The sequence below is a fragment of the Rhipicephalus microplus genome, chromosome 4, assembly GCF_043290135.1.
Source record: "Rhipicephalus microplus isolate Deutch F79 chromosome 4, USDA_Rmic, whole genome shotgun sequence".
Taxonomy (NCBI): Eukaryota; Metazoa; Arthropoda; class Arachnida; order Ixodida; family Ixodidae; genus Rhipicephalus; species Rhipicephalus microplus.
Genome location: NC_134703.1, coordinates 114,071,095 through 114,192,990, shown reverse-complemented (window position 1 = coordinate 114,192,990; position 121,896 = coordinate 114,071,095). Strand labels below are relative to the sequence as shown.

Genomic DNA, 121,896 nt, shown 5'->3' with positions numbered 1-121,896 from the left:
TATATATATATATATATATATATATATATATATATATATATATATATATATATATATAGTGGGGTCTCACAGATGATAGGTGGCCTCATGATGGAAGATTTTCCTCTGGCATTGCATACATACTAACCAATTAAGGTTCCAGAAAAAAAAAAGAAAACAAAGAAGTTGAAGTTATTACTTAAGGTGCTAATTATTTGGCCTGAGGCAAAAATGTTGGCGAAAGATAAACAATGGTGTTGACCATGGGAGTTAAAACTAAATAATATATTCGTACCTCATGGACAACAAAGATACACAAGTTGAGAATGAATCCTTCAAACATTAAAGACAGTGTGCACGTAATGGTTTTGTTCTTTTTATTGCCTACACTCATACATGGGTAAAATATTTACATTTTTACACACGTGACATGTATGTTGAAGTTGTGACACCATAGATAGATACTCTTATCATACTCTAGATACTCTTTTTTTTAAGGTTGCTCAACATTGCTTCTGTAGCGAAGCAAAATATTTGCAACAGATACAGCCAGGACGTTGGTGTATGTACAAGACTGCGTAAAATAAACTGCAGAGCCTCGTTGATGCATTTTTATTTCATTCAGATGTGTCGGTAACTAGGGAGAATATAGCTGTGCAAGTTAAAGCCTTCAACAGGCTTAAATCCCGAGACTAAACATTTGATACAAGGTCTTGCACAGACATATTTGCCAGAGTTGTTGGGACAGCATAGCGTAGAATCAGGTTAGGTGCACTACACCCTAATCCTACAGGACAACATTCACCAGCCGCCTGAAGTTAAAGTCAGAACTGTTTGGACACCATAAACTGCTACAAATGTTACCAAACACACTGGACTCTCACTGACATGTCTTTCCTCTTGTAGCCCACGGTAGTCCCAGGAAAAATCTAAAACATGGCTGTGAGATTAATGCTTTTAGGAGTAAACATGCTCAGGTGCACAAAAAAAAAAAGAACATTACTTGCTAGAATGATTGCCATGTGAATTGGTCTTCGCAAACGGCAAGCAGCGAAACCTTCTTCCTTTTGTTTATGCAAGGTGATGCCTCAAAGACAAAATGTGGTTTAACTCTACCTAGATGAACCACATGTCAAGATTCACGCCTACATGGAGGCTGTGGCGATACCGCTGATTAGTGTGTTCTTGAAATCGGTACATACAAAATTACGTGACTCGCATTTTTGGACATGCGAGAAGTGCTCTCAATCAACTCTGATAACGACGAAATGCCTTACGTTTTGTTGTCATCCGCAAATCGCTCTACGAAAAAGCATTTGACTCCTCCAAAAAGTAACCTTGATAACTAAACTCATTCCATCAATATTACATTTGTAACAGTGTATGAATGTATGTAGCTGGGCTGTGCCAGGCCAGGTGAAAGTGGCCTTACTGACCACAGCTGTATCAGGCTTAGAGTGAAGCTTTCATGTGGCCCTTCAGTCGACACAATTTATGTTCGCACTTAAATGTGGACTTCTATGTAGGGGGTCTCTAACTCCAAGCTATGCTACAGCAGTACAGTATAAAGTGTTAGTGTATAAAGTGTAAAAATGTATTGTTCAAGAGAAGAAGTGATGCGATACTTGGTCATCGAGGCTCTGTAGTTTAGTATATAAACAGCATAGATGAATCGTTTTAGGCAGCTGGAGTATACCGACTTGAATCTACAACCATTTCGCTTAAAATCTGAAATGTTTGACCATTCAGTTTACCATTGCAGGGGCGTTTCATGCATCGAAGAGTCCCGCTCCAAATTGTTTATAAAGCCAGACAAATGGACAACACAGAGAACACAAACATTAAAACCAGTATTGCCGGCAATGGCAGATAGTGTCATTAAATTACTAGACTATTACACCATAAAACAGCAAGCATACCTGGCCAGCCAGTATGCTGACGCAAAGTTCTAGCTGGCAGTCTGCGGCGTGCAAAATCAACATCATGATCCGAGAGTGTAGAGATCTATGTAGAAGTGAGATAGTCCATTGCGAGGGCGCACAGATTGCCGCAGTGCTTTTCAATGCATACATGCATCGAACAAGCCACATCAGCCTGCACCCACAAGCACAATGGCGCATTTCTGCAGTGACGCGGAATAAAGTTGCCACTAAAGGTTCATCGCATGCCAACATAAAAGCATTGACTCTTCACTAAACAAAAAACCAAGGAATCTCATTGCAGTGAAAGTTGCAACGCAATGCATTCTTACCGAAGCGTACTATCACATTTACTCTAAACGTAAAACTTGGATCAACAGCTTTCGATTAACAAATGGACAGTAGTTACATAGAGTGCAAGGGCTGCAACACGTAGCAACCATCTCGCGTTGAACACTTAAACTAAACAACACCCATCCAAAGAAGATCGTCAGAGTGGGTGGGCTGAAAACAATTGTCACTGAGGGACCAAACACTGCCACAACACGTCAACCAACAGGGGTCCTTCGGCATTTCCATCGGAGTCCAAGGAAGTATATTCACAGTTTGTGGCAGACGCACATGCACACGCGCACTTTCAGTGTTCTTGGTTTAAGGAGGGGCCACAGGGAGTCTCTTCGCAACATTTAAGTCTTCTTCTTCGGAAGCGTGCTGTCAAGCCGGAAGTAGTTAGGCTTTGTTTCTGTCTTTGGTCTGTTGTATTCCAGGTGGTCGTAACCGTCAGCATCTGCAAAGACACAAAAGCGTATACAGCAAAGACGTTTTTTTAAACAGCGATTTGCATCACTGGCTGATAAGTTGACATGTTTGACTGACGATGCTTCAGTGATAAACAGGGGAACCGGACAAATATTATACTAATACCGTAAAAGCTTGATAATACAAACTTGCTTAATTCAATCTTATTTAATTCAGACGGACTCCCTGGTCCGGGCACAGCCCTCTGCATTTCTATGGGGCGAAAGTGATAATTCAAATGTGCTGGTATCCACAACGATTATTTCGAACTGCAAGCCCCTGGCGTACATTACTACTCGCAGAAGTCTGCCCAGAAAAATCACAATGTGTTGCAAAACCAAACCAAACCAAACTTACTAAAAATCCAAAGCAATGAAACAGCAGCATTTCTCAGCAGATGAGAATTTGAACTCTTTAATGGAACTCTTGAGCAAGTTGCAAACAATGTCCGTGAAGTTGAAACAGAAAAAAATGCAAGCAAATGCAAATCACTGATTACCTTTAATTTTGATTGCATGGACTTTGCCACGTAAATAAACATGCTTAAGAGCATGAATAGCATCATATATTTCAGCATTACCGCTCACTACTCATATAAATGCATGTCGTTGCTTGTTTTAGGTATATCACCGACTGGTCACTGCTACGCTTCATGAACTTAATTTATGAAATCACCAGCTACAAACATGTAGTAATGCTCAAATTGTAATAGCCAGTCTGTAGGCAGCTCATTTGGCTTCTGCCCACGCAGTGTCGTGTGCTTCTAGCACCCACCCACTAATTAAACAAATTTATAGTCTCAGAGTTCGAGTTAACAAGCTTTTAAAGTAACAAATTTTGAGCTATACATCCCATTACGATGATCTGATTATGAGGAAAGAGGTAGTGGAAGGCTCCGAAAATTTTGACCATCTCGCATACTTTATTGTGCACCTAAATTAAAGCTAGGTGCAAGGGCCTCGAGCGTTTTTCTTCCATTGAATTGCGGCCGCCATGGCCGGGATTCATTCCTGCAGCCTTCGGGTCCACAGTAGAGCACAATATGCATGGACCACTGTGGTAGGAAGGGGAACCAGCCAAAAATGTACCAACTTCTGTAAACCATATTGTGATTACTACTTAGCCATGCTGAACACAGCATTATTGTGTTGATCACAGTTGAACCCCTTTATAAGAGATGCAATAGGGGGAGCAGCCCTTGTCCCTTACATGACTTATTGTCTCTTACAAGCAGGATACCATGTTCTCATTTTCCGATCAATCACTATTTCGATATAGACACACTGGTTTCTCTTATACTAGCCAGTTGTCCTTTACATCAGGGTCTCTTATGAAGGGGACATACTGTACACACACAACCTTGATCAAAATGAACAAAGCATTAGAGGAAAGAGTGGGTGCATATTGACTACAATGATTGATTGATATGTGGGGTTTAACGTCCCAAAACCACCATATGATTATAAGAGACGCCGTAGTGGAGGGCTCCGGAAATTTTGACCACCTGGTGTTCTTTAATGTGCACCCAAATCTGAGCACACGGGCCTACAACATTTCCGCCTCCATTGGAAATGCAGCCGCCGCAGCCGGGATTCGATCCCGCGACCTGTGGGTCAACAGCCGAGTACCTTAGCCACTGAACCACTGCGGCGGGGCTGCATATTGACTACAGACATAACTGATTAGCTCCAAGAAAAAAAAAAACAGACAGGGGTATGACAACAGCGACGCATTCTGTCTGTTGTTTTCACCTTGTCTGTTGTTTGTTTTTTTGTGCTAATTACTTATGTCTGTAATGAATAATGCTTATGGCCATTCAATTACTGCTCATCAACATCTGAGTTCATCAGCACTATGCATTGTGAAATTTCTGAGCTGAAAGAGGTGAACTGCCAATTTGAAGATTATTAAATGCAAGAAATGATTAGCAAGAAAGTAACTGAGTGAATTTAAAGAAGGAACAATTATTTCTAGTGAAAAACAAAATGGAGATTATAATGAATACAGGATTAAAAACTTGTATGCTTGCATGGCATGGCATTTCAGTAGCCTCAATCAGTGGGAAATTTGCATATGATAGCCCTCCAGAGTCCTACTAGCCACTGCTGCTGATGAGTTTCAACTTTAGCAAAGATTGCAATTTTCGATCCATTAGTAACATGCTTTTCTTTCCAGCCAAACATTGAAAAAAAAAAAAAAAAAACTACACATGCTTACCGCTACTTGACCGTCCTGCAAGTTGCCGTGTGTCAGTGCAGATAGGAACGGTAACATTACTAATGTCTCCCTTGTCTTTGACCTCGTCGTAGAAGGGTTCCTTCTTGTCCACATACGACTTGAGGTCCTCTATGCTCTGGTAGATATTAGGCTTGAAGTCAAAGTCTTTGCAGTTGCTTTCATAATCATTGCCTCCGCAGGCACCTGCACACGAAAGAGTGAAAGATATAATTTGCTAATTAACCGCAGTACCCAGCACAGCTGTGTGGCAGTAAGCCTATTAATGGACAGTCCTCTTGACACAGAGAATGTGCTTTGCCCAAAAATATTTGAGGATAAGTTCCAATTTTGTAAGAGTAAGAAACTGTCATTTTTTCGGTATAGGCAAAGTGTTAATGAAGATACTACGGCAAGTGAAATCACAAGCGTGCAATTTGAATAGCTGAAATATCTATGACAGTAAGCAGAGGGAGGGGGGGTTATAAAATTCAACTGCACATCCTAAGGAGTACTAGAACGCATTGAACTACAAATGCACTTGAAGCACTAGATCCGTTCGAGTCACCTGCGCTATGTGAAGAAGTTTATGAGGTGATTTGCCCCGTCACTTATTGCAATAGTGCAGCGATGGCATGTGGTGTTAGCACAACGCAACTGCAACCTGCACAATTACCCAACCTATCGTATCCTGCTGCGAGCGGTTTGGCGTAGCGCAGGTGAATCTAAGAGACCTAGAAAATCTTTACACACTTTTTAGACCGTGCACACCGTCATCTTTCTTCAGAAAGATTACCTTTCATGCTCTGCGAGTCCTGGTCGTCATCGTCGCAGTAGCCCAGCTTGGCCTTCTCAATGTTGCTCTTGGTGCAGTTGAGGTCGTTGTGAATATGCTTGATATTGGGGGCTCCAGACGCATTGTTGAGCGTACCATCCAAATGAACAGCTTGGAAAGCATAGACAGGATTGTCAAAGTGACGTCGATCTATGAAACACGACCACAACAGACGGTGAACCACCCAACCAAATAAGGAGAAAGAGGAAGCAGAGAATGAACGAAAAAAAGTGGGAGAAAAAAAGACCAAATCATGCCCGAAATTGACAAACATGCATTGGGGAATGCCTACAGCACTGATCCGTGAACGTACCTGGTGGTGGTCTTGGGTCGGCTGTATACCTGTGAGAAAAGAACTCCAGTTAGTATTTTAAACTCCATCTCGTAATCTATTGCAAATATTTCAGTACAAGGTCGTACTAAAAGATTGTGCATAACTGTATTAGGCATATAGGTGTTTATTTTGCTTTTTATAAATCTGGTTATTGATGCTACTGTTTTTTTCAAGCATAAATGAGCCCCGTGTATGAAATTACCATCTTTCTAGATAGCTTACTCTTATTAGCCTTTTGACAGTGCTGCCCTGTAGAAAGTTCTTAGAAAAAAAAGTGAATACCTGAACAAGCAATGGCCTTTTTATCGGATATTCGATGACTTTCGACAAGAATTGTACGAAAATTTGAGCACTTCAAGTGTTTTAACAAATCTGACAGTATTAAAAATTACTTTAAAACTAAATTAAAATATCAAAACTTCGAAGTATTCAAAATGAGCGAATAGGTCTATATCCCTTTCAGCCCTGGAACTGGAATTTCTATTTTTATTCTTAGTACGAACGTATTTTACTAATAGTTAGGGTCTCAGAAGACCACAAATGAAAAATTTAGTCAGTAATGTAAGTATTTATGGATTTACAGCAATCACATCAAATTAGATCATCATGGCCCTATAGTCATGAAATAACAAACATGGCAAATTCATTGCTGCGATGCCCTAAAACACACAAAATCTGAACAAACGTAGTATTTTCAAGTGTTGGAGCTCTTAAAACAGCTTCAGGAATAGAATCCGAAAGCGCCGCCTTCCCGCCTCTGCTTTCCCGTGCCATCGTCTCGAACGACCTCGGCCCATATTCTTCTGCTTTACGGCTCCATGCTCCACAAAAAGGAAACAACGGTAGTATCGATGGTAGTGGCGATAGTTGAAGAAATACTTCTCCAAAAATGAGTGCGTTTCATGATGTCGTCAAGGTTCTAGGATAAATTTTGCCTGGTGCCATCAATTGACGACACCAGGACCAAAAGGGATATATTAGTTTACACGTAACCACCCTGTAATGATAGTTTCACTGTACCTAAGAGGCATTTCACTGCGAATACACCTCTCCAAGGCATATCAGCTCTGCCAAATGAACTTATTACGTCCATATTGATTCATCATTATTTATGCTTAAATGCTTGCATGCTCTAATTATAGTAAATTTTAAAACATAATATATTTTACAAGTTATTGCTTGAATTCTACTAAAAGCCAAATTCTGCTACTAGTATACTAAGTTGCTTTCACTTAACTTTGAATTGAAAGAATGACATCAGCACATGCCTTGTTTCAACTTAAAAAAATAGTGTGAGGGTTAGTTAGGCCATGACTAATATGCTCAGTTTCGTTTATAAATATTTCATCTATATCTATACCATTTGAAATTGATTCAAAATAAATTGACCAAATCACTAAAAGCTTTGACTTTGCTTCGAACCTGAAATCTACCACTCACACAAGCCTACTTTCAATGATTATTGATACATTTATAATAGAACGCCTCCTAGAAATGTTAGCTAACTTTGCCAGTATAACTAGCAAAACACCATTGGTGTCACAATAAGACTAAGTTCTAATTCTACGTCAAGGCCAACTTCAGGACTAAAATGACAATCGAACCAGTTAATTTGAATGAGTGGTGTTCACCGACTCCACCCCAAATCTGATTAAACGGAGTGGTTGTGGCAAAAGTCCATTGGAAACTCTGGAAAAGAGAGGGCCAACTTACGTCACGTAGGCCAGTTCATTCTTAAGATGGTTGACCCTCCTCTTGTAGTAGAAGACTATGCAAATGACAATGACTACAACGAGGAGAACAGCCACGCAGGTTCCCACTACTATGCCCGAGTTGGACTTTGGCTCCTCTTCGAAATACATCACACTTCTGTCCACAAGACCTGGGTTAAAAAAAAAGTTGGAATTAAATTCATGAACTGAAACTGGTATTTAAACGTTCGCAGCGTTACATGCAATATTTTTTCCTTTTTTGGTCCCAATAACAGATAGCACGAATTCGAAATTGAGTGAAGAGGACATGCTCTCTTGGGTTTTACACGAATGGCAAATGACTTACGGATATTGCAATATTCTCCCGTGAAGCCATAGCGACAGACACAGCCGGATATGGGGCTGCACACAAAGTTTTCCTTACAGTCGCAGGATGACATACAGTGGTCTCCGTAGAAGCCTTCAGCACAGACTGAAATGAAATATTGAAACACTCTAAGATTTATTAGACTCTGTATGGCAACATTTAATGAGTTGCTAAGGACCAGTGACTCCAAGTGCCTGAGTAAATTTTTGCATTCGCTTGAGATAGCATTCCAAGACAAGTTGTTTTGATTTTGTTATATTGTGAGCATTAATTTAGGTTATAGCAGAAAAACTTTGTTCTAGCTACAACCTTTTATGAAACAGGTTTTACAGAAGCATACCTTATAATTAGGATGAGATTTAGAACAATACAAACAGAAGCTGTTCATGTTAACCCATTTCTTTTTGTGGTTAGAACTTGAACAGAAGCAAGCATGGACAGAGTAGATGTACAAGGAAGGACTTCACAGATTACGTTATATTAACCCCATAACTGCTTATTTTTTTTTCCAATTTTCGTTAAAAAAGTGGATTTTTTCTTATTGCTGGTTTCGATTCTGATTGTACTAAAAAAGGTAGTCGATGTTGAAAAAATATTTTCACCACATAGTCAAATCAACAGAATAAAGCTTATTTCTGAACAATACATAGGAAACCAGCTACCTGCTGCTAATAAATTTAGAAACCTTATATAATCAAAACAGTTACAGATGCCAGACCTTTCTTTCCTTTTGTAGGCTAAGCAGTTTTGGGGTATTTCACCCGGGAAGCTTTGGAGCTCTGCGGAAAATTTCAAAATGCAGAATAGCGCAAAGGCGCATCCCTGGTGGGCAGTCACAATGTTCGCGTCCCGGCTGTCTTCATCATCACCGGAGGAGCTACTCATTCACCGTCATCCCTGTTTTCACCTCTGGAGGACACAAGATAAGTATCTCTACTCAAATCATCACTCGAAGAAGATGACAAAAACGAATATCTTCTTTTTCGTCTTCACAAGCCAGCTATACCATGGGTCGCCGCCACCGCACGCTGTCTTTCCATACAAAAACCGTGGCCCTGCCGCAAAAGAAAACTAAATCCTCGAGCAAACGCTGCCATCTAGTAGATGACGCGCAATGTAACTCACAAATGTGCGCTTCTCCGCTTATGTGCTAAAACGAAGTACCTATTTCGTTAAGGCGAGTTCTACTTGTCTAAAGTAGATTGGTGATAGTTAAGGCAAGACAAGCTTTGCTCGTCCAAAGCAGTTAAGGGGGTAACTACTTAAAAGTCTGTGTCATTTGGGGTATAAATTACAAGCTCACTTTCAGTGCAACGGGAGCCCATCCAGCCTGGTTTGCACCTGCACTTGCCATCACTGGCTCGGCAGAGGCCACCGTTCTGGCAGGTGCACTTCTGGGTACAGTTGAAGCCATAAGTTCCATTGGTGCAGGCTGCAATGAAATCGAGTAAGAGCGCGACAATAAGCATCAAAACATGGCGTGTACATGAACTGCATTCATAAGCACTGATTTCCACTCTCAAAAAATTGTTTTATTGTTTTCTTGTACAATAAACAAAAGAATGTTGGGGCTAAAGGCATATTGTTACAGGGAATAAAGTATACACTGGCGAGCAAATGCGTACTGGCGAATATACTGGCGAGCTAATGCGTACAACGCTGCTGCAGTCCGAGCACGTTCACGCTCAGCACTTCGTCGTCGTCATCCTCAGGCATCTACTTAGCCCGTGACATCACCCGCCGGCGGCAGAAGCACCGTCTCGCTGCGATAAATTCTCGGGGCGTGAGTAGTATGGTTTAAGCCGCGAGACGTGCCCGTGACAATATGTAGCCTGACAAAGGACCCAACATCTTTGTACACACTTCGTACAGCACAAATATTTCTACAGTAAATCAACCCTGATTAAAGAAAGAAAAGAAAAACACAAAAAATGCCTTTCTCGGCATCCAGAGCAACATGAACAAAAGAAGCAACAAATAAAGTAAATTGCATAAAAACTTTCATGTAACATTGAATCTAGCTTTGACTATACACAATCGGTACCTAACATATTAATAATCACTCAGAAAAGAGATTAGTCTAGAACATTAAAGAGATGTTATACATAACATTTTTGTGGGTAATATAACACATTCAGTACGAATTTCAGTTGCTGGGCTGCTACCATTGTTTACATCGCAATGTTCAGTATCTTTTATGAGCCATCAAACTGTAGGTTTTCCTGCATTAGCACTTTAACTTCTGCCTTGCGTGATTTTTCCGTACAATGAAATCAAGTGCATGTTGCAATATTCTTAATATGAAACATGTTTGTTTAATATGTAGGTTGTCTGATAGGTAAATGTTAGTTTACAGTTTACCATAATTTGTTCATGTTTGTTGTGAATGGGGTAAGCCTTGGCAGATAGGATAAGTGTGTTGTCCAGCTCCATCGCTGTGCTCATACAATTTTTCGCTGTATATGATTTGTGAAATTTTCATGTAGAAGACTTGATCGGCACAAAGCATATTATATCTTTCAAGTAAAGGTGCTCTCCTCAGGTTCATGTAATTTCCCTGGTGGTTGCAGTAGAGGCGGAGAACTCTTTTCTGTAGAAGTACAAGTTTCTTGTAGTCACAGTTGGTACTGAACATACCGAACTCAAAGAGGATCGCGAAATAGGTCAATATATTGATAATTCGAAATACAAAATATGTGTACTCAAGGCCTAAATTACAGCTTTTCAGGCCTCGTAAATCGTTACAAGTGCTAACATAATGATTCGCTCACAATATAATGAAGATCAAGGTGCAAGCTGCAAGCTACTGCACATTATTTCGCATCAAAATAGTCGGTAAACTTGTCTTGCTTTTTGCACACTGTCAAGTTTCAGTCATCTTCAACATCATTGAACCTTTTCAAATAAGCAAATTAAGCTTCTTCGTCCACAACTGTGTTGATTTACGCAGAATGCCGATGCAAGCTTTTTAGCGCCGAAAAGAATTGGTTATTGGCGGCATTGAAAGCGGTGGCATATTCATAACCGCACGGGTACACTTCTGCACCAACGGCAATGGCAGCCATGATCTCTGCATCGATGCAGTCAGAAACAGCTAGGTAAATATGCTAGCACTTCACTGATCTCATGCCCGACATGATGGAAGTAATTCCATCTATACCAGCAGCTACATTTTGCTTTAACATTTTTATTACTACTACTACTTTGATGTGATCTGTTGGTCTCAAGAAAATAACTTCATTGACTTTGGTTAAAACTTCATCTTCATTTTTACAGCTTTCTGCGCCAGTTGGATAAGCCCCCGCTTTTATAAACTGTATATTCATGTCCTGAACTAATTTTTTGTTTTTTGCTGATGTCAGGGTTGAGTAGAATTGGTCACTTTTTGTTCTACCTGCTAGGATGTTCACTGGTTACCACATTTTTTTTGTTGTTGTTGATTGCAGAACCTATGAAAAAGTTTCTCAAAGTGTGCATATTTCACCTTGATTTCGCTGTTTAATTCATTTTTATATTTTTCGTGCTCCTTTGGTACTTCTTGATCGCAATGTCTAAGAAACTTGTGAAACATTGAATTCTTATGTTTTATAAGTTTATACAAATTTTTATATACCCGTGGCTTTATTTTTGTTTCCGCCATATGCCTGTTGCAATGGGAAAGAAATATAATTGTATTCACGCTTACACTGCAAGAAGATAGAATGGCCTTTCCTGCATCGGATTCACGATAAACATCTTACCACCATTCTTTTAACAAGAACAGCCTAAAATTCTCCAATGTTTGATCTTTAATCTTCCAATGAAAGTGAATTTCGCGACTTGTATTACCGACATTGTAGCTCATTTTGATTACGCAAAGAATAGGAAGATGATCGCTTACGTCAGAAGCTAGAACAACTGCTTTGATGTCACTACTACTGCATATGTTTGATTGGCATATGTGATAGGTACAAGAAGTGGCCTTTAATCTTGCGGGTACATCAACGAGGTTTTTGAAAGCATGACAGTGAACAAGATTACTTATCTCATGTGACCATATGTCTTTGGAGATCATGTTTATGGTGATATCACCCGTGATAATGAGGAGCTCACTTGCTTGGTAGTGTTGTTTAGTAACTGCTTCAAAAAACGACTAAAATTATTTTTTTGCACAATCGGTGCAAAAAATAATTTGCGCCGAGAGGGCAAATTATGATCTTGGTGGCAGCTGATATCCGAGCTATCCTTTAGCTCAACCCAGTTTCGCATTTTATGCAAGTAAAAAAAAGAACATTCATCTGGTGAAAAGCACCAGCAGAGCTGAACAGCCTATTTCAGAAACTTGTCCGAATAAACATGTATGAATATGAAACAGTGTGTTCTGGTGTCCTTTAGCCCATCAGAACATATCAAAGACCTAGGGGATGGCTAGAGAACAACAAGTGAAAGTTTTCTGTAATTAGGACTCACTAACATGTGTGCCCATGCATATGCATCACACCAAAACAAAAATCAGGGGGTGAAAAAAGCAAGACAGTAGAGTTGCCAAGCAAGCAACTGCATCTACCACGCAGTTACCACACAAAGAAGGCCACTACAGCTGCCATAACAATCATAACTTTAATACAGAAGGTGCAAAGGCAAGACATTGCAGTTACCAATACAGCTATCAGTGTGATAAAGCTGGTGCAGAAGTGCAGGCCAGCTGGTTTACAGCATGGCAACAAATTGGTAAAAAAGGACACTGTAGAGAATTTGCTTGCCTATTCTCACAAGTTGAGAAAAGGGCTCATTACTTGGAGATTTCGTATAATGATTAGACACTATCGATTTTCTGAATGGTACTATTAGATTTTTTTTCTTTAATAACTTATGAACCGCTTGTAATATAGCAACATGAGCCTGAATTTGTCTACCTCGTAGAAAACTTGACAGCACTGGTACATGCGTCATTTAACAGGGGTGTGTCGTCAGAGAAAAGGAGGGTGCTCACGTGTGGTGCAGTTATCGCCTTGCCAGCCTGGCATACAGAGGCAGGCGCCCGTCACAGAGTTGCACTCGCCTCCATGCTGGCACATGCACTTCTGAGAGCAGTTGTCGCCCCACTTGTCCACAGGGCAAGCTGGAAAGGCAAGGCAAGTTGACGTTGAAGAGAAGGCGCTATCTTTTCAACTGAACACGACAAGAAAGAAAATACTAGAGATCAAACTTGATTAGTTATATTCCGGAGTATCACATGCCAAGAGCAAGATATGATGATGAGGCAAGCTGCAGTAGGGTTCTTCAGTGCTCTTTTGGGTTATCATTGAGCGACCTCACAACTGGAGTTTATTGCTTTATGAATGACTGCCACAAGCAAGAACAGAGTTGCAGGGATTTGTCACACCCTTCAGGCGCTTTATCTTTTCTAGCGAGTGCACTGGAAGCTACACAAGGGGTATGAACTTGAGCACTTACTTTTTCTTTTTAGTGCGTAACTCAATTTCAGTGCAAGCCCAAGCATTCAAGTGTATTTCTAGCACTATGAAGCACTGTACATGTACACTGCAGCCCCCTCCATGATGACTAGGGTGACTATGCAACGTATGCTCAAATTAGCCAATGACCGTAAGCCAAACAGATGTCATAAGGTTATGATGAGCACGAGGTTCGCTGTAATTAGGAGCTTCACACATGATCGAGCAGGAAAAATTTGCACAATTATGTTTGCTCATGCAGAGCTTTTCCCTGACTTGTGGCGCAGTGTCGAATTAGGCTGAGGCAGGAATGACATCTTTAGATGTTTGAATGACTCACACTCGCTGCACCGCAAGCCCATATATCCGGCGCTGCACTGGCATTCTCCGGTGATGTGGTTGCAGGGACGGCCATTGCTGTGCATGCACTTCGGACATTCCTCCGAGCAGTTCTGGCCAAAGAAGCCAGCTGGGCATGCTGCAGGCAAGACAAGAAGTTATTCAAATGGTGTGTTAGTCCCAAACACCCTGCAAACATGGCCAGTTAGTTGTGAACATCATGCGAGAACAACCGTACGAATTTGAAGTCTGCCGGCAAACGAAGGAGCATTGCAAGCAGCCCCACAAAAGATAATTTTGTGATGTTATATTATGCTACAGAAGTTCTCAGAACACACATCCGGCATCTCACTTGTCTCCTACCCATCATCGCACCTCACTTCAAAGAACAACCATTTGTTTGTTTTTGTCAAAGAATCTTGTGCTGTCATCTATACCTTCCATCAAACTATAGAGCTCCAGTGGAAGTTCCCATTCTCCCATGATGCCTCACTCAATTACAAGTTTGCCTCACAGTTCCAGGAATACAGACAAAAGCATAGCTCTCATCTCCAGCACACGAGCAGCCTCTTGTGCTTTTGCTGTACGTGACGTATAATGTGCATAGTTATTCCCCTATCCACTGATGCTTAAACTGATGTGAACAGAGGGGTCGGTAATGTTTCCTGCAAAAAGTGCCATCTCAAATGTTAAGCTGCCCCGAAATACGATAATGACAGCCGCAGAGCTTGGTGCTTCTTCAAGTGCATTTAACGCAACCCACAATGAATCAATTGAGAAATATAGCAGGTTCAATAACGTCCAGGCAGTTATTCGTAATTTAATTTCTGCCTTTAACTAGAGAGCCTATGAACGGTTGGTTCTGGAAATCAGACAGCTGCTTTACTATCTCACCGAGTAAAGTCGCGACAAGATGTTTCGGTGGCTCCCAAGTTACTATATATAGACATTGATTATGCCGATGTGGCAGCTCAATCTACACATGAGGAGAATGAGCAAGATTTCATTCTGCTTTCAAACACAAGCACACCAGTGAAAATAGATGACCTTGCACATGAAGCCAAAAGATCCTTATGTAACACCGAAATTTTGCAGCACACAAGTCAGCATGCACTGCCTGGACCCGTCACTGACATTGCTCCCCATCTGGACTCTCCTGACTCAAGACAACAGTACTTTTCCATATGTGGTTTGGTGTCACTTTCCCGAATGCTTTTGTCTTTCAGGTTGGGATGGAAGATAGGAGGATATCACTATGGTCCAATGAGAAAGCTATTTAACGCATTCCTTGCCAATGGCCTCACTAAAGCAGACACACACAGGCTGTCACTAGCAGCTGTATTGAGCAGTCTCGACGACAAGCCGCATAGAATGGCGACCTAAATGCCGAGCTAAGCAGTAATCACATCAGAAGTCAGCCAAAGGCTCAAGAGACTTTGTGCACGTCATAAATTATTCCCAGTGAATGTCATATTGACTTGCTACATAATGCACTGCCGGAGGCTTACAAATCTGATTGGTGGTATGCAATGATTTAGTGGCAAAAAAAACTAAGGTTTGGACTTGCTAAGCAAACTAAGCCTAATTAAGTATAATATCCATAAATTGCTTGCTCAGCACTTTTATTTTGTGGCTGCTTCGTAGTGCTTTAAAAAAAGCCTGGAATATTGAGCATTACAACAAAGAAACAAGATCTAGAATGGATGAATATGAACGAGTATATGCTTGTCCCATCTTTAAAAACAGGTACCAGTCATTTGCCATAACACTTTGCATGGATGTTCATAGAATTTAATCAGTTTTATCTCACTTAACTAAAAATCAATATTTGCTTCTTTACTTAGGAGCAAAGGGTTTGTGTAAAGATCAGAAGCTAAGGCAAATCAGTCACATGACATGAAGAGACGATAGTAGCTAGTGAAGTCAATGGCTGGTGCAGAAGCTTGAACAGAGCAAGAAGTTAAAACAAAGAAAAAACATAATTAATTAACCTACTTTCGAATAATCCTGACTAGCTGCTTGTCACGGTAAATTAACATGATATGCCATAAAGAGCCAATGCATGAGCTAGCGCGGAGAGATGAAAGTTTTAGAGCTTTCTTTGACACTTAGAATTTGCACTAGGTAATTCATCAACATGCTTGCGCTTTATCCGATGTTAACACTAGAAATAAATGTTAATTAGTTTCTTTTATTTAGGCTACAACACTCTTCTTCATGTTTACAGAACCAGGTTAAAAAAAAAAATCCACACTCGGCAAGTAGTACACAATGCAGAAAGCTCACGTTCACTGCAGTCCTTGCCAGTCCATCCACGTTCACAGACACAAACGCCAGTTTCCGGATGGCAAGAGGAGTTGTTCTTGCAGTCGCAGGTGTTCTCGCATGAAGCGCCCCACTGGCCGCGTCGACACTGGCTTTCACAAGATACGCCTGAAAGGCAGAACCATGGTCGCGGAATCATGCTTATGCTTAAAGTCTACTTTTCTTAATCACGATAATATAGACTGTAGTCAGGAAGTCAACTTGTTTCTGCAACCCACAAAGGAACATGGGGCAGCATTGTGAATGGAGTCAGCATAACACTCCACATCACCACAACTTGTGGCGACACATGACGATGAAACTACAGCGATGATTTCCTTGATTGGTAATGTGGTTTAAATACTGTTCATAACTACAACAGACTACTCTTAAGCAGACATTGCAAACATGCTGTGCCTACTCATTCACCTAAACACCTTTTCTTCCTTCAACTCTAAATCAAACACTTCTTTCTCACGTAGCAGCTCATTGCCTAAGTGACAGTTGGCACGCTAAAATGCTCTTGCTCAAAATGGCGTCCAATCTTTCTTGTAACTAGGGGCACCAGAAAGTAGGATGTCTTTTCTTGAAACAGCTATCTTTGCCTTTGTTTTTACTTGAGCTCGGGTAAAAAGTTACGAGCAAATATGGTTTGCACACAAAAACTGTGCAAGCTCACCTTTGATGCCAGGTGCACACATGCACTTGCCAGTAATGTAGTCGCATCCCAAAGAATGTGCCCAGTTGCACTTGCATTTATTTTCACAATTCTGTCCGTACCTCCCATGCTGGTGAAAAGACCATGTAGAAAAAAAAAAGAAAGAATAGTGTAAAAATGCAGGACAATGCCACACGCATTTTAATATGCAGAACTTGGCCTATGCTAGGGGTTCTCAAGCATGTTGGTTCCAGGACACCCCGCTAAGTTACATTAAGTGCCAACGACCCCCCCCCCCCCCACCGGTGAGCTTTTTTCATTTTTATTTTCAATAACGATAACAGCACTCAAATTTGCTTATCGACACTTGGGCGTGAATAATGGAGGTTCCCCAGACCGATCATACCTCGGGATCGCCATCTGAGTGAGTTGAGTGGGCAAGTGCAGAACCAAGGAAAATTTATCAGTGGTTCGCAGGACCCCGAGGAGGGGCCTGCAGAACCCTTACGTTCCGCGGAACTCACTATGAGAACCCCTGGTCTATGCTACCTGTACTGCCAGGAACATGTACCTTCGAAGCTGTGTTTATTCCACTCTAGTTCATTCTAAATTGCAATGGGTACCAAGCTTAACTTGTTTGCAAAGAACAAGCTGAAAAACACATCCTGTGTGAATGCCAAAAACAGGCAAAAATCTGAAGTTTATTCCTTATACAGCTAGAGAAACTTTTGCGGAAAAAAACATTTTGGGACTAGTAAAACTCAACCTTCTACCCACTCCCTCTGTTCCCTTGAGCAGAGCTCTCCCAGCTGCGTAGCGGCTGTTGCTACAGAAGGGAGTGGAAGGTTGGTTGCTTCTCGGTGTCCGTCTTGTCTTGCCTTGGCTGCTGCTGCTTGTTCGAGAATGGAGGCCAGCACATTTCTAACGTTACAACAACTCGACTTTATATACATAAACTTATGTACATATCTACAAGACTTCGCTGTTGGAATTGTCACATGTTGCCTCGGCAGGGCCGATAGTGCAGAGCACTCTTTGCTGCGACCAGAGCCACCGCGAGGACTCGGGAGCCAGGTTTTAATCCCTCAATTGCCCCTCCCAATTCTCCTCACGCCGAACCAAAGCAATTCTGTCCGTTTATTGGACTCACTAAACATTTGTTGCCGTCCTCTCCTCTCGCTCTCCTATTCAAGCACTCTACCGCTCGGTCGGAGAGAGACAAAAGGACCGGCCTGCACACTACGTTCTGCAAACTGTGCGAACGCACACAATGATGCCGCTGTTCGGCCTCCTGCATTACCGCGAGATGACTGCGCTGTCCAGCATGACAGCCGTCCCGCGAACTCTAATCCTGACGGATGGATAGCTATACATTGTCCTCACGTCACCCACCGGCAATCCGCTGGTCGGGGACCATTTAGCTGGTTGTTAGAAGCGGCGACTGACCGCGGTATTCTTGCCAGAACGGGTGCGCTTACGCTGAGATTATCGTCTCCCGAGAATCGGCTTTTTGGGAAGCGCGCCCTTTTGCGACTGAGAAGACTTGCTCCCCTGGCCTGCTACGCCAGACCTTACAGGACTATTGGGCTTGTAGGTCTGCGCTATGCCATGAGATATTTATGCAATATTTAAATTTACTATTCTCTATGGCCACTTGAGAAATTTAACAAAGAATGTTTTGTTATCGTGTATGTGTGCACGCAATCTATGAACCACAACACGATACCGGAAAAAGTATACCGCATTGGACAGCTCTGGATAATTTTCACCACTTGGAGTTTACTAACACCATACACTACATGGACCTCTGGCATTTCAACTTTGTTAAAATGCGACCCCCCCCCCCCCCCCAACATGCCACGGCCAAAATCAAACCCACATTTTACAAAAGGTCAGCAGCCGAGCACTATAACCTAACATTGCGACAGCTCCAATCTGACCAACAAACCATGTGGTCATTACAATGTGTGCACGTCCCTATTACCTTTGACTTAAAATTTAGCACACTAGGTAAACAAAAAAAAAAAAAAAGAAAAATAATTTCAGTGTCGGGAAAGAATGTTAATGAATGTTACATTTTGCTCGATCATAAATTTTCATAGAAGCATGAGAACACTCTACAGCGCTGAGAAACAAAGGTCAATTGCTCACATCACATTTGAACTCGCAGAATTCTCCGAGGTACCCGGGCGAGCAGGTGCACTGTCCGGTGACTGGGTTGCAGGCCGCACCATGCTTGCACTTGCATTTGCTCTGGCAGTTTAGGCCATACGTGCCCACAGGACACAGTTCGTTGCATCTCGATTTGGCATAGCCTGAAAGAAGGCGTGAATGGCAATGTGTAAGCTTACCAGCAGTGAATCAAAGGAACAGAGAGGAATACATGCAAAGGAGTTGCTGATAAAGTTATGAGAGTGGAAGCTATGCAAATTCTCTATCTCAATCTACAATATTCGTGGCACAGTCACAAGTTTTCATTAAAGCTAGATGTGTGTCGCTAACTACATCTGGTTTTCGACAGAACAGCAACAACTTCGAATCCCAATTGTACCCTCTTCGTCACGTACTTGTGCCATGTAATATACTACATTAGGAATAACAAAAATAACAAAGAAGGTTGGTAGGCACAAAGCATAAGCCATACACTGCAATGCTATACAAGCAGAAAACTAAGATTAACAGTTATGGGGAGGCACATCGTAACAGCAAAAGGTGACAAGTGACAAATGTTTGTTTTCTTTTTTTTTTTTTGAACTTTACACCAAAACCCAGTTTTTCACAGAAAGCCCGAGATGAGGGCAACAATGACAAGGAGATGTAGGTTCTCCGAGTTATAACAAGCAGTAAGATTTCACTAGCTTAAATAGTCAAACAGTAAAAGCTCGTTTGCTCAAAATTGGTTAAAACACACTGGTAATTCAAACTGACACTCTCATCACTGTACTATAGCTATGGGGGGAAATCCTGATAATTTGAACGCATCGGTTTCCAAAATGGTTCATTTGAACTGGGGGTCCCTTAGTTTTCATAGCTCTTCACAGGAGCTGGCTCTAAGTGATCAAAATGTGTTGCAAAACCAAGCCAGACTACATTTACTAGATATGCAAAGCAACGAAACAGCAGCATTTCTCAACAGGGGATAATGCTGTGCTGGAGCTCTTGGGTGAGCCGCCAACGATGCTCACTAAGTCACGACAGAACAAATGCAAACACATGCAAATTACTGATTACCTCTCATTTTAATTGCATTAACTCTGCTATGTAAATGTGTCAATAAATGTGTTTTGGGCACAATTATCATTATATAATCAACTCACAGCTAACATTAATGCATATCAGTACTTGTTTCCGTCGTATCACTGACTGATCAATAGATTCTGTTCGCTATTAGAGCTTCATAAACCAAATTTCCAGAATTGATTGCCACAAATGTAGCGCATACTTAGTGATAAAGAGTCCCGAGGTGGCTTTTTTAGATTCTGCTAGTGCATTACGATGTGATGTTCATTAATTTTAGTGCTCACCCACAAATTCAAATTCTGCTTAATTTGAACAATTTTATAGTCCACTTCGAGTTTGAATCAACAAGCTTTTGCTGCATAGCTAGTGCAATGCTACGACCTAGAACAGCAAGGTCACTTGTGCCATGCTATAGACATCATACCAGAGGTGCGTACCTGGCGGACACTGACAAAGGCCATTGACATGTGAACAAACTCCATTGTTCTCACAGCTGCAGTTCTGGGAGCAGTTAGTTCCAAACTTGCCTGGAGGACACCGCTCGCTGCAGCTACAATGCAGAAACAAATGCAATGTTCCGTCAAAATGGCTCGGGATGTTCTCAGAAGAATGTTGATACACAGGTTATGGAGACACTGATTACCGTAATTACTCGAATCTAACGCGCACCTTTTTTCCGGTTAAGCGAGTTCATAAATCGCATGCGCGTTAGAATCGAGCACGAACAAAAAAATTACGGTCAATCTATTGCCATCGCGAATCCAAAATGGCCGCCCTCTACGTGCGTCGGCATGGCGCGTCGGCTATTTCTGCCTATGTGTTTCCCATGTGCGACACTTTGTACGTGTGCTGAGGAGTTCGTCATCTAGTAGTGCATTAGCATCGACGGTGTGGAAGGGCCGACTCCATAAACTCGAGTGCACCACGATGCCGCTTTTAAAAGAAAAGTCATCGCGTGTGCAGAAACGGACGGAAATCGGGCCGCATCGCGGTCGTTCCCGAAACGTGCGTGCGGGACCGGCGGAAACAAAAGCAGAAGATTGTCGACAGCAAAGCTTCACGCAAAGGCTTCAGTGAACCACAGCAGGGTCGGTTTCCGCAAATTAAAGAGCTGCTCGGCGAGTATGTGCTTGAGCAGCGAGCGGCACAGCGCCCCGTGACGACATAACTGCTCCAAGTGCGGGCTATGCAATTAGTCTTAAAAAAAGGTCTAATGCGGAGCCAGTTTAAAGCGAGCAGGTGCTGGCTAATTAACTATATGAAGAGGAAAGGCTCTTCCCTCCGAAGGGGAACATGCATATGCGAAAACGTTTGCGGAGAAGTACGATGAAAAGCTTTACAGTTTTCAGAGGTTCGTCCTAAACTTGCGGCGCAACAACGGCTACCTGCTTGGGCAAATCTGGAATGCGGATCAGACGCCTCTTTACTTCGACATGCCTGGCACCACAACCGTCGAGAAGAAGGGGGCGAAGCAAGTTCGCGTGCTGACACGGTAAAACTACAGTGACAGCAATGCTCTGTTACACGTCAGATGGGCACAAGCTTCGCCCGTACCTCATATTTAAATGGAAGACAATCCCGAAAGGAATCCTTTTTTCGAGTGGTGTGATCGTGCGGGTCGGGCCAGCGAAAAAAAAAAATGGGTGCGCGTTGCAATCGATGTCTTACGTTTTTTTTTTTTCCCGCGGTGGAAATCGGGTGCGCGTTACAATCGAGGGCGCGGTAGAATCGAGTAAATACGGTAATAAAGAAAAAGGTACCTGTTAATAGAAGCCATTGATTGAGTTTTATTTATTCTGAAGCAGCACAAAAGCCTTAAAAAGAAGTTCTGAATTGATTCTGACTACCCATGGTTGTTAAAAGCAAAGCAGATGAGTAATGCAAAATTAGTTTATACTCAAAGTACCTTTTTGTACCCCTTCTTTTATTGCATGGCAAGAGCTTGAATACGAATAAAAAAAGTGAAGCTCGATTTATTTCTTTGAAGGAACTTGCAGAGTGTCTACATCAGTGTGATGTCATGAATTTCGACATTCTGGCTGCTGTGATGCTGGAAGTATTCTCATAACTTGCCATGCTCAGCATTTGGCTCCTTTAGTTATATGATATGATCTACCTTTGCCCTTAACAAAATGAACTCTAACTGGACAGCATTCACGACATCGGAAGTCTTTTATGGCATATCCAGCTTTTTATCATGGTGAAAGTTACTTTCCTAGTACTGTCGATAAATCACCAATACAGATCAGCTTTGTGGTTTCCTTCCCCGCTGAATCGTGGTCAAGGGCAATTGAGAACTGAACCAGCAAACCCATGCTCTGCAGTAGGTTATTGTGCCACAGCAGAAAGCAACATGAAAGGGTGCTCACCGAATGGACAATAAACCAGTTAGACCTAGTATTGGGACGCTAGCCACTATTGCGACTTTATGGGAGGGTCAGGCCCCTCCAGCAGTGGCACTGCCGGGAAATATTTTGCACAATTGAAGCCTACAAAGCAGAAGATTGCTTGATATGTGAAGTTTAACGTCCCAAAACCACCATATGATGAGAAGAAGCACCGTCTTGAATAGGCAGTAAGGGCCGGGAAAGTGTTCTCTTGCATAAGTTTGAGTAACCAATAGTAAAGAGAAGTTTCGTCGGGATGATATGAGCCATTAGGCCATCCTTAGGCTACGAATTAAACATTTCTCGTTTTCGATATGCAGGGAAGGTAGAGTCCTCACCTGTTTATCAGCAATCTAAGCCACCTACGTGAGCACACTCTTCCCTTAACGCACACAAACACACGTTCATACAAGTAGCCCTAGTGGGTTAAGGAGAGCTCGCTCGAACGACGGAGACTGGTGCACTTAACACAGCATACACACACAGAACAGAAGTGCTCTCACTTGGGGCCAATGAAGCCTGGTTCACAGACGCATGTGCCATCGACAGGGTCGCAGGTGCCGTCGTTTTCACAACTACATGTGAGGGAGCACTCTGGCCCGTAGAAGAGCTGCATGCATGGACGGGAGCAGGTCTCCCCATTCCAGCCCGGCTTGCACTTGCAGTGACCGGTCCACGGGTGGCACCTATTTGCAAGTGTTCAAAAGTGTGTGACACATTTATGTGTATATTATATCGTTTCTGTGCAGCTGCCACAAGACGACATGACTATAGCTTTCGCTTTAATGATCACCCTTTCGCTTTAATGGCCCCAATCATTGTCACTGCCGAAGGTATAGCCCAACTCATCACGAATCTTAAGGTTTCTACTTCATCAGGTATTGATAACATTAACTCTAAAATACTGAAGAACACCACAGATATTTCCAGCCGCTTCCTCTGTCTCCTATTTAACCAGTCGCTATCATCAGGCGAACTGCCCAAGGATTGGAAGATTGGTAAGGTGATTCCCTATTTAAGTCCGGTGACAGGCACTCGCCCCGTAATTATTGGCCCATTTCACACACATGCATCTCTTGCAAACTACTGGAACATATCGTGGCTTCTCATATCTACGATCACCTTAAATCGCACAACTTCTTCTTCTCCCATCAGCATGGCTTTAGAAAAGGCTACTCATGTGACACCCAGTTATTCGAATTCATGACTGACCTTCACTTTAATATGAACGCTAACGAACAAACTGATTGCCTCTTCCTTGATTTCGCCAAGGCATTCGATACTGTCCCTCATTGTCATTTAATGTCTAAATTGGCCGCACTCCGTATTGATTCATTAATCCTGTCTGGGCTACGAAGCTTCCTCTCTTCGCGTCAGCAGCTTACGGTGATCAACGACATTTCATCTAACCTTTGCGACGTCACATCCGGTGTTCCCCAAGGCAGTGTAATGGGTCCATTACTTTTTCTAATATACATTAATGATTTGCCCGATAACCTTTCATCCACAGTTAGGTTGTTCGCTGACGATTGCGCCATATACCGCAACATTAAATGTTTTAATGATCATTCCGCTCTCCAAAATGACCTTAACCTAACCTTCCGGTGGTGCGAAACTTGGCAGATGTTCCTTAACGCCTCTAAATGCAAGTTAATCTCGTTCACTCGAAAGCATAACAATTCAGCATTTCACTTTAAGATTAATAACGCCGTTGTGTCAGCTACACCATCTTACAAAGATTTAGGCGTTCACCTTACATCGGATCTATCCTGGACTACGCATATAGCAGCTGTCTCATCGAAAGCATCTCAATCTCTCGGATATCTCCGCAGAAACTTGCGCAACGCTCCTTCTAACGTACGCGCATTATCATATATTACTTACGTTCGCCCACAGCTAGAGTATGCATCATCCACATGGTCACCATATCAAGATTACTTGGTACGTATGTTGGAAGCCGTCCAGAATAGGGCAGCGAGATTCATCTCCGGAAACTACGACTATCATTCAAGTATTACCCTAATAAAACAAGACCTTGCATTTCAGTCACTAGAAATACGCCGCGACATTGCTCTTTTAAGTCTGTTTCATAGGTACATATATAGTAACGAAATTCACTGTTTGCCACTTTATTCTCCTGCGCGCACTTCCCAGCGCATTCACAATGCCCGTAGTTTTATGCGCATTCTTGGTCACATGCAGGCATTTAACTTATCATCACTACCTCGAGCCATTGCATATTGGAACGGCCTTCCGGATCATGTTGTATCCATTAGTAACCGTGAAATTTTTCGTGACAACCTGATTTCGTTGCACTCTAGCATTGTATAACACTGTTGCACCTTGATTTTTGTAATCTTTTATATATGTATATATTTTTTCGTCTGCTTTTCTCCTTTATTGTTATTGCGCTTGTATACTGATGCTTCCCTTACTCAATGCCCTTCAAGGTATTTTGAATAAATAAATAAATAAATAAATAAATAAATAAATAAATAAATAAATAAATAAATAAGTGTTGGATCACTTATCCCATTTATTACGCACGCTTTCACTTTTAGTTAAAGTTAAGAACACAAGCATTATAGCATGGACTTGGTAGCTTTCGGACTGCCAAGTCCATGTCAGTCCATTTGACTTGGCAGTTCACAGTGACATCATAGGCACAACGACACAAAATTTGATTGCAGTGCAGAATCTCACAGATTTGGCCCTTCTGAGCAGCAAGCAGTGTTTCGCATGCACTGAGCTGATGTCGATTCCCTAATTTGTGATGCCAGAACAAATCAGCCTTCAAAGGGGCCCTGCCACACTTTTCCAAGAAATTGTCAAATCGCTTCATCAAAAAAGCTTTCACTCTACAGTTATATTGCCTCACGAATCGACTGCCACGAAGAGATTTTAGCATTCGTCACACACGAGTAGAGTTATGGGGATTCGCTGCATGCTTCAAGCACTTCCTCTCTCCTTCCATACCAGTGAGCACGCTGAACGCTATGCAGAGAAGGGAATGACAAGGGGGCAAGAAGCTACCTCAGTTTGTCAGCACGCATCTTGACTTTGAACACTTATTTTTTCGAGCGCACGACTCACTTTCAGTGTTTTTTGGGCACAGCGCTAGATTGATGAACTAGCCCAAGTTTTAAGTGAGGGCATCTGGCGACATCCCGCAGTGGTCGCAGTAACTATGCAGCTCACAATGCTAAAATGTGCACTTTGGTTTTATGGCCCAGTCATTTGGGTTTATTGGTTGATTTGCAGACAAAAGAGGGAACAATCTCTAGCTAACATTGAGAAATAATTGTAAATTCCAGGTTTTATGTTGTGTTATGTTGAATGACTCGCGCATTCTCAGGACCTTTGACCAGTAATCGGCACTTTTTTCTAACGAAGCTGAAGTAAGAGTTGCAGGGCCCCTTTGAGAGAAAGGCTGCTTTTCTAGCATAAAAAATTTTCAACCCTTTCATATAAACCAAACACAATATACATTTCAATAAAAATAATGAGTGTCTATGATTGAAACGACAAAGTGAAAGATTAAGTTTACACTGATGAAGACTGTGAGTAAACATTATAGGTAAGTGATTGCAAAGAGTCTCAAGAGTTGCAACAAAGTGCATGATCAATGTCTTTTGCAGTAGACTCTCATTCAGTTTGCAGTCGAGAAAAATATTCTTTATCACGCCTTTTATACGTTAGGGGCCACCTTTCATACAAGCAAATAAGCACAAAAAAGTAGGTTAGATGAATGTTTGCAATTTCATTCTTCCTTTACTTTCTGGCCATGTTCTAGTATATACAGAAAACTTGCAGAAACTTGGCATTTTAAAAATTCTAGACCACTCTAAAGTTGTGCATCAATCTACACTTTCTATATTAATGTGCACAATATGCCACAGGTAAATACATTCAACGAACTAAATCGGTTATAATGTTTCAACAGCTACAAATATTTTCAAGTCACACATAACCTATCATCGAACAAGTAGTAATGGCTTGTAATGTTTGGCCTGCTGAAAAAGTCCATTGAAACCAGTGTTCTATGACTATTAAACATTGGCCATTAGAAGAATGAAACCTCTTGCTATTCACAGCTTTGTCGAGCTTAACATAGAGGGACAATATACAGTACACATTTAATTGTTAAACAGAACCTGAAGAAACCAGGAAAATCTGTTTCACTCAACAAGAGTTTTCTTTACTGAGAGATGAACAAGGGTGCAGAATTCATGCACATATTTAATCATATCAGCGTCAGTTATGCCAATTAAACAGCAGTTCATTTAATTAGAAATTTTCATTTACTGAAAGTCCACTGTATATCCCCACAAAAATACTGAAATGCTTATCACACTTACATGATTGAATTTTCTTTGTCACACTGGCAGACATGCTCGCATTTTGGTCCGTATAACTCGTCTGTGCAAGCTGTTTAAAATAAAAAATAAGGATGAAGAATGAAGAAAAAAGCTAAGTACAAATGCATCGGTAACTTATCATCTAGAAGAGCAAATAGCCAAAACAGAGAGCTGCTTGCACAAATGCAGTTCATAAAAATTATTTTTACACTTCCAAGATTACCGCCACTCGTTCCCAACAATTTCGATGCCTGTCCCTAAAAACTGACCTAGTGACTAGCACCCCTTTCCAATATAGACTACAGTCGAACCCCTTTATAAGAGACACTGACATAGGAGACAAATGGGTATAAGAGATACCAGTGTGCCTACGGTAAAAGACGGGTTGATAAAAAAGTGCATACAGTACTTAGTACCCTACTTGTAAGAGACATCTTATATAAAAGACAACAATTGCTGCCCAGAGCATGCCTCTTATAAAAGTGTTCAACTGTATTTCACCTACGACATATGGGCGTCACGATCTTGGGCTGTTCAACCGATGTTCTCTTGTTTTTGTGTATTAATAAGGCCATGAAAAATCCTACGCACCAACTCAACACTCTTTATGCGCATGCATCTGGCACAACACTTTTCATTCAGTTGTTAAAGATCTAACACAAAGGTTAATCGTTCTATAGACACCACGCGAACCCATCCGAAGATAGTCTATATGTACTGAGTGAATTCACACGTCCTCTCCCTTCCTTACCTCGACTTTCGCATCGTGGTCCGGTGAAACCAGGAAGACAGATGCATTGACCATTGGTAACGTTGCAGCTGGCACCATTTTCACAGTCACACTTCTGAGAAACAAGAACAACAACAACTTGAGATAGCTGTACCTAACAATGACAGCATACTGTTGACTGTATCATGCAGAAGAAATTCTAGTGAGGTCCCCATAAATAAATGTTCATAACGAATAATATGACCACAAAGCCTAAGACACTTTTGCAGCAAGCTCATGACTGAATCAAATCCAGACTAAACAAAATATGATTGCTTCTGCTAGATCCTCAAAAGCTCATAGAACGAGCAAGATTCAGCTGAACTGGTAATGAACAGCACTTAAGAGAAATAACACTTGCATTTATTCGTAAGCCTCTATACATATCATGAATGAATACAGTGAAACAGTGTGTTTTTAGTATCACAATGACTGCTTTAATCATTTTATTTGGGGCAAGTGACTCAAGCCACTCAACTTACTATATAGGTTTTTTTTTTTTCACACTAATCATGGATGGCTTGTCTTGCACATGGCGATTGCTTTTGTTATCTTATTTTATGCAACTGGTGGCATTGATAGTCTTCTCACTGCTTTCTAGCTCAACCTACTTGCACAATCAATGCATTTGTATTTCACCGTCTAGTGAATTGGCAACCTGTCATGGCTTCACGTGATTGCCTGCCTGGCCTCCATTGTTCGAACACGAAGCCTCTCATTTTCTAGCAATATGGGAGGTTCCATGTCTCAGCCAACTTTGAAACCCCTTCATAGACCTGCTACACACTCAGTGTGGGCTTGCTGTTAATAGTAGTACAAAGGTGCGGTAGGTTTTGGATGCTGCTACATTCGAAGGGCTGAAAAAATGCCCTTCTATATCTTACTTACTTCCCATTTAGCAAAATAATTCAAGTGCAGTCATCAAATATTTTGAGAGAGTTTCATCTGAACAGTAGTATAATCCAGTCATTATTTACTTTTCTCATTGATTCTGCCCTTTGTGGAGGCCTTTTCATTGCAGAATAAGAATTGCAAACTCTTTTCAACTTTTTATGTTTTTTTAACACCCCTTGCTACATGATTTGATTGATTTGTGGGGTTTAACGTCCCAAAACCACCATATGACCCCTTGCTACAGTCGTGTTCTGTTAGCAACAACATTCTGTAGTTTTAACAATGAAAACTCGAGCTAGTTTGGTAGGAATTTATCATAAAAGGGAAGGCACTTAATTAAATACAGATGCACAGGAAAAGAACAAGATGTTTGCATTATCTAGTTCTGTTCTTTTGAGTATATATGTTTGCATGTCTCACATTTTAGCATGAATCTTTACAAGTTGCACGGTGGCAGCAAATATATTTACCTTGCTGCAGTTTAGTCCATACGTTCCAACAGGGCATTCGTCCTGGCAGCGTTCACCCACATAACCAGGACTGCAAATGCATTTGCCCGTCAAGTGCTCACAGAGGGCACCATTGTAGCAGTGGCAACGTTGACTGCAGTTGGTGCCGTGGAAGCCAGCAGGACATGGATTTGCACACACAGCACCCTGTGAAGGAAAGCAAAAGACTGTCTCGCATTGCTTCGACTCGAATGACCCCTGTACCACCTTCGATAATTTCATTTTACCATTTGAGGTAAGCACGCATATCAAGTTCAGAATGCAGTAATTATCAGCAATGCTAAACGCGGCAGTGCCACAAGAGCCCCACACATTCCAGAAACAATTCATTTTCCTCTCTATGCCTTTAAGCTCTGCGTTCACCGTGATGTCAACATGTCATATGCTCGTCATTTACAGGACGTGTTTGTCATCTTGCCGGTATGCATGCTTGCTGCTCTTCCTCCTCGCAGTGCGAGGAACACTCGGCCAGAAAGAGGGATCAGCCGACAAATGGAGTATAGAGAAAGAAAGAGTGAGACGAGCGAGGGCGTCTTGTGCATCATCAACTGCACGCAACTGCGCTGTTATGGCACCGTTTCGAAAAATTCTCACTGCTACGCATTCGACGTACACTCGTGCACAGCTGCTACACCACCACAAAATTTATAACAAGGTATCTTAGGGGCCCTTTAAGCATTATTAACTGTTGAGCATACATGCACATGTAATACGTGTCTCACAGTGACATTGAAGACAGACAAACTTGAAACCTATCGTTTTCATTGAATGCTTAGCTACAGAAGCAGATAACTACCCCATAAAGGTAATACTAGTTACCTTTGTATAATAATAATCTTCACATGCCATGGCTACATAATTGATTTATTAAGTTCAGTAATTTTTCCTGCAAGTTAGTTATATAACTGGTAAGAAGTTCAGTTTGCACAGGCAAGTGTGCTTCTATGAGAGCCTGCATACCTGCACCAATTGATCACACTTGATTGAACTTTTTCATCTACTAAGAGAATAGTATGTACATTTGTGTCCATTAATATACCAGTCAATACCCGTAGCTCGTTTGATGCATCCTAGCACGTGTGTGCATGCAACTGTGTTCAGTTGTCTTGCGTACAATAACTTCTGCTCGGCAAGCTTTACACAACTAAGTTGCAGTCTCGTTGCGGAACATAAACACATTTATTCTGTCATTTGCTCCTCCGATAAGGAAGTGTATATATATTGGGAACATGTGCTAAGTGCAGATACCAAGGTGCACGGTGGCACAGTGGGTAACAATACATTTAATTTTCACAGATTTAACAAACAGCCCTGGACTATGTTATCTGGTTATTGATGACTCACCGTCCAACCCTCGGGGCAGAAGCAGCGCCCAGTGACCGGGTCACAAGTGCCTCCATTTTGGCAGTTGCACTTGTTAGAACACTGATCTCCATGAGTTCCTGCTGGGCACAGCTCATGGCACCTTACGGAAAACAGAAAATGCAGAAATAAATGTGTGAGTGCAGTTTAACAGGAACACTTCAATGAAGACCCATGGGTGCGACGCATGACTCATGTTTCTGGAAGCACACAAATCTTTAAGAAGTATACTACGACATCATTGCTGTTGCAATAACCCATATGTACTAGGAGGCAAAACAATATATAATGCATGATCACAATAGTCAGGCTGAACCACTTGTGTTTTTCATCTATTTCTGGACCAGGCAACATAATTCAAAATAATGACAGAAAATCGTTGCCTGTTCCACAACAGTGCATGAAATTACGAAGCAGTTTTTTTCAGTACGTGAGAAGCGTGCCTATATCCTGCTTTTTACATTTCCCTGCACCGCCCTCTATCATTTTGGTGGGAATTTGGTAGGTACTGGGACAACCAGTACTGCCAGAATCAAAACCTCCGAGATGAGATGTGTCCAAACTTTTCCGCTAGGGCAAGGGTGCACACATCGTGGCATAGTGAAAAAAGTGGATTCTGCACATTTATTATTATCCGATGAGCAACACGATCATCAAGAATTATAGCATCGCGCAAGTTTAGGGCTAAAGTGATGGCAGTAGTGAAAGCTATAGTGCAAGCACACCAGGGTGAAATGAACATTTGAAACATGTACGGTAAAAGCAACGAGATTTAGTACACAAATACATTTTCTAAACACCGCTGCCTGATTTCTCACCAAAACAAGTTATCAAAGCAAGAAGACAGTGCAAATACTCACAAGGGCCCTGTGTACCCAGGAGCACAAGTGCACGCCCCCGATATGTGGTCGCACAGGGCTCCATTCTCGCAGCGGCACAGCTGTCCACACTCGTAGCCGTACTTGCCGCTGTCGCACGGCTCGTTGCAGTCGATACCTTGCCAGCCTTGAATGAGAAGAAGACACCCAAGAGAATTGGGCGATATAGCGCTTCGCAGATGTCGATTTGAGATGGCAAAACCATGCTGAATAAGCTCGCTGCCATCAGCCCCAGATGCCCTACATTGTGTTGCGTTTTTGTAATCTAAATTTGAGGCCAACTAATTAATGGAAATGAACTCGTGGAAATGCATGTAGTGGCAAGATCATTAGCTTTAAGCCCTTCTTAAGTTTCTTACTCGAATAAAATAAGCTCGCTCAGAGGCTCTTGCTACGTTCAGCCATTCCTTTAGTTACACCAGCCGCCTTTCTGATTGGCTTTTAAATATAAAATAGATTTTAGATCGATATAACTTGGTGGTTTGGCTTATTACAGAATGGTAGTGGGACGTAAATGTGGCTAGTCATCTAGAAAAGCATTACACAGTGTTATTGCGTGGAAAACATGGGGAAAGTTATGTCTCATCCTGCAGCATGAAAATGTTTACAGAAGATGCAACACATTCATTGGCACAACAAACCGTACACAATTAAAAAAAGGTAAGAACACTGACCTGGCTTGCAAGAGCAGGCTCCACTCACTGGATCACACCTGGCGCCATTCTTGCATGGGCAGTCCCTGTGGCAAGCTTTACCCCACTTACCATCTGGGCAGGCTGCGGGAAATAGATGCGGTTGTAATTCACGAAAAAAAAAAGAAATACATGATTGCTACAAGAAAATCTATGCCTTACTAATAGTCTGGAACTGTCATTCTAATTACATAACAGCGGGTGGATTGTGCATGCTATGTACGAAAATGCTGCCACAGTATACTGCAAAGCAAATGGGTCCTTCTCAATCGAATGTAAGATCGCATCTGAAAAACGGGCACAACTGCAGTAAGGTGCCAGATTACACATGGAAGCAAGAAAGGCATCTAGAATGACAATCATGGCCACTTGACAAATGTTTGATAAAAAATAGGTTTCCAATCCTAAAGCAGGAGATGTTTGCAGAATCTTTAGAGATTTAGTTGCCAGTAAAAGAAAGTCTAAAATCATCAGAGTCGTATGAACAAATCTGATGTACTGAAAGCCATTACAAGCAGGTAGATCTTGTTTTGTATCACACTTTCAAAAAGTGAAAGGACCTAGCTTTCGTTTTGCAACAGTCACTGCAATTTATATAATGGGGGACTTACTGTATATCACTGATGTTTGCAGCAGAAAAAGGAGAAAGAGAGAAGCAGAGACATTTTATACTGTGGTGCTGCCGCTCACATGAAAGTGCAAAAGCATTGACAAAGTGCTGTTAAACCAAGAAAGCATGCCAGGTGCTCCTAATTGAGAGCAAGCCTCTAAAGAAACATATATGAAGCAATGTCGTGCAAGAAAGGAAACATTAGTCGAAACCTCTAATCAAAATACACTGTGGGAAAAATTGTTTTCCAAGCAACCAGTGCAAAGCGATTTAGGCCAACGACTTTTTCATGCCTTGTGGAAAGTTTCAGTCTTAGTTATCTCAACTACAGCCTTCTAACACGGCAATAAACAATACCAGAACTTTGCGAACTGCACTTAATTGACACTTGACACAGATTAAACTGACCTATAGTACATAGTCCTGAAGTTACGTCACTCATTCGCAAGCAGGGATTTTGCAGGATCATAAAAAACACTGTGGTGATGTCATATAGGTTGTAAATTTAATCAAATTTATCTGCTTTACTAGCTCAATTGAATTGAGTTTGCAGACCTACAATGCCTTTCTTTTGTGCAAAGTTAAGAATTTCCACAACCAGTGCTCCGGTTTACTAAAATTGATTTATTATCTATGGGCAATTCGAACATAGGACACCAAGCTATAAGTCAATGTTCTGCTTTAAAAATTCATTAATAACATTCTTCTCTAAAAATGTTATTAAATTCATCAAACTCAAATGAACAATTCTCTCATAACTGCATTTCTATATTCCATGTTGTTTAGGTTAGGTTCGAGCTAAAGCACTCGCTAAAATAGTTTAAAACCCCAAGATCTAACGAAAGAGACAGGTGGCTTCTTACTACACAAAATTCTAAACAAAATTCTAACCAAGAGGCACTTGGTCACACATCTACGTCATGGTGTTGCATGCTTGTTTTTCAAAAAAAAAATTTTTTTTTCAAGTTGTGGCTTCATTTATACAAGGTGTTTAAAATATACCATGAAGTCAAGCCTGGTCCTAAAAGACATTGCTTTTTTCTGCTTGCTGTTCAGAGGCCAGTGATGGAGCAGAGAGAAAATAGAGATCCACAGCTCCCTGCCAGAATTTTTTTTCAATTTATCACAAGTACATAAACATGTATATGTACAAATGCATGCACAAATGTACATAACGTATGCCCAAACAAGGACTAGTCGAAGTGGAGCACTTACAGAAGTTGCAGGTAGGGCCACCCCAGCCAGGCTGGCACTCGCAAGTTTCGGGGCTGGAGCAAGTTCCGTGAATGCACGGGTCGTTGCAAAGTGCTGAAGCATGCAGAGAAGAGAAACAAAAAACAAAATGTAGTAATAAGCAAAAGAAATCATCCATAGACTATTGCACATCTCTTTGCAAGGATATTTGTTTTCTCTGAACAACACTAAGTAAGTGATGCCAGAGTCCTTCGAACAAAGTCAGTGCACTAGTGAGATGAACATTGTTCATCCTACTCCTCTGCTTCGGGAGAAGACTTATGTGATTTGTGTGAGAAGGTGCTAACTTCTAGTAACCAAATTGCCATAGTGTCTCGCTCATAAAAATTTGTTCTTGTTTTGTGGCAGTATTGAATTGATCATAAAACAGCAAGTGATTCAGGTTAGATATTTGAAAGATGTTGTTTAGTGAAGTATGCACAGCGTGAAATGACGATGGGGATACTAAAAAAGAGACACAGACACATTCTGCTGTCTCAACGTATCCCTCTCTGGAGTTCGCGCTGTACATACTTCATTATAAAAAACCAACTAGCCCTAATTTTCACTCTACTACTATGTTATTTAGACCATAATTAATTTGGAAGGTAGGTTCGATTAATTGTCATTAAAGTAACAAAAGCCAGCTTGAAACGAACATTATTGTCATAAAAGGCCTCTCCCCCAAAGATCTGCAGTAATTTACAAAAAACGAACTGCAATGTGTCTGCAAATGCTTGAGCGGACGTTTCAACAAGCGGACTTGTCGTCTTCAAGGCTGCAACTTGAAGAAGACAAGTCCGTTTATCAGAACGTCTGCTCCAGCACACTATTTAACAAATTTTTATTCACGAGCTTCCATGTTCCCTTGACCAATGGCTCTTCTTTCAAATGCTTTATAATTCGAGTACGAAAACTCTCTGTCCCACCCAAATCGAGTTTCCACTTCATAGAATTTCTTCGGTTACTCAATTTATACGAGCAGTTATCTACTCAGTCACATTACTCAATATACCTCAATCAGAATTCAAACCAGTTGCTCATACAAAACAGCACTGCAGAAAACCGTACTTACGCAAACATCGGGAGCCGTCTGCTGTCTCCACGTAACCCTTGCAGCAGACTTTGACACTACGAGTAGTCTCTTTAGCTTCAGTCTTGTAGGCAACAGTATGAGCAATTCTGATAACAAAAAAAAAAAAAGATGCCCCCGCAAAACAGTTGCAACAAGAACACCGGCCTGATAAACAGCTGCATTTCAGAGTGAACATGCAAGCTAGAACTACAGTGGTGTTAAGCGCAACTACAGTGGTGTTAAGCAAAGCGCAACCAAAACCTCATACCTGTACTTCGAACATCGTGGTGGGAATGCTAGACACCACGTATAGGTACGAACTTGGTAAGGTTTGTTGTATGAAACCCGAACGGTGGTTAGGTACCTGGGTAGAGACAGGAAAAGAGTCCCCGTGCCCAAACAGTGTAAGCATTGTGCTCCAATGATGAGAAAGCACAAATAACGCCATTGTGAACAGTCACTCAGGATTTCTTGCTTGATGTTTTAGTACTTACGATTCTTGTTTTGTACAAACATTTGGTCCATCGTCCAAAGTAAAAGATGTTGGAAACACAATGATGAGAACGACAGATGCATACCTGAAAGGGCAAAAAAAATTTCATTTATTGGTCTTGCATGCCATCTGCACAAGTGAAAATATTTGACCAAAATGAACGTTTGCATGAGTCACAATTGTAACTCTTTAGCATGTAAATGGCACACTTCGGATAACAATGCAGTAGTGTGTGCCATTTGTTTCTCTTGTCCTGCTTCTAGTAACTTCAATAATGCACGAACCCGACTAGCACCGGCTTAAAAAAAAACTGACCTTGATTTGCATCTAAGATGCAGTCTTTTTTATTTTATTATTTTTAATGCTAGAAGAGCCAACCGTTTCATACTGTCATTTAAATTTTGTTTAACTGATGTCCTGTACAAATTGTTTTGTTTTGCCATTGTCTTGCACTTACTGTGCATTGCTGGCAAACCTGTATGTAACAAACTACAAGTCAATAATCAGTTGTATTTAAGGTAGCTTTATAATTGTTCAGTTACATGCAATCAATAAAATGATGTGAGCACCCGGCCTCGTATGCTCAGTAGCAGAACAACACAGCAACCGAGTCAATGTAGCAGGCCAACACAACTGCATAATCATGTCAGATAGTTACTGTCTGAACGCCAAAGAGCAGCAGAAAAACGTGGCTTTCATTTTCAATACAGTATGTAACTGCGTGCACACTAGGTATAATAAAAAGAAAAGTGACTAAGCAAAGAGATAATACTTGATGCAGAGTGGAATTATTAGATAAGGTGAAGGCAGTGCAGAATGCACTGATATCTGCAACAGCACATCGATGGCCAATTGCTTTATACCTCTGGCGTATGGGTACGCACAATGACATTAACTTCCCTATGCTTTAAAATTTAATGCAACTTGTACGGCGCAATATGGGCATATCAAATGGCATTCGCCTTAATGTCATATGTCATTGAATGCTTTCCCTAGAGCCCATTCAACTGGGAGATGCATACTCTCAGCACCAAAGATCGCTCACCTTGGCACACATCAAAAATTTGAAATGACATCTACCCCATTAAAATATTTTATATTTGACTTGACAAATCCCATATTAATTCCCAGTTGCACTAGAATGTAATTCATTACAGAATTGCAATGGCTTCGACATGACAGGTGCCATGTGGGATTCTGAGCCTCAGACTCGACTTGCAAATGACTAAAAATGCTTTGATCCATTGCGGTGTTGTAAAATACAAAAGCTTAAGCTAAAGGCACCTTCATATCCTTACTTCTACGTTTCCCTATTTCTGAATGCAGGTTAGAGTTACTGAATCGCAGGCTTATATTTCATCATTAGCCTAATGTTGTTCATTTCAAAGGCTGCAGATACCATGTGATCAAATGCCATTATATAACATTTGGCCATATGGTCAAACGATATTGACTCACAAACGCCTCCAAAAAAAATTTAGTTAAGGAACTTCATGCCTTAACTAGTGAATACCATTTATCAAGACCAATACTAATCAGACCTGACAGACAATCATGCCAAATGAAGTATAGAGAATGTTATTAGAAGCAATTGCAATGTAATTATGAAGAAAGAAAAATGGATGAAAAGATAACTGGTCGTGGATAGGTACTGTACCTGTGACCTTCAAACAACGTGTTCGATGCTCTACCAACTGAACTACCGCAGCGGCTATTCCCCCTTCCACTTTATGGGGTATGTATATACATTGAAGCGTGGAAGCGTCGGTCAGCACCGCCTGTTGCCATTGTGGCGAGTGTGGGACACTCATTTCTTGCCTGTTGGCGTCACGTGGCATGTCACCTTACTTTACAAGCTGAAGGCATAAAGACTGCCAGAATGAGACCCTCGCTATTAATGAAGGAGGTAAATTTAAGGGCTCATTTTTGTTTGTTAGACACAATACTAACGAGGACAGACAATTGTGCCATGGAAAGTATAGTGAATGATTACATTACAATTACTCCTAATAACATCCCCTATTCTTCCCTTGACATAATTGTTTGTCAGTTGTCATGAATATTGTGTCTAGCAAAGAAAAACGAGCCCTTAAATTTACCCCATTTCCATCATTTATAATGCCTGTGTGGCATGGGTATGATATTACTGTGACAGCAAGTGAGCTCCCTGCTATGTTATACGAAGCTATCATAATTCTGGTGCTACTGACCAGAATTATAAAAGTGTTCATATTGTTCAAAACGTTCCAAACCATTATGATTACGTGCCTACAGACAAAACGAATTTCTGAAGAGACTGCGACATGCGACCCATGTGATGCACAACATACTGTATCCAGGATCAGCCCACATTGCCATATGATGGTCTGCAGGGTTCCTAGTCCTAATCCTAATGCATGGCATCTCCCCATTTAAAGAACTATCCACCAAACAGATACAGAAATCCAGAAATATTAGAAAGCAGGCACAGAGAGGCATTCTATATTGATAGAACTGTTTTTTTTTTTGCCACTGTTGCACCAAGGATACTGGGGTAGTGTCATTTTAATGCACAATACCACACATAGCAGAGTTGTCAATCAGGAAACTTAGTTTCAACAGGGCTACCCAAATTCAAAGAGTACATAGGGGGCGCTGCAGATCTTTTTTTTTTTGTAGCAAAGAACATTCCAATTTCGCCAGGCCCATATTGACCTCACAAACAACTTCTATACTAGCCAAAAGAATGCTGTGCATAGAGACTCTCACTGGACTTCACAGCTGCTGGCAGTCCTGTCTGCAATGAATATTCTTTTCGACAACTGCTCGCTGATTGAGGCCCCGTCCGTAAGCTTCTCTAACAATCTCCCAACCTTAATTTTTCTCTCAATTTCCTCCTTATCCCTTCCCTTGTGAACCACTGCCGAGTCGCACTTTGATACAGACAGTTGCGGGGTTCACTTTTTTTCTTCACTTCCTACTCCCTCAATGCTGTGCATTAAGATGAAAGTAAATGTAATGCGTCCTCTGCTTTTCCAATAAACTTTGCTCTTTGACAAGCTTTTGGTACTCACAACATATGCCTGAGCAGGGAAGCATAAACGGTCATCATCACGACTGGGCTGGTCCGCAGCGGCTGGTGCTCGCCCTCGGTGATCTGGTATGACTAGCTTCAGTTACAGCTTGCTTTGGATTTTGGAACAGACAAGGTTCCACCCTTGCTGGAGCATTTTACCCGAGGTTCATGTCCACCTGTAACAGAAATAATAAAAACGGGATTGTGGAAGTTAGAGACATCCGGATATATTGGTATAATGCAGCACTTTATAGTCAATTGATATTGGAGAGAGGAGGACACGCGCCTTGCTCTTTGTAGGGGTAGCACGAGAAGTTATACACAGGAAAAGAGGGACGAAGAAGGGTTCGCTGTCTAATTTCCACAGTACACCTACGATTGTGTGTGAAAAGCAAGCCAAACTTCGCACCCTTGTCAGCCTTTCTCCCTCTTCTCTTTCCTCCTGATTGGTATAGCAGTTACGGATGCTGTCTGTGTACTTGAATAAACAAATAAAGCCCATATACATATAAAAAAATCAAGTTGCCCAGCCTCAATCGGAAAAGAGAGACTTCAAGTCCAGACACTCTTTGTAAGCGTCGAGTGACCCAGGATAATGCAATTTTTTAATGTTTTTTTTTCTTAACTTGTACACTGAATTCTATGAAAAGATATACAGTCACCCAGAGAACACCGTAAATGCGAAGTCACTCTTTACAAGCGGCACCGCCATGACGTGAATGTATCAGATATATAAGATAGCATAAGCAAAAATTTTTCTCGGGAGGGGGGGAGGGGGCGGCATTTTCTTGAAATGGTCATATTTGTATGTCACGGGGAAATAGTTTCGGCGCACGGTGTGCCTCACCATGGCTACGCCACTGGAATGTATTAACCAACACGCACTTCCAGAAACTTCATGAAACATGGCAGCCCACGTGGACGTGTCTGGAATGCATGACCTGAGATATGCGAATAACAACTGCCAACACCGCCTTAACACCCATGTGTTACCTCTCCATTCACAAAATGTTCTGTCTTCGAATTTATAACAACGCCCCGGAGGGCCGTCCAAAAATTGCCACGGCCGACGATATTTCACGTCGTCCAGGCGGGGTATTGGGAAAAGTTTTCAACCAGCAATAGTCGCCCCTCAGTTATCACTTCATTGGGTACGACACCGCCTCTGCGCAAAGCTGCCTGGGCACCCCACGCGAATGGCACGCCATTTTTTACGGCTCTAGTAACCGCACTGGCACACGATCAACTTCAAAGAGGCGTAACAGTATGATTATTACCGAGAGAAAAAAATGATTTTTATTGAGTAAAACTTATGCGCCTCCGATACAATTACTTCTTATCCACAACTGCGCAATTAAAAAAAAGCGTAGTGAGAAACACGTTTAATTGGCATTCACATTTACGCCGTGGCTGCTCCTCTTCTGACAAAGGTTCTCTTTTGTTGTTTTGTTTTTGTCGACATCTACAAAAAAAAATTGTTTTCATATTTCATATAACTGCCGGCCACTTGTTATTTATCCAGCGGCCGTGTAACTGCAGTCTGACCAGTATGGTGGTTACAGCGTAACTATACCGCAAGTGCCACCTTCGTCAACAAGTGCAGGCATTGCACCCCTGAATCATTGTTCCACGGTTTTCAGTCCAGGTCCATCACCTTGCAGGTTCGCCGTAAAATCGAAAGCCGCCTCCTAATTGAGAAACCACTTTCACGACGTTTAGCAAATCTGCTCGAACGGACGTTGACCATTCGCTTCAGTTGACCAATCAATCGAACATTAAAAACCTCCGTTGTTCTTTTTAAAAATTACAATAAATGCTGTCTGCCAGGAAGAGGCGTTTTTGTTTTCCTCTTGCGCGCAGCACAAGGAGTGAAATATCGTGTATAACAGAATGACAGAAAGCTCAGCATGGTTCAGCAACCTCAGCTAGCAAAAGCGGACACAAGAGAGTCAGGACAATACAAACAAACAATACAAACGGCCTCTGTGTTGTCCTCACTTCTCGTTTGAGTTTGCGTAAGCACGCCCCAGCGCCTTTTATCTTGTAATAACCCGAGCGGAAGTCAAAAACACGGGGCTGAGCGCCCGATAGGTTGAGTAATGGCAACATCCCCGCCCTCCATCTCAACTACTGTGCGCTGTCAAAGTTCTTCCGACTGCCGCTGTCGCCGAGAACGAGTCGAAAGGGCACGGTGACTCAAGCGAACGCGACAGATTGCGCGACCTCCTCAGCTTCCCATCTTGACGCGGTCGCAACGGAAAGCCGAGCCGAACCTGATACCGGCATCGCGGCGTGTGTGACTAAACCGGCCCCAGTCGTCGGGGCACATCTCTCGATCGTGAGCTACGCCAGGAAAACACGCCAGACTAGTTCGGCCGCACTTATACGAGAGCGGGGTGCGCGCGCGTCGGGGCAGCAACCGCGCCTGCCACTGACGCACGCGAACGAATCATCGCGTTCACAACATCACTGAAGGCTGCGGCGAGGCGTCTAAGACAGCCTTGTATATAGGAGGACGCTTGGCAACACACAACTTTGTCGAGCGATTCGGTTGTCCGTTTCGCAACACTTATTATAACACCGTAACGCTCAGCCGACCACCATTAGGAGTATCATATACATGATACTCCTAATCTTACGGCTGAAGGCTCAAGATGCTGATTTAGGCCCAGAAAACCAACACACGATGCTATTGGTTGAATATTTACGCTGGAGTGAAGTTCCAGGCTAAGGTATTTCAACAAATCAGGGACTGCTTAATTACGAATGCTAATTAAAGTTTATCTATGGCCTATGACGTAGTCGGAGGTGGGTGGGGTCACCACTGAAGCATTTTAATTTTGCACATGTTTACATAACACGCACACGTCAAGCGCACCCACGATGACTAACCCCCTCCCCCCCCCCCTAAAAAAGTAGATGTACGCCTGTTATATACTATTTATCGCTTCATTGTTTCTGCATACCTGTATTCATAAGTGCACTGAAAATAAAGCGCGAAAAAGCCATCTCAACGTCATTATGAATGTAATACTGTGATAGCGCGTAACAAGGACGAAAGCGAGAGCACGACGATCCTCACATGAGCTCCGATTACGGGATCGCTGCGGATTTCCCGAGGGCACCGCTCTGCGGGGCACCTGCACGCTGGTTTCCCAACAGCACCGCACGGTCGGTAGCGGCTCTGGTGGCTCTTCGGAAACAACGCCCGCTATTAACCGCCCTCTAGACCCCCAATAGTGGAGCGACCCAGATTCGTGGAAGTACACTACGCCACTTCCCGATCGGCAAGCTGCAAAACTTCCGCGAATTCGGGCGCAGCACAGAGTGGTTGCTCACGTGACAACTCCGTCCTTGCGTCACCGGCTGCCGCTTCCCCGTAATCCGCCCGTAATTTACAGTACGAGTGACTAAGCCCTCGGTGAAGGCCAAGTTAAAGGGAAAACAAAGTGAAACAAGAAATATGTTTAGACTGACAACTTGTTCTCTGAGTAGTTTACCATCGTCAATTTCACAGACGTACTAAGAGAATATCAAATAATGCCGAAAGCTCTTTACCTCTCTCTCTTTTTCGCGCTAGAACCCCGACGTTGACACACCATGCACTGTGATATCACAGTCAGCATGGCGCTGCGTCAGTACAGAAAATCATACTTATTGCTATGTAAAAAATCACATCTGGCTGCTCAAGACATCGCTCGACAGACTTGATTAACCAAGTTTACGATGATATGATCCATCTGTGCCGGTAACTAGCCATATAGAGCACGAAAGACACCGTCCAACTCTGTGACGTTACTATAGGGTTCCGCGCAGGGGGGCGTTACCCATAATCACCTGGTGGGGAGGGGGGGGGGAATCTGCGCTTCACATTGATTTAATGGGGGGGGGGGCGTAAAATCTCTCCCATACATTGACTTCATACGGATGGGGGCGCTTCGACGAACCTTCACATTCCCCTCCCCTTGATGTGGAACCGTGAGTTCACACGGAAACTTCAAGGCGTGGTCGGCATCTGTATTTCCCACCCCTGTAACAGCCGAAAGGCTAACAGTATTTGGAAAATAAATAAATAAATTTCATTCTCGCGCTTGAGCTAGCCCGCCAAGCTCTTCCTCACGGCAAGTGCGGTGTTTTTGGTATAGAGGAAAAGTAATTTAATTATACATGTGAAACAGCACATCTCTAAGTGTCATTTCAGTGTCACTAGACCTCAGGGCACTCCCGCGCCCTCTCTTAAGAGCAAAGCGGAAGTATACGAGACTAAGCCTTCGTAGCCTGCAGGATTGCAGTGTTACGGACACAATGGCCGGAATTCGATACCTATAGCCTACGTCACGTGCCTCTTGCATCAGCCACTGTGCGTGCCCTTGTGTTAACCAATTTATACGCCTAAGTGGCCTTTGTATTAACATGCGATTAGCGCGCATTAGCAGACATTTAAGCAAGCACGGTTTAACCGATGCGATCTTCAATGGTTACGCGTCGTTGTGTACACCCAAAACCAAACATACTCGAAGCGGTAGCGCCACGGGCTGCCGTAGTGTAGGGTTCCAAAGGATATGCTGTACACATATGCCAGACCCTGCACGAAGTTTAGGTTGTTTTGCAACGTAAATCATATACAATGGGAATATTAGCATACTGAGCGCAAAAAAACGACTTGTCCTTAGCAAAAGAAACAACTGCTCCCGAAGACGCGCAATATGAGAAGGTGACAACCAAAAGAATGCCAAGCCTTGTTGTCTACTGCCTGTCTACTGCGTGACGTTCGCGTTTTGTTCCACAGTTCGAGCGTATACGATTCGTGAGTGTAGAGCTGTTCGTTCAATTTCAAACCACAGGATTACGCATGCCGGGTTCGCGACTCACACGGTTGGCACCGTGTGCGGAAGGAAGGCGTCGTGCAGCTGATGCAGGACTGGAGATGCGTGCAACAGATGTCATATGAACGCGTTGACACGATCCGCATCGGCATCAAATAAGAAAACACTAGTCGGTATATTTTAAATTGTCAAAGCCGCATGTAGGCATGATACAGCCACGTAGTAATGTCGAAATTGATAACATTTTGTCTGCTAGTTTACTTCCTTTTCTTTAAGCATTAGCTCTCCTTAAAACACGTGCACTAAATTTTGCCGTAGTAATAACTCCCGGACCTCAAATTTTGTGTGTGTGTTTTTGTGCTCTTCTTAACAATTACTGTGCCTATATGTTACAGCACGGTAAGGACATAATGAAGCGGCAACAAACAGCCTTGTTCACTGCATACCTCTAAACTGCTGTGCCACGTTATCCTACGTGAAGCCTTGATGTGCTCGTATACACACATATAAATGCAAGCATGCCGCCTTCTGTTAACGCGAAAGCCCTCAAGGAGCTCGTTTTACAGAAATTCCGGTGTCGGCGTCAGTGATAGCGAGCGAAAAAAAAAAAAATCGCGATCCACACAATTATCAAAAATCCCCGGTTTGAGCCGGAATCGGAACAAGGTCTTCGGCATGGCAAGCAGGCGTTCTATAGCACTGATCCACGCCAGTGCGTGAAAATCTCATATACAGGTGTTATATACAGCACAGGGGATCAGCTAATCCCTACACTATTGCGAGGCAGAAGGGTAGAATAGCCCATTACGCAACCGGTAGGCGTCTTAGAAACCCACCCGTAACAGGGGACTCGGACATAATTAACTATTGTCGCCTGGAGGAGAGCTCACTTCTTATTCGCAAAAGCGCGAAACTAAGACGATAGTGCGCTGCAGACGTCACGGAAAGCTTTCCGGACAAATCCCCGTGGTAGATAGGAACCAATAGTCCGGAGCGAGCAAGAAAGCATGCAAGCAAGCAGGCTTGCTAGCTTGGCTTGCTAATTTGGTTCACTAACGGAACGAAATAACCATCAAAAGCGATGAAAAGCACGACATGTGTATGATGATGAAGCGAATTTAGTGAGCGGCGAGTTAACCAGCGAAACTAATTAGCGATATGATAATAATAATAACGACCTTTGGTTTACCGTTCCAAATCCCCGATATCACTATGAGAAACGCCGTAACAGAGAACTCCGGAAATTTAAACCACCTAGGGTTCTCAAACGAGCACCTAAATCTAAGTACACGGGCTTCAATACATTTTTGCCTCCATCGAAAATGCAGCCGCCGTAGCGAAACTTATTAGCTATAATTAAAGCTAATCATACAACGACTCAGAGGCAATTTATTAAGTGAATGTCGAGTTAATTATTGAAGGCTAATGAGCCATCTTCGTAACCATTGTGCGGCAATATAACGTGCCTGGTGAAATAGCAGCACCAGATGGCTTCAACCTTGGAGTCGTCTTGGGCGAAGGCATCAGGTTTTCTAGGAGCTTTTTTAAATTTTATTTCATATAGACAAGAGCCAGTTGTGGGAGTGCGGGCGGTTGGGATTGTTCGTTACTCGTACACATACTACAGGAAATAGCACAAAAAATAATTTGGAAGGCGGGGAAAGCGGGGTGCGAAGGCAAGAGGAAGCGGCGGAGCTGATGGCGCTGCCCACGCCCTTTCCCTCTTCTTCATCCACATTTCCTTTGCTAACAGTACCCTGTCATTTGCTCTTTTTTCTCTTGGTCACTATCATTTCCCTTTCTTATATATGCTTGCTGCGTTTTTCTCCCAAGCTATTTTTGTATTAATTTATTTGTTATATTATTTATTTATTTCAGACGTACTGCCAGCCTCTCATATGAGGCCTTAGCCAGGGGCGGGCGGCACATAAAAGACAAAAAATGGAAATACAAAAGAAATATCACGCATGAGAACTAATGCATCAAACGGAAACGTCGGCACTTGCACACTTCATAAGTTTTCTGCGTACACGCCCAGAAAAAAGACTAAGAAGGACACAACAATAAAGAAATTACGACAACACCTATCTGTTAATTGCGGGACATCTGAAATGCAAACATCATATAAAGGGGGCAAGATCAGCAAGACGAACACATCTCTTCCATATGTTCCATATGTTCCTTTCGTTTTCTCCCTTTCTGAGTCACCCCATTTCTCTCTGCATATCTCTTTGTACTCGTTCTCTGGCCTCCTGCTTCTCTTTCTTCACTTCTCTTTTCTCTCTATTTCTCTCTTTATCTGTCTATCTCTTTCCATATATCTCTCTAAATTCGCTCTCTCACCCACCCGAGATATTGCATTCCGCTACAGGTAAATAGGCGCATGTGTTCGATGAACGACGCAGAAAATCAAGAAGAGGAGGAAGAAAACACATGCCGATTTATGGTGACGACAGTTTTCGTATTCGACAGACGCAAAGTGCCCTGATTAAACATCGCCCCTGTAAAAAACAACCGAACAGAAAAGGACGCACATAGCGCTGCGCTAATCTTCTGTTTTTCTTACCTGTTTTTTTTTTTCACTGTTACTTGAAGAACGAATTTCGGTATGCAAACTTTTTCCATTACACATTATGGCATTCTTAATGCATCAAGTACTGACGTCACCATGCGTCTTTTGTCCATGGTCAGTTGTTGGTGTTCTTTAATGTCATTACACTTTTTTTTTTCACATCGTGAAGCTTGTTAGCCTCACATTACTGGCGAAAATCTTAGTGCAAGACATCAAGGGCGACTATATCAGACCACCGAAGCGAATAGGCAGCCCATCGGCGTGACAGGCATAACCAAGGAAACTTAGTGCCCTGTCAGATGCTTGTCTTGACTTCCACGCTATAACAGGAAACGAAACGCGAAGGCCGCCGCGATTTGCACGTTTTCAGCGCATGTGGTGCACAGGCTTGTGGTACAAGGAGGATCTGCTTAAGAGGGCTTGTCGCTGTTCGCCCTACGCGGGATGACTCACGGTCTATGTACGCAGCGCGTCGCGAATGCCTGACCCGCTAGAGCACAAATTAGCGGAGACCCGTGAATGAATCAAATGGTCTCGAGTGTTGAGGCTTCAGCCATGCTTTGAGCGGTCCCAAGACGCTTCACAGATGTCGTCGCAAAAAAGAAAGAAAGAAAGGAAGAAAGACGGGTGCTGGATTTCAAAAGCCAACTCCGGCGATTTTTCGAGGTCAGTGTATCGCAACGAAATTCACTGTTTCGCACATATCTGTCATTTAAGCTTAACTACGGGCTTGGGAGATGCGCTGATTGTTTGGAAAATAATTTTAAAGATCGCATCGAAACGGTCACCTGTCTTGCCAGAATTATTGGCAACACTGCCCGGGTGACGTCATGTTTGGCACGTCAACGAAAGTGACGCAGCCCATGGCATCGCTACAGCCATAGTTTACTATACGTACACTAGAGGAAACTCTGTGGAGATAGTGTCTATGGGAGCTGCAACGCATGGCGCTTCAGTGAGCATGGGAATGATGGGTAGAACACGGATTCGCTTAGTCTTCGTACTTTGCGTTCCTTTTGGCTTCGCGAGGCTTGAAGCTGCTTTGTCACGAAACAACAATCGTCAAATGTTCGGCAGTTACGCTTCACCACCTAAATCATTTAGGCTTGCCATTTCAAATCGAATCACGAAGTTCAAAACGGTTTGTTCTTTTACTCGAAACGAAACCGAAACACAGCAATAAACGAAGCCACTTGTGCGATTCGCCGCCCGCAAGTACAAAGACTAGGCAAATCTGTGTACTACCCATCATTCCCATGGTCGCTAAACGATCGCAGTGCCAGAGCCTCCTCTAGTTATATTCAGGAGACTCTATGGCTACAACGGCTATTGTGCTGGTTACAAGGCAACGGCGACGGTGTTGGGCACGGAAAAGCTCCGTTCCTTCCTCTGTGGTGTTTGGACGGAGCTTCGCTGGTCTGGCTTTCACAATTTTTATACTCCGTGCCGGCGGGACCAGTATGCGACCTCCGGTTCTTACCAAAGAGTACATCATGCGTAGACAGTGCACTAGGTTGAGTTTCGGTTTCAGTATCACGCCTTTTTGCTGGTTAAAAATTATTTTCGAACTTCCTGGGCCTTTCAGCTATATTTGGCTCGTGACAAGAGTTCGTCAGGTACACAGAAACACCATTAGTTTGACATAGTCAAAAAATCGCCGGAGTCGGCCTTTAACGACATTTCACCTAATGAACGAGGACACAAACAAAAAAAAAAACAAAAAAACAGGGAGAACGGTCCTTCCGAATACCAAATGTTCACCATTACGAATAGATTTTGATCAATTTTCCTTGAATCCATATGCCATTCACCAAAAACTCCGTGGACAGGTAACCGTTTCTTAGTCAACAGGCAACGAGCAGAGATAACGAAAAATGTTATGCTCCAGTCCAGCGGCTCAACGTGTATACTTGCCATGCGCGAAGTTGCTCAAGGCAACGTAAGGCGAAGAAACAGCCCGTCGTTTCAAGTTTCTTTTAGGGAGAACAGCAACAACGACGAAAAAAAAAGTGTCCTGCGCGTAAGGTACAAATGAATCTGACATCGTGTGGCACCATTTTGAGTACTTGAACTGCGCTGGGAACGAGACGTCAGCGTATACATATATAGAAGAAGACAGAATGGTGGTGGTAGTGGTTAGAAGATTGATTGATATGTGGGGTTTAACGTCCCAAAACCACCATATGGTTATGAGAGACGCCGTAGTGGAGGGCTCCAGAAATTTCGACCACCTGGGGTTCTTTAACGTGCACCCAAATCATGAGCACACGGTGTTGCGACCGGGGTTTCCAGACACCGGAGGTCCGGGATGAAGTTGTCGAGGCAGGAGGAAGAGAGACTTGAAGAGGGTTTATTTACAATATGTACATTGCGAACTCCCTACACGGTGAGCTCTCAAACGTGGCAGGCCTCTACATGTCTCCTAACATAGCGCTACATGGTGCTTGGTTCTACATGGTTCTGCTCGGTTCTGCTCTCGAAAAAAAACACACACGAATGAGCCGTGGGGGCTCATTATAAAGGGTCTGTCCTCCCCAGATCCCTAGATCGGGGACCGCGTACAGAGGGCACCGTCCAACCACGGATCACACATTACCCGCGAGGGTGACGAGCACGCACGGTCCACGTGAACGTTCAAAATTGAAGCGTGGTCACTGCACGGCCATGTGGCACGAACGTGGCTCCTCCTCGTCAAGGGGTGTCGCTGGGCGAGGGGTCTGAAGTTGATGACTGCATCCATCGAAAGGGCCGCCGTAAACAAGCTTCAAATGGTCGCCGAACGACTCGTTCAATTAGCGGGACGATTTCCGGCCGCCGCCGCCGCCGTCATCTTCCAAAGAAGAAGCGGCACTTGTGGTCTCCCGAACTGCTCACGGTGTCGTGGCGGCAAGACGCCGCACCCTCCGGCCAGGGGGGAACAATACATGGTGGACACAGGCCGCCAGCCCGTTTGGCGACTAAAAAAGGAACATCAAAAGGAACGCCGATCCATTGTCAGACCTGGCGCCGGTCCTAACAGTAGGCAGCCGGTCGTTCGGTTACTTGTTTGAAGATTAAAGGAGCGCCGCTCCCTCTTCCGCTCTGGCGCCGGTCACAACAGCTCGTCCGCCGGCGGGAGAAGCGACCTGAGGGTGACCAGCTGCACAGGTTGCCCGAAGTGTCGCTGTGTAGTGCTGTCTTCCAGGCCACTGCTGATGACGCTCAGCCAAGGACTCTTTCCCTCTCGCTCCTTGTGGCTCCCCTCTGGGAAAAGCATTCATACACACCACCACAGGCACGGGAGAGCACCCTGCCCGCACTGAGACACGTCGAGTCCGACAAATTATCCAAAAGCAACCTTACTTAAGCGGTATTACCAAACACAAAGCAGCAATCGGGACGTTTCTCTGAGGTTTCACCAAAACTCCTAATCCCGATCCGATAATAATCTTCCCATCAAACTGCTTTCAAGAAAACTAACTGTCAAGTGATGCGCTCACCGTGGCATACCCGAGTGCTTGCGTGAGCAATCCGCCGTAACCCACCAGGTATCATACTCATAAAATAAAGCATTTTACTTCACGCTATCTTTTAGTTCCCGAAATTTAGTGCCGCCAAAGCCAGTCGTCAATTCCTTTTGAGAAGACGAAAGCATAACTGCCGTGCTGCACCTGCATTAGGAACATCTTTATTATATATCCGCAAACGCACATCACAGTGCTCCTGCCTGGATGAGATACCACCTAATCGTTCCCTTGCTGTTGCCACTTTCACAAAGCATACATATAAACTCACGAGCTAGCTTTTCTTACACACCGGACACATGCGAACAAAACATTAAATGAACAACAAAAAAAAGTTTCGCATGAATCCTGAAAAATCTCGCAAGCAATAACTTTGCGTCTCTACGCTCAGTCATAATTAGTTCATAACGTTGCTCCTGCTCATTTACACGTATCTACCATGACGCAGGCTCCTATGCGTGTCGTTTATGCAATCGCACAACGCTTACCTTAGCTAAACGTACAACGCCCAAGAAATGAACAAAACCAAAATTGTGTTACCTAAACACTATTTGGTAGACGAGATTCTTAAAAAACACATTAAAATCCAAAACAACTTAAACAGTCAAAAGCAAATTTCAAAACAAAATAAATCCACTAATGACCATCGTCAAAAGCTCACGGATGTCTACTCCTTTTTGGGACTAACGCGCGGTGTCGCGTCCTGTGGGTCTTTCTAGGCGAACGGGAAATGGAACAATGGCAAAACCCATTCGCTTCGCCTCCGACCCCCGCAAAGCTCTGCGCTGACAACCTGCGTTCTTACTCTCGCTGAGTACCTCGCACTCCCGCAGTCCATCAAACATGCCGTCGATAGAGCGACGAAAGGGTCTGCCTTTCTACCCAACGTGCTTTTTTTTTTTTTCGTTTTGTCCGGCGGCTCGGACGCATACAAACCAACTCCGGTGCCGATGACAAACGCCTAATTCTGTACGCTCTAATGCGTGTCACTATCCTTCCAATAGATCTATACAACGTATATAGGCTACCAAAATGATAGAGCGCTAACGAAAACAAGGTACAAACGAGTTATTTACAAAATCACAAAAACAAACAAAATGTTCCTTTCAACAGTCCCGAGTCGACGTTTTCCGAGAGGCTAACAGCTGTTCGCAACAACTCTGAGTCGAACTCGCGGTGGTCGCGCCCGGAACGATTTTCTCGAGAAACGGGGTCTACAACACGCGTCAATCGCCCTGCTACCGAACCCCGCGACGTTCCTCGAAGCCGACTTGCTGTCGCTTCCTGCCCCTCGAAAACCACCGACTCTTTTGCCCCGCACCCCGTCCAATGCACCGCGAGAACAACGGAAGGGTCTCTTGCCCTTCGACCACTTACGCACACCATGCGCTTCTCTTTTCTTTGTTCTCTGGCCGCTTGGACGCTTGCGATACGGCAACTTTCTTGAAATTTCGCTCCGCCATTTGAATACATTCCTCAAACGCGTCGCGATTTCTGCCTGCCTGTTTTTACGGCGCTTTCTCCGTTTTGCACGTCTCTTGGTGCCGTCTACGGAGCCTTTCGCCCATCTCTGATGCTCACCAGCACCCACATGCTCATCTGATTTTTCGCGCGGACTGTCTGGATAATTGCCTAGCAATCTCTCCTTCAAACACTGCCGCGTACGATGCGCTTTTCTTTTCCGGCGGTTCGGACGCACACGATACAGACCCGTCAGAGATGACAACGGCACTTTTCTCGCGATTTTACCACGCCGTTTGAAACCCTTACTCAAACGCGTTGTGCTCATCTCGAGCTTTGCCTTATTGTTGCCCTTCGGACGCTTTCTCCCCTGTGCACGCTTCTTTGTGCGGACCTGGGAGCCTTTCGTCCTACTCTGACGTTCTTCATCACCGATATGCTCCTCCGCCATCTCGCGCGCCCAGTCCTGATGATTGCCTATCAGTTCATCGTAAGACCGCGGCCGCGTAGATTGCGCACTTCTGTTCCTTACTCTCCGGCCGCTCAGACGCCTGCGATTTAAGCCAGTCAGAGAAGACAACGGGCCTTTTCTCGCAAATCCGCCACGCCGTTTGAAGGTCCTCGTCAAACGCGCCGCGCTGATCGCGAGCCTTGCCGCGCTTCTGTTTTTCGGACGCTTTCTCCGTTTGGCACATTCCTTGGTGCCAAACCTGGAGCCTTTCGTCCGCCTCTGACGCTCATCAACATGGTCTACAGGGCTGCAAGGTTCGATGGAACACTCTGTTAATCTTAACTTCGTTTCCCCCACCACGGAACCCTCACACCCTGCTGTGACCGCGAGCTCTTTTCCCTCAGAATGGGTTAAAACCTGTTCCATTCCCTTACAGGCACTAGCCTTCTCTTTGGCCTCAAACGGCACCGCCGCTATATCTACAGATATCAGACCCGCAGCACTCTCTTCGGCCCTAAACGGCACCGCTGCTGAAACGCACCGTTCGTGCGGTACATCTGCAAATTTCTGACCTGTAGCCCTCTCTTCGGCCCTAATCGGCACCGCCGCTACGTCGCACCGTTCGTGCACTTCATCTACAGATGTCTGACCTGTAGCCTTCGCTTCGGTCTTAAACGGCACCGCCGCTACATCGCACCGTTCGTGCGCTACATCTACAGATGTCTGACCTGTAGCCTTCGCTTCGGTCTTAAACGGCACCGCCGCTACATCGCACCGTTCGTGCGCTACATCTATGGATTGACCACTCTGCTGCAATGCCACCAATTCACAATTAAGCCTTTCTATCTCTTCATCTAATTCCTGCATCCTTTTTATATGTTCTTCATGCCTGCGCTCAGCTTCCAATTCCTCCTGGCGCCATCTTTCCTTTCTTTGCGCCCTTTGTACTTCCTCCTCCTGGTCCAATAAGTACATATTCCCGAAGTGCTCGATTTCCTCATTGTCACTATTGCTTTCGAGAATCACTTCGCGGAGTTTAGAAGCAGGCATATCATCATTAAAATCTAGCTCCAGATCCCAACACAGGTTCAGCAGGTTCTCTCTCGTCAATCTCGTAAGATCCATGGCGACTACTTTGCTTTGGCTCAGCTGTGACAAAACACAAACCCACCAGCGCTTCAATTCTGGGTCTAGAGAAATTGAAGCCTGGCAAATCTCACAGCGGAGACCACAAGCTTAAGCACCCAAGTAGCACTACGTGGCCAACATCCCTCTCTACTTTTTCTTGTTAATTTTTCACTCCTGCTTTTTACACCATCCTAAAATTTAACCCGCAACGTACCCTTAGAAATTTTGAAACATTACCCCTTGTTCCTATTGAATCATCTAAGCTTTCCTGCTTTAGCGTACTTGCTCAGATAATCATCCAGTGCTGCCTTGTGCTGAGATAACAACCACAGTGGCCAGGCAGTTGTTGGTTATATCTATCTTTTAACGAATTTAGGCTAAAAGACTCGATATATCTCAAGCACAAAGCCAGGCACTCACCCCATTACGTGCGGTGGTGGTACGCTGCTTCGATCCCGCCGAGTTCCAGGGCTTTCGGCTGGCCTCCGGTACATGTCGCTCTCCGTCGCAGACTCGTATCCCACCGCTGCCAACCAGTTGTTGCGACCGGGGTTTCCAGACACCGGAGGTCCGGGATGAAGTTGTCGAGGCAGGAGGAAGAGAGACTTGAAGAGGGTTTATTTACAATATGTACATTGCGAACTCCCTACACGGTGAGCTCTCAAACGTGGCAGGCCTCTACATGTCTCCTAACATAGCGCTACATGGTGCTTGGTTCTACATGGTTCTGCTCGGTTCTGCTCTCGAAAAAAAACACACACGAATGAGCCGTGGGGGCTCATTATAAAGGGTCTGTCCTCCCCAGATCCCTAGATCGGGGACCGCGTACAGAGGGCACCGTCCAACCACGGATCACACATTACCCGCGAGGGTGACGAGCACGCACGGTCCACGTGAACGTTCAAAATTGAAGCGTGGTCACTGCACGGCCATGTGGCACGAACGTGGCTCCTCCTCGTCAAGGGGTGTCGCTGGGCGAGGGGTCTGAAGTTGATGACTGCATCCATCGAAAGGGCCGCCGTAAACAAGCTTCAAATGGTCGCCGAACGACTCGTTCAATTAGCGGGACGATTTCCGGCCGCCGCCGCCGCCGTCATCTTCCAAAGAAGAAGCGGCACTTGTGGTCTCCCGAACTGCTCACGGTGTCGTGGCGGCAAGACGCCGCACCCTCCGGCCAGGGGGGAACAATACATGGTGGACACAGGCCGCCAGCCCGTTTGGCGACTAAAAAAGGAACATCAAAAGGAACGCCGATCCATTGTCAGACCTGGCGCCGGTCCTAACAGTAGGCAGCCGGTCGTTCGGTTACTTGTTTGAAGATTAAAGGAGCGCCGCTCCCTCTTCCGCTCTGGCGCCGGTCACAACAACGGGCCTACAAGATTTCCGCCTCCATCGCAAATGCAGCCGCCGCAGCCGGGATTCGATCCCGCGACCTGCGGGTCAGCAGCCGAGTACCTTAGCCACTAGACCACCGCGGCGGGGCACGGTAGTGGTTAGAAGAGGAGAAAGGCACTTAATTTTGGCAGCCCGGTAGTGAGCATGGCGCAGTGCCACAACAGAATGGACGACGCATGCTAACAGCAGTGGTGAGTCCGCGCTGGTCCGTTCTCCTTCCACTCTGGCGTCTCGCCCGAGTGCAGTTTAATTATCAAAACTACATCTCAAATCAACTAGCTCCCCTCCTCCCACAGACACAAACTCTTTGACTTCGTGTGGTACAGGTTGACACGTTAATGATGATAAATCCTGCATTTATCATCCAGTACTTTCGCCCGGTATTCGGAACACAAGCGAGGCCCGGTTTCGCTTGGTCGCCTGTGAAGCAGCAGACTTTAAAAAAAAAGTATAACTTTTTCAGAAAGGTGCCGCGGAAAGAATGTAATAAAACCAAAGCGATATGGTTTCGCACGCACCAGACATCACACAACCAGTTACAGACATTATGTAATTTATTCCTAGTAACCCTACAGAAATAAAATAGCCTACGCAATGTGACACGTTGAGTGAAAAAAAACTAAAAAAAAATGTTCACTGTGCTACTTTTGGAAGCAAGAATGACAAGAAAGTAAAGGTGCCGCGCCAGACGTGAAGCGCTGCAAGACACTCCAGCCTTATCTGCTGATAAAAGAAGCAGGAACCGCAAGCACGTGAGCAGAGAAGTGGAGCGACTCGCGTGATAGGCGCTACACACTATAACAGAATAGCGAAGTAAGAGGGAAATATCGCCACAAAACCACCACTAACACGTGCTCGGTGCTACGAGTGCGAGAACCTACCTATACAACATCAGGCCACAAGGAGAACGTGTCGCTGTGGCAGAGAAAAAGATTATGGTGTGCGTGCGCCGCCAACACTCCAAATTTCCAGATGCTAGAGGAAAATAAAACAAAGAAAAGGAGTGCGGACGATGCCAACGTTGTCAAACATATGACAATGCCCAATCATGTCTCAAAACCCGCCATGTGGTCTAGTGGTTATCACGCTCGACTGTTGACCTCGAGTAAATCTCGAGTAAATTTCACTGTCGTCACAGCAATCGTCACTCTCATCACTGTTTTCTTTTATGTATATCATTCTCGCTTCAGTTCATGTGATCATCAACTTGTTTAGTGTTCGTGAGTCATTCACGAATTTCGCGAAAAAAATTTTTTTACATCGTGTTTCTCTTCCTGGCCTCTATGCGCTCTTTCATGCATCCACTAAGTTGCTGTTGACCTCGGCAAGGACGTAAAAGAAGTTTAAAATTAAAGAGCCCTCACGCGTTGAAGCAATTACACGCCCCGAGGCTGAAAAAAAAATTGCTCGATTGAGGCTATTAGGTTGCGCATTGTGCTGCGAAGATATTGCGAAACAGTAGCGCCACGGCTGAAGTTCCCGCACGGCCGGATTGCACGTCATTGTGCGAGAAGTGCTGGTTAATAAGCGTCGAACCATGTACCGGTGTTGAGGCCGCAGAAGAAAAGCTAAAGCAGCGGTAATCATTCTCGAGCAAAAACAAAAAAAAAAACAAACAAAAAAACTGATAGGATGCAGAGAAGACTGTGGAGTGGTGAATATAAATATATTTTTTAAATCCTTCTTTCTACGCCTCCAGTAAAAACACTACCGATTAATGCTTTTAGTACAGAAGTAATACCATCGCTTTTCTCGCGCTTGTAATGCCCGAGGAGGAGGAAGAACAATAAGAGAGAAGGCAGGAAGGCTAACCAGGCACATGTCTGGTTTGCTACTTTACACTGGGAAAGAGAAAAGGAGAGTATGAAGATGAGAGAGGGGGAATTAGAAGGGAAAGAGAGTAGAAAATTGTCAGTAAATGGGCTAACGTGGGTGCCCGAACATTGCAAAACGGCATACATGTATGTGGGTTTATTCTTTCAACAGCCATTATGAAAGTTTTGGTACATGACGTCATTACAACTAGCCAGACTGCTGCGTGATGTTATAAGAATTAGTATTATAGCCTGACGTCAAGCTACCGTCGGTGTAGGTAGGTGCGCCACGGAAAAAAATATAACTACATAAAACATAAAAAAGCCGCCCGCATACATAATATTTGTAAGGCAGATTAAACTCACCTCAGAAAAATATCAGAATTCTCCAAACCTTATAAAACACCTAAAATTAGTCAAGCGAAGGGACTCATTATATAACTACTTGTTGTTGTTTTTTTCTACAGCACAAGATAGATAGGATTTAATGGATAGTGTTTAGGAAATAAATGTGGACCTTCATTCGAGGAACATTACCAAGCGACAGGTAAAACATGGCGTCATATCCACCGACGCGCTCTAATGCATACTCGTGTGTGATTTATCGTGCACGAAAGCACACAAATGTTAGTTCCTGACCTCTGCTCCAAACGTAGCGGAGCGTTCGAACGTCGTGACACAATCGACTAAGACGGCGGCAATGTCCACTTTTGCGATCACAATTTCGAAAATTGTTGGGGTTTTGCGCCACAGAACCACGATTCGATTATCAGTGACGCCTTAGTAAAGGACTCCGGAAAGATTGGGGGTTCCTCTAAACACGCCTTCTAAACCAAATTACATCGGCCACTATCATTCTGCGTCCATAGAGCCGCCGCTTCCGGAATTTCCTGCCGCGACTGTCGGGTCAGCCGTCAAGAACCAACAAATAAACCACTGTGGCGGACATTTGCCTCCAGGTTCCTAAACTTTTCTCCAAATGTGGCGACGTTTCGGTGGTCGCGATGGCTGATGACACGCCAAAAACAACAGGAATGTCCACTTTCGCGTTGGACTTTTTGAAAACGTTTTGCACTGTATACGTACATGGCAAAAAAAAAAAAAGTTTTTTTGGCAGATGTTTCCCCGGACAAGGGATGCCACCCCGTATCTCTATTTAAATCCTGGTTCCTCCTTGCCAATGCGGAATGCGACGTCTGCTGCACCAAAGAAGACATCGACCATCTGATATGCCACTGCCCTCGATTTGCCTCCGAAAGACAGAAGCTTTCGGATGCATTGCGAGAATTAGACGATCGGCCACTCTCTGTGCAGATGCTACTGGAACACCGTCATCGCCTTTCGTCGGCTAAAAAAGCAGTCAAAGCTGTCTTGTGCTTTTTCAGGACTACAGGCCTACGTGACCACCTTTAACTTTTGTGTAGTGCCACCGCTGCATACGCGCCAGCCGATTGACTGACAATCCTCTTTTTCTTTTTCTCTCTCTTTCTCTTCTCTTTCTTCTCTCTCTCATCCTTATGCCCCACTTCCCATTCCCCCAGCTTAGGGCAGCAAATCAGGCATGTGCCTGGTTAACCTCCCTGCCTCCCCTTTTGTTGTTTATCCTCCCCCCCCCCCCCCCCCTGTCTCGCGGACTATCGAAATGTTTTTCGTCGCCCCCCGCAGCGTGCAATCGTGGGCTCGAAGTTCAGCGGGGAGCGGACTAGCCGACACACTTCCGGACTTGCATCGCACAAGAGCGGCGGCCGTCGCCGCATGCGTCGGGCGGAGTCACAACACGCAGTCACATGATTGGAGGCAATACTGGCAACGGGCCGCATTGTCACGGGATTCGACTCGCGCGAATGCAATGCCACGCCACCCCGTGAACAACGACGACACCATCGGCCAAATGCTCACGCGACTTCTCCGTTGACGTTGAGGTGTGCACGACGGCAACGGAACACTCCACCAACGCATAACTTTCCGTCAGAGTGCGGTTACAAAACAAACCAACGCTTTGTTGCGGGTTCACGTTCGGCTAAACTGAAATCTATCAACACGGCAAGCCCGTTTACGTTGTTGTTACCGTTAGCAGCAACCGAGCATTGTTGACGATTGGCGCTTGCGAGCTTGTTGCTTACTATCCCTTCCCGTCGTGAAAGTTCTGCGCTTAACGCCGACTAAGTAGCAGGCTGTTTCATTAGCACTTGAATGACTAAGCAATAACCTATGATTCAGCCTGTCTTGAGCGAGCTCGTTTCATATTGTTGTTGGGAACTTTTGTTTCAATTGCGATAGTCGGCTTGACGGCAATGATAATCACAACGATTAACGCAAGATTGCGTCCATCATCACGAGCTTCTGAATGAACAGTTGAACGTGGAGAGAGAGCGAAAACTATTGGAATATCATTCGGTTGGACGTCAGGAGAAAGTACACCTAGATGCCCCGCCGCGGTGGTCTAGTGGCTAAGGTACTCGGCTGCTGACCCGCAGGGCGCGGGTTCGAATCCCGGCTGCGGCGGCTGCATTTCCGATGGAGGCGGAAATGTTGTAGGCCCGTTTGCTCAGATTTGGGTACACGTTAAAGAACCCCAGGTGGTCTAAATTTCCGGAGCCCTCCACTACGGCGTCTCTCATAATCATAGAGTGGTTTTGGGACGTAAAACCCCACATATCAATCAATCAAAGTACACCTAGATGTTCTCCTTTCTTGCGAAGGCTGGCACGCAGCGAAAATGGTGCCAATAAAGAAAAAAAGCCAGAAAAAAGCTCGGTTAGGTAACCACGATACTGGTACTGAGGCTGGATGAAATAAGTAAATTATCATAAACAGCTCCCACCGAAAGATAAAAAAAAAAGTAAGTACTGAAGCAGAAGCCCATCGACACGTTCATTTGGACCCTTTGGTTGCCCGATTAAATCTAATTAAACTCCCGTGCCTGCGAGTTAAAATCGTCGCGTGCGTCTATCAGCCCGCTTTAATGCGCGTCGAAGGTTCCGACTCACAAAACTTGAAGAGCAAAGAAGCGCCGCTTCACACATTGGCTCAGCGGCGAAGACTGCAGCGCACCTGCACGCAGGGGGACACAAATTAGCACTTCCAAACGCCCGAGACACACGAAGTGAGCCAGTCTAATCAGATTTCCTCTCGAGCCTATATACGGACGAGCAAACACGAACACCCCCGTCCACGTTGCAACGGCAGCCGAGGATCGCGACGTGCGACAACAAAGAAGTTTGGATGCTCGCGGAACTTTCGGGCGACCGGCCAGCACGCATCCACGAAAGCTCGAAAGGCATGGATGCTGTCCACATTGCGCGTTTAGAGACAACGACATCGGGCGGCACACATCCGGTTTACTACCTTTCACTGGGAAACGGCGATGCATTGAGTAGGTCAGCGAGAGACATAATGACAATACGCGGTCTCACGCATTGTCACCATGGGCCCGAAAAGAAGCACGTTTGATATTCGGTAATGACAATGGAATGCTATTTTTCGGTGATTCCTGATCAAATAAGGACATACGACGTTGATAGGCCTGGCCAAGAAAGTGAGTTGTTCCGACAGCAACAGACAGTTGTCCGGGCAGTTGTCCAGAGCTCTGTGTCCGTCTCCCCGCTCGTTCAGTTGTCTGCTTTTTGCGCTTTACTACATTATGATTTTTCCAGACAGGTTAGCGATGTGGATCCATAAATGGTTGCACTATGTGCTCATGAATGCGGATACTCAAACGAGTGCAGGAATGTAGAGAGAGAGAACACAAGGAGAAAGGCAGGGATGTTAACCAGGGCTGATCCCCGGTAGGCTACCCTGCACTGGGAAAGGGGAAGGAAAGTTATAGAGGAGTGTAAATGTCTATGCACTATACGAGCACAGATCCTCACCGCAATGTCTGCGCAAGCAATCAATTCGATACAGTTACGAAACGTGTCTCTACAGTCCCCGATAACACAGTAAGGAATGGAGACTTAAAGACATAATGTTCGTTAAAAAAAACGTAACGTAACTGACTAAGGTTAGTCAAGCTTGCAAGGAATGCACGAGCCAATGAGGCCAAGGCAACCCGCAACTGCGAATAGTAATTAAGCACATGGCTACGCCTTTGACCGAAGAACATTTGCATTTCGGTTCGTGAAGGCTGCCAAGTCGTAATTTTCTTTATACATAGTTTCGCGCTCTGCGCCAGACGCCAGACAGCAGTCCATTTAACATTCGCAGAGCATGCGAGCAATTTCTCCCCGCCTCCAAGGCCATCTTGTCGACGTCACTGTAACTGGGAGGGCGGAGTGGTTCTTGAGAGAAAGGAAGAGAAAAGTGAGCCCCGTTATTGTCTGCTTCAGTGAGCGACACCGCCACAGAGCTCACAAAGGGATGGGGGTAAGGAGGGATAAAAGGGTAGAGGTAAAAGTATAGGAAAGAGGAAGAAGAAGCAACAACAAACTGAGGGGATAGAAGAGACAGGAAAGATGGAAAAACGGTCACTGGAGTCCGAGGACGGGGTACACTTGCGAGAGATGGTGTCGGCGTCTGTAGATGGCGTAGAGCAGGACCAGTAAATCAGAGCTGCGCTGTCGTCGAAGGTCGTCGGCGACAGGAGATGACGTAGGACGAGCCCAGTCGGCCAGCGCTACGATGACGCCGAAGGTCGCGAGCGCGCGGAGCGCGCGGGCGCACAACCGGTCGCCACGAAATCCAGGGAGCGTCCTCAACTGGGAGGGCACGCACTGCAAAGCACGATGCGGCATATATCTGAGACCGCGAAATGCAACAGGGCGCGAGCACACGCTGCAGCTCATGGCGGTCGCCCTACAAAAGTTTAGGAAGCGACCAGTGGCGTAACTAGATAGGACGGCGCCCAGGGCAAATATATTTCCGCGCCCCTCATTATGCCCGTGATAATGTTTGTTATTATTATTATTATTATTAATAATAATAATAATATTATTATTATTATTATTATTAATAATAATAATATTATTATTAATAATAATTATTACTACAGCTCCTATTAATAATAATATTATTATTATTAATAATAATAATATTATTATTAATAATAATTATTACTACAGCCCCCCCCCCCCATTAAAAGCGCTAATGTAGGCTTCCGCGATTGCCTACTGGCGCGCGGCGGGCCATTTCGGAGGCCAAGGGCCACCAGTTCTGATTTCGATGAGCTACGCCCGCGTTTTTGTATAGTATTTTTCTTTTTTTATTCAAACTTCCGGAAGTCCCTTACCCGTCATTGTTCTCTTCCAGTCCACACTGCAAAAATCTTGACGGCACGGGCGCTTCCCAGGCCCAAGTTTCTCGTACCTAAGCTTTCGCGCTATTTGTGCATCCCAAGGAATGCAGGGTGAGTACAAAACAAAGCAACCAGCTAGACACCGCGCCCTCGGGTCTGGTATGGGGGTTAAACTGGTCGGAGTGTTCTGCCGTTTCGCTCCGTTCGCTGTTCCATTGATGGAGGTCATCCTTGTGCGGCCGCATTCTTTCAGGGAAGTTCTTGGTTTCTCCAACGTACGAAGCGGGGCAGTCGGCACATGCTGTCGGGTACACTACGCTCTGCGCTTTTTTCGCAGGTGCGTGTTCTTTGGGCCAAAGGATGAACCTGCCCATGGCGGTGGATGGCATGTGGGAAACGTTGACCCCCGCCCTTCTATTGCTTTGCTGGCGCCCGCGATGCAGGGAATCAACAAACGTCGCCGTCGTGTCACGCTTTCTCCGTCTTTCCTCCAGAGAACTCTGCGAATAAACGCCTTTGTTTAGCCTTTGGTGCCGAGGTCACGGATTATATTCGCCCTTCCTTCCGCCGCTGCGTGGACGATTAGTCGTTGGACGATCGGCTATTTCGTTGGAGTTTTCTGTTCTTACTCAAAAAAGGTGCATTCGAACTTTTTTATTTTATTTTGTTTACGTACGTGGTTGGTTTCAGGGAAGCTTTCAGTAAGTGGTTTGGGAGGCTGGTGGGGTTCGCTGAAACTCATCTAACCCAGTGCTGCGGAGCACAAAACAAAGCTTAGCCGAGGGTCATGGGAAGGCACGGAGGTAGCGCAGCAAAATGAAAATAGAGGATCCTTTTCCCGATGCAAAAGCCATTGCGGCAACCCTTTCCTTCACCACCATCCCCACTTCCAGTCGTACATTACAACCTCGCCCCTCCCCCCTTCCAGGCGGTTTTACGGAAAAAAACATTGACAACCTTTCCAGGGGGCGCCAACCCGAGGACTCGGCTTGGCGCCCCCTCCCTAGTGGCGCCCGGGGCACTTGTACCCCCTTGCCCCCCCCTAGTTACGCCACTGGAAGCGACGCCTCTCGAGGGAAGATGGAGTGCGCGGCGGTCGCCCGCAGCTTTCTCGCGTCAATTAAACGCACGTGCGCAACGGCGCACCCGAGAATTCAGAGGCGCACCTGGCGAATGAAAGGGAAGGTGTAACTTTGGATTATTTCACACTGCCAGTCTTATAGAGTACGTATATAAACGGCGCTAGCAGTAAAGAAGGCGAGGCGGTATACGCCGCCCGAACAGTCTTTGAAAGTGCACTACGAGCGACTCCCACGCACGCGAAACGAGGCAAAAGGTAGAGCGTATAAAAAGAAAGAAAGCATGCGCTTCTAAAACGAGGCGACCGAGCGCTGCTCTGTTGTGTGCTGCTGGCGGGGGGCGGTTCACTGCAAATTTCATTTCTAGAGAGCAACTCAAGCCCCCTGGGGGATTATAGAGACGCCAGCCACGCCGGTGTCGAGCGAGCAACGACGGGGAATCTTCGAGTGTTCCCCCTGCGCACGCACACGCACACACACACACACACACACACACACACACACACACACACACACACACACACACATGCACGCACACACATACACATTGAAAGAGAGAAAGGGAGAGTGGGAAATGCTGTCGTCGCATTATTTCGGCTACTAGCCCGGCGTGGTTGCGCAATCTCTTTCAGCCCACAGTGCGCGCGCGTTATCCAGATACAGATGAGAAGCAGCAAGCAAGAGTGTACCAGTAGCGAACACGAGGCCACAATGACGAGTTACGCCATCCGCACGTGCCCAAGAAGACTGAATTCGAGTGAGAACGCGCCAGTGTACACACATCAGCACTATTCTCCCGTCACTCAGACCACAATTTCTTTGAATAAAGCTCGTTTGAGGTGAGGACTGCTTGAGCTCCGAGAACTGCCAAACGGTGTATGGTGTATATAAATGGCTTGCCGTTAACGTCCCAGACAACGATTAAACGCTTCGTGGCGTAGTGGTTAGCACCGAACACTGGAAATCGAGAGGTTGCTGGTTCGATTCCGTATGCCCGACTCGTGGTTTTTCTCTTTGCAATTTCTTAGTATATATATTTTCAGCATCACTCCCGCGACGAAAGTACGTCAGCGGAGCCGCGGTGGACCCCGGCATAAACCACTTCCGTGTTAAACAAAGCCAGCGAGCACGCGAAGCATCATGTCTGTCTGTGAGCCTGGCGTACTTATCTCTTTGTTTTTTTCTATTTTCATGTCATGTGAATTTGACGTATTTGCAGATAGCGCATCATAATTCGTGACTGAAAGATACACTTGAGGCCGACGCACCTTCGAGGGCCGCCGCCGGGTTCTTCGCATGCGCATTTGGATCGACCCCCGACGGGAACTATAAAAACTTCAGCTGTGAGCGGCGAAGATGGCGCATGGTGCTTTAACAATTACACCTGTAATCACGTATCGCTTTGCGGCTCAAAACGCGGACGGCTTCTCCCATCGCGCAATGGGCTATTAAAAAGCACTTTTATATCATTGGTGCCGATAAATGAAGCCGAGGTGGTAGATATTACGATAACCTGATAGATGCAGAGACCGGCCGTGCTGAAATGTATTTCAGAGGAAGTCCGGGCCACGCGGATAACTTAAAAGAGCACCGACATCAAGTTTACTCACGTAGAGATTTTTGCGTGAACGAGTAGCTATCGACTGCGTATAGTAGCGATTCGCGACTTATAACGCAACTGAGAGACGAATAACTATCACTTTTATTGATCACTGGTATCTAGCACGATTCAAAACTGCAGGAAATCCCGCCGTTTTAAGCGCTTGTATGAGCCAACGTTGTGTGAGCGTTACCAGTGGCGCTACCTCGCGATCACCTCCAGTAGTAGTAAAGGACTTTATTAAGGCAGGTGACGGTTTCCTAAGTGGCGAGGGCTGTCAGGCCATGCCTGGTCGCCACCTCGTCAGCGCGTTTGATGGCCCGGAGCTGGATGTCCAGGCTTGTAATTCGTGAAGATTCTCTATCGGCCATACCATGCTGAATGCGCCGGTTCTCGTCTGGTCACCCCCAGATTGCGCCACAGCTGGCTACCCACACCTCCGCAGAAAAGAGCGACGTGACGCTCAGCTGCTCCACAAACATTTCGTCTACTAGGTGCACACATTCAGTCATGCCTTCTCACCTGCAATGTCCGCGTCACCGTACCAAGTGTAGACTAGGGCTGCATACGACAGTCTGATGCTTGGCATTGCCGCAACTCGCGACAGCACGAATCATTTTTGCTTTGATAGACCCTTTGCAGAACAGCGATTCCAAAATGGACGCCTTTCCAAGCAGCAATGAAGAGGTGACCGAGAATGCATGCCTCGGTCATGCTCGATCGTGTGTCTCAATTAGTTGTATTAGTATTTTTTTTACTTGCACAGCATTCAGGTATATACGCAAAAAGGTCAATCCGGCCTCTCACGACGGCGAACTAGAAGTTACTGTTGAATATATCTGCGTGTTATTTGTTAGTGATGATATCAGTCTATCAGCTACTCCACTTAGATAATTTGTGGTCGTGTTTACGTGTAATAAAAAGACACCATTATTGCAACTCACAACGGTTCCCCCGACATGCTGATTGACGAGCACACGTTGAATCAAGCTCTTTTCTTTCACCGATCTCTTATGGGCGATTGGCATCTTGGTAACTTCACGAAATCATTCAAAGCGGTGCGACTAAGATCAGACATGACGAGAAAGTGCGTTTCCAGGCATCGGCGCTAGTCGGCGCCACGATAAGAACACTCGAACCATAGACCCCATCACTAGTGGCTCATCGTCACTCAAGATGGTATGAGTGGAACTTGTCCCACCGAACACGTACACTAGTGTCAATATCGCAGGGCCCTCGATTTTCTCGTACGCTAGTTGTCGTCGAAATAAAATAACATTCACGCGACGGCCGCTATTCAAATTTGGCCACGAGGACCTACGCACACCGAGCAATCGAATAAAAGGCACATCTCGATTTTGAAATTCGATGTCAGTGCTTTCTTAAGCTGCTTGCTCAGACCATGTATAATTGCTGACAATATATAAGAAATGCTCGAATTGAAGGGAGACCCGACTAGCTTTAGTACCGGTACCAGACCCACTGGTAGGGTAGTACTATATGTATATTTCAAACTGTGCGTTTCTGTCACTAAATGTCAATGACACTGCGTCAAAACTTGACCGATAAATTACTACGCCTTCCTTATAGATGCAGGAGTGTGAAATACGTCCACTTCGTGGAACTTAGCTGAAGTTTCATTTCAGTCCCACATATGACTACAACTGTGAATAAAGAAAAACTATCAAAGTTTAAGAGTTACTGCCTAGGCTTCTTAAAAGTAGCATGCACAGTAACTCTTAAGATTAATTAACTCCGCAAACCTTCCGCATCGCCAGAAAGAGAAGCAAGGGAGGGGCAATCAGAAAACCTTGGCTAACTTGAAGGTGACAGCGTAATCCCCAGCTGCAGAGGCTGAGGTGCCGGTTCGCTGGATTCATTCGCAGGGACGTCGGAAGTAAATAATGGTTCTCGAAGGCGGGGAAACGCACATCCAAGGTTGCAGCAATGATGTATATATTATTATTTTTTTTTCAAAACGACGCCTTCCTCGGGCGAGAAAGAAGCCAAGGGCTAATGCACTCCTCGTAAATACGTATTCCAGATAGCGACTCGGGAGTGAGGCGGCGCTCGGAAGTTGCGGCTCGTGATGAGTCCATTCGCGAGTGTTTCCAACGAGGCTCCTCCGGTGAAAGACTCCGATGACGTCTCTAATTACGCGGGAAGCGCGTGAACACGCGCATCTATTTGTGTACGAAGAATCTATAGCACGCGGTGCTTGAGAAGGAAGGAGTCGCGGACAGCCGAGCTCTACGGTGTACACACATTTAGATGCCGCGCGCAACGAGCCGAGATGAACCTGGATACTTTGCACACGGGCCGAGTCGGTTAGAAGGAATCGTTGCAAAGCAACTCAGTGACGCACACAGCGCGCGCGCGAGAGAGAGAGGGGGAGAAAGCGCCGCACACGTTATGAAAAAAAAAGAAAGAAAGAAAAAGGTGCAGACTGGCTACGCCGCAGTTTAATGCTTACAGAACGCCCACGAAATAGTTGCGAATCGACCGCCCGCAATTGACGATGAAGGCTTGTTATGGGCAAATCGTAGTGCCGTGTTTATAATCATTTTTGCTAAGTACGGCCAACAATGCGTTCTGCAACGCTGTTGCTTTCCTCCCGAGTGCCACTCAATAGGGAGTTTTAGAATAACATTCGCAGGCGCTGCGAACGTTGCGGTCACAGCAGGCGTCATACGAGTTTTAGAATAGCGTTTGCTCCCCCTAGGGAAAAGTCTAGGGACTCTCGCCCCGACCGCAAACCCAAATGCACGTAAGCTACACACAGCACTTCGCGGGCCGCGATCGCCGAACGCTATTTTGGATTTTCTGCGAGCGGGCCGCGAACGCAAACGGTGACTTGCGTTACGACGCATGCGCAGTGGCAGCGAGGGCACCGCATCAACGGCTCGCGGTGCGCTACTACTGCCCCTGGTCACTCCTACTGCCCATGGTCAGCGCTCAGCCGGGCCCTGTACAGCGTTCAACATGTCGTCCTATTCAGCCAGAACAAGCAATGCCCGCGCACCTTATACGCAGTGAATTATTAACTCGAGAGACCCACAACGGCTTGCCAACTAAACCTTATCTCCGATGTAAATACTGAATTTCTCTACAGCAACGTGTTTTTTTTTTTCCTACGGCATCACTCGCGCGCAGTTCTGCGAATCCCGTCGAAGCGTCATCGGCGCCCTTGTGATTCCCCGTCGGAGCCATCTGATACACCCGAGTGTTACCTTCCATACACACCAAGGAGGATTAAACATCCTTGCTACAAACTCGTTCATCTCGAACGACATCGTCTCATCGCGTGCAACAAAGAGGCGCGTGCACTTGTGCGTGCTCCCGTAGGTGGCGACACCGCAGTCGTCAACCGCGTTGCTGCACGCTCACGTCCGCGGCATCTGTGTACCAAATAAACGGCCGACTGGCTGCGCCTGCTCGGGGGCAAGGCTTCCAGCGGCACACGGGGTCGAGTGCCATCGGATCCGCTCGATCGGGCCGCCTGGCCAACGTCGCGCTTAGCGATCGTGCTGGTGCAGGAAAGGCCCCCGACTCGTTCGTGTAACGTACGCCGTGCACAAGCCGCGGGGAAGTCCCCCCTCGCGAAGAAGCCTGCCGACCGCCACCAACTGGAACGTCCGCAGGCAAGCCAACGGCGAATCGAGGTCACCGCCAACAAGGGCGGCCGGATGGGTTGCCCTTGTTCTCCTCCGACCGCTGTTGTGGCGCTACACCGAGCAACGACTCCTCCTAACGGGCTGTTTACTACCGGCCATTCAAACAAGCCAGGCACGCGTGACAGCGATGCTCCGTAACACTCACGCAGTACGACGTCGCCACACTCACAAACAGGCAAAGCTGCTTATATAACTGAAGCCCGATACTCGAGCTTCGTGAGGATTACTACGGCTATACATGCAGCGCCATAAAATCGCGCTCTCGTTCGTTCTGGAGGGCGCCCCGTTTCCAGCACACAGCTAATGCCGAGTTTTTCTTCTAAGATATACAATGTCACTCAAGTGGCGGTTTTTCTTTTTTTTTGCATGCATTCCTGCGCAAGGTGGTGAACTGACGATAAACCCTTCATACTCCATTCGACAAGTGAAGACAGAGTGCGTGCGATATAGGTTCATAACGGTGTAATCGTAGATAGTCAAAAATGCCTACTAAACGCTGATACAAGCCGCTACCTTGCTGTTTACGTCAAACCCACACACGTAACACCCAGCATGCTATTTTCTTATGTGTATTGCTCTTCGATTCGATCTCGAAGCTACTGGCCTTCAATGCACAGCTGTGTGCTCCTAGCAAAAAAAAAATGTTGCGAAGTGGTCTCGTTCAACCAAACAGTTTTCAACGCTGCACCTATGTTCTCTAAAGTTGCACGCAAGCTTGCAACCATTCCACACGTCAGGCGAGTCGTCTTTCAGTCGAAGATGGAGCACCTTTTTGTTTATTGAAGGATCGCTCGACACGGATTGATTCACCTTGTTTTTTTTTTCTTCGAGCCCTTTCGTGCGCGTGACACGCGCATCTGTCACTTTTTTAACTACGGGGAACCGCAAATGCTGTGGCCCACCCGAAAAAGAAACAGCTAGGAGGATATACACCTCTTTGTTTCGAAGTGCTTCAGCAGAAAGCGGTGACGCTACTCAGTCATATCAGAGGAGTATGGGGAAAGTAGAGTAGAAATTAGGAAGTTCGCAGTCATATAGTCGGGCGCAGAGTTTCCCTTCAAGCTTGGAGGGTGGGCTAAGGTTCGTTGCAGAACCACCCCCATAACGTTAACGTATGTAGGTGACTTTGCGCCTCCCCCTCCCCTCACGAGCAGCAGCACCCACTTCCTGTCATGTCAATGTATAGGGTTGATTTTTGCACCCCCCTCTTCGGTGACCAAAAAAAAAAAAAAGCGCCCCCCTCCCCTCTCCCTTGTGTACATGCCTATGTTTGCAGCAGGGATAAAATGGAATCAGCTGGCACAGGATATGGTAAACTGGAAATGGGAGAGGCCTTCGTCCTGCAGTGGACTACCACAGGCTGAGTACAATGACGATGATATAAGTCAATTGATTGATAGATATGTGGGGTTTAACGTCCCAAAACCACCATATGATTATGAGAGACGCCGTAGTGGAGGGCTCCGGAAATTTTGACCACCTGGGGTTCTTTAACGTGCACCCAAATCTGAGCACACGTTATAAGTCAATTAACACGGTACCTCAAGATGAACTAAAATAATGCAGGGAAAGTGCAACATAATGCATCACGGCGTGCGAAGTCGCGAAAGCATCGTGTCTTTTATCAGTAAGCAGTACACGCGTCCTTTGTGTAGCGCAGGAAAATCGCGACTGGGGGGCCACCGGAAGTACAGTTTATCTGGGAACCACCGGAAGCGCGTTCATCCGCTGAAGCTAGCTAGAAGGGCAGCGGAAGCTGATGATAGTAGCTGGTACTGATGACGTCTGCGACCACGTCGGGCATCATGGAATTGGGCGAACCACTAAAATGAGAGGAGGAAAAAAAAAACGCTTCACAGGCATTGCTAATGGAACAATCACAAGAATCTTTTGCAGACGGCTCACCACGTTCATTTCAAGCTGTATCCTTCCCGAGGACTGTTTCGCTTACCTTATTTTTACTTACTGTCCTTTAACACGCACTCGAGGTTGTTTTACAGCAGGGGCGTGCCAATAACAAATTTCGCACTGCGAGTTTCGACTGCGTTCTTGCAGTTGCGTTGCCTATGGGGATAACGAAAGCGCTAATAACAACTCACCCCATTTCGATGGCAACTAGGCATAGATCCAGAGGTCGAAGGCGACGCTCAACCGAAAACGACGGAAGAGGAACTTCCGAAATTCTTGTCTCGGTTTCGCTTGGCGAAAAAGAGCGAGAGAAATTTCAGTGGAAGTCTCGAAGTAGACTTTTCCCCAAAAACGAGATTCAACAAAACACGACCTTGAGCGAGCGGTAGACGAGCTGAAGCGACACACTCAAGTCTAGAAGGAGAGGGCGGGCAGCGACAATGCCTCAGAGGTTGTTGGAACGTTTGTCAAAGCTATAGTGTGCAGCGTACAGGTAAAGATGTCAGCTCGTTGCCCCCAAGCAACGTTTTTAGATCTAAAAAGGTTGCCCCCAGGACAGGACCTGTAGGACTTCCGCACACTACACTCGCAAAAAAAAAAAAAAAACGACCAAGTTTCGCAGAAGGAGCGCAACGTGGTACAACAGTAGTAAGCGTTAGTTCACTGGAGAAAATGTATGTACAAAAGAAAGGGGGCGGGGGGAGGGACGGGACGGGCAGGGAGGAGAGAAGAAAGATGAACGTTGGCCGCTGCAGCTTCCTTACATCTCAACTGCGCTCTTCCCTAGAACGAAGCAGAAGGAACTGTGCGTTGAGTCGCGGATCGTCAACTAGTCCGCTTAACTTGAAAGGTTTCGAGAAAAAATATCTTCCTGTTCAGTATGCAAGATCAGAGGAGACTTCTCGTCCCCCACTGACAGGATAGAAACTGAGTTGCCTGTGACGCCCACGTCGACACTGACTCGGACCATGATTTTGCCGGTGAACAAGGCAATTATGAGAGGAATCACGAATTCGTCAATACATCCTCCCCGTCCAAGCACCCCCACCCCCTCTTTTTATGTTGCGTTTTTCGCGTAGCCGCAAATAACTTTCGAAGAAAGGAAACTGAAAAGGATGCCACCGCGAGTATTTTTCGTATACCGTGAACACGAGGAAGGAAAAAATAAAAAAGCAAAAGTGCACGGGTCGGGTTCTCCCAAAATGTTTTCGCAGCCTGAAAGCCCCGCGGTCTATCCAAAGGTACTGTGTTTGCAGCTGTTCTTCTCCGAGCGACAAGGCAGGGACGAAAGGCGCGACTGAATTTGTACTGAGGTACGTAACGGCGAGTTTCACTATGCCCATTTGTTTGTTTGTTTGTTTGATACGCAGGAGCAAAAACCGGAAAACGAGGAGAAACGAGGCGACATAAGTTGTGCCTCACAGTCAAAGAAATAATGAAAAAAAAAAAAACAGCTCCAGCAAAGCGGCATTTGCAATACTTCACCGAAAGTTGCTTTTCACAAAATCGATTATGGCCATTTTTACTCAGGTCATGCGGACCTAGACCACCCGACTAAGTTAATGTATCGATAATCTAGCCGAGCTAATAATTAAATAAACAAATTAGTAATTGACCGAAAGGTAAAATATCCGGTACGATGGGCAAGGGTTATTGGGCAAGGGGAGAGAAAAGGTAAGAGACAGGAAGGACGCACTCACTGCGACACTTTCGTGGAAGTTTTGCTCGTGGAATGTGTGCTTGCTAGGGAATTCATTTCGAAGATATGTCGATTGGGACAAACTATTACAAAACATTCCCTACTGAACAGAGGTGCACCTCAATAGCATCGCTGGATTTTCTTGTAAATTGCGGATCAATTTGATTAGTAGAACTTGTAAGTGGGTGCTTGACGCAAGGGCTACTTGAAAATGGCATAGCCAATGCTTTTTGGGCGTTCGTGCAAATCGGCCTTACAGCTTGTTGGATACGCTGACCGCTTTATTGCCACCCAAAGCAACCAATGGTGCAATAAAGAATGAAAACAAAGTTGTTAACCACAGGACACATTTAGACATCACAAGTGTTTCCTCCGTCTCCCACACCAGAAATTGAATGCAACGTTACATATGCGGGGGTGAAATGTTCACAGCTGAGGCGCATGACACCGCTTATGTATGGGTGGAGCTCGCCTGTTATTTTCTTGCGTGATCTTGTTCACTATTCTTTTGAATACAGACATGTGCAAACGTTATGTATCGTGGTCAAAAACTCAGTTCGTGCCGCCCGAAGACTCAGAGCGCCATAACACGGTGTGGGCACTCCTCGCGGAGAACACGCGTGCAAGGAAGGCGTTGTTGTCGTTCACACATATCGAGTTGCTGTATTTCGGTGCTATGTACATTCGGCGATCTAATCTGTATGCAAACTCTATCGTGTCCTTAAAACCAAGGTCAACAAATAAGATAAGCCACAGAGTGGTGCGGCCATGGGCCAACGACACAAGGCGGCGAGGTCACGACCTTTTCCCCCCAGACCCTGAGTTAATATATATATGTATGTATGCATGCATACATGTATGCGTGCGTGCGTGCGTGCGTGTATGCATGCGTGCGTGCGTGCGTGTATGCATGTATGCGTGTGTGCGTGCGTGCGTGTGTGCATGTATGCGTGCGTGCGTGCGCGTGCGTGTCTTCCTGCTTTCTCCATGTCTGGTCCCACCACGCAATTCAACCAATATGAACTCTTACGAACTTTTCCAACTTTCCACAATGTAATTCTTGGTGATATGGGTGGGGGACAGGCATCATAGAACGTTCATTGTCGTTCGGCAGTAAGTACCATAAGCGCTATGCTTAATGATTGGTAGGTTCGTGCTGTTCTACGTCCCAGTGTGACTCAAGGTTGCGAGAGCAACCATAGTTGCTACGGTTAGGTTAGAACACCAACTGGCATCCCTCCGTACACGGGTATCTGGCATTTCGCCTCTATCAAAAATGCCGCAATCGGGTTTCCTTTCCAGCCTCGACTCTGTGGTCGTCTTCGGGGCTCAGAAATTCCCGTTAGACATCTAAGCAGTTTCAACTACTTGCGATGAACGCTCCTTCCATCTTACCAGAAAGGATGTCACACCGTCGCGGCCCGTTCGGAGCAGAGGCGAAAGGACTAAATGTGTGGTGACTAGAAAATATTCAATTTTATTATAATCTTCTTTTGCGTGCATTGAATGGTTGAGTGGTCAAGCCTTACAAAACCTACAAGATAAACTGGTAATCGTGAGTGGATCATAATAAAAGTAATTACAGTACGTTAAAAAAGCTAGTTTCGTTTCCGTCACGTCACAACGCCGTATGTGCTTCGCATAAAGAGCTCGCACAAAATATCGTAACGTTTCCAAACCGCTCAGTTCCGTGGCTGGCGTTCAAAGTAGGCGGACGTCACGATACCGTTGATCTCTGTAGATGCGCGGCGCGAAAGTCGACTTAAATGTCAAAATAAAATATCTGTCGCATCAACTGAGCTTCACACTTGCCAAGAGGCGTCTTATGTACATGATATCTTTATGGCAAGGTAAACGCGCCTTCGAAAATTGGTGCCAGTAGACTGCACGGTCTATCATCCTCGTCCGCGGAAAATGAGCAAGTGCAGTTTCGAAGACGAGAAGGAACAATAAACTTCGTTGAATGTCTCGTACAAGGCTGGAGAGCCCGCCTAACTGCTTCCACGTCGGGATCGAGAAGTCAAGCCTCCTGGACCTTTGATAGGCCTACTGGACAGCCAGGAAAACTTGCTTCCAGGGTTCTTGCAATCTGATCATATCCTTGACAACCTGTCAGGAGTTATGCTACAGGGCCAAGCGACCAGCAATCCCAGAGTAAACTATATAAAAAACAATCATCTACCTTGCATGCTATACATGCAATGTAGAATTCGGATGCTTTACAGGTATTCATATCTTGAATGTTAATTCATTCCTTGTATCGTGCAGGGGAGTAATATACACGTGTTTGTAGATGTCTATGTCAGTGTTAATGCTTGTGTCCTGTTACGTCTGAGCTTCTAAGAGAGAGAGGGGAGAGAGAGAGCACGCAGACAATCATCTTTTTGATCGGTGATGGAGCCTCGAGTTCAGGGATGCACCACCATGCGTGATTCTGCGGGATGGCGATGGCGGAAACGTCGATGATGAGAACAGGGCGCCACTTCTGCAGCCCTAGCTGGGAGCGGAGATAAGCGTCTGTACGAGATGGGGACAGGGACAAGAAAGGTGCGAATAAGATTCCGCGAACCTGCTAAAACAACAAAGAGATGACGAGGAAGGTTGCAGGTTAATATTAGCCTCCGGTTGGCTAACTAACCTGCAATATGGCGGGGAATGTGTTGAGAAGTGGTTATAAATAAGAGAAACCAGGCACCATTCTCTACAATCGTTGCGATAGCATGGCTCAGCGTGTTGAGGGGGAAGAGGAGAGAGGGGGAACAAAAAAGTAGAAATGAAAAGCAGATCCCCAAGTGAGAGGATTAGAAAGAGCAGGTACCTCCAGTCATTTAGACTCCACAGAAGAAAGAGTTGTAGATAGCAGTAGAGCCACACTAGAGAAATTCGCTTCAGCACAATTAGAATATGTTGTGTAGCTGGAGTAAGGCTTTGCCTGTCATCAATTACATCCCGGGTAGACTTTCGACTGTTAAATCCAAAAGCATCAGTTAAGCGGAGCGCTCGCCTAGCCCATCCGGTCTGCATGTCACCGCTGTGTTTTGTTGTCGATGTGTTGTGTAATAGCGGAATGTATGTTGCGCAACCTTCCGAACTTTAGCAAACTACGCAAAATACGGCACCGCGTCTCCTTTATCACTCGCTGTGCTTTTGCCGCTCTCAATTCTAGTAAGGACAATCCTAACTAACACTACAGATGTTTTTGCTGTTTTTTCCCCAAAAATTACAACGAAGTTGTCACGCTTCGATGCTGGCTATCAGAATACAGATTGTCAACGAGCCACCTGTCGTTCAGAAGACGATGTGTCAACACATAGCTTAATAGTAGCGAAAGCCACTAAAGCACAACGAGCGAGTAAGTATATATAAGATCGGTACGGTAGTAACATACCGTATTCCCTTAACTTGCTAAAAGGCTATCAGCAACGACAGACTTACCAATGCCACCCCTCCCCCTCCTCCTCTTCTCCTGAAACTCGGTTTACGCCGGCTCTGTCACTTCCCTTTTGCGGGAAACCACGCCTGAACAACAAAGCATAAAGCATTATGATCGAAATTATTTGCGACAGAAGTAATCCACACATTAGTGCCCGCAGTGAAATTATCGGTGTTAGCCTACATAAAAGCGCACCATCTGCGCGCCACTGCATGCGACGACTCTTGCTACGTATATAGCTGGCCGACCACAGTCACGTACGCAGTGGAGACTCAACGGCCCTGCTTCACTGACGACAACCTTTGTTCGGAGCGCGAACAAAGACGGCGTCAGTTGATCGTTCACGGTGCGACGCTGCGCGTATACTCTACACGAACCACATCCTGTACACGGGAATTCGGCGGATTCGCCCAGCGATGGAAAAAAAACGGCCGCCAAGTTCCTTCCTTTGTAATAGAAAATGCCATACTTAACAGCACTCCGCAAAGTGATTACTGGCATTGATTGGCATTAGATTTGTAGTAACTGTTACTGAGTCTTCCGCTAACATAAACAGTCCGGTAACCGGTGTCAGTAACAGGCGAGGAACTATAAACTTGTTTGAAAGACACGAACTCCATTTCACAAAATCTCGCTGCATTTCCCGTTACAGAGCACAACAGGGTCATACTCTAGCCATGTATTAGACAGTGGCGTACCAAATCCTTGACGAGTGAGGGGGGGGGGGGGCATCACTTAATTCGCTCCCGGAATACGTATTGTCGTACAGCGAAGGTGATATGGGGTGGCTGTGGACTCTAAATCGCAAGAGTGATTTGTATCAAAAGTTTCTGGCTCGCTATACAGGTCCCTTCGTCGTTTTGTCGCGCCTTAGCGACGTTACGTACGCGATATCACGCCTCACATCTTTTGGCCATCGCTCCAGGAAAACTGACGTCGTACATGTCGCCGGGTTGAAGCCATACCACGCGCGACACTAACTCGCCCAGTGGGCATTGTCTGCAACGGGGGAAATGATACAGGACATTTGTTGAAGTAGGGTAGAGTAAAGTGAAGTGAATGTGTTCTGTGCCAGGTCTGACTTCTGCGACCATCCATCATCCCGCCTGTACAATAAACATCTCTCACCCGTAACAAAATATAAACGATGGATGAACATGCGCAAATGTTTATTTCTTCCAAAGTTTCCGCAGGAGAGCCTTCGTCAGGGAATCCAGGGTACACGCAAAAACGCTATTTTTAAATAGATCAGTTCGGCCGCCCCCCCCCCCCCCCAACACGTGCTTAACTATTATCGTCATAGATATGGCATATATCGTGTCACTATCAATACGCATAGTAGGCACTTGTGCGATATAGATATGACTGAATGAAAAAAATGTAAGCAAGGCACAGTTTTCTACTAGAAAGTGTAGGGTATGCGCAGAAACATGCAAACGAACAGATAGACTGTCATGTCTATCTATATGTGATGGTGGGTGATGTACACGGAGGATATGTGCGTTGCGCGATCATATCCGAGCAAGCGCCTCTTACACCACATCACTTTGTGGATATGGCGGCGATTTTAATGCATCACCTCACAACTCTCTCCATAAATACAATTATAGTTCATCCTTGCCGAGAAAGAGAGAGGAATAAGCAGTGCTGCATGTGTGAGCTTCCTTAAGTCGACTTATCGCAAAAAAAAAACCACGGATTTTACCTATCTCCCTGTTTCGTGGGATCAAGTTTCAGAGAAAGCTGAGCTTCCCACTGCTCGATTGCACTGTTTTACTCGTCACCACTTTGAAAGCTGCTGCCACCGTTACAAGGTACCATAAGCAAAACTGATCACAGTTTTGGTTGATAGAAGACTGTAGCGCCAACCTTTATTTTTTCTTGTTTCAGAACGGCAGAATCAAGCATTGAAAAGAATTCATCACACTCATAGACTCACAGCAGCTTCGACAGAGCAGCAGTGATGCTATTACTTTTCGACTGAAGATAATTATTTTCGTGAAGCAGCACGTGGTTTCATTAGTCGATAAACACTTTGCTCATTCCCATATGTAGCTGCATCAGCCAGCCAGGCACAGCAGAACAAAAGCATGAGTCAGTGATGTAATCGTACAGGGCCCTGTTCAGGGCTAGCCTGCTCTGAAATGCTACAGCACAAGGCGCAAAAGCGTTATACTCTTTGCGGTGCGCACCGCAAAGAGTCTACTGCAGAAATCTTCACAGCAGAATTGTTGGGAATAATTCATTATATGTAACATTTTCTTGTAATATATTGGTCCCCTCGTAACATTATAACTGAGTGATTACTGTGGTCAAAGAAAACATCGCCTCAGTTTATTTCCCCATCCTGCAGCCAACATTGACCCCTGTTAAAAGTGGGGGGGGGGGGGGGGAGGCTCAGCTTTCCTACCTCTTCTTGAGGCAAGGGGGGGTCTAGCGCCCTCCACCCCCAGCTGATGCGCCTATGGTAATAGATGAAACAATACATTCATTGTTGATGGGACGGCCATATATGCAGATGAGAATCTGTTAAAGGTTTATTCAATATCCGCCCTGCTGCTGAAATTCTAGTGTTGTAGAATATCTATGATGCGGAACCAGTTATGTCCGGCCGATTCGACTCTTCGAAGATGTCAAAGGTTTTCGTTATTGCATTCGAAAGATATTGCGTCAATAAAAAGACGCGAAATATAAAACTAAGCTGATGCTAAAGTCTTCTAATGTAAAAAAAAAAGACCAGCCACACACATTCGTAAGACAGTGCGTTATTATAGGCAAGACAAAGAAATGAAGATGGAGGGCATGTGACTACGTCCTTTTCAGGACTCGTTATCATTGACATCATGAACGATAGCGGTCACACGGGCGCAAAAAATTGTTTCTAGTTAAATTTGCATCTAATTGCATTCTAAAGGATACAAACTATGGCGGAACACAGCACGAAAAAAAAAAAAAAAACTCTGATCGCTCATTATTTGAAAAGCGGCAAGATCTCAGTGTGCGAACGCGTGGATTAAGTGCTCGATACCATGAGGTTACAGCGAGTATTGTCTAAACATCCACGTTGGAGATGCAGTGCAGTCATTGCCAAATTATTCATAATTCAAAGTTGCCTAGTAGGAGAAAAGCGTGTCGTGATTTTCTTCTCTAAGATATTGCTGCGAAAACTTCACTTTTCGACGTCTAACATTTTCGGGAGGAATTCCACACGTAATAAACTTTTGGCTCGGCAATGTTGCGTCTGGTGTCAATAAACACAATGTTGTTTATGATTCCTCAAGGTTGGGCGTCTGCAAAGTAAGCGCCTGTGTAGAGTTTAGCTTCGCAAATCCCTTCTTGGCGGCGAAATGTCAGTGGCTGATATCGACAGCTATGTAAGTCGTCGCAAACACCCAGGGAAATCTGCGCGGCTTGCGGGAAAGGCTGTAACAATAGGCGGCGCCTTTGTGTGAAACGCGCAGATAACGCCACCCTGACAGCAGGGCTTCTCCTCGACGGCCGTTATTACGGTGCGATAAAGAAAGGACGAAAGCAGCGAATCGGGCCGACAGAGATAAGCTTCGTGGAAACAAGATCCAGGGAGCCGCAAAACTGCGTTGGGTCTGCATGTGTCCGGAGTCTGGAGAGCTCGAGTAAAAAAAAAAAAAAAAGCTAAAAGACTTCGCCGCGTCTTGACGAACCGCGTCGAATATCCAGAGCGTGGTAGATAACCACACTATAATTTCCTTTCAGTAAACGCCATCTGCTCTATTTATTGAAACTCAGGGCCTGACTTACTCAATGCAGAGCTTCCTTATCCCCATACCGATCGTCATTAAAAAACGCATTAATACTAATGTCCAATAACTACAAGTCATATATATGGCATTCAACATTTTAAAAAGACATTCATGTGCATTCCGCCAGAGTTTCTCATACGAACGGCAGTTGGAGCCATTGACATGTGCGTATACAATTCTTAGACACTTCAATATACGGGCCAGATGTGTGCAAGCTTTGCTCCGAAAAACAGCTCATTGGAGGAGGCCTATACTTTGCCAGAACGTACCAACAGACCCGTCAACCCTTACACATAGTTCAATTATATATGTGTAACGACATGGAACCTTCATAGGTGTACTTTAACTGCTGCTGTCCTCTTTTTACAGCGAAAGCTGTTATGATATCACTGTTCGGGTCACGCGCCGTTGCATGTTGTCCGCCGCCGCCGCCGGTGTCCGTAACCACATCACGCAAAATTAGGAAAAAAAAAACCTTGCACTAATGACACAGTGGGGCTGGAACCCGGGTCCGCCGGGTACCAGCCCAATATTGTAGCACTGAGTTACGCCGGTGCTTGTAACTTATCCCTTGCCTTAGGCAGGCATGACCTAGCACAAATGACACAGTAGGGCTCGAACCCGGGTCCACTGAGTGCCAGCCCAGTATTCTACCACTGAGCTACACCGGTTTTTTTTCTTTAATGAATGAAATTATCACCAGTAAAGTACACACAACATACGACATCAGAAGTCAGGCAAACACACACAAGCGTCAAGAACGGGAAGCCACTCCGGAACGGGCTCAAAAGTCTCGACAACACTGCGCACTTGAGCAGCTAGCTGCTTCTCGGTAGACAGGTCTCGTCGATAGTGGTGGCTCGGCGTGTCTGTCGATCATGCGACTTTTCCATAATGAATAAAGTCCCAACAACATAAACAAGTCGTAAGGAGTACTATCAGTCAGACTCTTTTTGAACGGAAGGAACCTAATACCATAAGCTGTGATTGGAAGTTCTTTTCTTAACGTTCTTTTTAGAATATCCAAAAAATAAAAAGCGTCACGACAATGAATAACACAATGCTCTATAGTCACAGGTTGGTTGCAGAGTCTACAAAATTCACTGTCAAGGGTACGTATATTAATTTTTCATTCAGCCACGTTTTCACTGGCAGCGTGGAAGTGTGCAGTTTAAAGAAAAACGTTTTCGCTGAAGGAGATGTGCACATTCTACGTACACGAAATAATACATCGTGACCAGGCAGAAGCGAATATGGCTTTCGATAAACAGGTTCGGGGAAAAGGTTATTCACAAGTGCAGCGGATAAATTTGTTCTGTCAATAGTATACAAATACTCTAAGGTAAACCTGGCTTTCGAAAAACTGACAGTATCAACAATTTCTTTTAGGAATCCCCGCAACGGCAATTCCTTAGCAACGCTTGTTGTGACATGAATAAAAGGAAGACGGTAACATAGACGGTTACGAAGAACCGCTAATAGAAATGGGTGACACACATCCTTGAGGTAAAAAAAATCGCAACACCAACTGTCGCACGAACAAATGCACAAGGCGAAGGCCACCCTTTTCAAGTGGAAGAAAACGATTGTCTCTTCTCATGGGTTCCCAGGAAGAGCTCCAAGTAAAGCAGGCAAATATCCTATGAAAGGCTTGAATGTGCACCCGAGAGCAATGCAACACATGCAGAATATAAATAAGCTTTGACACAAGGAATATATAGCACGCTTTCGCTCTGGCAAAAATGGAAAGCTCCCGTCCATGCCTGGTTGCCACTTTTCGGCGGAGGATCGTAGTTATCGCAGCGGTCCAGTGTGGGCCGCTGTTACGATAGTTATCGAGAGGCACACCAAGGTATTTCATAGAAGTCGCATTCCAATGAATATTTGCGAAGACCGAAGGAGTTTGGGCCCACATGCCTAGCCAGAATCCACTACCTTTAGTGCTTGTTAGTTGTTGTCAAACTTGCCTTAGGCAGGCTTGATGTCGGAAAAGCAATCGCGTTAATGCGACTTATAAAGCGGTTTACAACAGCTAAAAAAAGAACCAGTCGTCGCATAATGCGAATAGTGTAACGAGTGGGCCGTCCAATGCTCCAACCCGTTACAAAATCTTGTTCTTGTCCCCCTATTAACTGTGGCACATACCTACTTCACCCTTAATTCCTCGTCGTCGTCAGCCACTGCATGGACAATTGGCACAAAATTCCTTGCTATTGTTTAGCGGATACCAAGCTTCTCAGAAGAATTACGAAAAATAGCATAGCGAATGCCGGCCTACTACTCTGAAGTTTATTATTAATGCCATAGGGACATCAAACAAGTGTGCTTGCAGTAGTTACCCAATGAGTGTTTTGAAAAGGCTCCGAAAGGCCGCCCTTCCAGCTTTCGCTGTGACTGTGCTGCGCCTACCTCGCAGACATGGCGTTTTTTTTTTATTTTCGTTGTTTCTCATGATGAGTTTGATGATATTAAAATGCAGACAATGGCAAGAAAGGTGCTCCAGAAGCATTTTGTTTTTTACATTCCTAGTGTAGTCATTCATTGCCTCGTATGCTTGCACCAAGATCCCGAAATCCCCGCAGGCTGTTATAAGCTCTCCTCGTGAAGCTTATATAGCAATATTTATATTGCTTCTGTTAATCAATATATTTTTTCTTTCAATAACATCCACATAAGAAAAGTACACGTCGCGTTCATCCAACTGCATTTGCAAGTTAAGCCACACAACAGAAAGTGCTGTCGCCTGTGGCTAACACACAATACTGACGTTATAGCACCGTACGTCACACATTCGTGGCGTGCCCGTTCTGCATCTTGTCTGATTGCGCTTAGTGTTTAAAAACAGGCGCAACTAATCATAACACCGCGAGGGCCAGATCTTCGCCCTCGGTGTCAAAGCACACAAGCGGAACATGAGACCTCGAAGGACAACTCGAGATAAATTTAGAGATGAAGCGGGCGCTGTTTTAACGCGCACGCAAATGCGAGCGTGAAGCCAACGCTCTTTGGACAGGGTGACGGCGACGCGTTGGCAAGGAGTCACGCCTGCAACCTAAACTGCGTACAGCATATATGATAGGCACTTTCCAGTACGAATGCGAAAATAACCATTGTGCTCTGACAGTGTCCGCGAGTAAGTCATTTGGCGTAAATCTAACATGCAATATTCGCTAACGCGCTACAACTTTGGTACGAAGCAACAATGGCCAATGAAAAAAAAATAATTATTATTATAAAAAGTAACGCGACTGCTTTTATCTATGCATTTGCCATGTTTAAGCGAAACAAGCTTCGCTGAGAACTCACCGACATTATTATCCCAAAATAGCCAGCTCCAAATCATCACCCCCCCCCCCCCCAGAACAAAAAAGGAAGACACGCAAAAGTTGATCTCGCACAAGAGCAAATACAAAGGCTTTTCTAACTAAGATATTTGCGCGATACCGACTAGTTAGTCTCATTTTAGAGCTATTACGCTATAACGAATAACACGTATAACGAACCAGCTTATGGGCTCGATGCTGCGAGGTTCGACTGTGCTTCAAAAGGATTTGAACTTGAGCGTTCTTATTGCAATAGCAATGAAAACTATTAGCTGGGTTTTGCCGCCGGCGTCGACGTAGGCGTCGCCATCGCTCACCGTATATGCAGACGTATCTATACATATACATTATATATATATATATATATATATATATATATATATATATATATATATATATATATATATATATATATATATTGAATTAACTTGCAGATAGCACATAAGAAAAGGATCGTATTTACTAACGTTCCGGCCGTGGCACGGCCTTACTCTGACGAAGGCCGTGCCACAGCCGAAACGTTAGTAAATACGATCCTTTTCTTATGTGCTATCTGCAAGTTAATTCAATATAGAAAATACCCGGACCTGTCGTGCCTTCCCTTCAAGTTCTATATATATATATATATATATATATATATATATATATATATATATATATATATATATATATACATATATATATTTATATAACATGCATGAAAAATTGATCCATAAAAAGACTGGCGCGCGGAATCGAACGTCGCACCTCCACATGAGCGCAAGGCGTTAACCACTGAGCCACGTACACAGGAACACGTCCTTCAACGTTCGAACGGCAAGCTATTTATATCTACTACTTACCGCTGGTAACGGGCATCTCGGGGAGGGGGGGGGGTCTATCGTGCTTTTAACATTACCAGCACGATGACGCAATGAGCGCACGTCACCAAATCGTCACGACGCAGCGATGCGCGCTCTCATCTCCCACACGTAGGGCCATTCCACGCGCTTCCCGCACAGCCGCAACGCATGTGCCGGGACCCCTACCGCACGCAAGCGGGGAACCAATAATTCAATTGGCGACGCTCTTTCACCCTCCGCAGCGTCACCAATTGGCTTATTTGTGCCCCGCTTGCGTGCGGTAGGGGTCCCGGCACATGCGTTGCGGCTGTGCGGGAAGCGCGTAGAACAGCCCGTACTTTGCCCTGCAGAAAAGAGGAGGACGCTCACTCGAGCACCCTTATCTCGCGCTGGGGAGGATCATACGTCTTGGCTGGCTTTGGGCTTTCACACGAACGACTCTGTTGCAGTTACCGGGCGCACAAATGTCACTTCAATCGTTCTACAGTCTCCATTTGCGAAAAGAGCGCGCTTTTCAGACACAACGAAGCAAGAACTGAGACGCTTATTCGCGTTCATTTGTACCTGTGTGTACGTTTCGTGCGTCATTTGTGCGTGAAAAACGCGGGGCACGTTTCGATCTGCTGGCCATTCTGCGCATGGCCTTCCCAATTTGTTGCTATCGCGTTGATTGCTTCGCCTTTGCGGCAATTTAAAGCTGTGACATTTTTCGCATACGGCTTCATCGCAAGCAACGGCGCGAACTAACGGGACAAGTCCAGTCTTCTTATGAAAAGTGAAACAGGTAGCGTCATGCCTGCTGCAATTCTTGTTTGCATTGCATCTTATCGATAACAAACGAAGCGCCGGCTGCTACTGATGAGCCCGACCCGCGAACGAGCTATCAGCGAACACGTCAAACAGCATGCAGCGCTACGAAACCGAGTGCCGGAACTAAACACTCGCTAGACACCGCGTGACTCCTTTTACTATAAAGGGCCATTCAGATTAAGTGCTCTCGGAAGATAACTTTGCGAGATAGTAGCGAGCCCCGCAGCACTGCGCCCCGTTGCGCCCCCAACGGCGCCGTGCACTCGGGAACAACGTGCCTCGCATATAGTGCGTGCTTCTGCAGCACGGCAACATGGAAAATCTGTTGGTGCATTTGGTGTCATACTTAACACATTTTCAGTCATCAGTACTCCACTGTGGCGTAAAAGAGCGGAATAGTGAACTTTGGCGCTGCTGGCGCAAGCTACGCTTGAATGGGCGATCGCAGTGTGCAGAGAAGTAAAAAAACGGCGCAGTTGAAGCACCACTGCAGACTGACACCCTGCCAATGCGGGGATACCACCCCAGCTGTGAACTAATCTGGCGGTGACATGGAACGCGGACAATTATCATCATCATCATCAGCAGCAGCAGCAGCAGCAACAGCCTGACTACGCCCACTGCAGGACAGAGGCCTCTCCCATGTTCCGCCAGTCAACTCGGACCTCTGCTTGTTGCTGCCACTTTATATCCGCAAAATTCTGAATCTCATATGCCCACCAAACTTTCTGTCTCCCCCTAACCCGCTTGCCTTCTCTGGGAATCCAGTCAGTTACCCTTAATGACCAGCAGTTATCCTGCCTACGCGCAACTCACCTGGCCCAAGTCCATTTTGGGCATACATAAGTTAAAGTCAGATAATGCAATTTGTATAACAAAAAAAGCTTATGCTTATTATGCACTTTGGCACAATTTGCGATATAAGCATATGTATATCGTGGCTTGCTTGGTATATATATATATATATATATATATATATATATATATGCCAAGCGAGCCCCGTCAGCAGTATAAAACGAAGTACATGGGTTGGCGGCTTCCAGCTGTTCTTGATTAAGATAGTTGGTTTTTTTCAGTAACATTCAAGGCCTAACTGCTCTTCTAATTTTTTTCTACTGACTAAAATGTGTGTTTTTTTGAAGCCTTCATGACACTGTTTGTTCTCTTTGTACATAAAGTTATCATTTTCGCCTAACTCTCTCGCCTATATTATGTACGGTTACCACGGCCAGGCATCGAACCCACGGCCTAGAAAACACCAGCCAAGCGCCACGGCCGTCACGATCGAACGACCGTACTACAACGATATTACATCCGCACGAAACACTCGAAACCGGACGCACTCGATTAGCTGCATGCAGCCTATTAGGTCCCACGCGTGCCGCATGATATCGCATGACGGCCCCGAAAGGCCGTATAGGCCACACACACACAACCGCGTAATCGCCGAAGTGATTACCGAACGCCGGCGACACCAGAGGGGCAGGCACGAAGTATCGTGGTATACTGTGAGCGAGTGTTTAATTTTTGTCAGAATGACGAAGAACAAAACGCCGTTTTAGTGCCATCAATGGTTCGTCCGTGCCTGCGGCTACGCACAAGAAGGCCCGCTCGACGGCTCAACATGATAATTGATTGATATGTGGGGTTTAACGTCCCAAAACCACCATATGATTATGAGAGACGCCGTAGTGGAGGGCTCCGGAAATTTCGACCGCCTGGGGTTCTTTAACGTGCAGGCTCAACATGATAGCATACCAGGGAATGATACTGCCGTTCATTAGCGCAGCCGGTGGGGCGGGTGTTTTCAACTCCCTCACCACGGAAAAAAATTTCAATTTTGAATGTGTGCTATATACTCACACATACAAACAAACGCACTAAATGCATAACGCAAAGATTAGGCCCTCTGCCCATTGTATCTCAACTCCCCCCCCCCCCCGCGCAAGAACAAAAACAAAAAAGAAACAACAAACGAAGTATGCTCTTCATGCTTTTCTTTCTTGAAAACACACTAAGGTAAACAGCAATGAGTGCTCCTAGGTGAGTTTTAGAATAGCGCACCGCGAGCCCTTGCGGTGCGGTAGCGGCCACTGCATGCGCATAAAATTCGTAATAGCGAATTTTATTCCCATTGCCAGCAGAAAATTCGTAATAGCGGGCGGCGTGTGCGACTCGCAAACGCTGGTTTCGAGGCTACGGTGTCGCTGCGATTGTGGGTTGCGGTTTGCAGCAGGGCAAACGCTATTCTAAAACTCATACGGCGCCCTCTATGCCGGGAACGCCCGCAGCGCCTGCAAACGTTAGTTATTCTAAAACTCCCTAGTGAAAAAATCACGGGGTTCATGCAACGCGCGAGAAGTCGCGTTAACGCGCACGGAATATTGCGTGGCAGAAACGTAGAATTACGGCAGGTGTCAAACGAACGAATGAGTGGTCTAAAGGCCCTACAATTGCAAAGCGCTCGAGCATAACTTATCATCATCATCATCATCATCATCATCATCATCATCAGCCATCAAACCAACAAACGGCGAATGAAGCTGCTTACGTGCGCGTCTTGGGGGCTTCGCAAAATGAAGAATAACGGCGTAGAGGGAATGCGTATGGTCCTGGGTTCGAAACCAAGCACACGCAATCACATATAGTTCGTTTGATATATTAATTAATCTGATACGTTACGGAGGAAGAACATGCACAATGGCTTCTCGTTGGGTCATCCAAGAAGTGCTAACATGTTTAGCAACGTTTACATTTCAAAATATGAAAACGATTTGCAGTAATTTGTACTCCGGTACGGGGTCATTAAGAAAAGGGTCGTGTTATTCACTGGATTCCAAGAGAAGGCAAACGCGCTAGGGGGAGACAAAGTTAAGTGGGAAGATTATAAGTACAACGTGGCTAACCCAAGTACAGAACCAGATTGATTGGCGGTGCATGGGAAGCCCTGCTGTGGGCATAGTCAGGTTGTGGCTGTCGATGATATTGACGATGAATGGAAATGTGTACGAAGCTATCGTAATCATCATTATCAGGCTCACTACTCTGGGAATCCCGTCTGTGATCCTTAATGACCAGCGCTTATCCTGCCCTCGCGCTACGTGCCCTGTCCATAACCATTTCTTCTTGGTTTCGACTAGGATGTCCTCACAACTCGTTTGTTACCTCATACGCTCTGCTATCTTCCTGTCCCTTGGGGTTATACACCTTTCACTTTCCTTTCCATTGCTCGTTGCGTCGTCCTGAGCCTAAGTTGAACCTTTTTTGTGATCCTCCAGGTTTCTGCTCCGCAGGTAAGTACCGGTAAGATGCAGATGTTTTATACCTTCTTCTTGATGAATAGTGGCAATCTACCACTCATGATTTGAGAATGCTTGCCAGATGTGCTTCACCCCATTCTCATTCTTCTAGTTACTTTAATCTCGTGGTTTGGCTTCGCGGTTACTACCCGTTCTAAGTAAACATACTCTTTTACAACTTCAGCGCGCTGCTATCTCGAAGCGCTGTTCTTTTCCGAAGTTGTGCTTCACTTTCGTTTTCTGCATATTAATTTCAAGGCCTATTTTTCTGCTCTCCTTGTTAATTCAATAATCATGAATTGCAATTCGTCCCCCCAGTTACTCCGCAATGCAATGTCATCGATGAAGCTCATGTTACTAAGGTACTCTCCATGAACTCGCATCTCTAACTCTTCCCACGCTGGGCCCCTGAAAACTTCCTGTAAGCCCGCAGCGAATAGCAATGGCAACAGTGGCCGACCATTACGCAGCACTAACCAAACTTGGCATGCACCAGCGAACACTTAGCCAACGCTAGCCGACTACAGTCACTACACTTCAGCGTTAAAGAGCCGCGATCAACAATGGGGAACAATTTGAATGCAGTGGTCCACAGTACACCAAGGGTAGTGATCAGTTTGATACTGGGCACAATTCATACACAACACTAGGTTATACAATTTTAGTACCGGTGCTGGTTTTATGCGAGTAAATTCGGTGCATCTCGTGGAACATACGCCATGTCATGTCCTTTATTTATGTAACGCATGCTGAGACAGGCCAGCTTTAACGCGGATGAGTTGCTATCTAAGCCATCCACGTCAAGCCATGTTCACACATACAGACTCTGGCATATAACAAGCTTTAGTACAACGACCGAGAAGGCTTCACGACGTATGCATCATGTAATTTGTGCCTTCGGTGGGACATTTTGGGTCAACAAAGCGTAATTTGAAACAGCACTTTAAATTGTCCGTGCAAAACTACCTGTCTTGAAAGGGTATACATCGCGTGCAAATGTGTAACGAACAATCAATGTCCGCAGCTCTCAAAATTGACTGAAACTGAAAAATAAAGTTTAAACAAAAAGAAATAAACAAAAGAACAAAAAACAAAGAAACAAAAAAAGAAATAAACATTAACATTGCAGAATCAAGCGATACGCCGAGTGATAACGTGCAAGCAGTGGAAAGAGAAAGCGCGATAAGAAAGTGAAACCGCTCAGAAAGCCGCGATATCCACAACAGCCTTCTGAGCGAGCTGAAACGCCTGAAGCTGCTCAGCATGGGTTCGCTGTACCTAGTACAGCACGGACGACGTGAAGATAGCAAAAGGGAAACACGATAGCGGTGTATCTTGTGTATCTGCCGTGCATTTTTTTTTTTGCTTTTTCTTAGCCTTCGTAGTGTGTACTCCGAGGTTTAAAAGGGTGCCTCGTTACGCTTCTTGATGACTTGTCTTGTAGAGCACGCTGTGAGGCACACAGCTAATGTGCGCGTGCATGTAAACCTTCGCAACGCCCATTTCTACTTAGCCTGAAGGGGATACTGACGCAAAAAATTTTAGCCTCGCGTTTTTCTGCTGCAACGTGTTGCTGGGTGCCTGTCAGACAAGACACGACACATCGTTTGCTGCAGCACGCGACAGATACGTAATGAATTACAGGCCACCCATTATCGATCAGTTTCGGTTTGAGAGAGCTTCAAAAACTGGGTGCAACTGTCGCCACCTAGCGCGTGCAGCTCTTGACACGTCCGCACACAGAATTGTGGCACACTTCCGCACGGTGCACATCAAGAACTACTTTCGAATAAGAAGCGAGGCTACAATGTCGCCAAACACAAAGCGTTCTAAACATGCGCCACGGCCACGCACTTGCAACCAGCCGCCGAAAAATATAGACTGTGGGAACAAACGCGGAAAATGAAAAATGGCGGCTGTGACGTCAGACGATATCCCTAACGCCTTATTTAAAATATATGCAGAGTTGTGTGCGAAGTATTTACTCGTATTGTTAAAAAAAATCTCTCGGTGACGGTTCGTTTCCGGAGGACTGGAAAACCGCGAGAATCAAACAACTCTTTAAATCTGGTGATAGATCCAACATCGGAAAATATCGGTCCATTTCACTGACATATACGTCATGTAACATCTTCGAGCACATAGTTTATAAACATATAGTCGAATTTCTTGAAAAGTATAAAGTTTTAACAGGTGCACAACATGGCTTTAGACGTGGGTATTCTACATGTACAAAATTAGTCGAAATTACGCCCGATTTTGCCGAAGGTATAAATAAAGGATATCAGACAGACGTTATATGCATGGATTTTAGTAAGGCCTTTGATAAAGTATTGCATAATGAACTACTTCAAAAACTAGGTTTTATTATAACAAATAATACTTTACTGGCATGGATTAGAGCTTACTTGATGAACCGTTACCAAAACGTTTCTCTAAATGGCACCTGCTCGGGTCGAGTTGACGGTGTTTCTGGCGTACCTTAGGGATCCGTGCTTGGGCTCCTAATATTTTGATATTTATAAATTACATCATTACTGATATTGATATTCAGATTAAGCTTATGAAACAGTTTGGTCAATCGAGGTTCAAGTTAGATTATATTAAACCTTCCAAAGAATCATATCATGGTGTAATCAGTGACTATTAATTACGACATTAATTACGACTATTAATTACAACAAAACGGTCTTTATGCAAATAACCCACAAAAAAAAAACACCTTTTCTTCCATTACGGGGAAAACGGAAACACCATTTCGGAGGTCGATGAGCATAAGTGCCTGTGTCTTTCGTTCACAAATAAATGATCATGGTCGAAACACATAGATGTTGTTAGGAATAAGGCGTCGCGGAAATTATTCTTTTTAAGACGATCCCTAAAATTATCAACTCTTTCCGTTCATTATCTTGCACACCAGTCCATTATATATCCTATGCTTGAATATGCCGTGCCAATTTGGCACCCATACGCCAAAACAAATATCAGCAAACTCGAAAGAGTACAAAAAAAGTTGCTCGTTATATGGTCGTTCATCAATTACTGAACTCATCAAACGATCTGGGTTGCCCTTAGTTATCAATGGGGGTAGAATTTGCCGGCTAAAATTATTTTACCAAATAGTTAAAGGGCATTGTAACATAGGCTCCTCTCCCATTATCAATTATTCTCAGGGTTACGAAACCAGGCAAGGACATTCTTTCACGGTAACCCCTTTACTTGCACGAAATAACTGCTTTAAATACTCTTTTTTTCCCTACAGCTATTGCCGATTGGAATAACCTCCCCGACAATATTGTAACACAAGCCTCACTTTCTTTGAAAAATATTTGCAGTAGCTCGTTAGCACCGTTGAATATACTTCTTTTTTTATTATTCGTTCCAATTTATTGCATAATCTTGTTCAATTCGATAAATTTTCTCTTTGAAATTATATTCTGTTTTTTTTTGTTTATTCAGCTTGTTCTTGTACTCTCGCATTTTACAGTTACTATTTGCTGTCAAGTTCCGTTGTGTTATTGTTTATTTTCTCAGTGATATTGTTTTATCTGTATGCATTGTAGTTTTCACTTCATGTATTCTTTTGAGAACCATTGTGCTTTTTTTAATATCATGAATCAACGTATCACACCTGCTATAGTCGCTGCCGGAGACTGCAGTATCAATAAATAAATAAATAAATGAATCATAACATGTTTAATTGACTGCGCGTGGTGACGTGAGGGAAGTAGAGGGTCCCCAAAGGCTCCCCTTTTTTTCAAAATTATTTTAAAATACCTTCCCAGCTATATTCGCTGTTGATATTTTGCAGACGATATAGGAATGTTCCTGGGATCGATCCCACAAGCTACCTCGGCCGCGAAACCTTGTGTCACTGCCCCATTAGCGCAGAAAGATATAGCGCGAAAAACCTGGCAGCGGTTTGCCAAAACACCCATCATCAGGGCAGTAACTTAGCCTGAAACGTTTTTCGCAGGTGGGAGGAGAGGATCAACCATAATTTGTACGTTCACGCGTGCCCCTACGCTACCGGCTGTGCAATATTCAAAAACGCGGGCCCTCTCTTTCCCCCGACAGGTGCAAGCAACACCCTCTAGAGGGTGTTGGTGCAAGCCGGTGCAACTTGCTTCCTTCCTCCAAGCCCCGCACGGCAGACTGCAGCGGCGCGTGCAGCAACCGCCACGCACTGCTGCACGTTTGTCGAGTCGCTCGAAAACACGAGCGGGTCATACTCAACCCCCTCCCCTTCCTTTCTCTCTCCCCCATTCATCTCGGTCGTCGTCGGGCCCGCAGACACAATGCAAAAGGCGCGCGACTAGTAGTGCCACTCCGGAAACGCCAAACCGCCGCAGCGTGCCTCCGACAACAACGAGCAACCAAGGCCTCTTTGGGAGAGAAGGAAGTGGAAGAGCAAAGGACGACCACGTAAACGCACGCCGCTTTTGTCGGTCCCTTAGACCTGAGACCTGTCCAACAAAAACCACACGAATCGCATTTGCAAAGTTGTATCTGCCGCAGCGTAAAGTACCATAGCGCGTGACGTCATGGATGCCTATTCCGATTGTAGTGGAATGACTAACATGTGGCGGTCAACCTGCCTCAATGTGACAACGACCCGGCAGGAACGCCTTTGCGCGTAATATAACGAAAGAACCCGCATCTGATGTTTCGGTAACATTAGAGTGGCATCACGAACTTTACATACCTCTATGCTGGTTCTCCAACACAGCGATTTCCGTGACGTCGATGAATTTCATATTCATTGCAGCCTTCAATGTGCTAGTGTATAAACTCCGACGCGCCGTTTTTTCACCCCGCTGCGGTTGTACACTATAGAATACATAACTAGCTGGGTGAATGAAAGTACTGAGGAATGCTATCAGCAAGCCCTTAATGACGGAGCGTTCCCCTGTGCCCCACCAAGTTCGACATGTCTGCAATAAATTACACTTTTTTGTTCATAAAAAAGAAAAAGAAAGATACGTGTCACTTTGGTTCGCGTGCAATTTTTTTTTTTTGTTCCGTGTACCTACTTTTCGCGACCGATCTTGTTTCTAGCGGCCTTTCACCGGACTCGACCGATGACGTCAGCGAATGCTCATGATGCGCCGCCTTCTCCAGGACGACAAACAACGATCGCTTGCTAAGACAATTTCGCACACGTACGTACGTTCCAAAGCTCCACCAGCAGCGCCGATGTTACCGGACGCTTATGAGCAACTTCATTCCACTAGGCGCTTCCTTAGAGACCGCAGAAACATATGCATGCCGCTAACGTACGGCAAACGCGGTTGCCACGACACGTCGTCTTGACCGCGTCTTTAACACGACTATCACGAACTTTCACTTTGAAACAGCGCGGCTCCTGTATTGACAGTGGTCGTAATGGGAGCGGCGCATGAGACGGCGTTTCGGCAAGCTCGGCGACTATAATTCTCCCGATTGGGCCTCAGACGATCAGCTCGCCTCCATCTTTGACCGCCTGTCTCGTGTACGGCCGTTAATTGTCCGTTTGTTTGGCTACGTTCCTTTGTCTTGTTATACATTTACTCCCGGTATTTAATACATGGACGCGCCGTTTGCGCCAAGTGCTAACTGACCCTCCCGTATCAAAGTCACTTATTGGTCCAAAAGAGGAAGCCTCTTGTCAGTTTCGTGCGATCTCTTCCATTTCGCGTACAATCGTCCAACTGTGTGGCAGCTTGGGCTAGTTGGTATGGCATGACGACAGTTATAGCGCGAGACCTTCTTGTCTGTGTGTCGTCGTTTTGTTCTCGCGCTATAACTATCGTCGTCCAACTGTCTTGTACTATGTGCGATCGTCCTCTTACAGAATGCCAGTATCAGTGCATGCAAATCTTGCCCGCAGCGAGATATGCCTTGACCCCTCAGCAACGTCCGGGGACGTGGCAACGACTCACCGCGTCACGCACCTTCGTTTCGGCGACGGTGGCTCACGACTTCGGCCAGCGCCTCCTAGGTGGCTTTGGCTGGGCAGCCAAGTCGCCTCCCATGCAGACGCGAGCGTCGTGCGTCCGTCGGTCTACGGTCGCGAAATAAAGCGGCACAATAAAAAAATTCGAAACCGGTTTCCCACTGGCACGCGAATGGGTCAAAAAGCGGCGGCGGCGGCGGCTTGCCGTTTTCGTTCAGTATATTCTACAGCGGGCACAGGTGCCGCCAATGCACGACCGCCGCTTTTGCTCTTGGGCGAAGCCGAAACGCAGAGGCCGTCGGCTACGTCGGCGCGATAACTGGGAAATACTGAGGGTGCGATCGCTCTCTCGAAGTAGTCGGTATAAAAAGGCGAGCGACTTCGTCGCTTCGAATATAAGGGAAAGATTGGATCGAGCGCAGACCTAAATGGTAGTGACAATTTCAAAGCACGTCAATCGCTGGCACGCGGCGCGGTATCCTTTTGACTAAAATTATCTTATTTTTATGTTTTATATGCATCATCATGTCAAAAAAACTCCAGGTTGCCAAAGTAACTCGAGGCACTCGACAACAGCGTACGTCACGGCTCCATTGATTGATTTGTGGGGTTTAACGTCCCAAAACCACCATATGATTATGAGAGACGCCGTAGTGGAGGGCTCCGGAAATGTCGACCACCTGGGGTTCTTTAACGTGCACCCAAATCTGAGCACACGGGCCTACAACATTTCCGCCTCCATCGCAAATGCAGCCGCCGCAGCCGGGATTCGATCCCGCGACTTGCGGGTCAGCAGCCGAGTACCTTAGCCACTAGACCAGCACGGCGGGGCATTGTATTTGGGTTTCCTTATAATGCATTCAAACACTAGAAGTCGGATAAAACGACTGTATGTTGCCGCATTGGACAGCCGCTGAAGTGCGCACGCGCCAAAGCAACGATTCGTTTCCGCAAACTCCTGCTGAACGGCAGGGTGATAAAGTTGCTACATGGCGGGCCTGCGCGCAAAGTAACGCGTATAACAAGCTGTCACATCTACACCCCTTCAACCTCAAGTTGCTCGAAACCATTAGCAGAGACAGCGGGTATGGGGAGGAGATTGATTTGATTGATTGATTGATATGTGGGGTTTAACGTGCCAAAACCACCATATGATTATGAGAGACGCCGTAGTGGAGGGCTCTGGAAATTTTGACCACCTGGGGTTCTTTAACGTGCACCCAAATCTGAGCACACGGGCCTACAACATTTCCGCCTCCATCGCAAATGCAGCCGCCGCAGCCGGGATTCGATCCCGCGACCTGCGGTTCAGCAGCCGAGTACCTTAGCCACTAGACCACCGTGGCGGGGCTATGGGGAAGAGAGGGTTCAGATAGCCATTCGAATGTTTTAGGCAAGAAGTTCCTCTTAGCCTAACTTTCTCTTGCGTCCAACGTAACCAGAAGTATCAGAAAGACAGACAGATGGACGGACCTATGGACGGAAGCACGGACGGACGCACGGACAGACAGACGGACGAACGGACGCTACGCGCGACTCTTCATCTTCACTCAGTCCAGCACCTCCTTGCTCAGTGAATATGCTGTGCGTTTTTTTTTCTTTCATATTGCATGCATACATAAATACGCACCCACTTTCCCCTGTGCAAGGCAGCATACCGATTGCTAAACAGGTTAATATACCTGCCTTTACTTCTCGTTTTCCTACCTCATCAAACAAACACACGGACGAACATCATTTCCATTGATACTCCGCAACTTTTGTTACCTGTATCGTGTTGCACCGGCTTCACATTGGTGCACGGAATTCGTACATCGTAAGACGATTAAAGCAATAGTAAGCAACGCTGCCTCGGTGCGAGGCCATGAGTGATCACGACTAGAGAATAAAAGTTCCCAGAGTACAACATGCAAGCTCCCGTGTCACGACAAACGTAAGTGTAACCAGGGTCCCCGCTGAATGACTCCGCTGTAACGAAGTCGGAATGTCAACATGCAGGCACTGAGATTATGCCCATTCACTTCCGTAAACCAGCGCTCCGACGAACAGGCCCACGAAAAGAGAGATCAGTTTTGTACCCTACGTGCGGACAGCATAGACGGTGCGATGGAGAAGGCAACCGCTTCAACAAGTGTACGACAAACGCTGCAGCGATCTGAAACTAATCAACGTAATCGAAGCAGTGTACAGGGTGCACACTGCGGTCCCCGAAACAGTGAGGATGCCGATTGATTACATCATGCTATATATATATATATATATATATATATATATATATATATATATATACATGCTCGTTCAGTTATATTCTGTAGGTACACCGTCATGTGCATATAGTGCGTATCGTGATGAGTGTGTTATTCCACGGTAGCATATGTTACGGACATTTTGTATACTTGGACATTTGTGTCAACGTTTCGTGTGCATTGCGCTTAGTTGTCTGTGTATGCTACTGTCTTTGTTGTATAGACACTTTTTTCAAGTGTGTTGTTACGTACTACGACGGAACAAACTTATTCTAAACTTATGAAATGTGTGGCCCCCTTTTACTTGTTTTGTTTGTTCCTCTACTAGTAACATGAACAATAAAAGTTTCCTTTTTGCGTGTTCATGGCACGTCTCAAAGCTGTCCAAGTAAGACCACCAGAACCTCTAACTAGAGTGTATACAGTACAATAAAACGTACCTAATTAGTTCCGTACATCAAATACCCATGGGGCAGCCTGCCATATTCTGATTCGACATCCCATTCCCGCACTTGCAACAATGCCCATTGCAGGGGTCTCAAACAAGCAGACAGACCTCTTGCTAGTGGCGCGGCCGGCACATGACTGTCTTCGTACCGTAGACATATCTCTTCGAAACCTTTTTTGATAAGTTCTGGTCTGTTATAACTGTTTTGCTGTGCAGAGGTTCATGTTAACTCGGCTACTCCATATGGATAAGTCCTGCATTTAATTTCCTAACTACTTGCATGACCGTTCAACCTTTATAAATGGTACCCGCATTATTTTCTCGCCTATTGCGGTTAATAAATGCCTTGCACGAGTAAGGTACATAGACGCCACTGATGTCAACTTTCCTTTTTCGTAAGGCCCATTTGTGTTCACCATGCGCTTAAGTACAACAGTGGAAGAAAGTCTTTATATTGTACAATCCGCGTCCAAATTTGAGGCATTCGTGAGATTGATATTGGTATGTTTCCCGAAGACTAATGCGAAGTGATCTCAGGAATGGCAACATTAGCTGCTATTTTGATATAGATAAGTTATTTCAGACAGATAAGTTATTCTTTCAGAACTCTACTGCCACTTATTTCGTCATGCTAAGCTAAATAGTAGAAAGTAAACGGAAAATTTTAATTTAGCGTCGAAACTTCAGCGCGTGAACGTCAACATGACGTCACAAATTTCAATATTTTTGAGCGCTTTGTGCACATTAGTTGAGTGAAATTATTCAAAACTTTCCGAAGACTTTTGGTCCTTTAGAACGCAGTGCGAAAAATTCACCCCTATAAACGACTACCTAGCCGTTAGCAGAGGCCGTCAGAAATCTCTGACGTCACGGCAACTTCAAAGCGCCGTGGCCACTTCGCTCTGGCAAGTTTCCTCGTTTAGCAAGAGTCTGATCAGGTTAAAAGTGGTGTTTTCCATATTTTTGTAGCTGTAATGGACGAGAAAATCAGTTTCTCTTTCCAGTGTCTCATTAAATGGAGTAACAAAATGACAGAGCGTTGCCCCCCCCCCCCCTCCCTATCTCACTCTCATGTGTTGTTCTTGACGCTCCGTCCTTTCAACCAGAAGGTGGGTAGCCAATCTCACAGGGCTAACGGCCGTTACGACGATGGTGTTGACTGTTCTACCACGTTCATTGTGACGGAGCCGGTGCGAAAAGCGCTTATATCAAGGTTTTCTCTCCGCCGTTTTTTTTTTTTGTCCCTCATCGATTATGCTGGAGAAATGCGACGCACGTCCACTTCAATGCCACGAAAGGAAAACAAGATGGAGTATAGCCTTAACGCCACAAGACAAGCACGCATTAAGCAACAACGTAGATAAGTTACATTGCTCGTGAACCGTCACGATCAGAATAATAAGGCTGCGAAAAAGACTGGCCCGAATATTTTCCGAGTTCCAGCAAACTGGTCTTCTTAACTGCTGAAGTTGAGATTTGCCGCTTTCAACAAAGTCACGTCAACATAGGCCACTGTTGGGAATGTCGTTCGCTTCGATATACCTTCGCGACATCCCGTTAAAGCACAAAAGTTTTACGGAAGCAGTGACGGCCTGGTTCATATCAGTAGTTAGCGATCGCATATGCTTAGAGCGATGGCAATCGTTGCCGCTTACGGAAACAGGTTAATGGACGGCGGATATCAAGCTTAAAGCGTTTCCAGTCGAAGGAGCGAGAATCGCGTGCCACCAGAATAGGAATCAAATGACGCTCGTTAGGCTATGATATCGCAATAACTGCTTCCCCAAACGACATCTCCAAAGCCTTCGGCGATCGCCGCAGTTATTCCATTGGAGCCAAGGATAGCTCAGCGATAATTGACCAACACGCACGCCAACGGCTCTTGTTGGCGGTGATTCATTCGGGACTGTTTACCGATTACCGCGTTTCTGTCGCGAAGCTACGACAAAGTTTCGATGCGTTTCGAAGTGTGTGATTCGGCCGGATCGTTTGTAGGACCTGAACGAATCGCCAGAAGTGATAACTGAAACCCACGCTCACTTATAAAAGAAGGAACTAGCGTCATCGATAAGAAGAGAATGCACCGATAGCATATCTACGCGCATGCTGCTGTGAATAGGGGGCTAAACATTCAATATCTGAACACTGCAAAACGTCGGGAATTCCGGCCTTTGACCATCAACGTTTCATCACTTATTTTTCCGAGATGGAATACACAGCCGGGCTTCGTAATCACGATAGTGTGCCTAACACCTCATATGTAGCTGCAATACAATTTAAAATATCCACGTGCGTAGGTTGGCCATCGATATCTCACGTTCGCGATACGATAAGCAAGGCCAAATAAACTATCCTACTGCTTCTACGTCATCGCGAAGCACAAGAATTCGACTGGTAACGAAGCCGCGCTCGAACCCCGAAGTGGCGCGTCATAATGTAAGGAACCGACGCTACCCCAGGGTGTGCCAGTGCCTGTCATTGCTCGGAAGTTCCTCCACACCGCGAAGTAAACGCGGACGCAAACGGTCGACCTACCCGGATTCGGCGCTCGATCCAGGCGCTGATTCTCGACATCCTGCTTCTGGCGTGGTCCACTTTCGACGGCCTCCCGGGTAATAATCCTTCCGAGGTCGACACGAGACGTCCGAACCTTATCCTTTGCCAGTTCCTCGTGGAAAGCCCGAGAGTCGTCTATTGGGGACACAGGTAACACGTAACACTCAGCACGTCGTACACCAATGTTCTTCGCGGGCACAGTCACGACGCCACGAACCGAGGGGCACGTAAGGAGAGCCGAGAGTACAAGCAGGCACCGCTCCCACCAGCCAGCGCGCTGCCAAAGCGCCTTTCAAAGCTGCTTGCCTCCTCCTGCGGCACCAGCAGGAGCAAGGAGGATATGCGAGAGAGGAGGAAGGAAGCGGCCGTCGCCAGCGCCCGTGACGACACGCAGCGTAGCCTGCCCACGTGATTTTCGGCGAACCCGCCGCTGGCCTGACGTCACCTGGAGCGTAGTCACGTGACTCTTCGCAAGAAGAAAGCAGGCGGCGCCGTGGTGGAGCAGGCAGCGCGGTGGTTTGGCAGTAGCGCCAGGTCGAGCGACTCGTGTTATTTGCGTTATCTTGGCACAGCTGAGCGAGGCTCTCGCGCAACGACTCCCGCTCGCAAATGTCTGCACAGCGCGCATTCCAGCTGAGAGGGAAAGCTGAGCACCTCAGAGATAAGAAAGTGTGCTCATTCTCGTATTCCGAAACTAGAGTTCAACTTGAGTTCTCGGGGTATCCAATATGGGTGCTCGGTGCGTTAAGAGCAGAGGAGAAGAGTGGCCTTTCTTTGTGTGTGTATTCTTTTCTGTCTCTCAAAGTAGTATGCGACGGTACAAAAAAAGAAGATAACAGCAAAAATTAAGGAGCGGACGACACGAAGGAAACTAAAAAAACGAAACACGACAGTTTCCCACTTCCGAGGGGTGCCCCGGGGGGCGATCGAATGTCGCTGATGTCCTGGGTGAAATGACACCAAAAGAAAAAAGAAACGAAAAACATTTTCCCAGCTGCGCAGCAGGTTTGAGCACGGCTGACACAAATGAATTGCAGTTTCCTCCCAGACCAAAGCGTCACTTTCTTCACTTGAAAAGCAGCGCACCAGAAATGAGAACACAAGACAGAGGGGCACACAGGCGGAAGCCGCTTGAACTGATGACCTTGCTGCGCTATTTCTACGATAAGCATCGAATAAATCGCTCAATTTAGCACTCTATAGCACCCATTCACTGTGTTAGTATGTATAGCGCCAGCTGCTGCGCCAAATTGGCATCGTTATGCTTCAATATGCATCTCGGTGATAATGGACTGAATACTAACATTTTTTTTTTTTCGATTGAGAGTTGGGTGAGTCAACTCGGATTCATTGCATTTATCGCCTTCCTTCCGTGGCCGTCCTTCCACGCAATTAAAAACCAAAGAGTGCTACAAATTTTTAACTCTAATGCGGTAGTTATACGAACCACTCTGGTCACACTGAACACAGTGACAACTCTGTGACTTAGAGGCATGTGTCAATTATCTAGAGCACTGAGCTTTGAACGTTCAAGTTCAACAACACGATTAGCTTGACGCTTGCATTGAATAAGGTTCTCAAAAAAGGTCGAAATAATTCGCGTGTTTGGTTTATTTTTGTAAGCAAAACACTCATTTAAACGGGCTCAGATACATTCGATTCTACCCCCATGATAGAAAATAGACTTTGTAAAAGTCCGCAGCACATACCCGCATACGTAAGGCTTGCACTGGGTTCCCCTTCATAGGGTGCGAAGGCTCACGGCAGTGCAATCGTATCCGTATACTTCAGTCAACGTACGCTGCAAACTTGCACCTTGAATCAATGTATGGGGCAGACTTTGCTCTCCTCCCCCTTTCTTAAGTGACTGTGAAAGGGGGGCAACCCTCTCTGTCCCTGTTGTGCGCATGCCTGTGCCCAAATGCTGCAAATGTCTGTTGCATTAGAATGTGGACAAAAAGTGTTTGAAAAAATCATAGCACATCCACGAGGTGAATTATGACGAGTGGGGCGAAGCGAACAGACGGACGAACGTAGGGATGGACGCACGAGAGGACGGACGGATGCACGAATGCACGAACGCATGGATGAACGGATCAATCGACGCACGGATGAACGCATGGATGCAAGTACGGACGGAAGCGCGAATGAACTGATGGACGCTTCGGCCAACTCATCATCATTCATTCCATGGATATGGTTACGAGGTATGGCTCCGCCGTCGTATAGACGCATCGATGAAGAAGAAGCGGATTCGGCGCGCGAGATCCTAGCAGCCCTGGGGTGTCACACCTACGTGTAAATATTGCAAATACACTCGTTTCTCTCTTCCGAGTATTTGTAATCCCCGTGACAAATTAGTGGAGGTGCTGCGTAGCTGTCGGGAATCGGCACAGGAGGCTGGAAAAGGCGGTATAGCTGTCGGCGCGGCGAGCAGTGTTATACTGTGTTCGTGACGAAGACCAATGGTTTCGGCAATACAGTGTCACGTGCCCTATGCGGCGGCAGTTAAAACAGATCGGTCGATCATCCGCCGTTCGCTATTCGGCCGGATTGCAAGAGCGTGGAAAAGACCGTTCCTGGGGCGGTGACCTGGGGCGAGGCGGCGACCTTGAACGGAAGCCAAATGGTCGAGACTGAGCAACGGCGCAGACATCGAAGCCCGAATTGCTGAGTTCTTCCCGCACAATCGACCGTACCAAACGAACCGCGTATTTGTAATCCCCGTAACAATATGGTGATTTTTATATTTTTTTACAAGTAACGTCCTCTAGTATCGTACCATTTGCATTTTTTCAGCGTATGTGCACTTCATTACATATACCACAACCACCCTCTACGACCGGTTCAAGAACTAACGAGAGGCGGCTACATACAATTACGACGGTGCGCTCAACCCACGCCTTAAAGAGAAAAGATTGCCGTATATAAGGGGATCGACATGATTTTTGGTTTCCTATGTGCCGCATATACATACACGCTTCTATCACGCAGCACAGACTTCAACGCAGTATACTTGGATGTTGGAAAAAGAGAGAAACGCGGGCGCAAACACAGAAATGGCAACACTGAATACAGTGTTGAACACCAGGTGCACCAAAATATATTCGGTTTCATGCCATAATAGCGAAAGCTTGTCTTCTCAAACTACCATTGAATTCATCTTTTTGTTTTTCGCCATGAAGTTAACGCGGGAATAATCGGTAGGCAGTGTTCTGCCACCACAGTATTTATGTGATACAGCTAACGCACTGGTCCAGTCTCTTTCCTGCGTATTTGTTTATTGAAATTTGAAAAAAAGCGCAAGCTTGTGTTCTAAGGAATTATTGCGTTCCTGTTTTCAGGAAGATCAATCGCCAAAAAGCATCACACTTGCTTGAATAAGAACACCAAGCGTAATAACCACGCTGCATCACATCCACAGTACTTGGGTGCGTACATAATGAAAAACTTCGGTGGAGACTTCGAGGCTGGCCTTCAAACTACGTCACTGTCTTGACACTTCTTCATCAGGATTTCTCGTGACTTCCTTTGCAGAGATCTGGTGCGTTCAAAATTAATGGTCCTATCGCTACCCCATTACGCGTACCCGCGTACATCGATGGACTCAACTCGTCAGACTGTGATGGCGCCCCTGAACATAGATGTTCAGGGGAGCCATCACAGTAATGTAGGCACATGTTGGAAATATAGGGAAGGGGGGTGGGGCTTTTGGAGCATGCGTGCATCGTGACCTCGCGCTGAGTCATATAGTTGACGAGACGTGTTCCATGACATTGCTCCATTTGATGAGCATCGGCTCTGATTCATTTCTAATGGGAATGAAAAATAACACTGTTTCGCTGAAGGGTTCCAAACAGCGTCTCTTCATCACAACAGGTTAATTCTATTTACAGTTCTTCCTTCTTTTATTTTAGTTTTTTTGTTTGTTACATCACAATGAACAAAAAACTGGGATACCAGGAACTCAGGAAGGCCTCTTTCCCTCAACGCTCACGTAACCGTGAATTAGGGCAGACGCCATAAGAGGGCCTCTCGCGTCACTAGGTCAAGGCCATCGCACTAATGCCTGCCCGTTCATCGTCTGTGGTGGATATACGCCTGTTTCACGCACAGCCTTATTATATATACCCACCACCATCAAAACGAGTCACTGCCATTTTCCGCGTGCAGCCGACGAAGTAACGGCCACGACGTGAGGCCGCTTTTGTGGAACCGCTAAAACTGTGCGTAACCGTCCGCATTGCGTCCTCCATTCCGTTCTTATTACGCTTCCCATTAGAAGCGGAGGCTGGCGCAAATGGAGAGATGCACGCGCACTCGGAACCTTTGCCTTTTTCTGTAGCCTATAAGCAAAAAAAAAAAAGATACGACATATCCCCGCTGCAGGTAACTGAGCGCGTGAACTCGTTGCAACGACGCACGTAAGTGTACGCACACACGCACAATTTCAAGCATCCGCACGCTTGGCCTGCAGAACGGCATCCAGTGGAGCGGCGTGCGCAGGGATCCATCATCGGCGCCGCACAACAGACTTGCGATCCGTGCGAGATGCGGACAGAAAAAAAAAACATAACAACAAACAAAAGGCAGCCGAGGACAGGTCTCGCATCGTCATTACCGCTGTGCAGTTTCTTGTTGAATGTCAACGTTAGGTTGCTGCAAAGGCAATAGATCAGTGCACACAGCGGGATAGGAGATTCTTTGTGCCCGGTTTCCTATACGCGTGCTCTACCGCGGCTGCTCAGTGAGAGAATGCTTTGTTTCCTACCCTTTCGTGCAGAACGGTGCAGCGAGGTTTGTTTCGGTAACGCAAGCGGGGCTACTGGGCGTCGCGACCGGTGTCATCCTTGAAAGGTGTACGGATGCGAAACGCTGATGAGCACTGGCAAAGCCAGGGAAAGGGGGGACGTCATGACCCCTCCTCCCGAAGTTCTTGTTTCAAGTGCGAAGCATTTCTTTGCGAACTCCGCCGACTTTGAGTGTATCTATCTATCTAGCCGCTTACGTTTGTGTGCTCTCGTGGTCACCCCCTTAATTTGGCGTGAAGAAAAACTAGCATGGTATGGTAAGATGGTTTGACGAATATGACGAACTGCTAAATACACGAATAATGTTACAATGCCGTCGCGTATGTCATGAAACACTTCCCGCCAAACAGAGGCACATACCCACGGGCGGGTATGTGCCGCCGGTATGCGGGTATCTGCTACAGGTGACTGACACTTTAGTATGTACCCAGGAACGACGAGAACACACGTGTCATTTTTAACGCGCGAGCGTTAAAAAATGCCCGGCATCGGTATAGCGTCGACTCGACGAATGCGAAGAATAAATGTCAGGGTCCCAGCAGGAATCGAACCCAAGAATTCTGCGTGGCGATAAAGCATTTTACCACAGATGAACTACCTTTGAAATAGACGCTAATCTCTGTGAAACGTCAATATAGGGGTTGCAGTGCTGCCTACCCAATTTTATAAGCATCACGTATGCGCTCCTTTGATACAGCTGTCACGTCGGGTTAACGTCAATTCTGGTTAGTTGCCATGCGCTGAAGTTGACTTACGTAGCAGTGTTCAGGGCCAGCATCCTCGCGAGGATCAACAGCTGGCTTATGCAGTACATGTACGACGCCTCAACATGCTCTACGATGCATTCGGTATCACTAGAAACAACCAACAACCACCAGTGGAACATCTGCAAAACGCGTCATTGCCAGCTTCATGCTAGATACGATACCACAAAGCAGTAATAATGAATGCAAAACAAAATTCACCACTCAACACAGCATATCAGCAGTGGCGTAACTAGATAGGACGGCGCCCAGGGCAAATATATTTCCGCGCCCCTCATTATGCCCGTGATAATGTTTGTTATTATTATTATTATTATTATATAATAATAATAATAATATTAATTATAATAATAATAATATTAATAATAATAATAATAATAATAATATTAAATAATATTATTATTATTATTATATTATTATTATTATTAGCGCTAATGTAGGCTTCCGCGATTGCCTACTGGCGCGCGGCGGGCCATTTCGGAGGCCAAGGGCCACCAGTTCTGATTTCGATGAGCTACGCCCGCGTTTTTGTATAGTATTTTTCTTTTTTTATTCAAACTTCCGGAAGTCCCTTACCCGTCATTGTTCTCTTCCAGTCCACACTGCAAAAATCTTGACGGCACGGGCGCTTCCCAGGCCCAAGTTTCTCGTACCTAAGCTTTCGCGCTATTTGTGCATCCCAAGGAATGCAGGGTGAGTACAAAACAAAGCAACCAGCTAGACACCGCGCCCTCGGGTCTGGTATGGGGGTTAAACTGGTCGGAGTGTTCTGCCGTTTCGCTCCGTTCGCTGTTCCATTGATGGAGGTCATCCTTGTGCGGCCGCATTCTTTCAGGGAAGTTCTTGGTTTCTCCAACGTACGAAGCGGGGCAGTCGGCACATGCTGTCGGGTACACTACGCTCTGCGCTTTTTTCGCAGGTGCGTGTTCTTTGGGCCAAAGGATGAACCTGCCCATGGCGGTGGATGGCATGTGGGAAACGTTGACCCCCGCCCTTCTATTGCTTTGCTGGCGCCCGCGATGCAGGGAATCAACAAACGTCGCCGTCGTGTCACGCTTTCTCCGTCTTTCCTCCAGAGAACTCTGCGAATAAACGCCTTTGTTTAGCCTTTGGTGCCGAGGTCACGGATTATATTCGCCCTTCCTTCCGCCGCTGCGTGGACGATTAGTCGTTGGACGATCGGCTATTTCGTTGGAGTTTTCTGTTCTTACTCAAAAAAGGTGCATTCGAACTTTTTTATTTTATTTTGTTTACGTACGTGGTTGGTTTCAGGGAAGCTTTCAGTAAGTGGTTTGGGAGGCTGGTGGGGTTCGCTGAAACTCATCTAACCCAGTGCTGCGGAGCACAAAACAAAGCTTAGCCGAGGGTCATGGGAAGGCACGGAGGTAGCGCAGCAAAATGAAAATAGAGGATCCTTTTCCCGATGCAAAAGCCATTGCGGCAACCCTTTCCTTCACCACCATCCCCACTTCCAGTCGTACATTACAACCTCGCCCCTCCCCCCTTCCAGGCGGTTTTACGGAAAAAAACATTGACAACCTTTCCAGGGGGCGCCAACCCGAGGACTCGGCTTGGCGCCCCCTCCCTAGTGGCGCCCGGGGCACTTGTACCCCCTTGCCCCCCCCTAGTTACGCCACTGCATATCAGCACCTACATCTTATCCACCTGTTAAGTGGCACGTGCAATCATATCACGCGACTGAGAAAAACTTCGCGATCGCATTGACCGAGCAGTTAATTTAAAAGCGTGTTCAAACAACCACGTAGGGGAGTTCAGTTCTTTCTTCCTCACAACCCCATGCAAGAAAAAAAAGAAAGCATCATATAAAGCGAAACGTATAAATCAAACCGACAATGAAACCGACAAATGTTCAGGACGGAGGCTATTGCATTGAATGTTGCAAATCATTTCCGTAGAAACGCTGCAACGTGTTGGAAGATGGCGGAAGATATGGCGCAATCGATTTTCAATACTCCGTCCATAAGCTATATTGTCGATTGATTCGTCCTCACACTACCATTTTCTAGCATCCTCTTTAGCTCAGTTGGTAAAAAGACCCCCCCCCCCCCCCGGTATGACGTTGGTCCTGGGTTCATTCCCCCGACATCAGTGGACGAAGTTTTCGCCAAGAACAGCAACAACAACAAAAAAATGTTTCTACAAAAACCTCGTGTCCTTTACTTTAATAGCCTCTTGCTACAAAACGAATGAATTGTCGGTTTTTTTATTTTATCCACTATTGCAATCTAAAATATGACGGGAAAAGGTTAGCAGGCCTTGCCCCAGGCGCCACCCACTCCCTATAATAGTACTCAGAGTTGTCAGTGCCGTTTAAAGTTAGCGGATTTGAACTTTATATATTCGCCGAGTCACTTGTATTTTTTCACATTCACTTGTCGCGTTTTTTGTTTCGTTTTTCTGGGAGGGAAAGAGAGAGAGGAAAGGCGGGGAGGTTAACCAAGCTTCGCTTGGTTGGCTACCCTACATAGGGAAGGAGGGGAGGGGGGTTTATTTGTGTATACCCCGCAAATAAGGTTTATAGTGATCATCCGTTGATCAAGAGCACGTTTGTCTTTACTAACAGTGCCTTCGTCGGTCACTCTGAGCGGTTGAGTGTTTGAAGTCAAACATACGCGGGGGGAATCATTAATTATGTAACGTTAATAATCACGCATGGCTAAATTTGCATTAAACCGAATGAAGATTGCCTAGGAGATAATGTTAAAAAGTAAATATGTTGGGCAGATTTTCGCTATGCAAAATATTTTTAATAGCATTTAGGCTTTTTTCATATCTCCAAAGTGTTAGAGTGACATTCTCCAATAATGATTTGAAATATTTTTCAGGAAAGAGAAAACTTCCTATATTTCCTCTTTTTCGGGCTTCTTCGCGATTGTGGCGCAGCTTCTTAAGGGATTCTTTTGTTAAGATTATTCGCTTGTTAGCTCTGTAAGATCTTGATAAGACGCGATAATTTTGTTCCAGTGGCTTATGGGTGCTGCAGACGAGCTGTCTTATGCGTTTGAGCACGAGTGGACCCCAACTCTGAGACTATTGGAAGCCCTTCACGCTTACCTCGTTCAAATTGTTACCTCGTTATTTTGTTTTCAATGTACTGCATGTAAATGTGTGTATGTATTGCCTTTTTGAGTACGCTTTTGCCCCTCCTGCTAGGACCCCAGTCGGGCCTGCAGTATTCTGTAAATAAATAAATAAATAAATAAAATAAAATAAAATAAATAAATAAATGCGCTCGTTTTAGAATTCCTGCGCGATATAAGTTGTAACCGGGAATGACAGTGTCTGTCGTCTTGATTACGTGCTAGCGCGAATCTGATTGATATGTGGTGTTTAAGGTCCCAAAACCACCGTATGATTATGAGAGACGCCGTAGTCGAGGACTCCGGAAATTTCGACCACCTGGGGTTCTTCAACATGCACCCAAATCTGAGCACACGGGCCTACAAAAGTTTCCGCCTCCTTAGGAAATGCAACCGCCGCAGCTGGGATTCGATCCCGTGACCTGCGGGTCAGTAGTCGAGTAGATTAACCACTAGACCACCACGACGGGGCAGGGTAGCACAGGAATTTTAGGGATACACTTACTATGCGTTAGAATAATGCAAATGCGGTATATAAAATATAGAAGCCTCATTCGTAATGACTCTAACCTAAAGGTATGTGTCTTATCATTTATACACGCAAAGAAGCAAGTGAGAAGGATCATATTTGCTATAGGTTAGCACCGTGTCATATCAATAAGCTTTTTGAATTTTTAGTCGGGTATTGGTGACGTGTCACAGAGAATCTCTCACCGTCCTGAACGCATATCTCATGCTTTCTGCTCTTCCTCCGGTGCGCTAAATCCGACAAGATGTGGCAACTCTCGGTTTTTCAACATGTCGTTCGTGCATGCATATGAAAGCCTGAACATGGCGCCAGCAGTCATGTCTTGAAAGAAGATACATATATTGATGTTTATCTATACAAATTGAAATTCTTGGCAATGTGCAGTAAAACTCAGGGCACGAAGAAAAGGGGGCCTTGCGAGTCTTTCTTTTTGTCTCTCATCATCTCATAGTGCCTCAGACCTTCAAAAGTACAAAGTTCGCACAAGGTGTTGAAAGCAAAAAATCGCCTTAAGAAAGAAAGAAAAAACAAACAAATAAATAAATAACTAAGTAAATACATAAATAAGGACTTACTCTGGTCACGCATATGATTTAGTTCCTGTGATGGCTCCTTTTACACATGCATTGCGCAAACTGCAAATATAAATAGACTGCGGACTACCTCTTCTGCCGCTGTTCCCAAATAAACCAACATCACCGTACTCTTGCGCCTTGAGACTTGAACGATTGGATAGTTAATGTACGGAATATCTTTAAAGCGTGAACCCTCACGGTTCATCAGCACAGAAAGCCTCGCGAGCCCTCTCGCACTTCTATAAGACAGTGGTATTGAGCGACCGTCTGTGATACCCTGCACTGTTCGTGTGCGTTGTGACGTGCCTGCGCTGACGGTCTCGTCGCTTTATCTCTGCATTTGCAATGATACGCGTACGCACGAAAAATGCGAAGAGGGTGGGAGACGTCACCCTCAACTTTCACTGAGGATGGGGGGGGGGGGGGTGAAAAGTCTTCCCATTCGTTTGCACGCTTATGGCAACGTAGGCTTATGGTGAGAGTGGCGACCAGTGACCCCTGATGTTGCACCTCGAGAACAGTTATCTTATACCTTAGGAAAAAGTTGTCCGTTCACTGTGACTCATGCTGTCCTTTGTACTTGGCCAACTGGGGCGAGGGGGAGAGCAGCAATAAAACCGTGCCCCCACTTCCCTATGGCAAAGCCTGCCAATGTTTGCAATTACCCGCATACGTCCCTTCAGAAAGCATATTAATCGAAATGATTAAATTTGAGCGAGCTGGCGTTACTTAGGCAGCACGCATTCACGTGCGCATCGACGTGTCGGCTTGAGCAAGATGAGCGAAAAGGAATTACGCCTCGTGCTTCTCTCGCCAAGATCAAGGCTGCGGGCAATACTCGCGAACGCCCGACGCTGCCCGCGAAGTGCAGCGCGCTCCACGAATCCGGTGGACGCCTTTATCGCTAGCGACGGGCGCTCATCCGGCGTTTCCCGCTGCGTGGCCAACGCAAACGAGAGAGAGATCTCGGAGCCTGGAGGTCGGAACTGGAGGAGGCGTTTCCAGAAACGACGCTCACACCACGCGATAGCAGGGTGGGGTGGGGGGGGGAGGCGCGCTTTCCTGAGGAGCTTCCGCTGTTGTGCCGCGTATGACGGTGCAAAGGGCAATGTTTGGCGTGAGAACGAGCACGCCACTGCCCGTCCGTACGCACTATACGTCCTTCCGTGCCTGTGCTATGCAAGTCCGAAGAGATAGATTTTGGAAGCGTTGCTCGGTCATCGCTAAGCAGAAGGCATAGCGCAAAAACCAACGCAGGACAAGAAGACAACAGGACGGGCGCTTGGATGCTATAGCTGCATAGTCTGCTACTCAAGAACACCCTGGCGGTCGCGACACACGCGCACAAGATGGGGAAGGGAAGGGCACGTGAATTCGCTTCTTCACTGACGCGAATCGACGGAATACAAGAATGAGCACGGTTGTACGAAGAGCGAAAAAAAAAAGAATAATCCAGGAAGCAGCACGTGAAGCTGGGAATGCTTCCGCACGAGTTGATACAAGATAGCACGGCTCGGTTCAGTTGCAGTAAGCGGTTTATACAGGAAATGTATACACGGCCAAACGTGAACACGTCTGCACGGTAATCCATTCTGTCGGGCTTTTACTTGATGCTATACATGTGGCCTCTACCGCGCGCATACACACAAGTACACGCACACATGCAAATGTATACGCATATGCACTCACGCATGCACACACACACACACACACACACACACACACACACACACACACACACACGCACACACACACACACACACACACACACACAGAGAGAGAGAGAGAGAGAGAGAGAGAGAGAGAGAGAGAGGTCTATAGGGTACGTGGCCTTTTTAATAAGCCTAATATAGGAATGCAGATTGTGCTGGTTTTTGTTATGAATATTATTTCATTTGGAGGAAAGCTGCGTTTTGCTTATAAAAAAAAACAAGCAAGCTATGTGTACACGGCCGTAAAAAATGAAGGCAAGGTGTAGAGAGAGAGAGATAATAAATTGAGAGGAAGGCAGGGAGGTCAACCAATATTGTAGCATCTGGTTTGCTACCCTCCACTAAAGAGAGGGGGAAAAGAGATGGGAAGGAAATTGAAAAGAAAAGTAGACGCACGAAATAAAAAAATTATTTTCCAGAACCTCGTAGTTGCACGTCATAAGTCCACAGCCTATATAAGCTGCTTCTGCGTAAACATGCAGACCCGAATTTGTGTTGAACTTGAGAACATATCTCACAACATCACAGAAATGCGGTGAGAGGGAATAGAGCTACATTACAGGCAGCTTGATTACTCCCATGCATGCTCACAAGTACTAACTAACTAACTAACTAACTAACTAACTAACTAACTAACTAACTAACTAACTAACTAACTAACTAACTAACTAACTAACTAACTAACTAACTAACTAACTAACGTTCCAGAGGTGGAGAATATGCGGGCTGGGGGGCACCGTCCTCCTCCAGGCTGCTTCGGGGGGGGGGGGGGGGCTGAATCCCTTCTCTGGCGTTAACCAGCGATATTTTTCAAGAGCTTGGCTGAGACTTTCATCCATTGCCAACGGACTGTTGGCCATCCTGTCTTGCAGCTAGTTCACCGGTGACTGTTTATGCCCGTTTCTTTTCCTTTCAAGCTTTTACGATTCGTACCAAGGGACACTGGCAGGTAGGGAGTGTGTTGTCGGGGTCTCATTGAGAATGGAGTCGTAAGATGATAAAAATTGCGGCATTTGCACGGTTGTTGTACAAAGTGAGTGCAGGACATACGTGTACGCACCATGCAAGTTTTTTGTGTAACAATATTTCTTTATTGTCGAAGTAATTTGGACAAACACACACAGATATATATCTAGCTGTATATATATATATATTTATATATATATATATATATATATATATATATATATATATATATATATATATATATATATATATATATATATATATACGGCTGGTTATTTTTTCGTCCACTTTTTTTCTTCTTATTTACATTCCATTGGTTTTAATAACTTCCCCTGTACATTCCTTGGCATTACTGTCTGTTAGATCTCATTAATATTGTGTTAAAACACGGAAAAAACGAGCCCTTAGGTATACACTTCTTTCCCTTATTTATATATATATATACACACACATATATATATATATATATATATATATATATATATATATATATATATATATATATATATATATATATATATATATATATATATATATATATATATATATATATATATATATATATATATGGTAAGAGCAAGTGGAGCGCCCCACCCCTCCTGTTATATGAAAACTCTCTGCCTATGTCACTAACTAGCTGACTTTGAATACCTAACTACACACAAACACAGCATAACGCAGCCCGGAAGTTCGGGGAAGCCACAGAGGGTTGTTCGTTTCTCGCTGCTTTCCTATACATAGCCCTCTGTGCTCAAGTTTTCTGCACTCAAGTCACGTACACATGTAACCCCAAACGCTTCCCGATCCGCAGAAGCTACTGCCGCTGTACAACGCCGAAAGTGAGTTACAGCGACAATTGCAGATTTCGTGTCAGCCTTTATGAGAAAGCAAACTCACGCAGCCCTAGAATATGAACAGTAAAATAAACAGACATTTCTCGACTACCAACACGCGTAACAGAGGAAGGGACATGCAGGAATCAGAGAGCGCTTATTTAAGTTTCAGAGGTTACGTATATATATACAGCGGATGTTTACATATATAGCTCCCCAGCAAGACGCGGATGCCGGAATCGAACCAAGACAACACGCGCTCGACGGTGGGCTATATCCTTCGCATATATTTAACACACAAACTTCCAGAACCACTGAGTTGCTAAGTATAACCTTTAAAGAGGTTCTCGTGAAGAAAAGAAGACGTGGCGCTATTTTCCGCAGCCCCTGCGGCAGCTCGGCTCGCTACGCGGCATGCAACAAACAAACAAAAAAGTTAGACTTAGGCGCAACATAATCCACTCAGGAAGGAAAGTCAAGATGGTAAGACGATTCCTCGTACAAAATCTAGAGAGTCTTACAAATTGTGCATAGATTACATTTTGATTTCGTACACGCTAAGTTCGTGGTGTTTCATAAGAAGTCCTGAATAACGTGCTGGAATAGATAGGAAAGGTGAGTTAGTGGTGGCAGACTTATGAGTCCGAAAGCTGTAGTCAGACATCGTTGAAAATCCGATTCGTCGATTACTGCTATATTTATCGCATCAGTGCGTGCACCTCGTTGCGATGAAACTGACATCTGTGCTCTGAAGTGAGCGCCAACGTTGCTTCAGAACGCGAGCTACCCTTCACAGTGATAGTCGACGCACCTGGAAAGCCAACCATATGCACACTATATATATGCTCAATTTGCGCAAAGGCGTCGATCCACAGAGTACCGATTAAGCCAAAGTTAAAAGTCTGTCATTGACGGATACTCGCTGTTTGTTTCGCAGACAGGGAGTACCCTCGCAATGCGTTCACCCATCGGATGTTTTTTTTCTTTGATACTATGATTATTGTTGGGCTTTAACCTACTAAAGAAACTGGTTTAATTACGAGGGACACTGTAGTGGGGGGCTCCCGAAATTTCGACCACCAGGGTTTTTGTGCACATAAATCTAAGCACACGGGCGTCAAGCTTTTTCGCTTCCATCGAAAATGCGATCGCAACGGCCAGAACTCGATCCCGTGACCTCCAGGTCAGCGTTTGTGCACCTTAACCACTATTGCACAATGGTGAGTTCTTTGCGACTGCACACGATTTCACGTAAAACGTATGCGGGAGTGCCCCCAACTTGGGCTTTTAAACGAATATGTTTTCCTTTTTTTTGTATCTCGTGACGTCAGTCGGTAAGGTTACGGACCTTCGAATGCATCAGTTAAACCATTTTCGTGCGTATATATTCCGCTGTGTTGTACCAGTCATTTAGTTGCTATGCAAAACGGCGTGCGTGGTTAACAGCTCAATGTGGTGGCACCAAAGCCCATCCGCAATATATATATATATATATATATATATATATATATATATATATATATATATATATATATATATATATATATATATATATATATATATATATATATATATATATATATATATATATATATATATATATATATATATATATATATATATATATATATATATATATATATATTATCTCTCCAATGCTATTTACCGTGTGCTTACAGGAGGTCTTTAGACGCCAAGTATGGGAACAGTTAGGGATAAGAGTTAATGGAGAGTACTTTAAGTAACCTGCGCTTCACCGATGACATTGCATTGCTGAGCAACTAAGGGACGAATTGCAACTCATGATTAAGTAGATAGAGAAGAAAAGCAGAAAGGTGGATATTAAAATTAATCTACACAAAACGAAAGTAAAGTACAACAACCTCGGAAGAGAGCAGCGCTTCGAGATAGGTAACAGTGCACTTCAAGTTGTAAAGGACTATGTCTACTTCGCGGTGCCGAACCACGAGTTTGAAGTAACTAGAAGAATAAGAATGGGGAGGAGCACATTTGGCAAGCACTCTAAAATTAGGACAGGTAGATTGTCACTATCTCTCAAGAGGAAGGTATATAACAGCTGTATCTTGCCGGTACTTAGCTACGAAGCAGAAACCTGGAACCTTACAAGGAGGGTTCAGCTTAAATTGAGGACGACGCAGCGAGCAATAGAAAGAAAAATGGCAAGTGTAACCTTAAGAGACAAGAAGATAGCATAGTTGATTAAGGAACAAACGGGGGTTAAGGGTATCATAGTTGAAATAAAAAAGAATAAATGGACATGGGCCGGGCATGTAGTGCGTAGGCAGGATAACCGATGGCTATTAAGGGTAACTAACTGGATTCCCAGAGAAGGCAAGCGGGCTAGGGGGGACAGAATGTTAGGTGGGCAGATGAGATTAAGGAGTTTGCGGGTATAAAATGGCAGCAGCAAGCACAGGACCAAGTTAACTGGCGGAACTTGTCCTGCAGTGGACGTAGTCAGGCTGATGATGATGACACACACACACACACACACATATATATATAAGGGGAATCATTGCGTGCATGATGCTGTGCACGCGATGTGCAAATGCTTGATGGCTCGCGCATCATGAACAAGTTAGTCAACTCACATTCCAACAAAGACGGTCAAATTCAAAACGCACACTTGCAGGGAGGTACAACCAGCCAGAAGCTAACTTGACCGAAGGCAAGCAGTTGTTTCCTTCGTTTTTTTTTTTCTAATCACGCAAGTCGTTGATGCACAGACATATATAGTCATCATTTTCAGCCTATATCTTTTTGTAAAGACTGCCGCGGACAAAGGCTTCTTTCATTGCCAATTTACCACATACGCGCGAGCTGGTTCCGTTTTACTGTATGAGCGCCCGGCTAAAAATGTGAGCGTTAATTGAAAGGTGCTGGCCGCGTACCTCACTAGATGACTATGAAATGTATAAATGCTCAAACAGCGTATGTGGCCTAATAACCGTATATTGTACGATTTTTGTTGATGACTTCTCCTTAACCTGCAGGCTAAACACAGACGGGACACCCCGTACTTTCCGGCCGAAATATCCGCAAGTTCGCGTTTGGAGGCAAAAACGACGAAGGACAAGGAAATAAACAGAAGAATGCCATAACGCGGTCACTCCACGTGTGGCCGCGTGGCCGACCTCGCTCATCATCCTTACGCAGAGGTCACCGAGGGCACGCGCGCATTTATGGAGACGGCTCGCGAAAATGGAGCGGATTGCGGTCGGCGTCGTCGGAAAGAGGTGCGAACTTAGCCACGAAAAAACCTCCGTAGCGACCGGTGCAGGTCTGTGCAACGTAGAAGCAGGAACTGTGAACGCGAGGAAACAGGGCTGTTGCCTCTCACTCGGAGACAGCAATGCTGTTTTTGTGAATGAATGAATGAATGAATGAATGAATGAATGAATGAATGAATGAATGAATGAATGAATCAGATCAAACAAGACGATATGGACATAGCGTTGAATGCAATTAGGACGGTGGGAAGAAACGGAAACGATGTCACTACGTGTACCATCAAGTGAAAACTTAACGCATTTATTCAGAAAGAACAAATACACAAATAGAAAGGGCACGTCAGCCATAGTGCATAATTTTTTAATGATGTGAAGTAATGGACGTGTTCGTGTTTCTGCTTTGCAGGCGAGTGAATGTGAATAACCCGATAAATAACACAAAGTATTCTGTTCCTGCGCAGACTGCAATTTCTAGCTGGCAATTCACCTTCAACCATGTGCAATTAGGCTAGCCAGTCCACATTTATCAAAGTAATAATGAATTACATAATAAATAACTGAATAATAAATAATATATTATTATACAATGCATTAAAAATAATTAAATATTGAACACCATATTTGAGTCACCATATTACACAGCTAAACAGCTGTGCTGGTCAATAAATTTAGATTATTGTGCTTGAGCTAAATACTCAAAAATATTTACAACGTCGTCTTGAAGAATACATGAAACGTCCTCTTGTATCTCCATCAACCATACACACACCCGGTATTATGACACGCAAAATCAATGCTCGCAAATTACATTAACATAAATCTAACAATAATCTACTTTATTGTCAATCTATCTACTCGTAGATTTACGACGTAGCATCCTGATTCGTCTTGAGGGTACAGATTTTGGCAGCGAAAAGTATGCCCTGTAGTTTATTTTTATACAAGAAGTGACTTCCTTTATTGTGTTATATAGGATAGACCAAGTGGCTTTCACGAGTTAATTTTACCCAGTTCACGTAGGAATGATTAAAAACGCTCTTGGTGACAGATGCGGTAGCGAGGAGACATCACAAAACATGGCATCTGCGACTGTCCTCGCTATACACTGTGCATAAATGATGATTCGCAGGCGCTGATGCTCATTCTGTTCGAGCAACGCGCTTTAATTTCCTAGCTGTGACAATTGTTTATCAGCGCTGTACGGTCCTGCATATGCTCATTTTGTGCGTGCTTTCTGCTTGAGGGGTGCGCTGCAAGTTTCGAGCTGCTTGCCGTTCTTCACGTGCCGTTGCAACTTGTTGCTGTGGCATTCAATGAACGATAAACGGCAAAACAATGAACAATAAACGGTCAACTAGCTCTCTGAAGACCTGTTTTACTTTCGTGTTATACCGATTTCTAAAAAGGAGGATCACACAAGTTTTTTCTCCTTCTCTGTTGTCTCTTTTCGCACTAATCAGTTACGTCTATCTGACGTCATTTCACACGTAGCACCACTTACCTAACTAACACTGCCTCTTCCTCTTTTATACACGTATACATGCGCTGCCGAATTTAAACTTATCCCTTCATACTGGCGTAGCAGCATTCCGGTACCGTGTAAACGTGGTTTGTTTGTATGCTTGAGCGTGTATATACGTATGTAAACATACCAACTGTAAATGTTCGTTGGGAGAGTCTCTCAACCCCTCAACCCTTTCCCCCACTCGCTTACTAGACGTCTCCGATGCACACACATTAGTCATACACATAAACATACGCGCACTGTTATAGTAACGTAGTAAGCGTACTACACAGCGCGTGGACGCACATGGGAAAATTGAGAGACGGAGAGAGAAAGAGAGAGAGCCTCCAAACACCAACAGGCACCTCGTGCAGCTGTCCAACAGGTGGCCAAAGCACAAGATTCATCTACTCTGTCGTGTGAAACGGGAAGCGCGCTGCGATACATAAATTCAGTAACAGAAGGGGGCAGACCAGAGGGCGCCTGTTTCGAGGTGATCAGCAACACGAATGACGAAGAGTCGTCGTCATGCATGCATGCACGCATCGGTCAGAAGCCATACGGGCGACAGAGAAGCTCGCGGAGTGCAGGTGCTTGTGTTTATATTTATTTGTATATTTTTGTTTACCTTTACGCCCGCATATATATATACTACTATACACGTCAGCACGAAGGACGTACACCGCGGCGGGTGACCCTGATGCGGCAAAAGACTCAGGGACGTTGACTCCTGCGGGAGGGTGCCACAAGTGCGGCGCGCTTGCAACCTCGAGTCATGGTGTCACACGAATGTGGTAAATACAAGCGCGCGATGTATTCCACTGACAAGTCCGTAAATATAGTTGCAATGGGAAGAATGACGAAGGTCGCTATTTCAACGAATCTCGTACCCGGCCAGCTGAAACGTTGGACTGACATTGGCAGTGAGTGTTACTATAATTATGACGGCGGATAGTTAACTGATACTATTCAAGATTTGACATCGCGTAGCCAACGATCAGACACAGTTAGTTTACCTGAAGCTACGCGGGCTGATATTTGCCATAATGAACTGAGATGAAGTGACGATAAAGTGGTTCACGTCGTATGTTCAAAGCTTTAGAATTCTAAAGAAAACTCACTCATTCAGATTGATTGATATGTGGGGTTTAACGTCCCAAAACCACCACATGATTATGAAAGACGCCGTAGTGGAGAGCTCCAGAAATTTAGACCTCCTGGGTTCTTTAACGTGCGCCCAAATTTGAGCACACGAGCCTACAGCATTTTCGCCTCCATCGAAAATGCAGTCGCCGCAACCGGAATTCAATCCTGCGACCTGCGGGTCAGCAGCCGAGTACTTTAGCCACTAGAAAACCGCGGTGGTGAAGTTATTCAATAAGATCTAAAAAAAGTGAGGACAGACGGAGCCCATAAGTAATGCTTAGGTTTCAATAAATAACTTCTAATTACCTATAACCACTCTCTAATCGGAGTGTATAGCCACCGTTGTAGACACAGTCTCGTCAGCTTGAATACCGCTAATTAAAACGACGCTGTGCACGCATCATTTGTCTATCAGGCGGGTTAAATACCCGTAACTGCATGTATAGGGAGTGGTGTCTGGTTCGCCCTAGCCCGTCACCTTGCAAGCTATATCACTATCTGCATAATGCACGTGGAGCTTCAGGAATAGTTTGTATGTGGACGAACGAAGTTGGGATGAAGAGCATGCATTGCTCTGGACAAGGTCGTGCCTCATCTTGCAAAGTTAATCAGCACAGAAGACGAACAAGAAACGTCGCGTTGGAAGTGCAACGTTTCATAAAGGTGGACACAAGTTTGGGGAGCAAAATTACCATTCTCCTGGTTAAAACGCCGCAGTACACGCGGTCCTCCCAAATCGACAACGATAAACATGGGCTCGAATGGATACAATAAATTGGGAAAATGTGAGATTGCGTAGTGGAAACGTAGTATCGAATCAAGTGTCCCACCCCGTCAATTGCGTAACAAGTCATAAATCATCATCACTACCAACAGTAGCAGTGGCAGCAGCAGCCACCGCAGTATCAACAAAACAAAAGAGAGAGAGAAAAGACTTCATTTAATTATCCGATAGACGACTATCCCCTAGCCTCGGAAGTTGGGCTGCAAAATAGGAGCATGTATTGCCTAACGAACTCGTAATGAGTACTTTGCTGCTTCGCCGAATTGTAAATTAGTGCTTATAAGGGGACCTTAACAACTGTAGCTGAATTGGCCGCATTAGGATTGTCATAAGAATTGGCAAGTTAACCGCATTGAAATTGTCTAGAATGGACAATGTCACGTGAACAGACATTCCTTGTCCAACGGCATGGCTCAGCTGTTTACCAAGAATCTAAGAATAACAAGCGAATGAGAAGGCCCCGACAACGGTACCGCATGCCAATCTTCAAAGCGTGCTTCAAGTTGTGTTATTATTTTCCGTTACTTTTCTGTGTCTCATTACATAACGGAAGAACGGTATGCACTTGGAATCCGTGAGGCGCACTTCGGCTATGTGCATGCAACGCCTCCGCAGTTTCGTCATTTTGTCGGGTAGAACTGACCACGAGACCATTCGGTCCTTTTCCCTTCGCGTGGGACGCGATCGCAAGCCTGTCCTCCTGTTAACATTTTCACCTTCTACACATCATCTGTCTACCAGTCTTTCTCCGTAGTGATAAGCCGACTCCATGTGTCGTTTCGAAAGCTGTAAACTTGAACATTACAAAGTAATGTGTAAGTGTAGGTCAGAAAAAACAAAACAAAATGAGGATTAAAGAAAGATGGAGGCAATGAACGAGGAGATGGAAATTGATGGAATATGTCGCTCAAGATATCGTTGAAAATTGAAAAAATCCGAAGTCGAAGCACAATAAAGGTGATCAATCAATATCCTTTGCTACAGGTTTCTGCAACGGACTTCAATAGGAACACTGCTTCGAGGAAAATTAGGACACCGTGAGCGTACATGGCGCACAAAGAGCGATGACGCAGAGCATGCCGCTGGAATGAGGGCGTTGGGGAACAACGACGTGTTCTGTGCAAGTTAGATGTTAATTAACGACACGTCAATGAAGGATTTATACTTTTTTTCAAGAGAGAGAAATATGTATCTGCACGGCAGCAGTGCTAAGTGGGATATTTTCGCAGAGTCCTTCAGGACAGCGCCCAGAAGGAAACAGAGAAGGGACTGAAAGAAAGTAGAAGGCAAAGAAGAAAAGGAAGAAAAGAGTCATGAGCTATGGAGCGGCGGAGGAGTGGATAACGGGGGGGGGGGGGGGGGGTTCAATCCCTCGTATCAAGTTTTTTTTTCATTTTTTTGGTTTTGCATGTGTACATATACAAGTATGCATGAAAACACACACATGAGCCTAAAGATCCTCCACACCTCCCCCCCCCCCCCTCCCACTCCCGAAAGAAATTTCTGGCTATGCATCTGGTCACAAGAACAGGTCCACGTTTGCGTTAGAAAATGTACACCCTGAAAGAACGAAGCCGCCCTATAGCAGTCAAGCTAGCAAACGAACCAACGAACAAACAAGAGGATACGGTAAATTTCATATCGCAACACACACACAAAAAAAGTGCCATACAAGCAAGTTTTCGCCATTCACGTCTTGCACGAGCGTTATACAGCAGATGCGCACCGCTATGCAAGCGCCAAAGCACCCAGGACCCCTTCATACTCCGGGAACTCCCTGGTGTTATAGCAGCATGAACTACGCACGCATTCATCGCTCAGCGCGGAGGACGAGCTGCTGCACGGTTCAATTGAGGAAGTGGGAGCGCCCGAAGGAAAGCGAAGCCGCGAGAAGCGACGAAGCCGGCGAGTCATCATCAGCTAGCGCATCGTCCGCGAAGAGTATGCGTCCATAGTGAGACAAGGGGGGAGAGGGGGGGGGGCGCCGGCGCTTTCGGGGAACGCGCGTTGTAGGCAGCTATGCACCTCTCCCGCCCCTTGCTCATGCTGCCGCCACTTGGCACGAGCTCGTGGCTCGACTCGTAAACGAAATGTAGGCACTGCGCGGTGCTCCCGACCGGGTTGCAGAAATTAGGTGCCTTTTCTCATCTTCTAACCACTACCACCCACCACCACCAAAATAAATGCAGTGAAAGTAACTTGCATGCGTTACAAACACACGCGTCATGCATACATTCTTCACATTGCAACATGAAATATTGCAGTAATTATGCGTGGTACTAGCGCGCATTGCCAACGGGCGTCACGACATGTAATTATTATAATGATTTCGTGGTTTAAAGCTGGTCACCCACTGCAAAAGGTACACAATCTGCTGCGCCTATTCTATCAAGGACACGTAGTGAGAGCATAGCAAGTTCGAAAAGGTTTCATGCACTGAGTGTTTGAAGTATGCACTAGGAACAGGACATCGCTATCGCGTTGAAACCCTAAAGGCGACGCTTTAGGGTCTCCCAATTTTTACTAGAGTGCCTAAGCATGGGGTAAAGCAAAAGTGACAACAAAATTTTAGTCTGTGGCTTTTATGCTTCAATAAGTAGCACACTGTCTAATGATACCAAAGCATAATCGTAAATGCCCCGTAACTAATGGTAACGTCATTGATTGCTATCAATTTTGTACTTCTTCAACATGCCTCAAAACTATCTTTTAATATTATGAGAAACTAGTGCCGCGCTCGGGTGAAGACCACAAGTATAAGACCATAAGACCACAAGTACCCAAGTTTGGCACCGGGGATCGGCGTCAGGAGATGGCGTAGGGCCAGCCCAGTAGGCCAGAGCTGCGCTGTCGTCGGAGATCGCGAGGGCACAACCGCTCGGCACGGAATCCAGCGCAGCTCTGGCCTACTGGGCTGGCCCTACGCCATCTCCTGACGCCGATCCCCGACGACAGCGTAGCTCTGGCCGACTGGACTCGCACTACGCCATCTCCTGTCGCCGACAAGAGATCTCGCCAGTGGTGCCCCGTCCTCAGACTCCTGCGACCGTCTCCATCTTTCCTATCTTCTCCTCACTACCGTCGTTCGCTGTCCCTGCGTTTCACTCTCTCCTTCCTCTCTCCATCTCTCTACCTTTTAATCCTATCCCCTCGCGAGCTACTGTTGAGGTGTCCTCCCCTTGAGAGACAATTACGCGGCACACTTTTTTCTTCTTTTCATTAAAAATCACTCCCCCCCCCCCCCCCCCCCTTCAAGTTTCGAGGACGTTCATAGCACTAGTGTGTCATGTAACGACGTGTAGGTAGGTTCTACTGGTGAAACGTCAGCGATTTACCCATTGAGTAACATAGTATACCTGCCTGCAAAGCTGATTTAGAAAAAGTGGTTAACAATTTTGAGTACTTAGTACTCTACTATGGGAGAGCAAAGAGCTGCCCCGTGGACCTTACAAGCAAAGGTGTTTCGAAAAGGGGGGTAACGATTTAATGTGCTACGTGTGTTACGATGGGAAAACATATTTAGAATCAACGACTTATTGAGTGATCTACAAGCAGTGCAAGGTTGATGTTTTTTGGTATTTGTTATACGGCGACGCCCAAAACAATGTTGGTTACGAGCGTCAGTCTACAACAGTTTTCCGCTTTATTGATGGCTCAGATTTCTAAAAATGTGACAGCGCAATGCTCTTTCATAGTGAACAAATGTGTTTTAGTTGAATATAATAAAAGGTTTTGACCTTCAGGGCTTTTAAAATATCTGCAGTATATTTTTGTTCTCGTTGCTAGGTACGGATGAATTCTTCACGGCTCTTCTGAAAGTTATGCGCGAAGCGAGCATGACCACATTGTTACGGTGACAAATGATCATCATGTGTGACGTGACGTCACCATAATACATCACCATGACGACACGCATTGGCAAAATGTGATGACGTCATATACTGTGGTGCTACCAATTATCGCTTGATCAAAGGTGGTCTGATTACAGAGGCAATGCAAATGGTGCAGAAAGCTTTCAACATCGACCATGGAGGCAATCCAAAGTCACGTTAGGTGCAGGGATATCTTGTAAACGGGTGGGGCAGGAGAAGGGCATCGAGTGGTTAGAAAAGGGGGGTGCACGTGGCCTTCGCCTTGAGGTTGTCTTAGGCAAATTCATAAGGAACCCTGTGAATTTTCACTACTGTGGGACGCGCTGCTTTGATTAAATAACGAGCACTTTCTTCCTACCGCATTTACCGTATACGACCCACCACACGTACTTTGGAGCTGATAATTGCTTTTCCTGTAGCGCGAGCCTCTTAATGACGGCTCATGCACATTTGTCGACAGAGGAAAGGAACAATCCACCATTGATCTAGTCATATCAACGCAAGATGTGCGTCTTGCCTGGTCAAGTGAGGCTGACCCACGGGGTTCAGATCATATGCCCATTCGGCTGGTTCCAGAGAATCCTC

The 121,896-nt window shown here is 45.3% G+C and overlaps 1 protein-coding gene and 1 non-coding gene across 3 annotated transcripts; both read right to left on the bottom strand.

The window, feature by feature from the left end:
* Positions 1–1,763: 1,763 nt before the first annotated feature.
* Positions 1,764–97,726, bottom strand: LOC119172290 (multiple EGF like domains draper). 2 transcript variants are annotated; one of them, XM_037423342.2, is made up of 26 exons: positions 97,443–97,726; positions 38,448–38,625; positions 35,396–35,479; positions 35,170–35,265; positions 34,902–35,008; positions 33,809–33,901; positions 31,966–32,067; positions 31,274–31,418; positions 30,396–30,516; positions 29,013–29,198; positions 27,631–27,724; positions 26,880–26,949; positions 23,025–23,207; positions 20,572–20,684; positions 19,046–19,209; positions 16,916–17,024; positions 16,219–16,365; positions 13,934–14,071; positions 13,131–13,259; positions 9,462–9,590; positions 8,138–8,263; positions 7,793–7,961; positions 6,059–6,087; positions 5,707–5,895; positions 4,914–5,117; positions 1,764–2,685 (listed from the first exon to the last, which is right to left on the bottom strand). In XM_037423342.2, the coding sequence occupies exons 2-26, from the start codon at positions 38,483–38,485 to the stop codon at positions 2,585–2,587; spliced, it is 3,066 nt and encodes a 1,021-aa protein (XP_037279239.2). In that variant the 5' UTR covers positions 38,486–38,625; positions 97,443–97,726; the 3' UTR covers positions 1,764–2,584. The 2 variants fall into 2 exon arrangements, with proteins under 2 accessions (XP_037279239.2, XP_075749646.1); XM_075893531.1 differs by having other exon boundaries at positions 5,707–5,856.
* On the bottom strand, positions 39,485–39,626 carry LOC119173034 (U4 spliceosomal RNA). The gene has a single exon (XR_005109989.2). It is a non-coding gene; the product is annotated as a U4 spliceosomal RNA (small nuclear RNA).
* Positions 97,727–121,896: the final 24,170 nt, after the last annotated feature.

Bases quoted from the DNA above. Each gene is read 5' to 3' on its own strand.
- LOC119172290 (XM_037423342.2), bottom strand. From the start codon at position 38,485: ATGATGACCGTTTATGCTTCCCTGCTCAGGCATATGTT. The intron at 35,266-35,395 runs GTAAGTACTAAA...GTCTCTACCCAG, and splicing joins GTTTGTACAAAACAAGAATC to GTACCTAACCACCGTTCGGG. The intron at 31,419-31,965 runs GTCAGTGTTCTT...TTCTCATTCAAG, and splicing joins AGCCTGCTCTTGCAAGCCAG to GCTGGCAAGGTATCGACTGC.